At 44.7% G+C, this 144,179-nt stretch overlaps 2 protein-coding genes across 4 annotated transcripts; one reads left to right on the top strand and one right to left on the bottom strand.

The window, feature by feature from the left end:
- The first annotated feature begins 38,776 nt into the window (after positions 1-38,776).
- On the top strand, positions 38,777-108,600 carry RHBDL2 (rhomboid like 2). 3 transcript variants are annotated; one of them, XM_068099277.2, is made up of 9 exons: positions 38,777-38,921; positions 40,804-40,881; positions 46,199-46,471; positions 53,142-53,290; positions 67,214-67,326; positions 85,081-85,181; positions 85,779-85,839; positions 104,037-104,098; positions 105,900-108,600. In XM_068099277.2, the coding sequence occupies exons 3-9, from the start codon at positions 46,211-46,213 to the stop codon at positions 106,077-106,079; spliced, it is 927 nt and encodes a 308-aa protein (XP_067955378.2). In that variant the 5' UTR covers positions 38,777-38,921; positions 40,804-40,881; positions 46,199-46,210; the 3' UTR covers positions 106,080-108,600. The 3 variants fall into 3 exon arrangements, with proteins under 3 accessions (XP_067955378.2, XP_067955379.2, XP_067955380.2); XM_068099278.2 differs by having other exon boundaries at positions 38,793-38,921; positions 46,202-46,471; positions 105,900-108,599; XM_068099279.2 differs by lacking the exon at positions 38,777-38,921 and having other exon boundaries at positions 40,857-40,920; positions 105,900-108,592.
- A 27,112-nt stretch (positions 108,601-135,712) lies between these two features.
- LOC137432509 (uncharacterized) lies at positions 135,713-137,965 on the bottom strand. Its single transcript, XM_078768766.1, has 2 exons — positions 136,284-137,965; positions 135,713-136,213 (listed from the first exon to the last, which is right to left on the bottom strand). Exon 1 carries the CDS (start codon positions 137,931-137,933, stop codon positions 136,476-136,478), a length of 1,458 nt encoding a protein of 485 aa, XP_078624892.1. The 5' UTR covers positions 137,934-137,965; the 3' UTR covers positions 135,713-136,213; positions 136,284-136,475.
- Positions 137,966-144,179: the final 6,214 nt, after the last annotated feature.

The following is a 144,179-nucleotide window of genomic DNA, read 5'->3' as shown; positions in this document are numbered from 1 at the left end:
CTAATACAAGTGCAAAAGTGGTTTCCTGCACCAACACAAGTGCGAAAAGTGGTTTTTCAACACTATCACAAGTGCAAAAAGTGGTTTTTCCACACTAATACAAGTGCAAAAGTGGTTTCCTGCACCAACACAAGTGGGAAAAGTGGATTTTCAACACTAACACAAGTGCGAAAAGTGGTTTTTCAACACTAACACAAGCGCGAAAAGTGGTTTTTCAACACTATCACAAGTGCAAAAAGTGATTTTTCCACACTAATACAAGTGCAAAAGTGATTTCCTGCACCAACACAAGTGCGAAAAGTGGTTTTTCAACACTAACACAAGTGCGAAATGTGGTTTTTCAACACTAACACAAGTGCGAAAAGTGGTTTTTCAACACTTTCGCAAGTGCAAAAAGTGTTTTTTCCACACTAATATAAGTGCAAAAGTGGTTTTTCAACACTAACACAAGTGCGAAAAATGTTTTTTCCACACTAATACAAGTGCAAAAGTGGTTTCCTGCACCAACACAAGTGCGAAAAGTGGTTTTTCAACACTAACACAAGTGCGAAAAGTGGTTTTTCAACACTAACACAAGTGCGAAAAGTGGTTTTTCAACACTATCGCAAGTGCAAAAAGTGTTTTTTCCACACTAATACAAGTGCAAAAGTGGTTTCCTGCACCAACACAAGTGGGAAAAGTGGATTTTCAACACTAACACAAGTGCGAAAAGTGGTTTTTCAACACTAACACAAGTGCGAAAAGTGGTTTTTCAACACTAACACAAGTGCGAAAAGTGGTTTCCTGCACCAACACAAGTGCGAAAAGTGGTTTTTCAACACTAACACAAGTGCGAAAAGTGGTTTTTCAACACTAAGACAAGTGCGAAAAGTGGTTTTTCAACACTAACACAAGTGTGAAAAGTGGTTTTTCAACACTATCACAAGTGCGAAAAGTAGTTTTTCAACACTAACACAAATGCAAAAGTGGTTTCCTGCACCAACACAAGTGGGAAAAGTGGATTTTCAACACTAACACAAGTGCAAAAAGTGGTTTTTCAACACTATCACAAGTGCAAAAAGTGTTTTTTCCACACTAGTACAAGTGCAAAAGTGGTTTCCTGCACCAACACAAGTGTGAAAAGTGGTTTTTCCACACTAATACAAGTGCAAAATTGGTTTCCTGCACCAACACAAGTGGGAAAAGTGGATTTTCAACACTAACACAAGTGCGAAAAGTGGTTTTTCAACACTAACACAAGTGCGAAAAGTGGTTTTTCAACACTATCACAAGTGCAAAAAGTGTTTTTCCCACACTAATACAAGTGCAAAAGTGGTTTCCTGCACCAACACAAGTGGGAAAAGTGGATTTTCAACACTAACACAAGTGCGAAAAGTGGTTTTTCAACACTAACACAAGTGCGAAAAGTGGTTTTTCAACACTAACACAAGTGCGAAAAGTGGTTTGTTCCACACTAATACAAGTGCAAAAGTGGTTTCCTGCACCAACACAAGTGCGAAAAGTGGTTTTTCAACACTAACACAAGTGCAAAAGTGGTTTCCTGCACCAACACAAGTGCGAAAAGTGGTTTTTCAACACTAACACAAGTGCGAAAAGTGGTTTTTCAACACTAACACAAGTGCGAAAAGTGGTTTTTCAACACTAACACAAGTGCGAAAAGTGGTTTTTCAACACTATCACAAGTGCAAAAAGTGTTTTTCCACACTAATACAAGTGCAAATGTGGTTTCCTGCACCAACACAAGTGCGAAAAGTGGTTTTTCAACACTAACACAAGCGCGAAAAGTGGTTTTTCAACACTATCACAAGTGCAAAAAGTGATTTTTCCACACTAACACAAGTGCGAAAAGTGGTTTTTCAACACTAACACAAGTGCGAAAAGTGGTTTTTCAACACTATCACAAGTGCAAAAAGTAGTTTTTCCACACTAATACAAGTGCAAAAGTGGTTTCCTGCACCAACACAAGTGCAAAAAGTGTTTTTTCCACACTAATACAAGTGCAAAAGTGGTTTCCTGCACCAACACAAGTGTGAAAAGTGGTTTTTCAACACTAACACAAGTGCGAAAAGTGGTTTTTCAACACTATCACAAGTGCAAAAAGTGGTTTTTCCACACTAATACAAGTGCAAAAGTGGTTTCCTGCACCAACACAAGTGGGAAAAGTGGATTTTCAACACTAACACAAGTGCGAAAAGTGGTTTTTCAACACTAACACAAGCGCGAAAAGTGGTTTTTCAACACTATCACAAGTGCAAAAAGTGATTTTTCCACACTAATACAAGTGCAAAAGTGATTTCCTGCACCAACACAAGTGCGAAAAGTGGTTTTTCAACACTAACACAAGTGCGAAATGTGGTTTTTCAACACTAACACAAGTGCGAAAAGTGGTTTTTCAACACTTTCGCAAGTGCAAAAAGTGTTTTTTCCACACTAATATAAGTGCAAAAGTGGTTTTTCAACACTAACACAAGTGCGAAAAATGTTTTTTCCACACTAACACAAGTGCAAAAGTGGTTTCCTGCACCAACACAAGTGCGAAAAGTGGTTTTTCAACAATAACACAAGTGCGAAAAGTGGTTTTTCAACACTAACACAAGTGCGAAAAGTGGTTTTTCAACACTATCGCAAGTGCAAAAAGTGTTTTTTCCACACTAATACAAGTGCAAAAGTGGTTTCCTGCACCAACACAAGTGCAAAAAGTGGTTTTTCAACACTATCAGAAGAGCGAAAAGTGGTTTTTCCACACTAATTCCAGTGCAAAAGTGGTTCCTGCACCAACGCAAGTGGGAAAAGTGGATTTTCAACACTAACACAAGTGCGAAAAGTGGGTTTTCAACACTAACACAAGTGCGAAAAGTGGTTTCCTTCACTAACACAAGTGCGAAAAGTGGTTTTTCAACACTAACACAAGTGCGAAAAGTGGTTTTTCAACACTAACACAAGTGCAAAAAGTGTTTTTCCCACACTAATACAAGTGCAAAAGTGGTTTCCTGCACCAACCCAAGTGCGAAAAGTGGTTTTTCAACACTAACACAAGTGCGAAAAGTGGTTTTTCAACACTATCACAAGTGCAAAAAGTGTTTTTTCCACACTAATACAAGTGTAAAAGTGGTTTCCTGCACCAACACAAGTGCGAAAAGTGGTTTTTCAACACTAACACAAGTGCGAAAAGTGGTTTTTCAACACTAACACATGTGCGAAAAGTGGTTTTTCAACACTAACACAAGTGCAAAAAGTGGTTTTTCAACACTAACACAAGTGCGAAAAGTGGTTTTTCAACACTAACACAAGTGCAAAAAGTAGTTTTTCCACACTAACACAAGTGCAAAAAGTGGTTTTTCCACACTAATACAAGTGCAAAAGTGGTTTCCTGCACCAACACAAGTGCAAAAAGCGGTTTTTCAACACTAACACAAGTGCGAAAAGTGGTTTTTCAACACGAACACAAGTGCGAAAAGTGGTTTTCAACACTATCACAAGTGCGAAAAGTGGTTTTTCCACACTAGTACAAGTGCATAAGTGGTTTCCTGTACCAACACAAGTGCGAAAAGTGGTTTTTCAACACTATCACAAGTGCAAAAAGTGTTTTTTCCACACTAATACAAGTGCAAAAGTGGTTTCCTGCACCAACACAAGTGCGAAAAGTGGTTTTTCAACATTAACACAAGTGCAAAAAGTGGTTTTTCAACACTATCACAAGTGCAAAAAGTGTTTTTTCCACACTAATACAAGTGCAAAAGGGGTTTCCTGCACCAACACAAGTGCAAAAAGTGTTTTTTCCACACTAATACAAGTGCAAAAGTGGTTTCCTGCACCAACACAAGTGCGAAAAGTTGTTTTTCAACACTAACACAAGTGCAAAAAGTGGTTTTTCAACAGTATCACAAGTGCAAAAAGTGTTTTTTCCACACTAATACAAGTGCAAAGGGGGTTTCCTGCACCAACACAAGTGCAAAAAGTAGTTTTTCAACACTAACACAAGTGCGAAAAGTGGTTTTTCAACACTAACACAAGTGCGAAAAGTGGTTTTTCAACACTAACACAAGTGCGAAAAGTGGTTTTTCAACACTATCACAAGTGCAAAAAGTGTTTTTTCCACACTGATACAAGTGCAAAAGTGCTTTCCTGCACCAACACAAGTGCGAAAAGTGGTTTTTCAACACTAACACAAGTGCGAAAAGTGGTTTTCAACACTATCACAAGTGCAAAAAGTGTTTTTTCCACACTAATACAAGTGCAAAAGTGGTTTCCTGCACCAACACAAGTGCGAAAAGTGGTTTTTCAACACTATCACAAGTGCAAAAAGTGGTTTTTCCACACTAATACAAGTGCAAAAGTGGTTTCCTGCACCAACACAAGTGGGAAAAGTGGATTTTCAACACTAACACAAGTGCGAAAAGTGGTTTTTCAACACTAACACAAGCGCGAAAAGTGGTTTTTCAACACTATCACAAGTGCAAAAAGTAATTTTTCCACACTAATACAAGTGCAAAAGTGATTTCCTGCACCAACACAAGTGCGAAAAGTGGTTTTTCAACACTAACACAAGTGCGAAATGTGGTTTTTCAACACTAACACAAGTGCGAAAAGTGGTTTTTCAACACTTTCGCAAGTGCAAAAAGTGTTTTTTCCACACTAATATAAGTGCAAAAGTGGTTTTTCAACACTAACACAAGTGCGAAAAATGTTTTTTCCACACTAATACAAGTGCAAAAGTGGTTTCCTGCACCAACACAAGTGCGAAAAGTGGTTTTTCAACACTAACACAAGTGCGAAAAGTGGTTTTTCAACACTAACACAAGTGCGAAAAGTGGTTTTTCAACACTATCGCAAGTGCAAAAAGTGTTTTTTCCACACTAATACAAGTGCAAAAGTGGTTTCCTGCACCAACACAAGTGGGAAAAGTGGATTTTCAACACTAACACAAGTGCGAAAAGTGGTTTTTCAACACTAACACAAGTGCGAAAAGTGGTTTTTCAACACTAACACAAGTGCGAAAAGTGGTTTCCTGCACCAACACAAGTGCGAAAAGTGGTTTTTCAACACTAACACAAGTGCGAAAAGTGGTTTTTCAACACTAAGACAAGTGCGAAAAGTGGTTTTTCAACACTAACACAAGTGTGAAAAGTGGTTTTTCAACACTATCACAAGTGCGAAAAGTAGTTTTTCAACACTAACACAAATGCAAAAGTGGTTTCCTGCACCAACACAAGTGGGAAAAGTGGATTTTCAACACTAACACAAGTGCAAAAAGTGGTTTTTCAACACTATCACAAGTGCAAAAAGTGTTTTTTCCACACTAGTACAAGTGCAAAAGTGGTTTCCTGCACCAACACAAGTGTGAAAAGTGGTTTTTCCACACTAATACAAGTGCAAAATTGGTTTCCTGCACCAACACAAGTGGGAAAAGTGGATTTTCAACACTAACACAAGTGCGAAAAGTGGTTTTTCAACACTAACACAAGTGCGAAAAGTGGTTTTTCAACACTATCACAAGTGCAAAAAGTGTTTTTCCCACACTAATACAAGTGCAAAAGTGGTTTCCTGCACCAACACAAGTGGGAAAAGTGGATTTTCAACACTAACACAAGTGCGAAAAGTGGTTTTTCAACACTAACACAAGTGCGAAAAGTGGTTTTTCAACACTAACACAAGTGCGAAAAGTGGTTTGTTCCACACTAATACAAGTGCAAAAGTGGTTTCCTGCACCAACACAAGTGCGAAAAGTGGTTTTTCAACACTAACACAAGTGCAAAAGTGGTTTCCTGCACCAACACAAGTGCGAAAAGTGGTTTTTCAACACTAACACAAGTGCGAAAAGTGGTTTTTCAACACTAACACAAGTGCGAAAAGTGGTTTTTCAACACTAACACAAGTGCGAAAAGTGGTTTTTCAACACTATCACAAGTGCAAAAAGTGTTTTTCCACACTAATACAAGTGCAAATGTGGTTTCCTGCACCAACACAAGTGCGAAAAGTGGTTTTTCAACACTAACACAAGCGCGAAAAGTGGTTTTTCAACACTATCACAAGTGCAAAAAGTGATTTTTCCACACTAACACAAGTGCGAAAAGTGGTTTTTCAACACTAACACAAGTGCGAAAAGTGGTTTTTCAACACTATCACAAGTGCAAAAAGTAGTTTTTCCACACTAATACAAGTGCAAAAGTGGTTTCCTGCACCAACACAAGTGCAAAAAGTGTTTTTTCCACACTAATACAAGTGCAAAAGTGGTTTCCTGCACCAACACAAGTGTGAAAAGTGGTTTTTCAACACTAACACAAGTGCGAAAAGTGGTTTTTCAACACTATCACAAGTGCAAAAAGTGGTTTTTCCACACTAATACAAGTGCAAAAGTGGTTTCCTGCACCAACACAAGTGGGAAAAGTGGATTTTCAACACTAACACAAGTGCGAAAAGTGGTTTTTCAACACTAACACAAGCGCGAAAAGTGGTTTTTCAACACTATCACAAGTGCAAAAAGTGATTTTTCCACACTAATACAAGTGCAAAAGTGATTTCCTGCACCAACACAAGTGCGAAAAGTGGTTTTTCAACACTAACACAAGTGCGAAATGTGGTTTTTCAACACTAACACAAGTGCGAAAAGTGGTTTTTCAACACTTTCGCAAGTGCAAAAAGTGTTTTTTCCACACTAATATAAGTGCAAAAGTGGTTTTTCAACACTAACACAAGTGCGAAAAATGTTTTTTCCACACTAACACAAGTGCAAAAGTGGTTTCCTGCACCAACACAAGTGCGAAAAGTGGTTTTTCAACAATAACACAAGTGCGAAAAGTGGTTTTTCAACACTAACACAAGTGCGAAAAGTGGTTTTTCAACACTATCGCAAGTGCAAAAAGTGTTTTTTCCACACTAATACAAGTGCAAAAGTGGTTTCCTGCACCAACACAAGTGGGAAAAGTGGATTTTCAACACTAACACAAGTGCGAAAAGTGGTTTTTCAACACTAACACAAGTGCGAAAAGTGGTTTTTCAACACTAACACAAGTGCGAAAAGTGGTTTCCTGCACCAACACAAGTGCGAAAAGTGGTTTTTCAACACTAACACAAGTGCGAAAAGTGGTTTTTCAACACTAAGACAAGTGCGAAAAGTGGTTTTTCAACACTAACACAAGTGTGAAAAGTGGTTTTTCAACACTATCACAAGTGCGAAAAGTAGTTTTTCAACACTAACACAAATGCAAAAGTGGTTTCCTGCACCAACACAAGTGGGAAAAGTGGATTTTCAACACTAACACAAGTGCAAAAAGTGGTTTTTCAACACTATCACAAGTGCAAAAAGTGTTTTTTCCACACTAGTACAAGTGCAAAAGTGGTTTCCTGCACCAACACAAGTGTGAAAAGTGGTTTTTCCACACTAATACAAATGCAAAATTGGTTTCCTGCACCAACACAAGTGGGAAAAGTGGATTTTCAACACTAACACAAGTGCGAAAAGTGGTTTTTCAACACTAACACAAGTGCGAAAAGTGGTTTTTCAACACTATCACAAGTGCAAAAAGTGTTTTTCCCACACTAATACAAGTGCAAAAGTGGTTTCCTGCACCAACACAAGTGGGAAAAGTGGATTTTCAACACTAACACAAGTGCGAAAAGTGGTTTTTCAACACTAACACAAGTGCGAAAAGTGGTTTTTCAACACTAACACAAGTGCGAAAAGTGGTTTGTTCCACACTAATACAAGTGCAAAAGTGGTTTCCTGCACCAACACAAGTGCGAAAAGTGGTTTTTCAACACTAACACAAGTGCAAAAAGTGGTTTTTCAACACTATCACAAGTGCAAAAAGTGTTTTTTCCACACTAATACAAGTGCAAAAGTGGTTTCCTGCACCAACACAAGTGCGAAAAGTGGTTTTTCAACACTAACACAAGTGCGAAAAGTGGTTTTTCAACACTAACACAAGTGCGAAAAGTGGTTTTTCAACACTAACACAAGTGCGAAAAGTGGTTTTTCAACACTATCACAAGTGCAAAAGTGGTTTCCTGCACTAACACAAGTGTGAAAAGTGGTTTTTCCACACTAATACAAGTGCAAAAGTGGTTTCCTGCACCAACACAAGTGCGAAAAGTGGTTTTTCAACACTAACACAAGTGCGAAAAGTGGTTTTTCAACACTATCACAAGTGCAAAAAGTGTTTTTTCCACACTAATACAAGTGCAAAAGGGGTTTCCTGCACCAACACAAGTGCAAAAGTGGTTTCCTGCACCAACACAAGTGCGAAAAGTTGTTTTTCAACACTAACACAAGTGCGAAAAGTGGTTTTTCAACACTAACACAAGTGCGAAAAGTGGTTTTTCCACACTAATACAAGTGCAAAAGTGGTTTCCTGCACCAACACAAGTGCGAAAAGTGGTTTTCCACACTAATACAAGTGCAAAAGTGGTTTCCTGCACCAACACAAGTGCGAAAAGTGGTTTTTCAACACTAACACAAGTGCGAAAAGTGGTTTTTCAACACTATCACAAGTGCAAAAAGTGTTTTTTCCACACTAATACATGTGCAAAAGTGGTTTCCTGCACCAACACAAGTGCGAAAAGTGGTTTTTCAACACTAACACAAGTGCGAAAAGTGGTTTTTCAACACTAACACAAGTGCGAAAAGTGGTTTTTCAACACTAACACAAGTGCGAAAAATGTTTTTTCCACACTAATACAAGTGCAAAAGTGGTTTCCTGCACCAACACAAGTGCGAAAAGTGGTTTTTCAACACTAACACAAGTGCGAAAAGTGGTTTTTCAACACTAACACAAGTGCGAAAAGTGGTTTTTCAACACTATCACAAGTGCAAAAAGTGTTTTTCCACACTAATACAAGTGCAAATGTGGTTTCCTGCACCAACACAAGTGCGAAAAGTGGTTTTTCAACACTAACACAAGTGCGAAAAGTGGTTTTTCAACACTAACACAAGTGCGAAAAGTGGTTTTTCAACACTAACACAAGTGCAAAAAGTGGTTTTTCAACACTAACACATGTGCGAAAAAGTGGTTTTTCAACACTATCACAAGTGCAAAAAGTGTTTTTTCCACACTAATACAAGTGCAAAAGTGGTTTCCTGCACCAACACAAGTGCGAAAAGTGGTTTTTCAACACTAACACAAGTGTGAAAAGTGGTTTTTCAACACTATCACAAGTGCAAAAAGTGTTTTTTCCACACTAATACAAGTGCAAAAGTGGTTTCCTGCACTAACACAAGTGCGAAAAGTGGTTTTTCAACACTATCACAAGTGCAAAAAGTGATTTTTCCACACTAACACAAGTGCGAAAAGTGGTTTTTCAACACTAACACAAGTGCGAAAAGTGGTTTTTTAACACTTTCACAAGTGCAAAAAGTGTTTTTTCCACACTAATATATGTGCAAAAGTGGTTTTTCAACACTAACACAAGTGCGAAAAGTGGTTTTTCAACACTAACACAAGTGCGAAAAATGTTTTTTCCACACTAATACAAGTGCAAAAGTGGTTTCTTGCACCAACACAAGTGCGAAAAGTGGTTTTTCAACACTAACACAAGTGCAAAAAGTGGTTTTTCAACACTAACACAAGTGCAAAAAGTGGTTTCCTGCACCAACACAAGTGCGAAAAGTGGTTTTTCAACACTAACACAAGTGCAAAAAGTGGTTTTTCCACACTAATACAAGTGCAAAAGTGGTTTCTTGCACCAACACAAGTGCAAAAAGTGGTTTTTCAACACTAACACAAGTGCGAAAAGTGGTTTTTCAACACGAACACAAGTGCGAAAAGTGGTTTTTCAACACTATCACAAGTGCGAAAAGTGGTTTTTCAACACTATCACAAGTGCGAAAAGTGGTTTTTCCACACTAGTACAAGTGCAAAAGTGGTTTCCTGCACCAACACAAGTGCGAAAAGTGGTTTTTCAACACTAACACAAGTGCGAAAAGTGGTTTTTCAACACTATCACAGGTGCAAAAAGTGTTTTTTCCACACTAATACAAGTGCAAAAGTAGTTTCCTGCACCAACACAAGTGGGAAAAGTGGATTTTCAACACTAACACAAGTGCGAAAAGTGGTTTTTCAACACTATCACAAGTGCAAAAAGTGTTTTTTCCACACTGATACAAGTGCAAAAGTGCTTTCCTGCACCAACACAAGTGCGAAAAGTGGTTTTTCAACACTAACACAAGTGCGAAAAGTGGTTTTCAACACTATCACAAGTGCAAAAGGTGTTTTTTCAACACTAATACAAGTGCAAAAGTGGTTTCCTGCACCATCACAAGTGCGAAAAGTGGTTTTTCAACACTAACACAAGTGCAAAAAGTGGTTTTTCAACACTATCACAAGTGCAAAAAGTGTTTTTTCCACACTAATACAAGTGCAAAAGTGGTTTCCTGCACCAACACAAGTGGGAAAAGTGGATTTTCAACTCTAACACAAGTGCGAAAAGTGGGTTTTCAACACTAACACAAGTGCGAAAAGTGGTTTCCTTCACTAACACAAGTGCGAAAAGTGGTTTTTCAACACTAACACAAGTGCGAAAAGTGTTTTTTCAACACTAACACAAGTGCGAAAAGTGGTTTTTCAACACGAACACAAGTGCAAAAAGTGTTTTTTCCACACTAATACAAGTGCAAAAGTGGTTTCCTGCACCAACCCAAGTGCGAAAAGTGGTTTTTCAACACTAACACAAGTGCGAAAAGTGGTTTTTCCACACTAATACAAGTGCAAAAGTGGTTTCCTGCACCAACACAAGTGCGAAAAGTGGTTTTTCCACACTAATACAAGTGCAAAAGTGGTTTCCTGCACCAACACAAGTGCGAAAAGTGGTTTTTCAACACTAACACAAGTGCGAAAAGTGGTTTTTCTACACTATCACAAGTGCAAAAAGTGTTTTTTCCACACTAATACAAGTGCAAAAGTGGTTTCCTGCACCAACGCAAGTGCGAAAAGTGGTTTTTCAACACTAACACAAGTGCGAAAAGTGGTTTTCAACACTATCACAAGTGCAAAAAGTGTTTTTTCCACACTAATACAAGTGCAAAAGTGTTTTTTCAACACTAACACAAGTGCGAAAAGTGGTTTTTCAACACGAACACAAGTGCAAAAAGTGTTTTTTCCACACTAATACAAGTGCAAAAGTGGTTTCCTGCACCAACCCAAGTGCGAAAAGTGGTTTTTCAACACTAACACAAGTGCGAAAAGTGGTTTTTCCACACTAATACAAGTGCAAAAGTGGTTTCCTGCACCAACACAAGTGCGAAAAGTGGTTTTTCCACACTAATACAAGTGCAAAAGTGGTTTCCTGCACCAACACAAGTGCGAAAAGTGGTTTTTCAACACTAACACAAGTGCGAAAAGTGGTTTTTCTACACTATCACAAGTGCAAAAAGTGTTTTTTCCACACTAATACAAGTGCAAAAGTGGTTTCCTGCACCAACGCAAGTGCGAAAAGTGGTTTTTCAACACTAACACAAGTGCGAAAAGTGGTTTTCAACACTATCACAAGTGCAAAAAGTGTTTTTTCCACACTAATACAAGTGCAAAAGTGGTTTCCTGCACCAACACAAGTGCGAAAAGTGGTTTTTCAACACTAACACAAGTGCAAAAAGTGGTTTTTCAACACTATCACAAGTGCAAAAATGTTTTTTCCACACTAATACAAGTGCAAAAGGGGTTTCCTGCACCAACACAAGTGCGAAAAGTGGTTTTTCAACACTAACACAAGTGCGAAAAGTGGTTTTTCAACACTAACACAAGTGCGAAAAGTGGTTTTTCAACACTAACACAAGCGCAAAAAGTGTTTTTTCCACACTAATACAAGTGCAAAAGTGGTTTCCTGCACCAACAAAAGTGGGAAAAGTGGATTTTCAACACTAACACAAGTGCGAAAAGTGGGTTTTCAACACTAACACAAGTGCGAAAAGTGGTTTCCTTCACTAACACAAGTGCGAAAAGTGGTTTTTCAACACTAACACAAGTGCGAAAAGTGGTTTCCTTCACCAACACCAGTGCGAAAAGTGGTTTTTCAACACTAACACAAGTGCGAAAAGTGGTTTTGCCACACTAATACAAGTGCAAAAGTGGTTTCCTGCACCAACACAAGTGCGAAAAGTGGTTTTCCCACACTAATACAAGTGCGAAAAGTGGTTTTTCCACACTAATACAAGTGCAAAAGTGGTTTCCTGCACCAACACAAGTGCGAAAAATGGTTTTTCAACACTAACACAAGTGCGAAAAGTGGTTTTTCAACACTATCACAAGTGCAAAAAGTGTTTTTTCCACACTAATACAAGTGCAAAAGTCGTTTCCTGCACCAACACAAGTGGGAAAAGTGGATTTTCAACACTAACACAAGTTCAAAAAGTGGTTTTTCAACACTAACACAAGTGCAAAAAGTGGTTTCCTTCACTAACACAAGTGCGAAAAGTTGTTTTTCAACACAAACACAAGTGCAAAAAGTGGTTTCCTTCACCAACACAAGTGCGAAAAGTGGTTTTTCAACACTAACACAAGTGCGAAAAGTGGTTTTTCAACACTAACACAAGTGCGAAAAGTGGTTTTTCAACACTAACACAAGTGCGAAAAGTGGTTTTTCAACACTAACACAAGTGCGAAAGGTGTTTTTTCCACACTAATACAAGTGCAAAAGTGGTTTCCTGCACCAACACAAGTGCAAAAAGTGGTTTTTCAACACTATCAGAAGAGCGAAAAGTGGTTTTTCCACACTAATTCCAGTGCAAAAGTGGTTCCTGCACCAACGCAAGTGGGAAAAGTGGATTTTCAACACTAACACAAGTGCGAAAAGTGGGTTTTCAACACTAACACAAGTGCGAAAAGTGGTTTCCTTCACTAACACAAGTGCGAAAAGTGGTTTTTCAACACTAACACAAGTGCGAAAAGTGGTTTTTCAACACTAACACAAGTGCAAAAAGTGTTTTTCCCACACTAATACAAGTGCAAAAGTGGTTTCCTGCACCAACCCAAGTGCGAAAAGTGGTTTTTCAACACTAACACAAGTGCGAAAAGTGGTTTTTCAACACTATCACAAGTGCAAAAAGTGTTTTTTCCACACTAATACAAGTGCAAAAGTGGTTTCCTGCACCAACACAAGTGCGAAAAGTGGTTTTTCAACACTAACACAAGTTCGAAAAGTGGTTTTTCAACACTAACACATGTGCGAAAAGTGGTTTTTCAACACTAACACAAGTGCAAAAAGTGGTTTTTCAACACTAACACAAGTGCGAAAAGTGGTTTTTCAACACTAACACAAGTGCAAAAAGTAGTTTTTCCACACTAACACAAGTGCAAAAAGTGGTTTTTCCACACTAATACAAGTGCAAAAGTGGTTTCCTGCACCAACACAAGTGCAAAAAGCGGTTTTTCAACACTAACACAAGTGCGAAAAGTGGTTTTTCAACACGAACACAAGTGCGAAAAGTGGTTTTCAACACTATCACAAGTGCGAAAAGTGGTTTTTCCACACTAGTACAAGTGCATAAGTGGTTTCCTGTACCAACACAAGTGCGAAAAGTGGTTTTTCAACACTATCACAAGTGCAAAAAGTGTTTTTTCCACACTAATACAAGTGCAAAAGTGGTTTCCTGCACCAACACAAGTGCGAAAAGTGGTTTTTCAACATTAACACAAGTGCAAAAAGTGGTTTTTCAACACTATCACAAGTGCAAAAAGTGTTTTTTCCACACTAATACAAGTGCAAAAGGGGTTTCCTGCACCAACACAAGTGCAAAAAGTGTTTTTTCCACACTAATACAAGTGCAAAAGTGGTTTCCTGCACCAACACAAGTGCGAAAAGTTGTTTTTCAACACTAACACAAGTGCAAAAAGTGGTTTTTCAACAGTATCACAAGTGCAAAAAGTGTTTTTTCCACACTAATACAAGTGCAAAGGGGGTTTCCTGCACCAACACAAGTGCGAAAAGTGGTTTTTCAACACTAACACAAGTGCGAAAAGTGGTTTTTCAACACTAACACAAGTGCGAAAAGTGGTTTTTCAACACTAACACAAGTGCGAAAAGTGGTTTTTCAACACTATCACAAGTGCAAAAAGTGTTTTTTCCACACTGATACAAGTGCAAAAGTGCTTTCCTGCACCAACACAAGTGCGAAAAGTGGTTTTTCAACACTAACACAAGTGCGAAAAGTGGTTTTCAACACTATCACAAGTGCAAAAAGTGTTTTTTCCACACTAATACAAGTGCAAAAGTGGTTTCCTGCACCAACACAAGCGCGAAAAGTGGTTTTTCAACACTATCACAAGTGCAAAAAGTGGTTTTTCCACACTAATACAAGTGCAAAAGTGGTTTCCTGCACCAACACAAGTGGGAAAAGTGGATTTTCAACACTAACACAAGTGCGAAAAGTGGTTTTTCAACACTAACACAAGCGCGAAAAGTGGTTTTTCAACACTATCACAAGTGCAAAAAGTGATTTTTCCACACTAATACAAGTGCAAAAGTGATTTCCTGCACCAACACAAGTGCGAAAAGTGGTTTTTCAACACTAACACAAGTGCGAAAAGTGGTTTTTCAACACTAACACAAGCGCGAAAAGTGGTTTTTCAACACTATCACAAGTGCAAAAAGTGATTTTTCCACACTAATACAAGTGCAAAAGTGATTTCCTGCACCAACACAAGTGCGAAAAGTGGTTTTTCAACACTAACACAAGTGCAAAAAGTGGTTTTTCAACACTATCACAAGTGCAAAAATGTTTTTTCCACACTAATACAAGTGCAAAAGGGGTTTCCTGCACCAACACAAGTGCGAAAAGTGGTTTTTCAACACAAACACAAGTGCAAAAAGTGGTTTCCTTCACCAACACAAGTGCGAAAAGTGGTTTTTCAACACTAACACAAGTGCGAAAAGTGGTTTTTCAACACTAACACAAGTGCGAAAAGTGGTTTTTCAACACTAACACAAGTGCGAAAAGTGGTTTTTCAACACTAACACAAGTGCAAAAAGTGTTTTTCCCACACTAATACAAGTGCAAAAGTGGTTTCCTGCACCAACCCAAGTGCGAAAAGTGGTTTTTCAACACTAACACAAGTGCGAAAAGTGGTTTTTCAACACTATCACAAGTGCAAAAAGTGTTTTTTCCACACTAATACAAGTGCAAAAGTGGTTTCCTGCACCAACACAAGTGCGAAAAGTGGTTTTTCAACACTAACACAAGTTCGAAAAGTGGTTTTTCAACACTAACACATGTGCGAAAAGTGGTTTTTCAACACTAACACAAGTGCAAAAAGTGGTTTTTCAACACTAACACAAGTGCGAAAAGTGGTTTTTCAACACTAACACAAGTGCGAAAAGTGGTTTTTCAACACTATCACATGTGCAAAAAGTGTTTTTTCCACACTAATACAAGTGCAAAAGTGGTTTCCTGCACCAACACAAGTGCGAAAAGTGGTTTTTCAACACTAACACAAGTTCGAAAAGTGGTTTTTCCACACTAACACATGTGCAAAAGTGGTTTCCTGCACCAACACAAGTGCAAAAAGTGGATTTTCAACACTAACACAAGTGCGAAAAGTGGTTTTTCAACACTAACACAAGTGCGAAAAGTGGTTTTTCAACACTATCACAAGTGCAAAAAGTGATTTTTCCACACTAATACAAGTGCAAAAGTGATTTCCTGCACCAACACAAGTGCGAAAAGTGGTTTTTCAACACTAACACAAGTGCGAAAAGTGGTTTTTCAACACTAACACAAGTGCGAAAAGTGGTTTTTCAACACTATCACAAGTACAAAAAGTGGTTTTTCCACACTAATACAAGTGCAAAAGTGGTTTCCTGCACCAACACAAGTGGGAAAAGTGGATTTTCAACACTAACACAAGTGCGAAAAGTGGTTTTTCAACACTAACACAAGCGCGAAAAGTGGTTTTTCAACACTATCACAAGTGCAAAAAGTGATTTTTCCACACTAATACAAGTGCAAAAGTGATTTCCTGCACCAACACAAGTGCGAAAAGTGGTTTTTCAACACTAACACAAGTGCGAAAAGTGGTTTTTCAACACTAACACAAGCGCGAAAAGTGGTTTTTCAACACTATCACAAGTGCAAAAAGTGATTTTTCCACACTAATACAAGTGCAAAAGTGATTTCCTGCACCAACACAAGTGCGAAAAGTGGTTTTTCAACACTAACACAAGTGCAAAAAGTGGTTTTTCAACACTATCACAAGTGCAAAAATGTTTTTTCCACACTAATACAAGTGCAAAAGGGGTTTCCTGCACCAACACAAGTGCGAAAAGTGGTTTTTCAACACTAACACAAGTGCGAAAAGTGGTTTTTCAACACTAACACAAGTGCGAAAAGTGGTTTTTCAACACTAACACAAGCGCAAAAAGTGTTTTTTCCACACTAATACAAGTGCAAAAGTGGTTTCCTGCACCAACACAAGTGGGAAAAGTGGATTTTCAACACTAACACAAGTGCGAAAAGTGGGTTTTCAACACTAACACAAGTGCGAAAAGTGGTTTCCTTCACTAACACAAGTGCGAAAAGTGGTTTTTCAACACTAACACAAGTGCGAAAAGTGGTTTCCTTCACCAACACCAGTGCGAAAAGTGGTTTTTCAACACTAACACAAGTGCGAAAAGTGGTTTTGCCACACTAATACAAGTGCAAAAGTGGTTTCCTGCACCAACACAAGTGCGAAAAGTGGTTTTTCCACACTAATACAAGTGCGAAAAGTGGTTTTTCCACACTAATACAAGTGCAAAAGTGGTTTCCTGCACCAACACAAGTGCGAAAAATGGTTTTTCAACACTAACACAAGTGCGAAAAGTGGTTTTTCAACACTATCACAAGTGCAAAAAGTGTTTTTTCCACACTAATACAAGTGCAAAAGTCGTTTCCTGCACCAACACAAGTGGGAAAAGTGGATTTTCAACACTACACAAGTTCAAAAAGTGGTTTTTCAACACTAACACAAGTGCAAAAAGTGGTTTCCTTCACTAACACAAGTGCGAAAAGTTGTTTTTCAACACAAACACAAGTGCAAAAAGTGGTTTCCTTCACCAACACAAGTGCGAAAAGTGGTTTTTCAACACTAACACAAGTGCGAAAAGTGGTTTTTCAACACTAACACAAGTGCGAAAAGTGGTTTTTCAACACTAACACAAGTGCGAAAAGTGGTTTTTCAACACTAACACAAGTGCGAAAGGTGTTTTTTCCACACTAATACAAGTGCAAAAGTGGTTTCCTGCACCAACACAAGTGCAAAAAGTGGTTTTTCAACACTATCAGAAGAGCGAAAAGTGGTTTTTCCACACTAATTCCAGTGCAAAAGTGGTTCCTGCACCAACGCAAGTGGGAAAAGTGGATTTTCAACACTAACACAAGTGCGAAAAGTGGGTTTTCAACACTAACACAAGTGCGAAAAGTGGTTTCCTTCACTAACACAAGTGCGAAAAGTGGTTTTTCAACACTAACACAAGTGCGAAAAGTGGTTTTTCAACACTAACACAAGTGCAAAAAGTGTTTTTCCCACACTAATACAAGTGCAAAAGTGGTTTCCTGCACCAACCCAAGTGCGAAAAGTGGTTTTTCAACACTAACACAAGTGCGAAAAGTGGTTTTTCAACACTATCACAAGTGCAAAAAGTGTTTTTTCCACACTAATACAAGTGCAAAAGTGGTTTCCTGCACCAACACAAGTGCGAAAAGTGGTTTTTCAACACTAACACAAGTGCGAAAAGTGGTTTTTCAACACTAACACATGTGCGAAAAGTGGTTTTTCAACACTAACACAAGTGCAAAAAGTGGTTTTTCAACACTAACACAAGTGCGAAAAGTGGTTTTTCAACACTAACACAAGTGCAAAAAGTAGTTTTTCCACACTAACACAAGTGCAAAAAGTGGTTTTTCCACACTAATACAAGTGCAAAAGTGGTTTCCTGCACCAACACAAGTGCAAAAAGTGGTTTTTCAACACTAACACAAGTGCGAAAAGTGGTTTTTCAACACGAACACAAGTGCGAAAAGTGGTTTTCAACACTATCACAAGTGCGAAAAGTGGTTTTTCCACACTAGTACAAGTGCATAAGTGGTTTCCTGTACCAACACAAGTGCGAAAAGTGGTTTTTCAACACTATCACAAGTGCAAAAAGTGTTTTTTCCACACTAATACAAGTGCAAAAGTGGTTTCCTGCACCAACACAAGTGCGAAAAGTGGTTTTTCAACATTAACACAAGTGCAAAAAGTGGTTTTTCAACACTATCACAAGTGCAAAAAGTGTTTTTTCCACACTAATACAAGTGCAAAAGGGGTTTCCTGCACCAACACAAGTGCAAAAAGTGTTTTTTCCACACTAATACAAGTGCAAAAGTGGTTTCCTGCACCAACACAAGTGCGAAAAGTTGTTTTTCAACACTAACACAAGTGCAAAAAGTGGTTTTTCAACAGTATCACAAGTGCAAAAAGTGTTTTTTCCACACTAATACAAGTGCAAAGGGGGTTTCCTGCACCAACACAAGTGCGAAAAGTGGTTTTTCAACACTAACACAAGTGCGAAAAGTGGTTTTTCAACACTAACACAAGTGCGAAAAGTGGTTTTTCAACACTAACACAAGTGCGAAAAGTGGTTTTTCAACACTATCACAAGTGCAAAAAGTGTTTTTTCCACACTGATACAAGTGCAAAAGTGCTTTCCTGCACCAACACAAGTGCGAAAAGTGGTTTTTCAACACTAACACAAGTGCGAAAAGTGGTTTTCAACACTATCACAAGTGCAAAAAGTGTTTTTTCCACACTAATACAAGTGCAAAAGTGGTTTCCTGCACCAACACAAGTGCGAAAAGTGGTTTTTCAACACTATCACAAGTACAAAAAGTGGTTTTTCCACACTAATACAAGTGCAAAAGTGGTTTCCTGCACCAACACAAGTGGGAAAAGTGGATTTTCAACACTAACACAAGTGCGAAAAGTGGTTTTTCAACACTAACACAAGCGCGAAAAGTGGTTTTTCAACACTATCACAAGTGCAAAAAGTGATTTTTCCACACTAATACAAGTGCAAAAGTGATTTCCTGCACCAACACAAGTGCGAAAAGTGGTTTTTCAACACTAACACAAGTGCGAAATGTGGTTTTTCAACACTAACACAAGTGCGAAAAGTGGTTTTTCAACACTTTCGCAAGTGCAAAAAGTGTTTTTTCCACACTAATATAAGTGCAAAAGTGGTTTTTCAACACTAACACAAGTGCGAAAAATGTTTTTTCCACACTAATACAAGTGCAAAAGTGGTTTCCTGCACCAACACAAGTGCGAAAAGTGGTTTTTCAACACTAACACAAGTGCGAAAAGTGGTTTTTCAACACTAACACAAGTGCGAAAAGTGGTTTTTCAACACTATCGCAAGTGCAAAAAGTGTTTTTTCCACACTAATACAAGTGCAAAAGTGGTTTCCTGCACCAACACAAGTGGGAAAAGTGGATTTTCAACACTAACACAAGTGCGAAAAGTGGTTTTTCAACACTAACACAAGTGCGAAAAGTGGTTTTTCAACACTAACACAAGTGCGAAAAGTGGTTTCCTGCACCAACACAAGTGCGAAAAGTGGTTTTTCAACACTAACACAAGTGCGAAAAGTGGTTTTTCAACACTAAGACAAGTGCGAAAAGTGGTTTTTCAACACTAACACAAGTGTGAAAAGTGGTTTTTCAACACTATCACAAGTGCGAAAAGTAGTTTTTCAACACTAACACAAATGCAAAAGTGGTTTCCTGCACCAACACAAGTGGGAAAAGTGGATTTTCAACACTAACACAAGTGCAAAAAGTGGTTTTTCAACACTATCACAAGTGCAAAAAGTGTTTTTTCCACACTAGTACAAGTGCAAAAGTGGTTTCCTGCACCAACACAAGTGTGAAAAGTGGTTTTTCCACACTAATACAAGTGCAAAATTGGTTTCCTGCACCAACACAAGTGGGAAAAGTGGATTTTCAACACTAACACAAGTGCGAAAAGTGGTTTTTCAACACTAACACAAGTGCGAAAAGTGGTTTTTCAACACTATCACAAGTGCAAAAAGTGTTTTTCCCACACTAATACAAGTGCAAAAGTGGTTTCCTGCACCAACACAAGTGGGAAAAGTGGATTTTCAACACTAACACAAGTGCGAAAAGTGGTTTTTCAACACTAACACAAGTGCGAAAAGTGGTTTTTCAACACTAACACAAGTGCGAAAAGTGGTTTGTTCCACACTAATACAAGTGCAAAAGTGGTTTCCTGCACCAACACAAGTGCGAAAAGTGGTTTTTCAACACTAACACAAGTGCAAAAAGTGGTTTTTCAACACTATCACAAGTGCAAAAAGTGTTTTTTCCACACTAATACAAGTGCAAAAGTGGTTTCCTGCACCAACACAAGTGCGAAAAGTGGTTTTTCAACACTAACACAAATGCGAAAAGTGGTTTTTCAACACTAACACAAGTGCGAAAAGTGGTTTTTCAACACTAACACAAGTGCGAAAAGTGGTTTTTCAACACTATCACAAGTGCAAAAAGTGTTTTTCCACACTAATACAAGTGCAAATGTGGTTTCCTGCACCAACACAAGTGCGAAAAGTGGTTTTTCAACACTAACACAAGCGCGAAAAGTGGTTTTTCAACACTATCACAAGTGCAAAAAGTGATTTTTCCACACTAACACAAGTGCGAAAAGTGGTTTTTCAACACTAACACAAGTGCGAAAAGTGGTTTTTCAACACTATCACAAGTGCAAAAAGTAGTTTTTCCACACTAATACAAGTGCAAAAGTGGTTTCCTGCACCAACACAAGTGCAAAAAGTGTTTTTTCCACACTAATACAAGTGCAAAAGTGGTTTCCTGCACCAACACAAGTGTGAAAAGTGGTTTTTCAACACTAACACAAGTGCGAAAAGTGGTTTTTCAACACTATCACAAGTGCAAAAAGTGGTTTTTCCACACTAATACAAGTGCAAAAGTGGTTTCCTGCACCAACACAAGTGGGAAAAGTGGATTTTCAACACTAACACAAGTGCGAAAAGTGGTTTTTCAACACTAACACAAGCGCGAAAAGTGGTTTTTCAACACTATCACAAGTGCAAAAAGTGATTTTTCCACACTAATACAAGTGCAAAAGTGATTTCCTGCACCAACACAAGTGCGAAAAGTGGTTTTTCAACACTAACACAAGTGCGAAATGTGGTTTTTCAACACTAACACAAGTGCGAAAAGTGGTTTTTCAACACTTTCGCAAGTGCAAAAAGTGTTTTTTCCACACTAATATAAGTGCAAAAGTGGTTTTTCAACACTAACACAAGTGCGAAAAATGTTTTTTCCACACTAACACAAGTGCAAAAGTGGTTTCCTGCACCAACACAAGTGCGAAAAGTGGTTTTTCAACAATAACACAAGTGCGAAAAGTGGTTTTTCAACACTAACACAAGTGCGAAAAGTGGTTTTTCAACACTATCGCAAGTGCAAAAAGTGTTTTTTCCACACTAATACAAGTGCAAAAGTGGTTTCCTGCACCAACACAAGTGGGAAAAGTGGATTTTCAACACTAACACAAGTGCGAAAAGTGGTTTTTCAACACTAACACAAGTGCGAAAAGTGGTTTTTCAACACTAACACAAGTGCGAAAAGTGGTTTCCTGCACCAACACAAGTGCGAAAAGTGGTTTTTCAACACTAACACAAGTGCGAAAAGTGGTTTTTCAACACTAAGACAAGTGCGAAAAGTGGTTTTTCAACACTAACACAAGTGTGAAAAGTGGTTTTTCAACACTATCACAAGTGCGAAAAGTAGTTTTTCAACACTAACACAAATGCAAAAGTGGTTTCCTGCACCAACACAAGTGGGAAAAGTGGATTTTCAACACTAACACAAGTGCAAAAAGTGGTTTTTCAACACTATCACAAGTGCAAAAAGTGTTTTTTCCACACTAGTACAAGTGCAAAAGTGGTTTCCTGCACCAACACAAGTGTGAAAAGTGGTTTTTCCACACTAATACAAATGCAAAATTGGTTTCCTGCACCAACACAAGTGGGAAAAGTGGATTTTCAACACTAACACAAGTGCGAAAAGTGGTTTTTCAACACTAACACAAGTGCGAAAAGTGGTTTTTCAACACTATCACAAGTGCAAAAAGTGTTTTTCCCACACTAATACAAGTGCAAAAGTGGTTTCCTGCACCAACACAAGTGGGAAAAGTGGATTTTCAACACTAACACAAGTGCGAAAAGTGGTTTTTCAACACTAACACAAGTGCGAAAAGTGGTTTTTCAACACTAACACAAGTGCGAAAAGTGGTTTGTTCCACACTAATACAAGTGCAAAAGTGGTTTCCTGCACCAACACAAGTGCGAAAAGTGGTTTTTCAACACTAACACAAGTGCAAAAAGTGGTTTTTCAACACTATCACAAGTGCAAAAAGTGTTTTTTCCACACTAATACAAGTGCAAAAGTGGTTTCCTGCACCAACACAAGTGCGAAAAGTGGTTTTTCAACACTAACACAAGTGCGAAAAGTGGTTTTTCAACACTAACACAAGTGCGAAAAGTGGTTTTTCAACACTAACACAAGTGCGAAAAGTGGTTTTTCAACACTATCACAAGTGCAAAAGTGGTTTCCTGCACTAACACAAGTGTGAAAAGTGGTTTTTCCACACTAATACAAGTGCAAAAGTGGTTTCCTGCACCAACACAAGTGCGAAAAGTGGTTTTTCAACACTAACACAAGTGCGAAAAGTGGTTTTTCAACACTATCACAAGTGCAAAAAGTGTTTTTTCCACACTAATACAAGTGCAAAAGGGGTTTCCTGCACCAACACAAGTGCAAAAGTGGTTTCCTGCACCAACACAAGTGCGAAAAGTTGTTTTTCAACACTAACACAAGTGCGAAAAGTGGTTTTTCAACACTAACACAAGTGCGAAAAGTGGTTTTTCCACACTAATACAAGTGCAAAAGTGGTTTCCTGCACCAACACAAGTGCGAAAAGTGGTTTTTCAACACTAACACAAGTGCGAAAAGTGGTTTTTCAACACTAACACAAGTGCGAAAAGTGGTTTTTCAACACTATCACAAGTGCAAAAAGTGTTTTTTCCACACTAATACAAGTGCAAAAGTGGTTTCCTGCACCAACACAAGTGCGAAAAGTGGTTTTTCAACACTAACACAAGGGCGAAAAGTGGTTTTTCAACACTAACACATGTGCGAAAAGTGGTTTTTCAACACTAACACAAGTGCAAAAAGTGGTTTTTCAACACTAACACAAGTGCGAAAAGTGGTTTTTCAACACTAACATTCGCGAGATCTTGTAGTCGCAGGTCTACAAGATAGGAGATCTCGCGAGATCTTGGAGACGGCGGCAGGGATTTTCGAAGCTCCACACGGTCTCCACGTTTTTCGAAGTTAAGTCTGTTCACAATTGTATTTTGTCGAAACTGTATTTATCTTTCGGTGTGTGAAGTTATTGTGTGCAACTTTGGTTGTTTCTCGGTGTTTATCTTTCATAAATTGATCGTCTGTTTGCCGTGTCGTGTCTTGAGGCCTTGTACAGTGTGCACTGTACAACCTTGAGGCTTTGTTTTTCTCTCAGCGGTCCGTCTTTTGTGATCCAATAACTTTCGTTCTCTGTATTCCCAGTCTTTTCACCCATAGCCTACTTCCTTGTGTAAATCTCAACTCAAAAAAAAAAAAAAAAAAAAAAAAAAATTTCCCTTCTCTGTTATCATTCGTTTATTCATTCTTATTCGTTCGTTCGTTCTTTGACCACGTGTTTCTCCCCCATTTCCCCAGATAGTTTTCACTCATTAACCTTCAATGTTTACACTTTCCCCTCAAGTTATGTATTCCGTCATATTTTATAACACCTTTTTCTTCTTCTTCTTTAAAAGGCTGCTTTCGACTTGCTCACCAAATCAATTCATCCCCAAAAAAATATCCATCTCCTATAGTGCCTTTTTTCTACATTCCCTAAACTCTCCTGCACTCCATCCTCCATCCAGCGTCCTTAAACGTATTTTTAACTCGAAGGTCACAAGCAACTCATTTTGCAATAAATGTTCGTTTCCCATAAATCGTACACTTTCAAAAATCCAATCTCACCCCTCCCCTCCAAATCTTCCCCATAACCCCTCCCCTCCAAATCTTCCCCATCACCCCTCCCCTCCAAATCTTCCCCATCACCCATCCCTTTCAAATCTCCCCCCTTGCCCCCTCCCTCCTAAACGACCCCCTCACCCCTCCCCGCCAAGACGCCCCCTCGCCCCTCCCCTCCTAGACTCCTGCCTCACCCCTCCCCTCCAAATCTCCCCCATATCCCATCCCTTTCAAATCCCTCCCCTTGCCCCTTCCCTCCCAAACTTCCCCCTCACCCCTCCCCTTCAAATCTCCCCACCCTCATTGCTTCTCAATTTCCCCCCTCTCACTCCCCCTCCTCAAAGCGTCCTCCCCGCTTATTCCCCCTTCAAACTCTCACCTCCATCTCCCCCAACCTTCTGCCTCGCTCTTCCCCCTCCTCAAATAACACCTCATTGTGGCTCACCCAATCACCATCAAACCTTTTGTCCGCCCCATCCTTCCCTTTCTCCGAGCTATTCTGAAATCTCTGACACACCTTCAACAGCTCTCCCTACCTCTTCCACCTCTTCCACATCTTACCCTACCCCTCCTCCCCCCTGTTCTGTATCTGATGCTCCCCCTTCCTCTTCATTAACGGTATGGACCTCAAACATCCGGGGCCTTCGTTCAAACTTAATTGATCTCTCCATACAGGTTGCTTCTGTCAAACCAGACGTGATCTGCTTAACAGAAACTTTCCTCCTTTATGATGTCTCTGATTCCATAGTATCTCTCCCGGGCTACTCCCTCCTCCGGTATGATAGACCTGAGCCTCGTCCTGGAGGCGGGGTTGCTATCTTTATCAAAAACTCTCTTCCTCACTCGCCCTGCACTGCACTCTCTCCACCTCACCCCCAGGAATACCTCTGGCTACGGCTTCCCCTTCGCTCCCACCTCTTGTTCATATGTGTGTTGTACCGTCCACCAAACAGTGATGACTCCATCTACATCTCGCTGTCTGATGATATGGACCAACTTCTATCTACTCATCCCAACTCTCTCTTCCTCATATGTGGTGATTTCAACTGTCATCATGCCAGTTGGCTGGGTGTGGGTACCTCTCTCACCAGCCATGGCTCCTCAGCAAAGGACTTCTGCGACTCACTGGGACTGACACAATCTGTCAATTTCCCGACCCGGATCTCAGTCAACGGAACATCTTCTCTTCTGGACTTGGTTATGACTAACTTCCCTGAAAATGTCTGCTGCTCTTCTTCTGCTCCGATCGGATCATCTGATCATGTCCTTGTTAAAGTGGACATCTCTCTGACCATCCTCAGGGAGCCTGCTCAGCGTCGACGAGTCTGGCATTTCACTCAGGCCAACTGGCACGGTCTTCAAGCAGCCATCAATCATCTGGACTGGTCTCCCATCTCTACCACCTCTGACATCAACTCATCCTGGGAATTCTTCCAAAGTAAATTGCTCGCTCTCATGCACAGATTTATCCCATCTCGTCTTCAGTTGTCATACCCTTCCTCCCGTCCATGGTACACGGAATCTTGTGGTGAGGCTGTTGCCCAGAAACAACTTGCCTTCGTCTCCTGGAAAGCAAATCCAACGGAAGGAAATCTCATTTCCTTTCACAAAGCCCGAAACAAGTGTGTGTCCACCCTCAGGAGAGCCAGGAAACAATATCTCTCCGTTCTCAAGACCGAACTCTCTTATCTGTCTCCCTCTTCCAAATCCGTGTGGCGTCTGGTCAAATCCGTTTCTGGTGTTTGTTCCCCCTCCATCCCCTCCCTTACCTCAAACGGTTACACAGCTGACTCCGCACGTGAAAAAGCTGAATGCCTCAACTCTGTGTTTGCCTCTAAATCTTGTGTCCCAAACCCATCCCTCTCTGTACCCACCATACCCAGTCGTACCCTGCTGCTCCTGGACTCCGTGTCCTTTCCTCCTGACAAGGTGGAAAAGTTTCTGTCAACCCTCGACTCTGATTCTGCAACTGGACCCGACGGCATCAGCCCACGGGTCCTAAAATCCTGCTCTGCTGCTCTATCTCACCCTCTCTCTGTTCTCTTCACCCTCTCTTTTGCTCAAGGTCAACTGCCATCTGCTTGGAAATCAGCCAACATCACCGCTTTGCACAAAAAAGGTGCAAAAACAGATCCTAGCAACTACAGACCAATCAGCCTTCTCCCAATTATCAGCAAAGTCATGGAATCCATCATTGCTTCGGATATGAAATCTTTCCTCTTCTCCAATGGCTTGATCTCTGATCATCAATTTGGTTTCAGACCAGGTCACTCTACTCTGGACATGCTGCTTCTGCTGTCTCAACAATGGATGGAGGTCCTCAATGCCAAACAGGAAATTAGAGCTGTCTCCCTCGACATATCACGTGCCTTCGACACGGTCTGGCACCCCGCTCTGCTCACCAAACTCTCCTCCTTTGGTATCCATGGAAATCTCCACGCATGGCTGGCGGACTTCCTCTCTAGTCGTCGTCAACGTGTGGCCCTGAATGGGTTTCTCTCATCTCCTCTTCCTGTTCAGGCTGGAGTTCCCCAAGGCAGTGTTCTGGGCCCCGTGCTTTTTCTGGTCTTCATCAATGATCTCTCTGACTCTCTCGAAAATCCTCTCTATCTCTTTGCTGATGACTCCACTCTCTGCCGCTCCATTCCTCTTCCCTCAGATCGGCAGTCTGCTGCCTCCTCACTCTCTGAAGACCTGGACAAAATCACAGACTGGTCAAACAAGTGGAACATGTCTTTCAATCCTGACAAATCTCACACTCTTACTATGTCTCTCCGCAAAGATCGACTGGACAACCCTCCCATCTACTTTCTCAACAATCCTCTCCAAGAAGTTCTGTCGCTCAAGATTTTGGGTCTCACTATCTGCCATGATCTTTCTTGGGAAAACCACATTTCCAAGCTGGCCTCCAAAGCCAGTCGCCGACTGGGCATCCTCCGTCGTGCGAAGTCCTTCCTCGGCACACCTGAGCTCCTCACCACATACAAGGCTTTCATCCGCAGCTCAATGGAATACTGTTCTCCCCTATGGGCCGGTGCTCCTGCCTCACACCTAGCTCGGCTTCACGCTGTTGAAACCAAAGCTTTCAGAATTATTGGAATCTCCCGCGATGAAGCTATCTCTGAGGGCCTTTCACTCACTCACCGCAGGCAGGTAGGTGGTCTTTCTGTCTTCTACCGACTCCTCTCCGGCCTTGCACCCCCAGCTCTCTCTGTGCTCTGTCCCCCAAATATTCCTACAGGTCGCACAAGATCTGCCAGCAACCCTCTGATGGTTAAACTGCCGAAATCTCGGCTCTCTGCTCACCTTCACTCTTTCATTCCTCTTTTCTCCCGCCTCTGGAACAAACTCCCTCACTCCCTTCAATCCCACTCCTCCCTCCAGGTCTTTAAAACAGCTGTTCACCACCATCTCTTATCTTCCCCCATCCAAAACCTTGATCTTTTCTACCCCCGCTAATTCACCCCAGATCCACCTTGTTTGAAATTCCAACTTCTTTCCTGGAAGTCCTGGCAGTGTCCATATGTTTTATACCTCTCCCACCGCCCCCTTCCCACGCCCCCCCCCCCCCCCAAAGCCCTCGCCCTCTCTCAGATCTCTCGATGTCTCCATGTCTCTCGGTCCCTGCTCTCAAATGTTGTGTTTGTGTCCTTCCCCCTCTCTCCCCATCTTGTCTACCGCTCCCTATGTTATATGTTTTTTGTGTCGGTTTGTCTTTCTGTGTGATTAATGTTCGCTCTTTCACGAGCCTCGACCTTGTATACAAAAAAAAAAACAAACAAAAAAAAAACATAAGTGCAAAAAGTGGTTTTTCCACACTAATACAAGTGCAAAAGTGGTTTCTTGCACCAACACAAGTGCAAAAAGTGGTTTTTCAACACTAACACAAGTGCGAAAAGTGGTTTTTCAACACGAACACAAGTGCGAAAAGTGGTTTTTCAACACTATCACAAGTGCGAAAAGTGGTTTTTCAACACTATCACAAGTGCGAAAAGTGGTTTTTCCACACTAGTACAAGTGCAAAAGTGGTTTCCTGCACCAACACAAGTGCGAAAAGTGGTTTTTCAACACTAACACAAGTGCGAAAAGTGGTTTTTCAACACTATCACAGGTGCAAAAAGTGTTTTTTCCACACTAATACAAGTGCAAAAGTAGTTTCCTGCACCAACACAAGTGGGAAAAGTGGATTTTCAACACTAACACAAGTGCGAAAAGTGGTTTTTCAACACTATCACAAGTGCAAAAAGTGTTTTTTCCACACTGATACAAGTGCAAAAGTGCTTTCCTGCACCAACACAAGTGCGAAAAGTGGTTTTTCAACACTAACACAAGTGCGAAAAGTGGATTTTCAACACTAACACAAGTGCAAAAAGTGGTTTTCAATACTAACACAAGTGCGAAAAGTGGTTTCCTTCACTAACACATGTGCGAAAAGTTGTTTTTCAACACAAACACAAGTGCGAAAAGTGGTTTACTTCACCAACACAAGTGCGAAAAGTGGTTTTTCAACACTAACACAAGTGCGAAAAGTGGTTTTTCAACACTAACACAAGTGCGAAAAGTGGTTTTTCAACACTAACACAAGTGCGAAAAGTGTTTTTTCCACACTAATACAAGTGCAAAAGTGGTTTCCTGCACCAACACAAGTGCGAAAAGTGGTTTTTCAACACTATCACAAGTGCGAAAAGTGGTTTTTCCACACTAATACAAGTGCAAAAGTGGTTCCTGCACCAACACAAGTGGGAAAAGTGGATTTTCAACACTAACACAAGTGCGAAAAGTGGGTTTTCAACACTAACACAAGTGTGAAAAGTGGTTTCCTTCACTAACACAAGTGCGAAAAGTGGTTTTTCAACACTAACACAAGTGCGAAAAGTGGTTTTTCAACACTAACACAAGTGCAAAAAGTGTTTTTACCACACTAATACAAGTGCAAAAGTGGTTTCCTGCACCAACCCAAGTGCGAAAAGTGGTTTTTCAACACTATCACAAGTGCGAAAAGTGGTTTTTCAACACTAACACAAGTGCGAAAAGTGGTTTTCCACACTAATACAAGTGCAAAAGTGGTTTCCTGCACCAACACAAGTGCGAAAAGTGGTTATTTCCACACTAATACAAGTGCAAAAGTGGTTTCCTGCACCAACACAAGTGCGAAAAGTGGTTTTTCAACACTAACACAAGTGCGAAAAGTGGTTTTTCAACACTATCACAAGTGCAAAAAGTGTTTTTCCCACACTAATACAAGTGCAAAAGTGGTTTCCTGCACCAACACAAGTGCGAAAAGTGGTTTTTCAACACTAACACAAGTGCAAAAAGTGGTTTTTCAACACTAACACATGTGCGAAAAGTGGTTTTTCAACACTAACACAAGTGCGAAAAGTGGTTTTTCAACACGAACACAAGTGCGAAAAGTGGTTTTTCAACACTATCACAAGTGCGAAAAGTGGTTTTTCCACACTAGTACAAGTGCAAAAGTGGTTTCCTGCACCAACACAAGTGCGAAAAGTGGTTTTTCAACACTAACACAAGTGCGAAAAGTGGTTTTTCAACACTATCACAAGTGCAAAAAGTGTTTTTTCCACACTAATACAAGTGCAAAAGTGGTTTCCTGCACCAACACACGTGGGAAAAGCGGTTTTTCAACACTAACACAAGTGCGAAAAGTGGTTTTTCAACACGAACACAAGTGCGAAAAGTGGTTTTTCAACACTATCACAAGTGCGAAAAGTGGTTTTTCCACACTAATACAAGTGCAAAAGTGGTTTCCTTCACTAACACAAGTGCGAAAAGTGGTTTTTCAACACTAACACAAGTGCGAAAAGTGGTTTCCTTCACCAACACAAGTGCGAAAAGTGGTTTTTCAACACTAACCCAAGTGCGAAAAGTGGTTTTTCAACACTAACACAAGTGCGAAAAGTGAAAACATGAATCACATGATTAACTGATGGTTTGGTTCTATATATTTATACAAAATATAATTCAGAGGGAGAACAGCTCACATAACACATTGTGAAAGAACCAGCACCTGTTTTGACAACTGCGTGGTGAGTATATGAATACCTAGATGCAAGGAACAGAAAACAAGTAAACTATTAGTTGCAGGATAAAATTCCCTTTGATTGATTCTTATTGGTGTGTGTGTGTGTGTGTGTGTGTGTGTGTGTGTGTGTGTGTGTGTGTGTGTGTGTGTGTGTGTGTGTGTGTGTGTGTGTGTGTGTGTGTGTGTGTGTGTGTGTGTGTGTGTGTGTGTGTGTGTGTACAGTGCATTCAGAAAGTATTCAGACCCCTTCACTTTTTTCACATTTTGTTATGTTGCAGCCTTATGCTGAAATCGTTTAAATTCATTTTTTCCCTCATCAATCTACACTCAATACCCCATAATGACAAAGAGAAAACAGGATTTTAGAAAGTTTTGCAAATTTATTAAAAAGAAAAAACTGAAATATTACATTGACAAAAGTATTCAGACCCTTTGCTATGACACTTTAAATTTAGCTCAAGTGCCTTCCATTTATCTTGATCATCTTTGAGATATTTCTACACCTTGATTGGAGTCCACGTGTGGTAAATTCAATTGATTTGACATAGTCCTGGCCCTGCTCATAACCCCGTATACAACTCATCTGCAAGAGATTTTGAAACTTGATTTGAGTTATTGGACCATTTACCTTTAAGAATCACACAGGTGCTTCTTCGGGACCAGCTGCGAATGGCGGCGAGGGGTGAAAATCCTAGATGGCTGTCAGTAGCCATATTGAAAATATAAATTTTGAACCACTCACCATAGAAGTATGTTTAATACCTTGTTTTATGGGTTTTTGGGTGTGGGGAATCCATTTGTGACATCATTCTCATGATTGAAGGCCAAGGTCACATGCTAAGGTCAAGGTCAGAAATCACAAAAAACGGCCACAATCGCAGTTTTACACCAAGATCCAACTCAACATTTCCTCCATCTGCAGCTCCCTCTGTGCACACCTTACACTTGAATGTAGATGCCACACTGGTTAATGACACTCTCAAACCACTACATTTTTGATGAACCCACTCAGCGCACATTGTACATTGAATGGAATTCAATCCGACACCCTTCCTGCACACAGCACATGGCCACTTCCCAGTTCTTTCCACCTCACCACATGCTTTACCACTTGCCATCATCTTCGTTTTTCTGATATTCAGCTTTCAGACCTTTCGTCTCCATACATTCCTTCCACTTGTTCATCTTCTCCTTCAGTCCATCCATACTTTCTGCAATCAACACCAGATCATCTGCATACAACAACTACCACGGTAAACCCTCCTTTATGTTCTGAGCCAGTACCTCCATCACAGCTACAAATAGTAGTTGACTTAGTACCGACCCCTGATGCACTCCCACCTTCACCTCAAACTCACCACTGTTCCCGTCCTTCGTCCTTACAGCTGTGCGTGCTCTTTTGTACATTGCCATCACCACTCTGATCAACCATTCCTCCACTCCTAACTTCCTCAATGCCCATGTCATTACTTCACGTGGAACCCTATCGAATGCTTTCTCCAGATCAACAAACCCAAGAAACACCTTCTTCCTCCTCTCCATTTACTTCTCCTGCAACTGCCTCACAATAAAAAGCGCGTCTGTCGTTTCCTCTTCCTGGCATAAACCCAAACTGCATTTCGTCAATCTTCACTTTCTTCCTTATCCTCCTCTCCAACACCCTTTCCAATACCTTCATTCCATGCTCCAATAACTTTATCGCTCGGTACGAGCCACACTCCAGTGGGTCACCTTTCCCCTTGTATAGAGGGACGAGGGTACTCAGTTCCCAATCCACTGGAATGCGGCCTTCTTTCACCGCCAGATTACAGATCTCTGTCATTCTCTTCACACCCCAATTTCCTGCTGCCTTCAACATATCTCCCACAACTCCCGTCGGCCCTCCCGCTTTTCTACTCTTCATTGCTTTTATCGCTTCCTCAACTTCCTTCTCAGTTATCTTCTCTGCCGTTCCTAAAACTGGGTTACTCTCTATGTTGCCATCCCATTCATTCTCTGTATTCAACAGTATTTCCATCTTCCTTTAATCCCATGTGGGTCCACAACGATTTGTCCCACTTCATCCTTCAAGCAACTCACCCCCATCACATCACACCTCTCTTTCGCTATCTGCTTTGCAATCCTGAATACTGCTCTCTGACCCTCTTCCGAATCCAAGCATTCTCCGAACATTTTCCTACATGCCTCCTGCGCCTTTGCTGCCTCTTTCTTTGCAGCCTTCTTGGCTGCCTTATAACTTTCATGCTCTGCTGTTTCTGCTCCCGTACCCTTCACCTTCTGCCACTCTTTGAACTTCTTCCTCTTCTCGTCAATCTTCTTTCCAACTTCATCATCCCACCACCATGTTTCCGAGTGCATTGATGGTCCTTTTGTCCATCCACATACCTCATCAACGGCTCCCAACAGACTATCTTTCATTGACGTCCAACCACTTTCAAGCTCAACCACATCATCCTCTACCACACTCAGCCTCTCTTTTAATGTCTCCCTCACTGTCACCTCTTTCAACCTCCACACCTTCATTCTCGGTTGGTACTTCACCCGCCGAGCTCTCCTTGCACCTTTCACCCTTATGTCGCAGACAACCAAGTTGTGCTGTGAAACAGCCTCCTCCCCCGGAATCACCTTTGTGTCCCGGAGGTGCCCCCTATCTCGCCTACGCACCAGCAGGTAATCAACGGTTGTCGTCGACCCACCTGACGTGTATGTAACAAGCTTATTATCCTCTTTCTGGAACTGAGTATAACAAATCAGCAAACTCCAAAATCCTTTCACCTTCTCCATTTCTCACACCATATCCGTAACCCCCATGAACTCCCTCAAAACCGTCCATACTCCTTCCCACATGTCCATTTAGGTCTCCTCCTACCACAACAACTTCCTCATCTTTCACGTTTTCCATCAGCTTCTCTATCGCACACCAGAACTTGTCCTTCTCTTCATTGCTCCGACCAACCTGCGGAGCATATCCTGAGATGATGTTCACCAAGAGCTTTTCAATCATCATTTTCACCATCATCAACCTATCACTCACTCCAGTCACACTCACCACACTGTCTACAAACTCCTCAGAAAACAGGACACCCACACCATTCACGCCTTCTGGGCACCCTTGCTACACAAACTTGTATTTCTGTCCCTGCCTCCCCTTCACAATTATCACACCATTTCCCTTCCAGCTAGTCTCCTGCACACAACATATGTCCACTCTTCTTCTGACCAATACTTCCACTACTTCTCCTGATCTCCCTGTCATTGTCCCTACATTCCATATCCCAAACCTCAGAAACCGATCTCCACTTCGGGCATCAGACGTTTTGTCGTCATAAAATGAGTGATTTCCACCCTTGCTTCGATCGGGTTCCCCACCTTGAGTTTTGACGAGAGGGAGTGGCGTCCCCCACGGGGTACTTCGGGCTGTACCTTGCCCATATGTAGTCGTAATTGTCATGGTTCTCTTTTTGAGGCAATGTTTTTATGGCCAGATGCCCTTCCTGACGCCAACCCTTCTGGTCGCCTCTTTCGACACGCAGGGATACGGTGTACCTATTCTAAACCGGGGTACACACCGATGAAATTAGATTGCATGCTGGTTTTATTTTGATATTGCTGGTGTCATGCAGGTATACCAAACTCGGTGGTGTAAAACTGCAATGGTTAGGGTGTACCCTCTAGGACTGGGGTGGGGAACCTCCGGCCTCCGGGCCGTATACGGCCTGCGAGACCGTTTGATCCGGCCCGCGAGGCAATTCATCTATCTATAATTCCAGTAATCTCTGTCTGTACGTTTGTACGTTTGTCTGTGACCGCTGTTTCTCGACAACCACGGGTCCGATATACTTTTAACTTGCCAGGTATATTGCTGGGGACCCGAGGATGTGCCTTTTCAAGGTTTCATATTAATCGGACAATTACTTACCGAGCTATGTCCAAAAAACGATTCAACCAATCAGAGAGCAGCGAACTATCGCGTGATTAGCCGTTCGCCGTTCGCTTTGGCGTTGCGAATGGACCAAACCATTGCATGTAAATAGAGGGGGGGGTTCTGTGGTCGTTGCGAATGGACCAAACCATTCATGTAAATAGAGGGGGGGGGGGTTCTGTGGTCGTTACTGCCACGTGGTTTCAAAGTTTTTTTTTGTTGTTGTTGTTTGCACGCATGTTTTTTTGCACCCACGTACGGGCACGCCCTAGGATGTTTACACACACACACCCCTACACAAATTTTTTTTGTTTTTTTTTTTGGCAAGGAACGGGCACCCACGTACGGGCACGTCCTAGCTTATATATAGTACGGGCATGCCCTAGTCTATCTATAATTCCAGTAATCTCTCCTTTTCAAGGTTTTAAATTAATCGGACAAAGGGTAACCAAGTTATGGCCAAAAACGATTCAAGCAATCAGAGAGGAGCGAGCTTTCACGTGTTGTAACAGTCAACGAATGCCGAACGTGGTGAGCAGACGCTGCCTCGGACGGCACATTTGAGAACTTATTCATTAATTTGACGTTGGCAAAATATGTTGGCGCTAACAGAATAATTGCCATCAAATTAAAACTAATTTGCGATTAATCGTAACTGCGATATGCGACCTTCCGGACAGTCAAGTGAGTTCCGGACAGTCGTAACTGCGATATGCGACCTTCCGGACAGTCAAGTGATCGCGTGATCTCATGTCATCATTTCATTCAGTATATGCAAACATGGCGACTAACAAGAAAAGAAAGGTAGATGCGGAATGTCGTGCTTTCCAAGAGAAATGGGCAAACGATTATTTATTTGTGGAAGTAAAAGGCAAGCCAGTATGCCTAGTTTGTCAGGAAGCGCTCTCGGTGATGAAAAAGGCCAACCTCGAGCGTCATTACAGCTCGAAACATGCTAAACTGGACGAGTTGAAAGGACAAATGCGCTTGGATAAAGTTAACGTTCTTCGGCGGAGTTTTGGTGCTCAACAAGCAGTCTTCATAAGACCACAATCTGACCGAGACAACACTACGCATGCTAGTTTTGTGGTGAGTGAGCTAATCACTATGAAGCTGATGCCGCATTCAGAAGGAGAATTTGTGAAGGAGTGCCTTGTTGCCGCTGCGGAGCTGCTCGCACCGGACAAAGTAAAATTGTTCCAAAGTGTCAGTTTGTCTCGAAGAACTGTCTCAGATCGGATTACTGACATGGCACAAGATATTGAGAAAACACTGAAGGACACCGCAAGAGATTTCCAGTTTTTCTCTCTGGCCTGCGATGAGACAACGGACATAACAAACACCGCCCAACTAGCCATTTTTGTGCGGGGGATTACAGCTGAGTTTGATACGAGGGAGGAGTTGCTGTCTTTGCAAGCCATGCATGGCATCACCAAAGGTGAGGATTTGCTTGAGCAAGTTGTTTTGGCTATGAACAAATTCGAACTGCAGTTTGACAAGTTAAGTGGCCTGGCCACGGATGGAGCCCCAGTCATGGTTGGCACGCAAAAGGGATTGACTGCATTGTTCAAAAAATAAATGAGTCGTCTCAGTCTCGATCCAAGTGAGTTAGTTGTATGCCACTGTATCATACACCAAGAGAATCTGTGTGCACAGTCCCTGAAGCTCAACAATGTGATGACAACTGTCGTTTCCACCATAAACGTCATCAAAAGCAGAGGCTGAACAGCCGCCAGTTCAAGGAGCTACTGAGTGAACTAGAGTCAGAGTACGGAGATCTGGTTTACCACTGTGAGGTGCGGTGGCGGAGTCGCGGAAATATGCTCACACGGTTTTACTCACTGAGAGAAGAAGTGAAACAGTTCATGGAGATGAAGGGGAAACCTGTCATGGAACTCAGTGATAGCAAGTGGCTGTGTGATTTGGGCTTCATGGTGGACATTACCAAGTACCTGTCAGAGCTGAACGTCAAGCTCCAAGGTCCCAACCAGCTTCTCAGCTCTCTGCAATCACATGTGAAATCATTTGAAGCTAAACTAAAGCTGTGGCAAGTGCAACTGGAAAGGGGAAACACTATCCACTTTCCCACTCTGCAAGAACAAAAGCCTGCTGTGACATCTGAATATGCTGCTGAGTGTGCAAAACTCCTCCAGGCATTTGGAGAGGTTCCAGGACATGAAAAGTAAACAAAGGGAACTGAATATATTTGCCACGCCGTTTAATGTGGAACCAGCTGATGTGCCTGACAACCTACAACACGAAATCATTGAGCTGCAAAGCAATGACGAGCTCAAAGCTAGGTACAACAACCTCCCTTTGCTCGAGTTCTACAAACTGTATGTACGTGCTGAGGATTTTCCCATTCTGAGGAGACATGCACTGAAGTTTGCATCACTGTTTGGGACGACCTACAGCTGTGAGCAGTTCTTTTCAAAACTGACTCTTGCAAAGACTCAGTTCCGCTCAAGACTGACTGACCCAAACCTGCAAAACCAGCTGCGAGTAGCATCATCATCACTACCACCTGACACCAAACGCCTCGCCAAAGAGAAACAGTTCCATCCATCGCATTAGGTGAGTCCGATATACGAGGGATCGTTCCATACTCGTATGTATTCAATAATTTAGCATGGCCCTCGAAGGATGTTCTAAAAATCGAAATGGCCCTTGACAGGAAAAAGGTTCCCCACCCCTGCTCTAGGAGGTAGGTTCAAACAACAGTCGAGTCATACCAAAGATCTTTACCTCCACCACCCAAGGTGGATGGAATTTGTGTTTTCACCCCTGTCTGTTTGTCTATCTGTGAACAGGATATCTCAAAAAGTAGTGGATGGATTCGGATGAAATTTGGTGGAGATCTTGGGTGTGTGACAACAACGAATTTGTTCAATTTTGATGAAGATCTGAATCCGGATACGAGAACGATTTTTAAAACTAATTTTCGCCATGCTGCACTGTCTCCGTGAGCAACCACTGAAAATGTTTTTTGTCTCCAGGCTTTTTGAAATGAACTATTGTAGACCCCGATTTGTTTAATGCTGTGAACAAACGTTGGCACATTATCACGGCTACTGAACGTTGTGGTCAAGATTCACTGGAATTGTGTGTGTAGTTTCGGAGAAGAAAGCAAATACCTATTTTGGGGGTCAAACCTGGATCCACTTTGACCCCAGGTAGAGCCCCCTTCGACTCTGATTTTCTTAATGCTGTGAAAAAAATTGAGTTTCAACATACCAAATATCATTTGTGTCAAGTTTGGTCACAATCCCATCAGCGGTGTTGGAGAAGAGGCTACAAGTGTTTACGGACTGACGGATGGACTGACTGATTGATGGACTGACAGACTGACTGATTGACGGACAGACTGATTGACGGACAGACTGATTGATGGACTGACTGATTGATGGACTGCCTGACTGACTGATTGATGGACTGACTGATTGATGGACTTACTGATTGACAGACTGACTGATTGACTGACTGATTGGCTGACTGATTGACAGACTGATGGATTGATGGACTGACTGACTGATTGATGGACTGACTGATTGACGGACTGACTGATCAATGGATTGATGGACTGACTGACAGATTGACATGACTGACTGAGGACAGACAGACTGACGGAATGCCTGACAGATGGACTCTTGGACTGATTGACGGACTGATGGATTGATGGACTGACTGACGGAATTACAGATTGACAGACTGACTGATTGACGGATTGATTGACTGATTGACGGACTGACTGGTAGACTGACATGACTGAGGACTGACAGACTGATGGAATGCCTGACAGATGGATGGCGGGACTTGCTGGACTGACAGACTTGCTGGACTGACAGACTGACGGACGGACGACGCGCCATCGCATAAACTCCCCGGAAGTTAATTCCAGGTGAGCTAAAAAGAAACTGAAGTGGAAGTTTAGTTTTCCTTTTTAAATTCGAGCTCGTTTGGATAAATTTTTAACAGATATATTCATAAGGCCGGTTAATTTACCGATTGAGCAGGTGGGTGGTATACGTAAAAACATCGGTGGCTATATAATTATTTTCAAAGTGTATTCATCAAAGGAAGAGGAAACACCTTTCCCAGCTACCACAAAACTTTGTCCCAACGGTGTTGTGTTAGCTGGGTTACTACTGTCGTCCTGGATAATCGTTGATTGCCAATGAATATTGATTGCACTGGGATTCAATAACGCGAATTGTTCCGCTGGTTGCATCACTACTGATGGCTGGCTTGAGATCTTTGGGTCTTGAGTTTGAGCCCCTGCCAGGCGTTGAATTAACACCAGGTGGGTTGACTCAACCTGTCAATCTCCGAGGTTTGCAAAATTAGTACCATACCAGATGACTGACCGGATGCCCAAAGGGGTCCATGGACCACAGGTTAAGAACACCTGCTCTAGAGTTCGAGACAGAATAGGTCCTCTGTCGTTCCACCGCGACGTGGGATGTGACTGTGAGCGATGCAACGTCATGTATACCTGAAGACAGGTGTCGTGATCTCCGTAACGCCCATTACATGAGGGGTCGCGAGCACCTCTTATTTAATCAAACAATGTTTACCCGACAATGGTTTCCAAGACCTGCAGTACCCGATCGATCGATTTGCCAATCCAGCATCCATTCACTTGTGGACGAAACTGGAACGAAGGTGTGCACGCTCAGATTGCAGGCGTCACCTGACGCCTCCAGGTGTGTTTAGGGGCGTGGCATAGGCCAAGCCTCCGCCTCTTGACGCGACATCAACACAAACAAGGAAGAGGACGTCATTGTGAAGGAACAGGTAGCAGTCCTCAGCAGGAATCCCGCTGAGTTTACCTTCCGGAGACGAAGGACCAAAGCAAGCACTTTTGGAAAGCGGCATTTTAACTTCTCCAGGTTAGAATTATCACGTCACGATGTAGGACCGAAAGGCTAATGTAATAGTAATACTAATACTAATAGTAATACACACGGCTCGTCAAATTATATCAGATAAATCATAATAAAGTACCACAGCAGAGTTCCGGGTCGCCATTAAATATATATATATATTGTCGACAGTCGATATGTACATTTACAGGTTCCGGTATTACTGCAAATCGCAGTGATTGGCGCCGTTAATGGCAAATGCTCAGTTGATTGAATGAAAATAATTAATGGAGGATTCGATCAGGCGGGAAAATTTGACCCCGATCACCACATTCAGTGGTTGGAATCCTGGGTCCCCTCTGAGTCTGGGAGGTCGGTGGTTCGAATCCTGGGTCCCCTCTGACTCTAGCAGTTTGGTGGTTCGAATCCCGGGTCCCCTCTGAGTCTGGGAGGTTGATGGTTCGAATCCTGGGTCCCCTCTGAGTCTGGGAGGTCGGTGGTTCGAATCCTGGGTCCCCTCTGAGTCTAGCAGTTTGGTGGTTCGAATCCCGGGTCCCCTCTGAGTCTAGCAGTTTGGTGGTTCGAATCCCGGGTCCCCTCTGAGTCTGGGAGGTTGATGGTTCGAATCCTGGGTCCCCTCTGAGTCTGGGAGGTTGATGGTTCGAATCCTGGGTCCCCTCTGAGTCTGGGAGGTTGATGGTTCGAATCCCGGGTCCCCTCTGAGTCTGGGAGGTTGATGGTTCGAATCCTGGGTCCCCTCTGAGTCTAGCAGTTTGGTGGTTCGAATCCCGGGTCCCCTCTGAGTCTAGCAGTTTGGTGGTTCGAATCCCGGGTCCCCTCTGAGTCTGGGAGGTTGATGGTTCGAATCCTGGGTCCCCTCTGAGTCTAGCAGTTTGGTGGTTCGAATCCCGGGTCCCCTCTGAGTCTGGGAGGTTGATGGTTCGAATCCTGGGTCCCCTCTGAGTCTAGCAGTTTGGTGGTTCGAATCCCGGGTCCCCTCTGAGTCTGGGAGGTTGATGGTTCGAATCCCGGGTCCCCTCTGAGTCTATTAGTTTGGTGGTTCGAATCCCGGTCCCCTCTGAATCTGGGAGGTCGGGGGTTCGAATCCCGGGCCCCCTCTGGGTCTAGCTGTTTGGTGGTTCGAATCCCGGGTCCCCTCTGAGTCGAGCAGTTTGTTGGTTCGAATCCCGGGTCCCCTCTGAGTCTGGGAGGTTGGTGGTTCGAATTCCGGGTCCCCTCTGAGTCTAGGAGGTTGGTGGTTCGAATCCCGGGTCCCCTCTGAGTCTAGCAGTTTGGTGGTTCGAATCCTGGGTCCCCTCTGAGTCTGGGAGGTCGGGGGTTCGAATCCCGGGTCCCCTCTGAGTCTAGCAGTTTGGTGGTTCGAATCCTGGGTCCCCTCTGAGTCTGGGAGGTCGGGGGTTCGAATCCCGGGTCCCCTCTGAGCCTGGGAGGTCGGTGGTTCGAATCCTGGGTCCCCTCTGAGTCTAGCCGTTTGGTGGTTCGAATCCTCGGTCCCCTCTGAGTCTGGGAGGTTGGTGGTTCGAATCCCGGGTCCCCTCTGAGTCTGGGAGGTTGGTGGTTCGAATTCCGGGTCCCCTCTGAGTCTAGGAGGTTGGTGGTTCGAATTCCGGGTCCCCTCTGAGTCTAGGAGGTTGGTGGTTCGAATCCCGGGTCCCCTCTGAGTCGAGCAGTTTGTTGGTTCGAATCCTGGGTCCCCTCTGAGTCTGGGAGGGCGGGGGTTCGAATCCCGGGTCCCCTCTGAGTCTGGGAGGTCGGTGGTTCGAATCCCGGGCCCCCTCGACCTTTTCTCGTTTGTTTAGCTTGCCAATTAATATGGTGTCCGCACACTGCATCATGAGTATTGAAACTTCTCTTTCTGCACCATTTCTTTGTTTACCCCTTCCATAAGGACGTCAAGAGAGTTCAGGTGGGAGGTTGACGTTGTGGTGCTGTGCTGCCACCACTAGAGGTGCTGCATCAACTGGAGGTGCTGCATCGCAACAGTTCGCCGGGGGATGTTAAGCCGGTTGTCGCTTCTGCATTCAGTTTGTGGACGTTAAATTAGATCCCACTATCTGTCGAAGAGAGTGGATTAGTGTGTGTCTCTACCTTGTGTTCAAATTCACTGCTTGTCGATGTTAATTGTAAGAGTAAGTTTCATATGCCCAGCCTGAGTAAACTAAATTACTGATAGATAAAAAGTTCATGGGTCATCGATAAAGCACAGGCATGAAGGGCCAAATGGCTTCCTGTCTTTTAATCTATTTATTTTCAGGTATGTGAGAGATAAAATGGAAGAGATTATATTAAGGATCACCACAGCTGTGTGGGCCTTGTGACATTTACTAACAGTGATCCTTTACCTAAATAGTCGGGCTTGTACGTACATCACTTTTATTATTTGTTTTTTTTGTATTCAAGATCGAGGCTCATGTAAGAGCTAACATTAAGCACACAAAAAAACTGACACATAAAACATATCATAAAGGGAGCGTGAGACAAGATGGCGAGAGAGAGGGAAGCACACAAGTACAACAGGAGAGAACAGGGAGATTGGGGAGATCTGTGGGAGGGAGAGGGCTTGGGGGAAGGAGGCATGGGTAGGGGGAGGGGGGTTGGGAGAGATATAAAACACAAGGACACTGCTAGGACGTCCAGGAAAGAAGTCGGTATTTCAAAAAAGTGTATCTGGGGTGAATTAACGGGGATATAAAAGATCAAGGTTTTGGATGGGGGAAGATAAGAGATGGTGATGGACAGCTGTTTTAAAAACCTGGAGGGAGGAGTGGGATTGAAGGGAGTGAGGGCGTTTGTTCCAGAGGCAGGAGAAAAGAGGAATGAAAGAATGAATGTGAGCAGAGAGTCTTGATTTTGGCAGTTTAACCATAACAGGGTTGCTGGCAGATCTTGTGCAACCTATTGGAATATTTGTGGGACAGAGCCCAGAGAGAGCTGGGGGAGCTAGGCCGGAGAGGAGTTGGTAGAAGACAGACAAATCACCTACCTGCCTGCGGTGAGTGAGTGAGAGGCCCTCGGAGTTAGCTTCGTCGCGGGAGATTCCAATTATTCTGAAAGCTTTGGTTTCAACAGCGTGAAGCCGAGCTGGGTGTGAGGCAGGAGCACCAGCCCAGAGGGGAGAACAGTATTCCATTGAGCTGTGGATTAAAGCCTTGTATGTGATGAGGAGCTCAGGTGTGCCAAGGAAGGACTTCGCACGACGGAGGATGCCCAGTCGGCGAATGGCTTTGGAGGCCAGCTTGGAAATGTGGTTTTCCCAGGAAAGATCATGGCAGAAAGTGAGACCCAAAAGCTTGAGTGACAGAACTTCTTGGAGAGGATTGTTCAGAAAGTGGATGGGAGGGTTGTCCAGTCTGTCTTTTCGGAGAGACATTGTAAGAGTGTGAGATTTGTCAGGATTGAAAGACATGTTCCACTTGTTTGACCAGTCTGTGATTTTGTCCAGGTCTGCAGAGAGTGAGGAGGCTGCAGACTACTGATCTGAGGGATGAGGTACGGAGCTGCAGATAGTGGAGGCATCAGCAAAGAGATATAGAGGATTTTCCAGAGAGTCGGAGAGATCATTGATGAAGACCAGAAATAGCACAGGGCCCAGAACACTGCCTCGGCGAACTCCAGCCTGAACAGGAAGGGGAGATGAGAGAAATCCATTCAGGGCCACCGGCCACACGTTGACTATACTACGACTGGAGAGGAAGTCCACAAGCCATGTGTAGAGATTTCCATGGATACCATCAGAGGAGAGTTTGGTGAGCAGAGCGGGGTGCCAGACCGTATCGAAGGCACATGATATGTCAAGAGAGACAGCTCTGATTTCCTGTTTGGCATTAAGGACCTCCATCAATTGTTGAGACAGCAGAAGCAGCATGTCCAGAGTAGAATTACCTGGTCTGAATCCAAATTGATGATCCGAGATCAAGCCATTGGAGTAGAGGAAGGATTTGATGTCAGAAGCGATGATTGATTCCATGACCTTGCTGGTTATTGGGAGCAGGCTAATTGGTCTGTCGTTGCAAGTATCTGTTTTTGCACATTTTTTGTGTAAAGCGGTAATGTTGGCTGATTTCCAAGATGCTGGCAGGTGACCTTGAGCAAAAGAGAGGGTGAAGAGAACAGAGCGAGAGAGTGAGATAGAGCGGCAGAGCAGGATTTTAGGACCCGTTGGCTGATGCCGTCTGGTCCAGTTGCAGAATCAGCATCGAGGATTGACAGAAACTTCTCCACCTTGTCAGGAGATGTACACAGAGTCCAGGAGCAGCTGGGTTCACTTCTGGGACAAATATTCCAATGTATCTTTGGACGGGCCTTAAAGGTGTAATTGACAGATAATAGACAAATCAGCTTGTACAAATCATAATCAGTACAAATCAGGTACTTGAGATTTGAACCTGGGATTACAACTCATGCTCAAAAGGGAACACCTGCACAAAAGGGAACACCTGCATCCTGCTCAGAAGGGAGCACTTGCACAGAATGGAACACATGCATCCTGCTGAGAAGGGAGCACCTGCATCCTGATCAGAAGGGAACACCTGCATCCTGCTCAGCAGGGAGCACCTGTATCCTGCTCAGAAGCGAACACCTGCTCAGAAGGGAACACCCACATCGTGTTCAGAAGGGAGCAACTGCATCCTGCTCAGAAGGGAATACCTGCATCCTGCTCAGAAGGGAACACCTGCTTAGAAGGGAACACCCGCATCCAGCACAGAAGGCTAACGCAGAGCCTTGACTTGACAAAATTATTGTCCCCGTCGCACCGCGGAGCGAAAGGGGGACTGTGGCTTTCCCCTCCGTCTGTGTGTCCGTGCGTGCGGGCGTGCATACGTGCGTGCGTGTGTGCATAAGCGAAGGACCGAATTCTAATTTGGTGTGTGGGTGCAACCCACGTCAAAGTCCAAGATGGCCGCCGCCATGTATGTCTGACGCCATGTATGTCGGAAACTTGTGAGCGGAATATCTTGAAAAATAAGCGAAGTACCAACTTCTAATCTGGTGTGTGGGTCTATCTAGGCATAAGGAAGAACGCTATTGAAAATTGGGTCGCCACGTTAAAATCCAATATGGCCGCGACCATAGGCTATATATGTCTGAACCTTGTGAGCAGAATATCTTGAAAAATAAACGAACTACTAACTTCTAATCTGGTGTGTGGTTGTATCTAGTCATAAGGGAGAACGCTATTGAAAATTGGGTCGCCACGTCAAAATCCAAGATGGCCGCCGCCATGTATGTCTGAACCTTGTGAGTGGAATATCTTGAAGAATAAGCAAAGTACCAACTTCTAATCTGGTGTGTGGGTGTATCTAGGCATAAGGAAGAAGGCTATTGAAAATTGGGTCGCCATGTCAAAATCCAAGATGGCCGCCACCATATATATGTCTGAACCTTGTGAGCGCAATATCTTGAAAAATAAACGAACTACTAACTTCTAATCTGGTGTGTTGGTGTATCTACGCATAAGGGAGAACGCTATTGAAAATTGGGTCGCCACGTCAAAATCCAAGATTCCACTTTGGAAAGATTCCACTTCCACTTCCTTACTTTGCCTTGCATCTTCCACTTTGTCAACTCACATCACTTCACCGACGGGGGATCTAGGCGTGACGCTTGTTTTTCTTGTTTTTTTAAGTAATATTTAATTAACACTTTCCATAATGAGCACCTTGTTTGAGTGTCTGACCAAACCTAATTTACAGGTGTGATGTCAAACCTTACTATACTTTATTTCGTGGTACAATGTCGAACACATGATTCTGCTTCCATTGTTACATCACCATTGCTATTATGAGATGTCCCTCCATGTTATAGAGTATATGGTATAGGTTTGTGGATGCGGGTAAATGATGATTTGAAAGTGTTGCGGTGTATGCTGTATAAGAAGGTAGTTTGCCTGGTATGTAATCCGATCCAATGTCCTTACGCTGATGCCAAAGCAATCGCATGACAAGGAATGCAGTGCACAGAGACCCATGGTACCGACCCACAGTGGCATACCCTTGTGAAAGACATCGTAATACCTTTAACGACAGTCAGCGAAAGCTCGCAGACTGGAGACCCGGCTTAACTTCCCCGCCAGAGAACGGCGCAGTGATTGATGCACAGCCCTGGATGCAAAGCACCAATCCGATAGTTTAGCATCAGGTCGGGAATCAAGACAGTCCAGACTAGAGAAGACAGTCTGTCATCTGGAATGTTTTAATCCTTACTATAATTTACGGACCAGTGTGTGTTTGCTTGTTTGTGTGTGTTTGTCACTCTCCTCCTTCTCCAGTTATGGTTTGTTTACATCCAGACTTGCTACATAGGATCAGCGCATGACCCCAATTAGTGTATAGAGGCGTTTTATCTTTTCAGGTGGTTTTTTGGGGCGGGTAGGAGGGACGTAAATTGTCTATGTAAATGTGCATCGTGTAGCACCACCTCCAGGTGAGAGAGGGTATTACAAGTCCCTCCCTCTACAGTACAGTACTCCTGTCTCCACACTTTCCAGAGCAGTGAAGTGGTTTGAATTATAAGGAGTAGGCATGTTTTTGCTTAATTAATAATGCACGTAACCTGGGTTATTATTTTATTTTCGGGAGCGATTGAGGCAGCTGTCAGTTGCGCATACACTGCCCAAATAAAGGTATGCGTCAGAAGAACGTGTTACCTGCTTGGTACAAGATCACCTATAGGGCAGGTATTCTGCTCGTGTTAAATAATGGAAATTAAAATGTAAATCCCTTCATGGAGCCTCAGATTATATAGCTTGCAATAATGCATCTCAGAAGACTAATATAAAAACTAGGGGATTATGGGTAGGATGTTATTATTTTTATCGCCATATGCTTCTCAAGAGCGATGCATTGGGAAGCAACCATTGTGAGAGTCAGTGGGAAATGTAATTGCACCTCTCAAGTTAATTTAATGCAGAACAACCCTACTATAATGTGGGTCTATGGTAGTCGTGTGTGTTTCCATTCTTCATGTAGCACTTTGTAGCAGCAATGACCATGTCCTGTGGCAGATGTAACTGTGTTGTGATATTTGTGCTGACACTCTTCCCTAGTTTCAAACTCCAGTCTAGGTTTGTAGTGTGTCCACGTCCCGGTCAATTTCAATCTTCGTAACACCAGGACTCCGTTAGAAATTGTCCCGTTGAGTTGTTCTGCAATGCTATTCCCTGTACGAGGAAAATGTACTCACCATACATGAAGATCCAATGACAAATCGTGGGTTTGCTCAAACTAGTGTTCCATAAAAGTTTTCAAAATTCTAACCGCATTCGTTATGTTCTGCTTGTCCAGCAGGAGCAAGTCATGGCAGAGAGCTTTGAATTGCGACCAGCGGATGATCATGACAACATGGACCGTGAGGCAGAAGAGCAGGAGGAACTGAATATCGAGGAGGGCAGACGCACTAATGAAGAAGATAATTCAAATTGTTGCCCAACATGTCAGTCCATGCATGAGTTTTTGGCTGAATGGATGCTTCCAGACAAGGAATCACATGGGAAATACCTGGAGAGGGCGAATTGCCTGCCTCCACCGATCTTCATAATAATCATCAGTATTGTTGAGGTAAAAATCACAAACGGGCTTTTGTATAACGGTATACGTTTTTGTGATATTCTCCCAAAAAATTCTTCAAGATTAAATCTTGGTTGATGAGCCATATGGATGTGCTGGGACACCCAATGAAACTACACCCCTACTCCTTTAGTCTGTGCAAACTGCTCACACACCTCTTTTAATTTGTGCAAACCCTCACCCATACGCCTTTAATTTGTACAAACCGCCCCAAATTTCCTTTCATTCGTTCAAACCACCCCACACATCCTTAAATTTGTACAAACCCTCCCCACACTTATTTTAATAATTCAAACCATCCTCCACTTCCTTTAATTCGTTCAAACAGCCCCACACATCCACTAATTCGTTCAAACCATCCTACACTTCCTTTACTTCGTTCAAACCGCCCCACACATCCACTAATTCGTTCAAACCACCCCACACTTCCTTAACTTTGTACAAACCCTCCCCACACTTATTTTAATAATTCAAACCATCCTACACTTCCTTTAATTTGTTCAAACCGCCCCACACTTCCACTAATTCATTCAAACCATCCTACACTTCCTTTAATTTGTTCAAACCGCCCCACACTTCCTTAAATTTGTACAAATCCTCCCCACACTTATTTTAATAATTCAAACCGCCCCACACATCCACTAATTCGTTAAAACCACCCCACACTTCCTTAAATTTGTACAAATCCTCCCCACACTTATTTTAATAATTCAAACCATCCTACACTTCCTTTAATTCGTTCAAACCGCCCCACACATCCACTAATTCATTCAAACCATCCTACACTTCCTTTAATTTGTTCAAACCGCCCCACACTTCCTTAAATTTGTACAAATCCTCCCCACACTTATTTTAATAATTCAAACCATCCTACACTTCCTTTAATTCGTTCAAACCGCCCCACACATCCACTAATTCATTCAAACCATCCTACACTTCCTTTAATTTGTTCAAACCGCCCCACACTTCCTTAAATTTGTACAAACCCTCCCCACACTTATTTTAATAATTCAAACCATCCTACACTTCCTTTAATTCGTTCAAACCGCCCCACACATCCACTAATTCATTCAAACCATCCTACACTTCCTTTAATTTGTTCAAACCGCCCCACACTTCCTTAAATTTGTACAAATCCTCCCCACACTTATTTTAAAAATTCAAACCATCCTACACTTCCTTTAATTCGTTCAAACCGCCCCACACATCCACTAATCCATTCAAACCATCCTACACTTCCTTTAATTCGTTTAAACCGCCCCACACATCCACTAATCCATTCAAACCATCCTACACTTCCTTTAATTCGTTCAAACCGCCCCACACATCCACTAATTCATTCAAACCATCCTACACTTCCTTTAATTTGTTCAAACCGCCCCACACATCCACTAATTCATTCAAACCATCCTACACTTCCTTTAATTTGTTCAAACCACCCCACACTTCCTTAAATTTGTACAAACCCTCCCCACACTTATTTTAAAAATTCAAACCATCCTACACTTCCTTTAATTCGTTCAAACCACCCCACACATCCTTAAATTTGTACAAACCGACCCACACTTATTTTAATAATACAAACCATCCTACACTTCCTTTAATTCGTTCAAACCGACCCACACTTCCTTTTATTACCTCAAATCGCCACACACTTGCTTTAATTCGGGGACTTTCTATGCGGATGGTAAAATATGCAGCTGCTCGTTTCCACCTTGCTGGACCTGAGTTTTCCGGACCGAATTCGTCCTGTTTTTGTTTGTCATTTGTCTTTTTTTTTGCTGTTTCGTCCCATCGCAATATTTAATGTCAATTTGTTCGTTGTTTTGTACTATTCGTTTTGTATTATCAAGCAGGCCTTAACAGCCTTTTCAAGGCCTGACTCAGATATAAACGTTGCTTGAGCAAATCAGTCCTGGGTGTGTTCCTGAGTGCACCGCTTCTGTTTCCTCTGATTTCGTGTTTCAACTCTTGTTTCTCCTTCGGGCACGCTGCACTTGTTCTGCTTCTCCACAGTGATATGTGTCTTCTTCTTATTATTATTATTCAAAAGGGTTCTTTTTCTGAGGTTTTTGTCTGTTTTGCGCCTCATCCACAGACCTCCTCCACATCAACCTCTCCCCTCATCACCTCTCCTCTCATCCCCTGCCTTCTCATCCCCTGCCCCTTTCACCTCTATCCCCTTATGTCCGCTTATACAGTGTAGCATTTCTCCATGTGTTCAAGAAGAGTTATAATCCCTCATCCCATGATATTTATCTCCGTTTATCAAAATTGGGAATAAGGAATCAGGAAAAGCATCCATCCCCACCCATCCCTCAAAGCTTAAAGTCCCCCCTTTCTGTCTCCCTCTGCACCTCACCCTCTAAAACATTTCCCCTCACCCCTTGCACTCAAACCTTTCCACGAACCCCACACACCCAAACCTTTTCCATCACCTCACACACTCAAACGTTCCTCCACACACCACTCTCAAACTTTCCCCATCACACCACATACTCAAACCTTCCTCCGCACCCCACACTCTCAAATGTTCCAACTCACTCCACCCCATTCCCCCCAAAGCCTCACCTTTCCCCTGCAAAGCCTCCCATCCCGTCCTTCACCAACCCAATTTTATCCCCCCGAACCCCCTCCTCTATCTCTAACTTTGTGGACCTCAAACATCCGATGCCTCTGTTCCAACCTGACAGATCTCAATCCAGGCCACTGCCGATAAACCAGACATCATTTGTTGAACAGAATCCTTCCTCTCACTGGTGATCCCTGACTCCTTAGTGCCTATCCCTGTCTATTGTTGGATCGACCTGAAACCTGCCTTGGTGGCGAAGTTGAGCTGTACATCAAAAACACGATTTATCACTCTCCTTGTACTGCTCTTGCACCTCCCATACCCAGGGAGTACATCTGGCTGCGACGTCCCCTTCGCTAACACTTGATGTATGTCTGTGCGGTGTACTGTCCTCCCTAACTTTGACATATATCTATCTCTATCTCTCTCTCTATATCTCTATCTCTCTATCTATCTATCTCTCTATCTATCTATCTATATCCATCTATCTATCTATCTATATCTATCTATCTATCTATCTATATCTATCTCTATCTATCTATCTATCTATCTATCTATCTATCTCTCTCTCTCTCTCTCTCACACACAGAAGACATGGGCCAACTTTTAGTCACTCATCTCAACCCTTTCTGCCTCATATGTGGTGACTTAAATTTTCACCATGCTAATTGGCTGGGTTTTGGTGCCTCTCTCACCAGCCATGGCACTTCTCCAGCCATGGCACTTCTCCAAAATTCCCCGCTAATTTGTCTTGCTCGTCCTCTACCCCAATTGGATCATCTCATCGTGTGCTTGTGAAGGTCAACATCTCTCTGGCCAGCATTCTCAGAAAACAGCCTCAGCGCTAGCAGGTCTGGCAGTTCACTCAGGCAAACTGGCAGGGACTGCAAGCAGCCATCACACTTCAGGACTGGTCTCCTACCTCTAACGCCTCTGATATTAATTCAGCCTGGGAATTCTTATACAGAAACCCGCTCTCCCTTATGCATAGATTCATCCCATCTCGTCTTCAGTTATCTTACCCATTCTCACGTTCTTGGTGCTCTGAATCCTGTGGTGAAGCAGTTGCTTTAAAACAATTTGCATTTTCCTCCTGGAAGGCAAATCCAACCAAAGGCAACCCCAGATCATTCCACAAAGCCTGCAACAAGTGTGTCTACTTTCAGGAGAGCCAGAAAACAACATCTGTTCAACCTCAAGAATGAGCTTTCCAACTTGTCTCCCTCCTCTAAAACTCGGTGGCACCTTGACAAGTCGGTCTCTGGTGTATGCTCCCCTTCCACCACCTGTCTCACTTCAAATGGAACCAAAGCCGACTCCGCTCATGAAAATGTCGAATGCTTCAATTCTATATTTGCCTCCAAATATTGTGACACTACCCCCTCCCTCTCTGTACCCTCCCTTCCCAGTTGTACTCAACTGCTCCTGGATTCTGTGATTCTGCTCCTGCGAAGGTGGAAAAGTTTCTGGCAACCCTGGACTCTGACTCTGCAATTGAGCCGGATGGCATTAGCTCACATGTCCTAATAATCTGCTCTGCTGCTCTTGCATTTCCTCTCTCTGCCCATTTCACCCTGCCATTTACCCTAGGGCATCTTCATTCTGCTTGGAAATCAGCCAACTTCACAGCATTACATAAAAATGTGCAAAAACGGATCCCCTCAACGACAGACCAATTAGCTTACTTCCAATCATCAGCAAGATCATGGAATCCATCATCGTATTTAACGTAAGGTCAATCCTTTTCTCCACCAGCCTCATCTCAGATCATCCATTCAGATTCAGACCAGGTCACTCCACATTGGACATGCTGCTTCTACTCTCCCAACAATGGATGGAAGCCCTCGATATAAGACATGAGATCAGGGCTGTCTCTCTGGACATATCTTGAGCTTTTGATAGTCTGGTGTCCTGCCTTGCTCTGCAAACTCTCTGACTATGGAATCCAAGGCCAACTCAACTCGAGAATTACTGACTTCCTCCACTCTTATAGCGAGTGTGTGGCTCTCATCGGAACCCTTTCTTCTCTCCCGGTCAAGGCTGGAGTACTCCGAGGCAATGTTCTAGGCCCCCATCCTATTCCTAATCTTCATCAATGATCTCTCTGACTTTCTGGAAAAGCCTCTTTATTTCTTTGCTGATGACTCCACTCTCTGCCGTGACATCTCTCATCCTTCTGACACAGACAGGCAGCAGCCTCTACCCTCTCCTCAGACCTTGGCAAAATCACAAACTGGTCAAACACCTGGAACATGTCCTTCAATCCTGATAAATCCCACATACTCACTCTCTCCAAAAGGACCATTCCGCAAACCCACCCATCTACTTACTCAACCACCTCAAAGAGGTTCAGTCACTCAAACTTTTGGGTCTTACTCTCAGCCATGATCTCTCATGGTCAAGCCACATTTCAAAGTTGGCCTGCAAAGCCAGATGCTGACTGGGCATCCTCCATCGTGCAAAGTCTTTCCTTGGCACACTTGAGCTCCTATGCACCTACAGGGCTTTCATCTGCAGCTTGATGGAGTACTGCTCTCCCCTCTGAGTATGCTCCTCCACCTCACATATCACTCTGCTTGACCCCATGGAAACCAAGCCTTTCAAGATCAGTCCCATACATTCCAATATCACTTCACCATCGCTGACCGCTCGCAGGTCTCTCTGTCTTATTTTGCCTCATTTCTGGTCTTCACCCTATGCCCTCTCCATCTTCTGTCCCTCCCCCCCCCCCCCCCCCCCCCCAAGTCTTCATTTGTTTTGCTGGATGCACGAGGTCCACCAGTAACCCCTCCTGGTGAAAATGCCTAAGTTAAGAACCTCTGCTTACCTCCACTCATTTATTCCTCTCTTTTCCCACCTGTGGAACCACCTTCCACACTCTCTTCGATCTCATTTCTCTCTCCCGGTCTTCAAGACAGCTGTTCACTGCCATCTCAGTTCATGCCCCATCTAAAGCGATGATCTTTTCTACACTCGTTAAATCAACCCCACTCCTCCCATAATTTTGCTGATGTATCCATCTTGTCCACCCCTTGCGTTCTCCCCTAACCCTCATTGTTACCTGCATCCATTGTTGGTCCATCTCCGTCTACCTTCTCACTCAGCTCTGCTTTTGGTGTTTCCCCTTTCTCCTGCTGTTCCCTTGTTATGTTATGTGTCCTGATCTGTTGTGGGTCCTAGCTCTTCCATGAACCCAGACCATGTATTAATAAACCCCACCGATCTATTTCCTTGGTTATTCACTGGTGGAGGTTTAGTCTCTTCAAATTATAGGCCTCGCCATCAACCATGACCTCTCCTGGGCCAACCACAAAGAAAAGCTGGCCTCAAAAGGCAGTGCTGCAGACAGGCATCCTTCGAAAATGGGAACTACTCACAGACTACAAGACATTTGTCGATAGCTCAAGGGAGTACTGCTCTCCAGCATAGGCTGGCATTCCATCATCACACCTGTCTCTTCTGAATTCTGTGAAATCTAAACCTATCAACATTATTGAACCCTCCTGCAATGAGGACGAAGCACAACATCTGTTGCTCTCCATTCAAATGCAGGTCTGTGGCCTCTCTGTTTTATATCACATCTTCTTCAACATGGCTCGCTCTGCTGTCTGTCTTCCAACTATCCCCAGCAACTTGTCTTCCAACTCTCCCCAGGGTTCTTCCAGTAACTCCCTCCTGGTTAAACGGCTAAAATCCAGATTGACTACACACCTCAACTCTTATTCCTCACTGCTCTCCTCTATGGAACTTCCTTCCAGAGGCTATTCTGTCTTATTCTTCCATCCAGGATGTCAAGCAAGCAGTGCACCACCATACCCTGTTCTCCCCAATTCTGACCCATGATCTTTATTGCCCCCATTAACCTTTTCTAACTCAACAATGTTACTTGCTTGTTTCAGTAATACCTCCCATCTTGTCTTTTCTGGTTCAAACATTCCCTTGATGTCTTCCCAACTGTCAATTCTATCTTGCTCTTCCATGAGCTTCACTTCTGTGAAGAACCGCTCCTCCCCCCTCCCCAAGAAAATGTGTTGATTCCAAGGAACTCCTTAAGCGTTTGTGTGTTTGTGTATTTACCTGTTCCTTCAGCTTGGGGTTTTTACATACTACGCCATATGGAAACCCCAAAAGCAATGGATCACTCTGGACAATGGAGTGTGGAACAGCCCATTCATCTACCGGCCTGATCTTCGTCAGGAGGCATGGCGTTTTGTTTCCTACATGCTTGTGCACGCTGGGTACGTCATCCATGCATGCTTACTCTCTGCGTCTACGCGATGGGGCTGTTCAGTGCGCTCTCAAAAAGGTTAAACAGACGACGGCTCAGAGTGCTCATTGTGTGTTGACGATCTCCCAATAGGCCATAGGGCATGCAGTATATATGCGCTTAATTTTCAATTTTCGTGCAACAACGATGGGGGCATCTTAAAACTTTAATGGGTTTGTAGGAAATGTGCCTGATTAAGAATATCCATGTCCCCACGCACAAGGGGTGCTCAGAAATTTATAACGAGCAGTTGATGAAAATGCATATTGTTATTAACAAATGGTACATGAAGTGTATGATGGCTTCCTGGCTTTTTTATCAGATTGTTCAGTGAACATGTTATTATCTGTTGGGCTTCATAAATTAATATTCCAGCAAGTGTTATGATTTATGGGAGCGAGACATGGGTAATGAACGTAGAGCAGCAACGAAGGCTGGAAAGGGTGGAAATGCGAATGGTTCGACGGATGTGCGGAGTATCGTTGAGAGAGAGGAAGACAAATGATGAATTGCGAAAGATGATGGGAATAGAGCCTGTGATTAATGCTGTGAAGAGGAACAGGTTGAGATGGTTTGGTCATGTGTAGAGGAAGGATGAAAATGACTGGTTGAGAAGAGTGATGGAAATGAATGTAGAAGGAAGTAGAGGACGGGGAAGACCGAGAAAGACTTGGCTAAAGGTGGTGGAAGAAGAAATGCGGGCAAGGGGGTTAACAAGGAGAGATGCAGAAAATAGGGCAATATGGAGAACATTGTCATGAGGACCGCAAAGCTAACCCCCGCTCTCGCAGGGAAAATGGCCTTGAAATGCCTGTTGTTGTTGTTGTTGTTGTCTTCATAAATTAATAACGTGCATTTATAATCTATCTATAATTCCAGTAATCTCTGTTTGTACGTTTGTACGTTTGTACGTCTGTACGTCTGTACGTCTGTTTGTCTGTGACCGCTGTTTCTCGACAACCACGGGTCCGATATACTTTTAACTTGCCAGGTATATTGCTGGGGACCCGAGGATGTGCCTTTTCAAGGTTTCATATTAATCGGACAATTACTTACCGAGCTATGTCCAAAAAACGATTCAACCAATCAGAGAGCAGCGAACGATCGCGTGTGCCGAACGTGGAGGACACACTCTGCCTCGGATGGCACATTTGAGAGCGTATTCATTTATTTCACGTTTGCAAACTATGTTGGCGTTAAACTATGTTTTAAAACTAATAAAACCGAATTTGCGATTCATTCGCTTTCCTGCGCGTTTGTGCACGCGATGGCGATTTCTTTACCAAACTCCGGAAGCCGTTCGCTTTGGACCAAACCATTGCATGTAAATAGAGGGGGGGGATTGTCACCGTACTCGCAAGCCGTTCGCTTTGGACCAAACCATTTCATGTAAATAGAGGGGGGGGATATAATTTTAGATATAGATATAGTACGGGCAATGCCCTAGTAATAATAATAATAATAATAATAATAATAATAATAATACTAAGAGTATTAATGAAAAAAAACTTATAGTTGATACCTACATCAAAATAACATGGTAATATTTGCAATAAATATTCTGAAAAAAACCAGGACAATAACTTCTTCCCCCAGTGAATCAGCATAGTTAATTTAATGCTTCAGAATGGTCTGCACCGTATCCATCTGTGTGGGACTCGCATTAATAACCGGTAGGTATGCAATTACTGACTTGGGTGAAATTTTTGTCACGAGGTGGGTGTTGAAACCTGTCCAACCGGGAATGATATTAAACCGGTATCGTAGCAGGTTGTACGCCATGTCCAGATTGCGCCCATTTTCTTAAGAGTTTTTATTGATGTTGAATGACACATCTAAGGTGGTACCAACACCTGAAGGGCCTTTCTTTTCACCAAATCCCATGAATGGAGTGATTTCAGTTGGTGGAGGATCCAGCGTCCTTTCTCGTGTTCTTGTCATCCTATGCATACATGTAGATACAGGTTCTGATGGTGAACGACTGGGTCGCTGTATCATAATACCATTCGTACTGTGGGTAGAGCCTTTCCCTGATATTGTTTCTTCTCCGAAATCTATGTTGTCCCACACTATAGTGGTGAATTGATTACACTGAATTTCGGGTGCGAGAGCATTAAGTCCACGGTTGATCAGACTCTTTGCTATGGCAGTGTTGAACTCCAGCAGTGTTGAGAGTGCAACGCTATGCCCTAATCCGTTGAGGAGACCAAGCACTTGTGCTGACCCTGTCAGATGGCGCACTGCAGTGACAAGGGCATAATGCTTTGGCATCGGTTTTTTCCCTTTCTTTGCCAAACTGATGATATCTTGGGCCATTGACAGGAGGTTTTTTTTCAGTGTCTGCTGTAACCGCAACATATTGTTCTCTTTTCGGGGCTGTCTGAACCACCAACCACCCACGCTAGGAAGTTGAACAGTTGATATGTTGACAGCCTGACATCCTTCCGAGGTCGGCAAATTGAGTGCCAGTTCCCTGTGTGTCGCAAGAGGTGCCTAACAGGGTTGGGGGCAGGAAGGGCATCCGGCCATAAAACATTGCTTCAAAAAGGGGACCATGGTGCCCAAAAAAAGGCCAACCCCTGCTCTGCGGGGAAAAATGGCCTCTAAAACCGGTGGTTCAGTCCAACCAGACTCTGAGTGTGTGCTCTGAGTCTGGGAGGTCAGTGCTTCAAACTAGATTGAGCCGAGTCATACGAAATACCTTTAAAATGGTACGTGCTGCTTACTTGCTTGACTCTTAGAATTTAAAAAGATAGAGCACAGACAAACAACCACAAGTTGGCAATAATAGTGTAGGCCCTTGATGGGCCTAATGGCCCCCTTCAGCATCAAGGTTCCTTGGAAGGGAACTCAAATTTTTATTTTAGCTGAAGTGCCTGTCTACGACGGTCTCCGCAAATGCCATAAATATTCTCTTTCAGCTCACGTTGCCATGTTCTGTGATAGTTGCATCATTTATTTAGTTTGAAATTAAATATGTAATGTGCACATACATCTTTACAATTGAATTCTTGCTTAAGTTTTCTTTAAAAAGTCATGTACTCATTTTAATTGATAAAAAATGCAATCGCTGGAGTTTTGGCTACATACATATATACATACATACACACAAACATACATGCATGTGCCAATATGCCCGAGCTCCATTATAGTATTGTATATTATGATTATTATTATTATTAGCTCACCTGGAACGAAACTTCGGGGAGCTTATGAGATGGTCCGTCAGTCAGTCCGTCCATCCGTAAACACTTGCAACTTCTTCTCCGAAATCGCTGATGGAATTGTGACAAAACTTGGCACTAATTATATTTGTTGTGTTGTGACTAAAGTTTGTTCACGGCATTTAAAAAAATCGGGTTCTAAGGGGGTTTACCGGGGGTCAAAGTGCATCCAGGTTTGATCCCCCAAAATAGGAATTTGCTTTTTCCTCTGAAACTACACACACTATTTCGCTGAAACTTGACCACAACCTTCATCATTCGTGATGTACCAAAGTTTGTTCACGGCTTTAAAAAAAATCGAAGCCTAAAGGGATCAACGGGGGGTCAAAGTGGGTGCAGGTTTGACCCCCCAAAATAGGTATTTGCATTCTTCTCTGAAACTACACATGCAATTTAGATGAAACTTCACCACAACCTGCACCACCCGTGATGTACCAAAGTTTGTTCACGGCATTTAAAAAATCTGCCCCTTTGGGGGTGTATGGGGGGGTTGCCCCCCAAAAGAGGTATTTGCTTTTTTTCTCAGGAACTACGCACAATTACGATGAAACTTCACCACACCACAATTCATTACCCGTGATGTACCAAAGTTTGTTCACGGCATTTAAAAAAATCGGGGTCTAAGGTAGTCTATGGAGGGGGGGTGGAGGCAGGAGAGGTTGTCCCCCAAAATAGGTCTTTTTTTGGTTTGTTTGTTTAAAGTCTTTTGATTAGGTTAGTATGATCGGACATGCTGCCCTGTCTTCTAGCAACCATTGAAATTGGTTAAAAATGCATTGATAAGGTTTAAAATACCTTTAGTCGGTGTAGTATACTGCTTTATTTTACCAGGTGAGCGTCCAGGGGTATTGCCCTATGTTTATTAAGTACAGCACTTAATTGTGTTTGCATTAAATATTTAATTTCTCCATTCTTTGTTCACGGAACAAAACGCCTGAGGATGAATGACGATATGTGTGATTCATTATCATGCAACTGAACAAGAATGATGGAAATTAGTATTTCCATTCTCATGTGCAAATTCATTTCCTCGGGGTGTATACATGAAAAGATGCTATTCAGCACTTAAAATGGAAATTAAATAAGGCTCATCATTTGTCATTGTTTTCGGTTTTGAAAAAAAAATGCTTTAAATCATCTTGTTAAATCAATCCTCCCATGTGCTCTGACGTCTCTAAAATACATTGTCCTTCGTTGTTCAAACTCATGACATCATTTCACTTAACTTGCCCTGAAGGTATAATCGCATTGAAATTAAATTATATGCATAAAACACAACAGTTTGCCAAAGTTTGTCAGTGCACTTTGAGAGATATGAATCAGAGTTCTTGATTTACAATACTTCGGTGTGTGTGTGTGTGTGTGTGTGTGTGTGTGTGTGTGTGTGTGTGTGTGTGTGTGTGTGTGTGTGTGTGTGTGTGTGTGTGTGTGTGTGTGTGTGTGTTTTTTCTCTATATGGTTAATCAACAACTTTTTGCACAAAATAATAAAATCTGTCAGAATCATACGAGGTGCACAAACAACATTTCAATGGTGGTGCGTATGTAACCATTAACATCATAATTATTTATGTTTATCATTTCCACCATTGTTACTTAAAAAAACGAGTCAATGTTTGGGAATCACACACTGTCAGCAGAGTCAGTTAGCAGTACAAATTTATTATCATCATTCTGCACATTCAGTCCTGGGCCCTCTCTTGCCAGAAACCCGAATAACTTAACCACTGGATCAGAGCTATCCTGTGAATACATTTTATCCACCGGATTTATTCACAGGATAGTGCTTACCCATGCTTCTAGCAACCAGGCCCGGTCTTTACTGGCTTTCAATTGGTGGCTTAGTACTGTCCTGTGTTTATCAGTACTGCCTCATGTTTTTTCACAAAACAATCAACGATGTTATTTATTTTGACTCACCCTGTGTTGAGTCCTCCTCCCCAAAAACCAAAAATGTAATGGCGTCTTAAACTCCCAAAATGAATCATACTATAATGGAGCAAATGTTTGTGTGTTTGTCTGTCCGTACTCCCAAACACATATCCGTGGCGTTTCTGAAACTGAAAAGGCCAAGCTGAAACTTTCATGGTGTTCTCTACAAAGCATAAGGAAGAGGATATATGTATAGTATTTCATTTTTGTATTTTCATTATTTCTAAATACATTTTATGGTGTATGTAATTTATGTTTAAATTTTCGATTTTTTTTTTGTTTATAAAATTCAGATCTCTTTCTTTAACATGTGAGAAATCACCACCCTGTGGTCATACCCCGTGATGCCAAACAACTTAAATTGTACACAAATGTTGATGGGGAAAACTTTCAAAAATTACATAAATTGAGTAGATGGCTTTCACCAAGTGGTGGTACAGTTTTAGTCATGAGTGAAACATATTTTACTCAGGTGTGGCAGATGTAACATCAACAATTAGGTGATTTTAAACAAAATTACTCCAGGAACACCTTTACGGAGGCTATGTGTATTACATGCGTGCTTTATGTAATGTCAGGCTCTATCAAGCTTACTGATCACTTTTCTTCAATATACAGAGTTGGCATTTAATATGGAATTTTTTTTTTTTTCTTGACTCAGGTTTACTTTCTGAACTCAGTCGATCAATCTGGTGAGTTTCTTTTATGCTTCGGTGATTTCTTTGTTAAAAGAACCATGTCACTGATTGTCTGTCGCAGCAAGAAGTCAATAACAGGATTATATCACACATGTCGTGACAAAATGTACGGACAGGTCCATTTGACGATTGGCTTCACAATTGGGTATATAAGGGTTGTTGCGTTCTGTATTAGTAGAAAACAACTGCTGCACGTCTACAAAAGTTATGGCCGCTTCCTCTGGAGATGGTCAATCAACTCGACAATGCTGTTTGTCATGGAGTGGTGGCTTTACGAAATTCCGGCATGAAACAGCGTGCTATTGCTCGGCAGTATGGCATCACTCAAGGTCAGGTGTCAAAGATCCTGAAACGAAATGCTCAAAGGGGTGTCCCTACTCCAATACCGAGGCCAGGACGTCCCCGCAGAACCACAAGGAGGGATGATCGCCAGCTGCACCGGTTAGTCCGCAATGGCCGTACCAAGTCAGGTAATCGGCTTAGGGCTGAGTGGCAGCAACTGACAAATGTGCCTGTATCCAGAAGGCTAGTCAACCAACGACTGGTTCAAGCAGGCTATTGTGCCAGGCGTCCCCTGAGAAAGCCACGCCTGACCAGACAACACCGCCAGTGCAGATTGCAGTGGGCCAGAGAGCACCGTCAATGGCAGCCAGGACACTGGAATCACGTGATCTTCAGTGACGAGTCTAGATTTCTGGTCTATCGTCAAGATGGCCGTGTCCGAGTGCGCAGATAAGTGCATGATGCCTACAATGAAGATTGTATAGTGCCAAGAGTCCAAGCTGGAGGTGGTGGGGTGACCGTCTGGGCTGCTTTTCATGCAGGGAGCAAAACTGAGCTGGTTGTTCTGAATGGAAACCTGAACCAGTTCAAGTACAGGGTCATTCTGGAAGAAACATTGCTTCCATTTGCTCGTGCAACCTTTCGAGGAAACTTTGTCTTCCAAGTTGACAATGCACGGCCTCATCGTGCTCGCATGATCCAACACTTTCTTGCTGACCGTGGTGGAGAGCATATAGAGTGGCCTGCCATGTCCCCGGATATGAATCCGATAAAGAACTTGTGGGCAGAATTAACGCGTCAAATCGACAACTTGGACCAGCAGCCTGCCTCTGTGCGTGCATTGCAGCAGACTATTATCACTGCATGGCAAGCGATTCCTGTCCAAACCTTGGCAAATCTCGTGAACAGCATGCCTCAACGTGTATGTGCTCTCCTGAATGCTCGTGGGGGTTACACGAAGTACTGAACTGTAATTTTACTGTCCGTAATCCCAGTCATAATTTAACTTTTGTTTTTGTTTAAAAAAAAAATTGCCTAATGTGCAAAATAAAGAGATACTTCTGGAAAACGTACAGAGGTTTAACACAGTACTGTCCGTGAATTGAGTTCGATATCAGTTTACATCACTTTCAAGGATCAATTTATTTGCTTCGAAATGTCAAATGTGGTTTTTGTTTCTTTTAAAGGTCACATTAACAAAATCTAGAATAATTTCAATATAATTCCAATTAACTTTTGGTACTAAGTCATCTTGAAAAGTAAGTTCACCCCCACAAAAAAAATATTCCATATTAAATGCCAAGTCTTGATATAATTACATTTTCTGGGGTCCCTCATTGCGAGTAACATTGGATTGAATAAACCTGATGAAAACCAGATGGTTAATCAAAATTACCACAGAACCGGCTTTATGGATGTGTGCACCATGCATGCTGTGGGACTCGAGTAAAGCTTACTGATAAATGTATTCGACATGTGATTCGATTTTTTGGAATCCCTCATCATGACTCACACTGGACTGAAGCAATCCCGATGAAAAGCTGACGCATAAAAAACAAAACCAGGCAGTGTATAGTCATCAGAGGCCTGCAGGCCTTATGTTGCAGACGGACAAGAAAACCAAGATAGTGGCCATATACTGTCGCGTTACCATTGTAGGTGGAGTCAAGTGACAATTTTATTTATTTTTTTGTATACAAGATTTGTATACAAGCTCGTGTAAGAGCTAACATTAATCACACAAAAAAAGGGGACACACAAAACATACAATAATGGGAGCGGGAGACAAGATGGGGAGAGAGGGGGAAGCACACAAGTACAACAGCAGAGAACAGGGACATCAGGAGATCTGTGGGAGGGAGAGGGTTTGGGGAGAGGAGGCATGGGAGAGGGGGGCGGGGGGGGGAGAGGTATAAAACACATGGACACTGCTAGGACTTCCAGTGAAGAAGTTGGTATTTCAAAAAAGTGAATATGGGGTGAATTAAAGGGGGGGTAGAAAAGATCAAGGTTTTGGATGGGGGAAGATAAGAGATTGTGGTGAACAGCTGTTTTAAAGACCTGGAGGGAGGAGTGGGATTGAAGAGAGTGGGGGAGTTTGTTCCAGAGGTTGGAGAAAAGAGGAATGAAAGAGTGAAGGTGAGCAGAGAGTCTTGATTTTGGCAGTTTAACGATAAGAGGGTTGCAGGCAGATCTTGTGCGACCTGTAGGAATATTTGGGGGACAGAGCCCAGAGAGAGCTTGGGGAACAAGGCCGGAGAGGAGTCGGTAGAAGACAGAAAGACCACCAACCTGCCTGTGGTGAGTGAGTGAAAGGACCTCACAATCAGCTTCATTGTGGGAGATAGTTGTGGTTTGGTTAGGGTCTGACAGCTGGCTGACCCCCAACAAGAACCACAGCAGCAACAACAACCACATCAAGCTCTTATAGACCTGCGACATGAGCACTATATGGCTAAAAGTGTTTAAATTTAGTAGCACACTTAATGACAAAGTTTGAAGAAAAAAAAAATTTCAGAAAACTTTCACAAAACACAGCCAGAAATCATAGTGCCTTACATTACCCTTTTTTGCAGGAAGGCTGCAAGAATGTATTCACCCAAGAAAGTAATTCGTATGCAAAAAGGAAAGCCTCAGCCAGAGCAAATGAATCTCCTCAGAAACGAAGGAGCAGCCTGGAAAATGACAAACTGGCAAAGTAACAGTCGAGAACAAATGAATCTCGATCTGAATTTCACAAGCGACTAGAAGTAAGCTGAAAAACAATGTCGCACAACACTGAAGACATGAAATGATTGAGCAGACACAAGCTCAACAAGGGCAAAATCAAAAACCTATGGCGAACGACATCAAAGAAATGAAACAGAACAACAAACTCGAGAGTGATTGCACAATAATCGTCAGGCTTTAAAAAAAAACAATCCAGATTGTCAAGATCAAAGCAAGTGAAACTTTTCAGATGCTGCATGCAATAATGATGTCAATCAATTTTGTGAAGCAACTCTCCTGTCAGGGTCGGTGTGTGGTGGCAAAGGAAAAGTCAAATGTCAACCGTTTACTCCACCTCCTCCCCAGATGATTAAATACTACCAGGGTATACAACAACATCCTGGCACTTGAATCTCTTGGTTGTCAACAGTACCTGCATTTAATCACTGCTTTGGAACACTTCTTCCTCAAGGCAATGATAAACCAAAGATTTTTGCACACCGCTCATTTCCTATGCCATCTCCAGACGCTGCATGATGTCATTGCCGGGCACCGAAGCGGGCCCGGCAATGAGGCACACTGAAAGGGAGTACAGTACTCAGTTTTCACTCTGGTTGTTGTACACCGCTCCTTTCCTATGCCATATCCAGGTGCTGCATGACGTCATTGCTGGACACCGAAGGGGGTCTGGCAATGATGCACGCTGAAAGGGAGTACTCAGTTTTCACTCCGGTTGTTTGTTTGTTTGTTGTACACCGCTCCTTTCTGATGCCATCTCTAGGTGCTGCATAATGTCATTGCCGGGCACCGAAGGGGGTCTGGCAATGATGCACGCTGAAAGGGAGTACTCAGTTTTCACTCCGGTTGTTTGTTTGTTTGTTTGTTTGTTTGTTGTACACCGCTCCTTTCTGATGCCATCTCCAGGTGCTGCATATCGTCATTGCAGGGCACCGAAGGGGGTCTGGCAATGATGCACGCTGAAAGGGAGTACTCAGTTTTCACTCCGGTTGTTTGTTTGTTTGTTTGTTTGTTTGTTGTACACCGCTCCTTTCTGATGCCATCTCCAGGTGCTGCATATCGTCATTGCCGGGCACCAAAGGGGGTCTGGAAATGACACATGCCGAAAGGGAGTATTCAGTTTTCACTCCAGTTGTTTGTTTGTTTTTTACTTGCCGGAATAGATTCCAGCAAGTATGTTGGTTGGTTGGTTTGTCTCTGTCTGTCTGTCTGTTTGTGTGCAGTACTACGTCTACATCGTTGCACATAGCATCACCATACTTTACACACATATTTGCCTTGCCCTGGAATAGACTGTGCCCAATTTTTAACTCTCTGGGCCCAAGGTCAAGCTCAAGGTCACCCAAAACGTGAAATCAGGGGGGTCGAGTTTTCATTTAAAATATATTTCAAACCACTATAACTCTAAAAGTACAAGAGATATGCACACACTTACTGTTACTGACATATAGGAAGTCATATACGACATTTCATTTGGCACCATGACCTTTAACCTTGAGTGACCTTGAAAGGTCAAACTCAATGGTCAAAAATTGTTTTTGTACTAATAACTCTGTCAAACATTATCCGATTCCCTTCAAACCAACACCAAAATGTTCATTATTCAATTCCCGAAAAATAACATGTGGCATAAAATGGTCAAAAATGCTTAGTTTTAATTATTTTTGGGGGTCTAGGGTCAGGGGGCCAAGTTTTCATTGAAAATATATTTCAAACCACTATAACTCTGAAAGGACAAGATATATGCATACACTTACTCAGTTACCTTCCATTGCTCAGCGTATATACATGTGTAGATTTCCCACCATTTTGATCCAAAATGGCCGATAAAAAAAAAGTACATTCCGGCAAGTCCTGATCATTGTTTGTTTGACCAATTTTTCATTTTCTTGTTTGTTTGTCTGTTTGTCCGGGCGATATCTCAGCCACCATTTGAGCTAGGAAGCTGAAATTTTGGCACAATAGTGAGTAATTACTTTTTCAAAAACGTTAATTTTTGTTTTTTGATTAATGACTTAATTGATTAGTTAGTTAATTATTATCGATTAATTAAGTACTTATATATTTCCTTTCTCTTCTGGGCATTATCTCAGGCACCTTTTGAGTTAGGAGGCTGATATTTGGACATGCCAATGACCAAGTGATTTGGCTGTGAAGGCTATTTTTGATTTATTGATTAATCAATTAATCGATTAATTATTTAATTATTTGATTAATGACTTAATTTTTATTTTTTTTGTTACAGATTCGGATGAAATGGTGGTGGTATATGTATTATATTAGCCAATTGATCAATTATTTAATTTTTTAATGATTATTATTTATTTATTTTCATTATTAGTCATTTATTTATTTTCTTTCTCATCTGGGCAATATTTCAGGCACCATTTGAGCTCGGAAGCTAATATTTGGACATGACAATGACCAAGTGATCTGGCTGTAAAGGCTATTTTTGATTTATTGATTAATCAATTAATCGATTAATTATTTATTGATTAATCAATTAATTATTTTTAAAAATAGATTAATGGCATTTAATTAATTTTTTTAAAGTTACAGCTTTGGATGAAGCACTAGTGGTTTAGTTATGCTATTAGCCAATTGATTAAGAAAATATTTAATTATCATCATTTATTGATTTTAATTATGCAATTAACCAATCAATGATTGTACACCTCTCCCACCCAATACACTCTCTATGAGCTGCACGGCGGTATTGCCGGGCGCCCCGGCATTACCGCGCTGGAGGTTATTTATTTATTTGGCATGGGGACGGTGCACTTTGAATGTATCTGTACTTGTTTACCTCTATTTTGCTGATTCAGAAAATGAGTTAGAAAACAGACCTTCTCACATGAATCTTGACCAAAATATAATAAGACACCTCCAAACTTCTATACGACAATACGACATGTGCATAACAAGCTTTACAGCGGCTATAAAATCTATATATCAAGAAAATATGATATTGTTCTTCATGCAGATAAACTTCAAAAGCCAACAAATGAGTATTGTCAAAGGTAAAATCTTCCTTTAGCCTCTGAAGTAGCAGCCATATTTCCTGATCTTCAGTTGGAAATCTGAATGTCAGAGTCTACTGCAGAGACAGTAGCATCCAATCAATCAACTTACTTCATCGTTCATATGATCCTTTGCATTACGATCTCATGTTCTCTAATAGTGATGATGGTTGCTAGCTAAATCTAAAGAAGGAAGATGTGGAAGAACACTCAGTCCAACAGACGTCCGCTCATATCGGTTGCAAGTTCGAAAGGTTGACTTTAATGTCATCATGAAGGGCCAACGATTGACGCAGCAGAAAACAGTAGATGTCTGGGCAAAAATTGAGCGGGGTCAAATGGATTGGGTCAAGGACAACCAAAAAACAATTCGAACTGAAAAGTACCAAGGCCTCAATTATGCAATTGCTGTCAATGATGAAGCAAATTCTGGCAGAAGAGTCATTCTGCCAACAACCAAATCGGGTTCTCCACCGTTTTACAACACATGCTTGCAGAACAGCATCACAGTGGTTCGTCATATGGGAAAGCCAGATTGGCCATCAGTGGTTCATCATATGGGAAATCCAGATTGGCTTCCCAGTTGTCTCCATCAAAATCCATCACATTCCTGATGTGAAAAAAAATGTTCAATTCTAATCGACCTCTGCCAGCCATTTTATTTTACAGAGATACTTCTCCTTCAAAAACTCGAAGCACCCAGATCAATAGATGGTGTGTCTGAAGTTTTGTATTGAGCGGTTCAGTGACTCTGGAGAAGATATTTGAAATTTATTTGAAAAGAAAAATCATAAAACCAAGATAAACAGCAAGCCCTTGGACCAATCAGGTTTATTGAAGGATATGCACTTGATCTCATTTTGTAACATCAACAATCTTGTGAAGGTTTAATTGTATCAGTGTTATGATCTCTGAGAAAACGTGTCACCAAATATGGTGGAATAATAATCACAATTATATATCTAGAATGGCACTCACTAGAGAGCATACCTCCGCCAGGTGAACAGTTTACGTTTTGTATCCCAGAGTAGACCATAAACTCACAATACAGAATCACATTAAATCAAAATCATCCATCCACCACTTTTTGAGATATCCTGCTATATATCGTTTTTGGCCCTATCCCAATGGTGATGATTCACTTAATATATTCTACTGGCTGGATCTGGATCTGGATCTTCACCAAGATTGAATCGATTCTTCCTTGTCACACACCCAACCTCTCCACCAAGTTTCGTCCAAAGCCGTCCACAACCTTTTGAGATATCCTCCAACTATCGTTTTTGGCCCGATCTCCCAATAGTGAAGAATCACTTTAAAAATTATTCTACTAGCCGGATCCGAATCCGGATCTTCACCAAAATCTAATCATTTCGTCCTTGTCAAATATGCTACCTCTCTGCAAATTTTCATCCGAATCCATTCACAACTTTTTGAGATATCTTGTTCACAAATTGACAAATGATCTGCTTGTGGAATAAATTCTCCTCCAGTGTTTGGCCAAACTCTACCTAACTTGCCACATACACTCATGGTAAGCTCTGGGTTTATCAGCTGACTGGTGTTTTGTAGGCAGGTATCAACACAAAGGTTGTCTTCCCTTAGATGGATTATACGATGGCAGTCCATCTACTGGTATTAATTGATGGACCTTAAATATCCCACATTGGCCTTCAACAAAATGTAAACAACGTATCGTTGGCACCATGGCCTAATTCTAAATTCCTTTCCAGGGGTATTGATGACAATGTTTCATACCACCTATATATGATGCTAGCTGTGAGCCTAACTTGCATTTGACTCCTGGCACAAATGTGACTGTGTGCAAATGATGGAATGATGATGAGTCCTTACATAAGCTGGTATTAATGGTAGGATGTAAACCACAAGGCAGAATATAATTAGGTAGGCCTGTCTATAAGTATGACACTGTATACAAGTGGCTCAACTGAATTGTGAATCAACTTTTGTCCTAACTACAACTGTTATTGACAATGTTTTGTCCAAATCAGTGTGCAGCACATCCTCAACAATGTCGTCGTACAGCTGGTTCTTGGATTGGCACTTGAGTTGGTGCACAAGGGACATCGAGTCGCCATCGTCTACCTATCCGGAGTCATTGCTGGTACGGCAAAAGTGCTGTCAACTATTTTAGGCATTTGTGATCACGAGATGAGAATTCATTCATTGAATGAGGAGGATTAGGTTGGCGGTGGCGATGGTGGATGTCCCATAACCTTGTTTTATTTTTTGTGTACAGAGTTGAAGCTCATAGAGGAGCTAGAACACAGAATGGACCAGGATATAACAACAAAAATAAACGAGGGGTGGGGTGAGAGGAGCACATCAACAGCAGGGTGGAGGGACAAAATAATGAGAGATTTGGAGGAAGAAAGGTCATTGGGAAGAATAAGAGTAAGGGAAAACTGTGGAAGAAGCAGAAATGGAAGAAGAATAAGCCAACAGAGGGCTAAGGAGCTGGGTGGAGGGGCAATAAGCTCAAATCCCAGAAAGAGGTGGTCTTGGGCAGAGTTAATGAGGATAGAATACATCATGGTTGTGGATGGGGGGTGACCTAAGGTGGTGAGCAGCTGTCTTGAAGCCCTGGAGAGAAGAATGACATTGAAGAGACTGAAGAAGTTGATTCACAGGCAGTAGAAAGGAGGAATGAATGAATGGAGGTGGGCAGTAGTGGGTCTGGATTTTGGACGTTTCATTGAAAGGGGGTTACTGGCAGACCACATGTGCCCTTCAGAAACCTTTAGGGGCAGAGGGGGGATAGGGGAGCGACAGAGCATGGAAGTGGCAGAGGCAGAAGGTGCAAGACCAGAAAGGATGCAGAAGAAGACAGAGAGACCACTGACCTGTATGTGATGTGAAAATATTAAGCCCAGAGAGTCAGCTTCATTATGGAAGCTTCCAATGATTTTGAAGGCTATGTTTTCCATGACGTTAAGTTTAGCAAGGTGTTTGTCAATCAAGCTATGGATAAAGGCTTTCTAGGTAGATAAAAGTTCAGGTGTGCCAAGGAAAGACTTTGCACGATGGAGAGGATGCCCAGTCTGTGACTGGCTTTCTAGGCCAACTTAGCAATGTGGTTTTTCCCAAGAAAGATCATGGCTGATAGCGAGACCCAAGAGTTTGAGTGACTGAACCTCTTTAAGAGATTTTGTTAAGAAAGTAGATTGGAGGGTTGTCCAGGTGGTCCTTTTGGAGAGAGTGACAGTGTGAAGTTTGTCACGGTTGAAAGTTCTATTACAAATGTTGGACCAGGTCGTGACTCTATCAAGTTCTTCAGAGAAGGAAGAGGCTTCTACCTGTCTATCAGAAGGATGAGGGATGTTACGGCAGAGTGCAGAGACATCAACAAAGAGATAAAGAGGACTTTCCAGAGAGTAAGGTTGTTGTGCTACCATTGTGGCTTTTCTCTGGGCAAATAGACCCAGTGGGTGTCCATCTCTTCTCCAGGCCATTGAGTTGGTACTTGACCACTCCTTGTTGTTGAATTCCCTTTGCTCAAGCTGACACACTGTGAATTTATTTGTTTGTCTTTGTTTCTGTTGATCAATATTGTTTTGTACGTACCAAGACGGACGCATAACAATTTTGCCTTTTAACCTTTTTCACATTTGTTGATTAATCATGGTGTCACATGCTATGACATCATTCAGGTCATTTACTTTTGCTGTATTGCTTTGTTTTTCTTTCCCAGACACTCCATTGGCCGTTTTGCTTTCATAAACTACATTTCAATGTTTATAGACAAAGCTATTTTCTTTATAAAGAACATGTACCGTTTTTGTTCTCTTTCTCCCAGAGTACTGTTACGTGCTCCTCCCCAAACCCAGGTCACGGTGTACCTCCGAGCCCCGAAAGGAGTCACGGCAGAAAGATGTGTTATTATGTGTGTCAATGACCAATGGTGAAAACACACCAATCGATTGTTACCAAAAACAAGTATTGTATTAATGTCACACAAGAATAACAGCACAAGTACAATATAATTTCAATTGCACAACCAAAATACCATATAATTCCTATGATGGTACCATCAGTTTCTTACTCAATAACTCACTGTGCTCCATGTGAGTGAAAAGAACATTCCCCAAAGTCTCTGTCCCGGCACCAAGCCAAAGTCGATCCATGCTCCGGTGATCGCAAGAAAAAGGTTGTATCAAGACCAGAATCCAGGTCGGCTGACAGTCAACGCTGCCAAAGAGGCGCAAAGGTGCACCCAAAAGGCGACTGGGAAATCACACCTTCGGGTATGAATGTTCAGCGGCTCCCCAACCGAGAACCGCAAATTCCCAATCGAAATCCACGTTACACACACAAACCAGGCTAACGGCTGGGCGCAGTGAAATGGCTGGAGCGAGGTGAAAAGGCTGGAGCGATGCGAAATGGCGGGAGCGAGGCGAAATGGCGGGCGGGCCCATAATGGAGGCGTACCTGCTCTTCAACAACGATTCTCTTCAGAATCAATCGCAAAACCCGTCACGCAGGTTTATCTGTCACAGCGATAACCACTCTGTCACAGGAATCCCTTTCCCGAGAAAACCAAAGTTCGCTCGTGACCCCCGTTCGCCAGTGTCTCCTCAAGACCTCAAAGCAGCTCGGCTCTTTTCTTCCCTTCCTCACTTGCTCCGCTTTTCGCTTCCTCCTCCTCCGGTTTCTCCCGATCCGGTTTCCGGTTTCTTTTAAAACACAAATTTTTCACCTTTTGAAAACAGTTATCTCCATTTCACTTAAATGATAACAATAATAGTACAGGAAGATCCTATTAACAATACTTAACAATAATAGTTGAGGAAGATCTCGCGAGATCACGGCGAGGTCACGTCTTTTCGAAGCTGTTCCATGCGCTCACGCTTTCGAAGCTAAGTGATCCTTCTCAATTGTGTTTTTGTCGAGACTGTATCTATCTTTCGGTGTATGTACTGTTACGTGGTCCTCCCGGTGACTACCTGGTCTCGGTGACCCCCGGACCGTGAGAGGAACTTTGCCAGAAAGATTTATTATGTATGCGCTTTCGTAACGCAATCCATATGAATTCCAACCAAGAGAAAATGCTTTTCAATGATATATTTTCAATGGTAATGATACCATACCATACCATACATTTTCAATGATACAATCAAGGATATTTTCCCCGAACAATCAACCATCAACAATTCACAATCAGCAATCAATCCCCTCGATGATTAAGATGGCCATCTTACATACGTGTGTCCCCTTTCCCCACTCCTGACCCCTTGGGTACTCACGACCCCTTTGGTACTCACGACCCCTTTGGTCTCTGTCCCTCACAATGTCTCTGGGCCCCTCCTGACCAAGATGATGGTCGGCTTCGCCGCACACGGGCGGTTGAATGAACCCCGGGCGGACGTGCTTCCACCGGACACATACTGTACCGGGAACCGCGGCTGTAGCTCAACCCTCCTGGCCAAGCGAGACGGGTAATGTAAAGCAGGCAAAGCAACACGCCGCTTGCAAGGCGTTTTAGGCCCCAAAGTGCGACACGCACGCGTCCTTGTAGACGGTGCGGCGAAACGTGCCAGACGCTGAGTCTGTGCACGGCCCCACGGCAGCTGGACGTGTCAAAAGGGTAGTTACACGTCCCGGTAACTCCTCTCGCCAGACGGACTTGGGAACGCAGCTTTTCCATGCGGCTCCCTATCGATCCCCACTCGTCGTCGGAGCTGGGCGAGGAAGAAGAAGCCTCGTCGCTTCTCCGGACCTCGTGTCTTTCTTCTTCCGTTTCCGGTCTCTTTTTCCCCAGAAGGGCTCCTGACCCTCCAATCACAACAACCCTTAATCGACTACACATTGATAAGCAAAGACCTGAATTGTAATTCACATACATTCACATAAATATGTAACACTCCCCCCCTTCAAGAAAGAAAGTTTGAACCCAGCGACAACTTTCTTTGCCGGCTAACTTGGATAAACCAACCAGATAACTCACCCCCCCCCCCCCCAACTCATCAGTTCCCCCCGGGCACAGTCATCACTTAAAAATAAAGCAACAAAATTTCACACAATTCCCTAGATTAATTCCCTCTGGACCAAGCGTCAACCACTTCTAGTTTCTCTTGAATGACGGCTAAGAGGTGGGGACCAAAGCCCCCAAATTTAAACCTCTCTATAGCCCTTTTCCGGGAGGCCCAGCGGAGTATTCCCTACATGGACGCCTTAAGGAATGTGGAGTTCACGGTTAGTCCGGGGAGGAAAGTTCATTACATGGACGCCTTTAAGAACGGGGAGTTCACGGTTAGTCCGTGCAGGAAAGTTCACTACCTGGACGCCTTTAAGAACGTGGCATTCACGGTTAGTCCGTGTAGGAGCCCCGGCTCGGCGGCTCCCCCGTATATCTAGTGCTTCAACTTCTCCAGACTCCTAACAGTTACGGTGGGACCACTTGTCCCAGCCGTTACCTGACGGGCGGTCTCCTTCTCGGCCAGTGCTCTGACATTCATTTTTTTTGGGAGGTGCCGTAACTCTGGGAGCCTCCATAGTAATATCGGCTGCTGCCAACTCCAAAACTACTGCCAAGTTGTCCTCTTCTGTAGACCTCTCGACGCCTACGAAATGCCTTCCCTACTGTTATGGTCCGACCCTCCAAATCCTTACCATTCCAATTCTTCTCTGCCTCCCTGGCGTCTCTTGTGCTTGCAAACGTGACAAAGCCGAACCCTCTTGACCGTTGCATTTCCCTGTCTTTTACCACCCGCACTTCCACCAGCGGCCCATATCTGTTGAAGACAGAGGTCAGAACTTCTTCCTCTGTGTTGAAGTTCAGTCCCCCTACAAATAACTTGGAACTTTTGTCGCCATCCCGAGCTGGTGGGGTGTTATGTTCCCTGCTGTGCTCTTTACCAACCCTCGGGTTACCATAAATTTGCCCCCCGGCCAAATCATTCCCAATAATCACAGATACTCCCTCTACAGGAAGCGTGGCTTGTAAACCGACGGTGACCGGTCCTGACACCAAATCGGATTCGAAATGGATGACATGAAGTGGGGCACTAACACAGCCACCGATCCCTTGTAACCGAACACTATCACCCGTTGCGGTACTCTTTGACAATGGCAAAATGCCTTCCAGCATTAAGGATTGATGGGCTCCTGTGTCCCTCAAAACCCTAACCGGTCTTGGATTAGTCAAGTCTCCCTTGAGTGAGACCAACCTCTCATACATAAATGGTTGGTAACTCTTCTGTGGGCGATTTCTTACGTTCGCCATCGCATTCGGAGTTGTACTAGTCGGACTCCGCTCTGGGTCTTCCCTTTTCATGAAGTAACAACTGGACATCAAGTGTCCAGGTTTCTTGCAAAAAGCGCAAGTAGGCCCGGAGGAAAAACTCGTGGTCTGCCTCGGTCCCCCTGAAAAATACGTTTGTCTTGGCCCCGCAGCCCTCTGATTTCGAACAGGTGGGGTATCCGCGTTGTCCCCATAATCCTCTCGAGGCCGCCGCCATGTACTGTCGTTCTCCGCACCTGCTGTTCCCCACCTCCCCTGCGGAGATCTAGGCGAGGAGTTAGGTTCGTGGACCCCTATCCGGTGGGTTAAGGCATAATCATCTGCCATGGTGGCTGCGTCCCACAACTTTGGTACTTTCTTTTCCTGCAGGTACACTTTGATGTCCTCGTGGACACACTGCTGAAATTCCTCCACCAGGATCAAGTCACGCAATGTTTCGAAGTCTTTCCCGACTCCTTTTGACTCACACCACCGATCAAACATGTTTTCTTTCACTCTGGCAAACTCCACATGGGTCTCACTCTCCCTCTTCCTGGCATTCCTGAATTTTTGCCTGTAAGCTTCCGGAACCAACTCATAGGCTTTGAGGATGTGCTTCTTCAGTACCTCATAATCTGCACATTGGTCCATTGGTCGCGCCGAATAAATCTCTTGAGCTTTTCCCACCAGCACACTTTGCACTAGTATGGTCCAGGCCTCCTCCGGCCAGTTTAATTGTCGAGCCACTTTCTCAAAGTGTGAAAAAAATTTCGCGACTTCCTTTTCACTGAAGGGTGGAACCAGCCTCACATGTCTGCCCACATCCCAGGTTTTCTGGTTAGGTGTCGACCCCGTCAGCAAGGGTGGTACCTCTCCCCGTTCTCTCATTAACTCCAGCTCCTTGAATTTAATTTCCTGCTGAAGCTCCATGTCACGTTCCTTTAATTCCCTTTCTGCTTTTCTCTCCTCTGCTTTTCTCCCTTCTAACCTTTCCTGGAGTTCTCGTTCCACTCTCCTTTCCTCTGCTTGTTTCTCTTCTCTCCTCTCTTCTGCTTTCCTTTCTTCTTCTGCTAACCTTTCCTGGAGTTCTCGTTCCACTCTCCTTTCCTCTGCTTGTTTCTCTTCTCTCCTCTCTTCTACTTTCCTTTCTTCTTCTGCTCTTTCCTTTTCTGCTTTCCTTTCTTCTTCTGCTCTTTCCTTTTCTGCTTTCCTTTCTTCTTCTTTTAACCTTTCCTGGAGTTCTCGTTCCACTCTCCTTTCCTGTGCTTGTTTCTCTTCTCTCCTCTCTTCTGCTTTCCTTTCTTCTTCTGCTCTTTCCTTTTCTGCTTTCCTTTCTTCTTCTGCTCTTTCCTTTTCTGCTTTCCTTTCTTCTTCTTTAATCCGTTCCTGGCTCCGTAATTGCAACTCCAGTTTCCGGAGCTCAACGTCTTCTGGTTCTTCGGGTAGCCACTTCCAGGCTACCTCGTCCCATGTTCCTAATCCCACCATAGACTGTATCACCGTGGTCTGCAACTCTGCCTTCCTCAAATTAGTTCGGACCTCCAAATTAAAATGTTTGGCCAATTTCAAGAGGTCCGACTTTAGTAACGCTCGGAACTGTGCCTCACTCGGTGTTACCGCAAAGTTCTGTGCCACAAACGCCATGGTGACTGTCGTTAACACCTGTTAACCTTCACCCAAGACTTTACCCCAATTTCCCCAAAAATTTACCAATTAATACTTAATTAATAAATTTTAATTAATAAAAATATTATTTTATTATTTTATACAATTTTAGATCCCGGACGTAGACCCAATTGCGAATCCGCAAATCGTAATTTGGACGAGCCCCCAATTCTGTTACGTGGTCCTCCCGGTGACTACCTGGTCTCGGTGACCCCCGGACCGTGAGAGGAACTTTGCCAGAAAGATTTATTATGTATGCGCTTTCGTAACGCAATCCATATGAATTCCAACCAAGAGAAAATGCTTTTCAATGATATATTTTCAATGGTAATGATACCATACCATACCATACATTTTCAATGATACAATCAAGGATATTTTCCCCGAACAATCAACCATCAACAATTCACAATCAGCAATCAATCCCCTAGATGATTAAGATGGCCATCTTACATACGTGTGTCCCCTTTCCCCACTCCTGACCCCTTGGGTACTCATGACCCCTTTGGTACTCACGACCCCTTTGGTCTCTGTCCCTCACAATGTCTCTGGGCCCCTCCTGACCAAGATGATGGTCGGCTTCGCCGCACACGGGCGGTTGAACGAACCCCGGGCGGACGTGCTTCCACCGGACACGTACTGTACCGGGAACCGCGGCTGTAGCTCAACCCTCCTGGCCAAGCGAGACGGGTAATGTAAAGCAGGCAAAGCAACACGCCGCTTGCAAGGCGTTTTAGGCCCCAAAGTGCGACACGCACGCGTCCTTGTAGACGGTGCGGCGAAACGTGCCAGACGCTGAGTCTGTGCACGGCCCCACGGCAGCTGGACGTGTCAAAAGGGTAGTTACACGTCCCGGTAACTCCTCTCGCCAGACGGACTTGGGAACGCAGCTTTTCCACGCGGCTCCCTATCGATCCCCACTCGTCGTCGGAGCTGGGCGAGGAAGAAGAAGCCTCGTCGCTTCTCCGGACCTCGTGTCTTTCTTCTTCCGTTTCCTGTCTCTTTTTCCCCAGAAGGGCTCCTGACCCTCCAATCACAACAACCCTTAATCGACTACACATTGATAAGCAAAGACCTGAATTGTAATTCACATACATTCACATAAATATGTCACAGTACCTATAGCGTATCTTTTGGAAATTTTTCGATGCTAATTTTTCGTACATGTATACACAATCGTCGGTTAATGCATATTGAGTATTCTGCGGCCTAGTACTCGTAGGCTTGGCTACCGTACCGTCTCCGACCTTGTGGTTTTGTTTTTCTCTCAGCGATTCGTCGAATGCGCTGCATTTATTTTCGTTCTCTGTTTCGTCCCAGTCGTTCACCCCATACCTCCAAAAAAAATATTTCCTTCCCAGGTCTTATTCGTTTATTTGTTGTTCTTTTTTGTTCGTTCGTTCTTCGTTCGCGATCACGCGATCACGTGGTTAGAAATGTATAATCTCTCCCCTGAACAACTATTTTCTCTCATATATTATAACACCCTTTTCTTCTTTTCCTACAAAAGGATGCTTTCGTCTTGCTCACCAAATCTATTCATTCCAAAAAATATATATAATACCATCTCTTACAGTTCCTCCTTTCTACATTCCCTAAACTATCCAGAACTCCACCCCTCCTTCAGTGTCCTCAAACGTATTTTTGACTCGGTCTCAAACTCATTTTGCAAAAAATGTTCGTTTCCCATGAATCGTACGCTTTTCAAAATCCAATCTCACCCCTCCCCTCCAAATCCTCCCCATCACCCATCCCTTTCAAATCTCCCCCCTTGCCCCTTCCCTCCCCTCCCTCCTAAACTCCCCCCACACCCCTCCCCTCCGAGAATCTCCCTCACTCCTCCCCTCCTAGACTCCCCTCTCACCCCTCCTCCTCAAAGCATCCTCCCTGCTTCTTCCCCCTTCCAACTTTCACCTTCATCTCCCCCAACCTTCTGCCTCGCTCTTCCCCCTCCTCAAATAACACCTCACTGTTCCTCACCCAATCTCCATCAAACCTTTTGTCCGCCCCATTCTTCCCTTTCTCCAAGCTATTCTGAAATCTCTGAAATCTCTGACACACCTTCAACAGCTCTCCCTACCTCTTCCTCCTCTTCCACATCTTACCCTACCCCTCCCCCCCCCCCCCTGTTCTGGACCCGATGCTCCCCCTTCCTCTTCATTAACGGTATGGACCTCAAACATCCGGGGCCTTCGCTCAAACTTGACTGATCTCTCCATACAGGTTGCTTCTGACAAACCAGATGTGATCTGCTTAACAGAAACTTTCCTCCTTCATGATGTCTCTGATGCCTTGGTATCTCTCCCAGGTTACTCCCTCCTCCGGTATGATAGACCTGAGCCTCGTCCTGGAGGTGGGGTTGCTATCTTTATAAAAAAACTCTCTTCCTCACTCGCCCTCCACTGCCCTCTCTCCACCTCACCCCCAGGAATACCTTTGGCTACGGCTTCCCCTTCGCTCCCACCTTTTGTTCATATGTGTGTTGTACCGTCCACCAAACAGCGATGACTCCATCTACATCTCGCTGTCTGATAATATGGACCAACTTCTATCTACCCATCCCAACTCTCTCTTCCTCATATGTGGTGATTTCAATTGTCACCATGCCAGTTGGCTGGGTGTGGGTACCTCTCTCACCAGCCATGGCTCTTCAGCAAAGGACTTCTGTGACTCACTGGGACTGACACAATCTGTCAATTTCCCGACCCGGATCTCAGTCAACGGAGCATCTTCTCTTCTGGATTTGGTTATGACAAACTTCCCTGAAAATGTCTGCTGCTCTTCTTCTGCTCCAATCGGCTCATCTGATCATGTGCTTGTCAAAGTGGACATCCCTCTGATCATTCTCAGAGAGCCTCCTCAGCGTCGACGAGTCTGGCATTTCACTCAGGCCAACTGGCACGGTCTTCAAGCAGCCATCAATCATCTGGACTGGTCTCCCATCTCTACCGCCTCTGACATCAACTCATCCTGGGAATTCTTTCAAAGTAAATTGCTCTCTCTCATGCACAGATTTATCCCATCTCGTCTTCAGTTGTCATACCCTTCCTCCCGTCCATGGTACACGGAATCTTGTGGTGAGGCTGTTGCCCTGAAACAACTTGCTTTCGTCTCCTGGAAAGCAAATCCAACGGAAGGAAATCTCATTTCCTTTCACAAAGCCCGAAACAAGTGTGTGTCCACCCTCAGGAGAGCCAGGAAACAATATCTCACAGTTCTCAAGACCGAACTCTCTTATCTGTCTCCCTCTTCCAAATCCTGGTGGCGTCTGGTCAAATCTGTTTCTGGTGTTTGTTCCCCCTCCATCCCCTCCCTCACCTAAAACGGCTTAACGGCTGACTCCGCACGTGAAAAAGCTGAATGCCTCAACTCTGTGTTTGCCTCTAAATCTTGTGTCCCAAACCCATCCCTCTCTGTACCCACCGTACCCAGTCGTACCCAGCTGCTCCTGGACTCTGTGTCCTTTCCTCCTGACAAGGTGGAAAAGTTTCTGTCAACCCTCGACTCTGATTCTGCAACTGGTCCTGACGGCATCAGCCCACGGGTCCTAAAATCATGTGCTTCCGCTCTTTCACTCCCTCTTTCTGTTCTCTTCACCCTCTCTTTTGCTCAAGGTCATCTGCCATCTGCTTGGAAATCAGCCAACATCACCGCTTTGTACAAAAAGGTGCAAAAACAGATCCCAGCAACTACAGACCAATCAGCCTTCTCCCAATTATCAGCAAAGTCATGGAATCCATCATTGCTTCAGATATGAAATCTTTCCTCTTCTCCAATGGCTTGATCTCTGATCATCAATTTGGTTTCAGACCTGGTCACTCTACTCTGGACATGCTGCTTCTGCTTTCTCAACAATGGATGGAGGTCCTCAACGCCAAACAGGAAATTAGAGCCGTCTCCCTTGACATTTCACGTGCCTTCGATACGGTCTGGCACCCTGCTCTGCTCACCAAACTCTCCTCCTTTGGTATCCATGGAAATCTCCACGCATGGCTGGCGGACTTCCTCTCTGGTCGTAGTCAACGTGTGGCCAATGGATTTCTCTCATCTCCTCTTCCTGTTCAGGCTGGAGTTCCCCAAGGTAGTGTTCTGGGCCCTGTGCTTTTTCTGGTCTTCATCAATGATCTCTCTGACTCTCTTGAAAATCCTCTCTATCTCTTTGCTGACGACTCTACTCTCTGTCGCTCCATTCCTCATCCCTCAGATCGGCAGTCTGCAGCCTCCTCACTCTCTGCAGACCTGGACAAAATCACAGACTGGGCAAACAAATGGAACATGTCTTTCAATCCTGATAAATCTCACACTCTTACGATGTCTCTCCGAAAAGACCGACTGGAAAACCCTCCCATCCACTTTCTGAATAATCCTCTCCAAGAAGTTCTGTCACTCAAGCTTTTGGGTCTCACTATTTGCCATGATCTTTCCTGGGAAATCCACATTTCAAATCTGGCCTCCAAAGCCAGTCGCCGACTGGGCATCCTCCGTTGTGCGAAGTCCTTCCTTGGCACACCTGAGCTCCTCACCACATACAAGGCTTTCATCCGCAGCTCTATGGAATACTGCTCTCCCCTCTGGTCTGGTGCTCCTGCCTCACATCTAGCCTGTCTTCACGCTGTTGAAACCAAAGCGTTCAGAATCATTGGAATCTCCCGCGATGAAGCTAACTCCAAGGGCCTTTCACTCACTCACCGCAGGCAGGTTGGTGGTCTTTCCGTCTTCTACCGACTCCTCTCTGGCCTTGCCCCCCCAGCCCTCTCTGGGCTCTGTCCCCCAAATATTCCTACAGGTCGCACAAGATCTGCCTGCAACCCTCTTATGGTTAAACTGCCAAAATCAAGACTTTCTGCTCACCTTCACTCCTTCATTCCTCTTTTCTCCCACCTCTGGAACAAACTCCCTCACTCTCTTCAATCCCACTCCACCCTCCAGGTCTTTAAAACAGCTGTTCACCACCATCTCTTATCCTCCCCCATCCAAAACCTTGATCTTTTCTACCCCCGCTAATTTCGGTACCCTTGTGTTTTATACTTCTCCCACCCCCCCCCCCCCCTTCCCACGCCTCCTGCCCCCAAGCCCTCTCCCTCCCACACTTCTCCCTGCTCTCAAATGTTGTGGTTGTGTGCTTCCCCTTCTCTCCCCATCTTGTCCTCCGCTCCCTCTTTTTGTATATTTTGTTTGTCTGGTTGAGTTGTTTGTGAAATAAATGTTAGCTCTTTCACGAGCCTCGATTCAGTGTACAAAAATTATTTTTTTTAAATGGAACCAAAAATGCTTACAGTGGATGAAAACCACAACGACGGAAGTGACGAATCCGTAACACTCCCCACCCTCAAGAAAGAAAGTTTGAACATAGTGAAAACTTTCTTTTCATGCAAAAACCCTTTTTAACAAACAAAAGTAAAACTCACACCCAAATGATCAACTCGCGTGAGCAACAATAATTAATATTCCCCAGAAGAAAGCAACAAAACTTCCAAACACCCTACAGGAATTTTCAAAGTTAGTTCACTCTGGATAAAGCATCAGCAACAACATTTTCCCTGCCCTTTACATGCTCAATTTCCAAGTTGAACTCCTGCAAAGACAAACTCCATCTCATCAACCTCTGATTTTTATTTTTCATTTTTTGAATGAAGGTGAAGGGGTTGTGATCAGTAGAGTTTTAACTCTGGATTCTCTTGCACCCCGACTACAGGTACGACAGGTGAGACAGGAACCATTTTTTCCACAGGCTTCCTCTCATAATATTTCTTCAGTCGGTTGACATGACACAGCTGCCGCTTTTTCCATTGGTCGGGAGTTGTCACCACGTAATCTGTTTCATTAACCCTCCTTTCGATTGCATAGGGACCAAAATACCTAGCCTGTAGTGGCTGACCTGGAACAGGAAACAACACTAACACTCGGTCCTCAGGACTGAAATTTCTTATCTGAGATTTCTTGTCATGTCTCACTTTCATTTTATCCCGTGTCACTTTCAAGTTTCCTCTCGCAACTTCACAAGCCTTTGCCAATCTGTGCCTAACCGTTGACACATACTCTACCACTGTTGACTGCGACTCCTCCTGTAGCCACTGTTCTTTCACCAATTTCAATGGTCCTCGCACTGCGTGTCCAAACACAAGTTCAAAAGGACGGAATCCCAATGACTCCTGAACAAATTCCCTCGTAGCAAACAACAATAAGGGTATTCCCTCATCCCAATCCTTGTCACATTCAAAACAGTACGTTCTGATCATATTCTTCAATGTCTGGTGAAATCTTTCCAAGGCCCCTTGGCTATCGGGATGGTAAGTACTTGATCTTACTTGCTCCACTCCCAACAGGTGTACGACTTGCTGAAAAAGCGTTGACATGAAATTGGAACCCTGATCAGACTGGATGACCTTAGGTAGGCCAACCAAAGTGAAAAATTTAATCAAGGCCTTTGCAATAACTGCCGCAGTAATTTTTCTAAGAGGCACTGCTTCTGGGAACCTCGTGGAAGTGCACATGATGGTCAGCAAATACTGATGTCCAGACTTCGTTTTAGGTAAAGGGCCTACACAGTCAATAATGACTCGGCTGAATGGCTCTTCAAAAGCTGGAATTGGTTTTAAAGGTGCGGATGGGACTTTCTGATTAGGTTTTCCCACCAGCTGGCAAGAATGGCAAGATTTACAGAACTCCGCCATATCACGTCGCAATCCTGGCCAGAAAAAATGTACCAATATTCTGTCACATGTCTTGTTCACTCCAAGGTACCCGGCCAAAGGTGTCTCATGTGACAAACTCAATATCTCCCTCCGGTACGGCGGTGGCACCACAATTTGGTAATGAACTTTCCACTCATCATTTGCTGGCACCTCCGGTGGTCTCCATTTTCTCATGAGTATTTCCCCTTTCATGAAGTAACCAACAGGTATCTTCATAGCCTCTTCCTCTGTAATGGCTTTATCAATCAAACTCCGGAGCTCCGAATCTCCGTGTTGTTCTTCAACAAGTCTCTTTCGGACAAGCACCGTTTGTTCAGCCTCGTTCCCAGATGTCTCCGATGGACACTCCATTTCCTCGTTTGGTCCAGATGCCACCTTTTCCTTAAGTTCCTTGATGTCACTCCCTTTCCTATTATTTCTTCCAGACTTTTCCTCCAATCTCTCTATGGAACTCAAATCCACATCGCCTTCCTTCTCCTTCTCTTCAGAGCGCTTCCTACCCATTGCACGAGTCACTGCACATGATGCAAAGATACCCGGAATCTCCTGCTCTAACTGTGCTGTGTTATTTTCCATACTGGGCTTTTCAACCAACATCGGATTACCAGAAACTCGACCACCGGCCAAATCATTCCCGATAATAAAAGAGATTCCCTCTACAGGAAGAGTGGCTTGTAACCCCACAGTGACCGGTCCTGACACCAACTCCAGAAGATAGGTCTGCCTTGGAACTGCAGTCTTCTGATCCCTAAAAGTCGCGGTATCAGATTTGTCCCCATAGTCCTCTCTAGGCCGCCTCCATGAAAATTTGTTCTCCGAACCTGATTTGCCGTAACTCCCCTGGCTAACTCTAGGTGGGAAGTTAGGTTTGTGGAACCCCATACTGTGTGTCAAGGCAGAGTCATCTGCCAATGTTGCTGCCTCATACAACTCCGGTACCTTTTTTTCATCCAGATGTACTTTAATGTCCACGTGGACACACTGTTTGAATTCCTCCACCAAGATCAATTGTCGTAAAAGGTTGAAGTCTTTCCCAATCTCCTTCGAGTCACACCACCTATCAAACATAGTTTCCTTCATTCTGGCAAACTCCACATGGGTCTCACCCTCCCTCTTCCTGGCATTCCTGAATTTTTGTCGGTAAGCTTCAGGGACCAATTCATAGGCTTTGAGAATGGCTTTCTTCACTATCTCATAATCTGCACATTGATCAATCGGTAAAGCCGAAAATATATCTTGAGCTTTACCCACCAGAACACTTTGTACTAACATAGTCCAGGACCCCAAAGGCCATTTTAACATTTGAGCCACCTTCTCAAAGTGTAAAAAAAAACTTGGCTACCTCCTTTTCATTGAAGGGTGGAAACAGCCTTACATGCCTACCAACATCCCAAGAGTTCTGACTGGTTGTCGAACTAGCCGGCATGGATACTTCTTCTCTCCGTTCCCCCAGTAATTCCAGCTCCTTGAGTTTAAGTTCCCTCTGATAATCCATGTCCCGTTCCTTTAACTCCCTTTCGGCTCTCCTTTCCTCTGCTCTTTCCTCTGCTCTTCTTTCCTCGAGTTCTTGTTCCTGTTCTGCTCTTTCCTCTGCTCTTTCCTTTTCAGCTCTCCTTTCCTCTGCTCTTTCCTCAGCTCTTCTCTCCTCGAGTTCGAGTTCCTGTTCTGCTCTTTCCTTTTCTGCTCTCCATTCCAACTCTTTTAACCTTTCCTGGCTCTGCAGTTGCATCTCCATTTTCCAGAGCTCCACATTTCCTTTTTCCTCTGGTAACCAATCCAAGGCTACCTCTTCCCATGTTCCTTGGCCCACTAGAGATTCTACCACCAATGTCTGCATCTCTGCTTTTTTCATACTAAAACGGACCTCCAAGTTACAATATTTGGCCAATATCATGAGTTCCGATCTTTTTAACGCCTGGAACGGTGCCTCATTAGGGACGTCGAAAACTTTTCTGCGTCAAACACCATGGTGACTATTAGTTAGAACCTGTTAACCTTCACACAAAAAATTTCAAATTTTTAGAAAAATTTGGGAATGTTAAAAAATTCCAAATTTGGGAATTCTGGGAATGTTCGGGAATTGTATCCTGGACGAGCCCCCAATTTCTGTTAGGTGCTCCTCCCCAAACCCCGGTCATGGTGTACATCCGAGCCCCGAAAGGAGTCATGGCAGAAAGATGTGTTATTATGTGTGTCAATGACCAATGGTGAAACCACACCAACCGATTGTTACCAAAAAACAAGTATTGTATTAATGTCACACAAGAATAACAGCACAAGTACAATATCTATCTATAATTCCAGTAATCTCTGTATGTCTGTATGTCTGTGTGTCTGTGACCGCTGTTTCTCGACAACCACGGGTCCGATATACTTTAAACTTGCCAGGTATATTGTTGGGGACCCGAGGATGTGCCTTTTCAAGGTTTCATATTAATCGGACAATTACTTACCGAGCTATGTCCAAAAAACGATTCAACCAATCAGAGAGCAGCGAGCTCTCACGTGTGCCGAACGTGGCGAACAGACTCTGCCTCGGACGGCACATTTGAGAGCGTATTCATTTATTTCACGTTGGCAAACTATGTTGGCGTTAAACTATGTTTTAAAACTAATTAAAACTAATTTGCGATTCATCGTAACTGCGATATGCGACCCTCCGGAGCTCCTGTGAGAGCGTGCGCCATTACGGATAGGAAATGGACCAAACCATTTCATGTAAATAGAGGGGGGGGGTTCTACCGTACTCGCAAGCCGTTCGCTTTGGCTTTGAGAATGGACCAAACCATTTCATGTAAATAGAGGGGGGGATATAATTTTAGATATATATATAGTACGGGCATGCCCTAGTACTTTCAATTGCACAACCAAAATACCATATAATTCCTATGATGGTACCATCAGTTTCTTACTCAATAACTCACTGTGCTCCAAGTGAGTGAAAAGAACATTCCCCAAAGTCTCTGTCCCGGCACCAAGCCAAAGTCGATCCACGCTCCGGTGATCGCAAGAAAAAGGTCGTATTGAGATTAGAATCCAGGTCGGCTGACAGTCAACGCTGCCAAAGAGCCGCCGCAAAGGTGCACCCAAAAGGCGACTGGGAAATGACACCTTCAGGTATGAACGTTCAGCGGCTCCCCAACGGAGAACCGCAAATTCCCAATCGAAATCCACGTTACACACGCAAACCAGGCTAACGGCTGGGCGCAGTGACATGGCTGGAGCGAGGTGAAAAGGCTGGAGCGATGCGAAATGGTGGGAGCGAGGCGAAATGGCGGGCGGGCCCGTAATGGAAGCGTACCTGCTCTCCAACAACGATTCTCTTCGGAATCAACCGCAAAAACCATCATGCAGGTTTATCTGTCACAGCAATAACCACTCTGTCACAGGAATCCCTTTCCCGGGAAAACCAAAGTTCGCTCGTGACCCCCATTCGCCCGCATCTCCTCAAGACCTCAAAGCAGCTCGGCTTTTTTCTTCCCGACCTCACTTGCTCCGCTTTTCGCTTCCTCCTTCTCCGGTTTCTCCCGATCCGGTTTCCGGTTTCTTTTAAAACACTAATTTTTCACCTTTTGAAAACAGTTATCTCCATTTCACTTAAATGATAACAATAATAGTACATGGAACCAAAAATGCTTCCAGTGGATGAAAACCACAACGACGGAAGTGATGAATCCGTAACAGTACGTATGAATGTTTCTTGGCCACATGTTAAGAAGTTCACCTCCCTGCCCAATATATGGGAACCTTCGTCCGGAATACACAAGTCTTCTATCGATTACTCGTAAATTTCAAATGTGTGCTGAAATTTAAAACACTTCCTAATTTTGTTTTATCATTGATTCCCCTGATATGCATGTCATATGTTAATTTTTGTTTAATTTTATTTTTTTAAACAATTTAATTTCATATTAAAATTTATTTAAAACATATTTTTATCATTCTATTTTGTTAATTTTGTTGTTTTGTGAGGGTTGTTTGAGTTGGCTTCCTGTTTTCTTACTTTTGAGCAGAGTATCTTTGAACAACAATGACCCTTGAGTAAAAAAATAAAATCATCGCACATGTTTGTTGCACATGGTTCAAGGGTCATGAAAAAGCTGGACAACAGGGCATGCAACATCCAATGTACCATACAATGTACCATACCATATAGTATGACTGGTGAACCACAATGAAATTGAGGGGAAATTGTTGGAGATTTGTTGAAAATTTTGTGATCTACAAGAGGTTGCACACTCAGTTAACTATAGTCATTTGTTCTCTCCTGTTGCTCCAGGCTCATTAGGAAGCTCCATATTTGACCCCGAGGTTGCACTGGTTGGTGCCTCTGGAGGGGTTTATGCACTCATCGGAGGATACTTCACAAATGTGCTTGTGGTATGTCCTGATCATGTCATCATTTACAGTATATGGGTGCGGCTGTGCCGCTACTGTAGTGGCCATCGTATATCGGGACTTGAATCTAGCATTGGTACAGGGTACAGGCACACAACGGCCTGCCCTTTGTTAAAGGCATTGTGTGATCTTTCACATCCACAAATGAGAATACGAATTGTTGGGACGGTGGTTTAACAGCCCCTCCGACGGACACTACACTTCATGATGTTTGACCACTTCTTGTGGTCACTTCTTCTTCTCTTATTGACCACTTCTTCTTCTCTTATTCGCTTGCCAATGCCTTGACTGTGAAGCACCAGGATGGCACTTTATAGTCAGGTTGGGTATCAAACCAAAACTGTACAATAAAAGGCAGTTTCGCTTAGCGCAGTTAGCAGTTCAATCAATGTTTCGATGTATCAAAATGTTTAAGTATCAATGGCCAGGGCAGAAACTGTTAGTTACCTCCATTATGACTGGTGAACCAGTGTTACATTGTTGGAATGTTTTTGTAAGTTTGACATTCAGGAAATTACTTTGTGCTGAGATACTGTAGTAAAATGTGAATTGGTGAATGATGGTGTGTTTCTGTTCCAGAACTTTGATCAGATGAAGCCACTTTTTCGTGCAATTAGAATTGCATTCATTTCTGTCATGGGTAAGCTTCATACTTTACCTACTTACAATTAAAAAAAAAAAAAAAAGAACATCGGACACGCATTGTAAATGTGGAAAAAATATTATCAAGTTTTGTCAAAACTTATATATGTTGTAAAATCCTGTAAATCCACACTTTTGTGCATTCTTTTTATTGTTTCGTTTAAAATCGTTTTGACTGCCGGTCTGGGTCTGAGCACGTTGGATGTTGGGTCGTGCAGTTTCTCCTTCCAGTTCATCAAAGCGAAGTTTTCCTGTCCACATCCGCCATGTCTTCATTTTATTTTCATCCCCGTGTTGCTGTTTGTATTTTCGTCCAAATTCCCATAAATTCCCATGTTGTCAAATTTGTCTCCTTGTGAGTGTCTGGCCTACTCATCCAGGCCTTAACTAGTCGGCATGCAAATTATTTATCAAATTATTTTAAACTAGCCGAAACCCGTGGAACATCCACGGAAGGGAGGATGTGGTGTATGGATAGAGTGTACCATTATGGATGGCATAGGGGATTTGCTTGTCCGATTAAGAGTTAGGAAGAAAGATGAGAATGAAGAGTGCGTATATGAACAACGATCGCCGACACCGGCACAAATGCATGCTCTGGATTGTCCACTTAGTGGACAGATTGCTTTTGCCTTCGCCTGTCCAATCAGCGGGCGGCTTGCTTCGCCTTCGCCCAGCAGACGCCAATACGATGGCGTCGTAAGATGGCGTCGTATCGGCAGTTAATCGGATGCTTTTGGGCCCCAACGTCGGCTAATTCAGATTTTTCGAGTATGGCTGAACGTGATAAACAAAGAGTGCGCTTCGTAGATCGTCAATCCATTAGTGCCGTGGGCATCGGGTCACTGGGTGCGGCGTAAAAGGGATAACAAAGTCGAGTCCTTACGCTATTATTATATAGATTATCTCTGCTTTGACGCCGCATGCCTCACTCCGCTTTCTTTCTCCAACGTGTTGTCCTTTCAGCTTCCTCAAATTTATCTTATTCCCTTGCCTTGCTTCAAAAAAAAAACTTTTCACTCAAAAATAAATCACAAGCTTGTTCTGCCTCTCTCCTTCCTTCGTTCATGCCTTTATCCCTTCCTTTTCTCAAAACATCCAAGCTGAACCTTGATTGAAAGAAACGCTTCTTCCTTTTAAATATTTAAATAACATTTTAAAGTGCTTCCCCTGGCTTATTTTTCTGTCAAGAACATACGACATATTCTTCTTCTTCATAAAAATATATTCCCCCTCTTATTCTTCTTCACAAGGCATATTCCCAAACCTGTTTCACTCCTAAATGACTGGTCAATCAACACTTCTCCCCCCCCCCCCCCCCCCCCCCATACCTACAGCACAACTTTTCGCTGTGCTTTCAACAACCATTCATTTCACCCCTCCCATGATGTCTGTCTCCGTATATCCAGACTAAGAATCTTGAGAAGTCCAGTTTGCAGAGGTTGTCTGCACACGACCGTTGATTCCCCCCTTCTCATCCATAACGGTGTCTAACTCCTCAATGTCAGTACCCTCCCCCATATCCCCACCAAATAGTGACGACTCCATTTAGATCTTTCTCGGACAACATGAACCAACATTTAAGCACTAATCCCAACTCGCTCTTCTTCATATGTGGTGATTTAACATTTTACCATGCAAATAGGCTGAGTGTTGGTACTCTTTCTCTCCAGCTATGGCACTTTAGCAAAGGCCTTCTGTGACTCCATGGGACTAAATCAACCTGTGAGCTTTCTGATCCGGATTTCTGGCAATGGCAAATCCTCCCTTCTGGACTTTGTGTTGACCAACTTCCCCACAACGTTGTGTCTTCTGCTCTTCCTCTGCTCTAATTGGTTCATCTGACCATGTGCTTGTGAGAGTCAACATTTCCTTGGCTATTCTCAGAGAGGCGCCTCAGCGACGGCGAGTCTGCTAGTTCACCCAGACAGCCTGGCAGGGACTGCAAGCCACCATCTCACGTCACGACTGGTCTTCGAAATCTGCCGCTCCTGATATTAACTCAGCCGAGGAGTTCTTCCACAGATGCCTGCTCTCCCTTAGGATTAATCCCATCTCATCATCAGTTGTCTTACCCAACTTCCTGTCCATGGTGCACTCCTGTGTTTCGGCAGTAGCTTTAAACAATTTGCCTTCTATTCCAGGATGGTGTAGCGGTTACCGGTAGCATGACACAATTACCCTGCACCGGCCGATGACGCAACCGGCGAGCGGTCATGTGTCCGGACTCGCCCGGGCGTGTTGAGACTTGCCTTTACCGGGCGAACGCTTGCCTTGCATACCACGCCCCGTTGAGAGGCGTGGCTTATCTATTTGCATACCATGCCCCGCCGGAGAGGCGTGGCTTTTGTGTGTTGAGTTTCTGATATATATTGCCGCCCGTTCGATGGGCTGATTCGGTGCTTTTGAGTTCGTTTGAGTGAGCTGGGAATAAATAGCTCAGAGAAACTTCATTCCTGGCGTCGTCCATTTTGTCCGATTTTATCATGCGAGCACAGCTCCCACAATTGGTGACCCCTTTCTACGAACACGGCGATGGAGTCAGCTGTAGCTTTGAAGCTCCAGGGCTTTTGGGAATCTCACGCGGCCGTTTTGTTTGCTCAAGCGGATTCTCAATTCGCCCTGCGGAACATTACGGAGGACACGACGCGCTACCACCATGTGGTCTCCGCGCTCAACGCCTCCGCCGTGGCCCGGGTCCTGAGCTTCCTACAGCACCCGCTGGATGCCGACAAATATGGCGCGCTCAAAGGCCTACTCCTCGGTGCGTTTGGACTCACGGAGACCGAACGCGCACGACAACTACTACACCTCCCGGAGCTGGGCGAGGCCCGTCCGTCCGAAAGCATGGACCACATGCTTGCTCTTCTCGGTGACCACAGCCCGGGCTTCCTCTTCCGCGAGCTGTTCCTCCGGAAGCTACCCGGGCAGGTACAATTAGCTTTGGCTAATTCGCCCATCACGGACCCTCGCGCCCTGGCCAAGGAGGCCGATAAATTTTGCTCGGCCAGGCGACACGTCGGAGCGGCCGCCTGGGACCCTGGGCCGACCGAGGCAACGCCCGCGCCACGACCGGCGCCTCCACCGGCCGAGTCCGCGCCACTGACGGCTGCGGCCGCCACGACGCCCCGTCGACCGAACCCGACGCGACCGCCGGAGCCTCCACCACAGTGGACCATGTGCTTTTACCACACCAGGTTCGGGCAGAAGGCCAGAACGTGCCGCCCACCGTGCACTTTCGGCGGGTCGGGAAACGACCAGGCCGGCGCTCGCTGCCTGCCATGAGCGTCGGCCATTCAGGCAGCCTTCTGTTTATCACGGACACGGAGTCCGGGTGGCGTTTTTTGTGTGACACCGGCGCTCAGCTGAGCGTGATACCCGCCTCGGTGGAGGAAAAACAGGCCGCGCTTTGCGGCCCCGCCTTGCCCTTGGTCGCCGCAAACGGTTCCTCCATCCGCACCTTCGGTTCGCGCAGCGTCGCATTCTGCTTCGGGGGCCAGCGCTTCAGGTGGGACTTCATCACGGCGAACGTGCCCATGGCCTTGCTGGGTGCAGATTTTCTTTGCGCGCATGGGCTTTTGGTCGATGTCAAACGGCGTCGGCTCATCAACGCGGAGACCTTCAGCTCGCTCGCTTGCTCATTGAGCGGCTCCGCTCCGACCAAGCTAGCCTGCGCGCTCCCGGCCGTGGACGATTTCACCCGCCTACTCGCCGAGTTTCCCGCCCTCACGCAGCCGACGTTTTCGGCCGTCGCCGTCAAGCTCAAAATACGTCAAATACGAATACGAATACGAATACGTCAAACACCACATCCTGAGGCGTCAAACACCACATCCTGACCACAGGTCCACCAGTCTACGCCAGGGCTCTCCGCCTCGACCCGGCCAAACTCGCCGTGGCGAAGGCGGAATTTGATGCGCTGGAGTGATTGGGAATTGTGCGGCGCTCGAATAGCGTGTGGGCCTCACCCCTGCACATCGTGCCCAAACCGGGTGGCGGATGGCGACCATGCGGCGATTACCGCCGCCTCAACGACGCCACCACCCCCGACCGGTACCCGATACCACACATACAGGACTTTTCCGCCCATTTGGCGGGGCGGGTGATCTTCTCCAAGGTCGACCTCATTCGGGGCTACCACCAGGTACCTGTCCGGCCGGCCGACGTTCCGAAGACGGCTGTAATTACACCTTTTGGCCTCTTCGAGTTCCTCCGAATGCCGTTCGGCCTTAAGAATGCGGCTCAGGCCTTCCAGCGGCTGATGGACAGTGTGCTGCGCGATCTCACCTTTCTGTTCGTCTACCTGGATGACATTCTCATCGCCAGCACTTCCCGGGCGGAGCACCTCGTCCACCTGCGCACACTTTTTGAGCGCCTCGGCCAGCACGGCCTCATCATCAACCCGGCAAAATGCCAGTTTGGCCTAACGGCCGTCGACTTCCTGGGGCACTGCATCACGAAGCGCGGGGCCGTCCCGCTGCCTACCAAGGTGGAGGCAGTCACAAGTTTCCCGCGCCCTCGCTCCATCAAGGCCCGACAGGAATTTTTGGGGATGGTAAATTTCTACCGCCGGTTCGTGCCTCGCACCGCCAAACTCATGCGCCCCCTGTACGAAGCCCTCCGGGGCAAGCCGGCCAAGCACGACGTTGCCTGGACCACAGAGATGGACCCGGCGTTCATGGGCGCTAAGCTGGCCCTCGCCAACGCGACCATGCTGGCGCACCCGGCGCTCGACGCACCCATCGCCCTCACCACGGACGCTTCCGACTACGCGGTGGGCGCCGTGCATGAACAGTGGGTGAATGGAGCTTGGCAACCGCTGGCCTTCTTCAGCCGGCAGCTTCGCCCTAACGAGCGCAAGTATAGCACTTTCGCCCGCGAGCTCCTCGGCCTTTACCTGGCTGTTCGCCACTTCCGCCATCTTTTGGAGGGCCGCCCATTCACGGTGTTTGTGGACCACAAATCCCTGGTCTTCGCCATGGCCAAGGTTACGGAGCCGTGGTCGGCCCGCCAGCAGCGCCACCTCTCCGCCGTGTCTGAATTTACGACGGACATCCGGCACGTCGCGGGCAAGGACAACGCTGTGGCCAATTGCCTCTCCCGGTCCAGCGCGAACGCCGTCCACCTGGGTGTGGACTTCGCCCACATGGCGGCCGACCAGACCGCCGACCCCATGGTGCAAGCCCTCCGGACAGCGGACACAGGCCTGCGGTTGGCCGATGTCCCCTTCGAGGACACAGGCATAGTTCTCCTGTGCAACGTCTCCCTGGGCCAACCTCGCCCCATCGTGCCCACCGGATGGCGGCGGCACATTTTTGACACCCTCCACGGCCTTTCCCACCTGGGCCGGAAAGCATCACAGAAGCTCGTGGCAGCGAAATTCGTCTGGCACGGGCTCCGTAAAGACGTCCGCGACTGGGCCAATGCCTGTGTCGCCTGCCAGCGCGCGAAGGTACACCAGCACACCCAGGCCCCATTGGCACCATTCGACGTGCCCGCGCGGCGCTTCGACCACGTCAATGTGGACCTGGTGGGACCCCTTCCCTCCTCACGGGGCTTCACCCACCTCCTCACAATGGTGGACAGGACCACCAGGTGGCCGGAGGCCGTCCCGCTGGCATCAACAACATCCGCTGACGTGGCGCAGGCCTTCATTGGCACCTGGATTGCCCGTTTCGGCGCCCCCTCGGACATCTCCTCCGATAGAGGCCCACAATTCACCTCCGAGCTTTGGGGCGCGATCGCCCAGGCCTTGGGGGTCAAGCTTCACCGCACCACGGCCTACCACCACCAAGCCAAAGGCTTGTGCGAGCGGTTCCACTGCTCGATGAAGGCCGCTCTCAGGGCCAGCCTCCAGGACGACGGTTGGGCCGACAGGCTCCCGTGGGTCCGATTGGGCCTCTGAACGGCCCCTAAAAAGGACCTCCAGGCTTCCACCGCCAAGCTGGTCTACGGCCAGCCACTGCGCGTGCCGGGCGAATTCATCCCTGATGCCACCGTCCCCTGGTCCGCGGCTCGCCAACGCTCGGGCCTCCAAGAGGCCGCCAGGAGATTTTCCCCCTTGCCCACATCCCACCATGGCTGCCCCCAACCCCACGTCCCCCCAGCGCTTCGCACTGTGGAATACGTTTTTATCCGGCACGACGCACACCGGGGACCGCTCCGGCCGCCGTACGATGGACCTTTCCGGGTCCTGAAGAGGGACGACAAGTCGTTCACCATCGACATCGGCGGCAAGGCGGACCGCATCTCCATGGACCGCCTCAAGCCGGCCCATTTGGACCTCGACCAACCTCCACTGTTAGCCCTTCCTCCACGACGGGGCCGTCCCCCGTCAACCAGGCCCCCCGCCCGACCATCCACCGCCCCGCCACCTCCCACCCCCACACGAATCGCCAGGGGTCGTTTCGGCCGGGTCATCAAGATCCCCCTCAAACTGACTCTCCCGGTGCATGTTAATTCTGGGGGGGCGCGTGTAGCGGTTACCGGTAGCATGACACAATTACCCTGCACCGGCCAATGACGCAACTGGCGAGCGGTCACGTGTCCGGACTCGCCCGGGCGTGTTGAGACTTGCCTTTACCGGGCGAACGCTTGCCTTGCATACCACGCCCCGTTGAGAGGCGTGGCTTATCTATTTGCATACCACGCTCCGCCTGAGAGGCATGGCTTTTGTGTGTTGAGTTTCTGATATATATTGCTGCCCGTTCGATGGGCTGATTCAGTGCTTTTGAGTTCGTTTGAGTGAGCTGGGAATAAATAGCTCAGAGAAACTTCATTCTTGGCGTCGTCCATTTTGTCAGATTTTATCGTGCGAGCACAGCTCCCACAATGGCAAATTCGACTGAAGGCAAACTCAGTTCATTCCAGAAACCCTGCAACAAGTGTGTCCAATCTCAGGAGAGCCAGAAAACAACATCTGGTCAGCCTCAAGATTGAACTTTCAAACCTGTCTTCCTCCTCTAAAACCTGGTGGTGCCTTATTAGGTCTGTCTCTGGTTTATGCTCCCCCTCCATCCTTTCCCTCGCTTCAAATGGCACCACAGCCAACTCTGCTCGTGAGAAGGAAGAATTCCTCTTGGCTGTGCTTGCTTTCAAATACAGTATTGTCTGCTCCTGGTTTCAGGCCTCGACTCTGATTGGACTGGATGGCATCCACTCACTTGTCCGAAAATCCTTCTCTGTTGCTCTTGCGATCCTCAATCTACCCTTTACACCCTGTCAGTTGTCCTAGGTTATCCTCCATCTTCTATTAGCATCCCACGTTACTTTCCTGATGCACGCTTGCACACGCACACACATGCATAGGTCGTGATTTGCCCGTACACATGCATGGTTATGATTTATACACATGTTTGGCTTTGGTTTTGCTTTAGGTTTTGCTTTGGCACATTTTGTTTTGTTTTGTTTTGCGTGACATGATATGCTGTGTAATGTATGCACACATATTATTTTTATGCGTTATATACACATACACATATTGTGCACATGTTGTATTGCATACACACTTGTTGTACGTGACATGTTGTACAGTGGTATGTTGTGTACACGCGTCTTGTGCGTGATATATTGTACATATATTGTGCACACACATACGCACGTAGACACACACACACACACACACACACACACACACACATATACGTGCATGCACGCACACGCTAATAGAGGTGGATACTTTGAGACCCTGTAGATCTCCGTTCCATCTCCGTGGGGATAACAGGCAAAAACCACTTACATGCATACACACATACACAAACCCCACCCCTCCCCCCCCCCCTCCCTTACACACACACACACACACACACACACACACGAAGGTGGATACATCGAGACCTGGGTGAACTCCCTTCCACCTTCTAAAACCCGCATTTGGAGATAACAACCAACGGCACACACACACATACATATAGTTTAGTCACCGACAACCGGAACATGAGGCAGGTAGCACTAGGTTGCATTCCATTGAGTCTCTGGGAAGTCTCCTCAATAACATCATTTTGTACATCAATGGTATGATAATTCTTGCAGTTGAGACCCATCTAGATTGGGTCAGTTCAAGTCATATCAAAGAGTTGGTACGCTGGTACCTACACTACCGGTCAAAAGTTTTAGAACACCTCAATTTTTCCAGTTTTTATTCAAATTTACGCATTTAATGTCTCACTGTACTCTGAAATTAAGCATAGAACAAATAAACAATTGGAGATAAAAAAGAAATCAAAGAATGATTTTGTTTAACAAAATTTAATTTTAATTTTTGACTCGGCAAAGCAGCCACCTTTTGCAGATATAACCGCCGAACACACTCGTGGCATTCTTTCTCCAATGGAAATCAAATATTGTTCGGGAAGTTCTTCCCAACACTGTTGCAGAAGTTCCCACAAATGTGTTGCACTTGTAGGTTGCTTTGCTTTCACCCTTCTGTCCAGTTCATCCCAAACCAGCTCGATGGGGTTTAAGTCTGGAGACTGTGCTGGCCATTCCATGATTTGAAGCCTACCGTCTTGTTCTTTTCCTCGAAGGTAGTTTTGACATAGCCTGGAGGTGTTTAGGGTCATTATCTTGCTGTAGGGTGAACCTCCTGACCAATTAGGCGTATACCAGAGGGTATTGCAGAGCGCTGCAAAATGCTGTGGTAGCCCTTTTGGTTCAGGGTGCCAGTCACTCTGTGCAAGTCGCCGACTCTGGATCCAGCAAAAGAGCCTCAGACCATCACGCTTCCTCCTCCATGTTTGACAGTTGGTGTCACACACTGAGGAACCATCCTTTCGCCTTCTCGACGACATACAAAAACCCTGCGTGATGAACCAAAGATTTCAAATTTTGATTCATCGGTCCATAAGACCTTCTTCCAGTCTTCAGTAGTCCACTGGTGGTGCTTCATGGCCCAGGCAAGCCTCTTTTTCTTATTTTGCCATCTTAGCAATGGCTTTCTTACTGCCACTCGACCTGTCAAACATGCAGCTCGAAGTCTTCTCTTCACAGTTGAATCTGAGACTTGCTTACTTCGACCGGTGTTAAACTGTGCTTGAAGCTGTAGTCCTGTGAGCCGCCTATCACGCAAGCTGTTGACTCTCAGAAACTTGTCTCTTCTGATTCTGTTGTGGCTTTGGGTCTGCCAGACCTCTTCCTGTCAGAGTTTCCTCCATTTTCCAATATACTACTTCCTGCAGTGCAATATTGTCCAAATAATGCTTCAGAGGGTGTAATAACAGTCTGTTCCAATACTGCTTTGATACAGACAGGGGGTTTGTAACCAAGTAATCAGCAGAGGTTGGGACACCTGCAGGAATTGTTTGCATCAACTTTCAAGGCTTAATTTACTCACATTGCTGCAGAACAGCTGTAAGTTGTTAACCCGTTACTTGTTCCCTGAAGAAGGCCTCTTTTTACAATATATCTATGCAATTTACATTATTTTCCCGTTTTTGCTCACCTAAACTTTTTTTTTTAACCTCGAGCAATTTACTGCTTACCTTTGCACCATTTCAGGTTATTCACTGGACATTAAACTACGTAAATTTATATAAAAACTGGAAAAATTGAGGTGTTCTAAAACTTTTGCCCTGTAGTGTAGACTGTAGAGTATCCTGGGAAGTGACGGCACTTCCCCCAAGCTCAATGGCCACCACAAACGGTACACAAGAGCGTGCAATCCAGCCCTGTCTTGTAACAACTGCATGATTTTACACGCCCTACCTTGTAACAACTGCATGATTTTACACGGCCTAACTTGCAGGCAAAATAAAGTTCATCATGTTCAGCACTTCATCAAGAGCAACAGGCCTGTCAGCAGAGCAACGTACAGTTTTAGCAGAATCGACTCTCCCACTCGTGCTATGTCGTCGTACGAACTGTCAGATTGAGAGAAAACACCAGCAGTCCTAATTGCCACCACCATTAAACTGTTTTAGGGCTTCTTCTTCCCTTGTTTGTGGAGAGCTGACACTGTATCACACTCAGTGAATGCATGTACAAACATAAGGTGTTGTTTGATGCTATGGAAAGCTGCCTGAATTTCACCTACATACTATGATTCTGCCATCACACGCAAACCTGTGGAGGAGAAGATAGGCAAGCATCATTACATAGTAATTGTGTCATTGTGGTGGTATTGTGTCATGGTGGCGGTGTTGATTCATGGTGGTGGTGTTGATTCATGGTGGTGGTATTGATTCATGGTGGTGGTATTGTGTCATTGTGGTGATATTGTGTCATGGTGGTGGTATGGTGTCATTGTGGTGGTATTGATTCTTGGTGGTGGTATTGTGTCATGGTGGTGGTGTTGATTCATGGTGGTGGTGTTGATTCATGGTGGTGGTATTGTTTCGTGGTGGTGGTATTGTGTCGTGGTGGTGGTGGTATTGTGTCATGGTGGTGGTCTTGATTCGTGGTGTTGGTGTTGATTCATGGTGTTGGTGTTGATTCATGGTGGTGGTATTGTGTCATGGTGGTGGTGTTGATTCATGGTGGTGGTATTGATTCATGGTGGTGGTATTGTGTCATGGTGGTGGTGTTGATTCATGTTGGTGGTATTGTGTCATGGTGGTGGTGTTGATTCATGGTGGTGGTATTGTGTCATGGTGGTGGTGTTGATTCATGGTGGTGGTATTGTGTCATGGTGGTGGTATTGATTCATGGTGGTGGTATTGTGTCATGTTGGTGGTATTGTGTCATGTTGGTGGTATTGATTCATGGTGGTGGTGTTGATTCATGGTGGTGGTGTTGATTCATGGTGGTGGTATTGTGTCATTGTGGAGGTATCTCGTCATGGTGGTGGTATTGTGTCATGGTGGTGGTGTTGATTCATGGTGGTGGTATTATGGCATGGTGGTGGTGTTGATTCATGGTGGTGGTATTGTGTCATTGTGGAGGTATCTCGTCATGGTGGTGGTGTTGATTCATGGTGGTGGTGTTTGTTCATGGTGGTGGTGTTGATTCATGGTGGTGGTATTGTTACGGATTCGGCCCTAATGATTGTTGTTATGATAATTGTTGTTGGTTCGAAGTATTCTGGTGATTATGGTTGAAGGGAAAGGGTTATCATAGTTAAAAGATTTAAAAGCGCTCCTGGTAAAATGTGGCCGGAAATCCGGATCGTGACCGGAAGAGGTGGAGCGAAGAAGAAAGAGGGGGTAGGAGATCGGGAACAGACGTTGTTGTTGAGGCTCTGGACCGAGCGTTCGACGTACAGTGCGAGTGAACTTTGCATCCTTGAAGGGAAGTTCGGGCGATAAGAGTTATCGCCGGAGTGCATGGAGCCTGTGTCGTCGGGTATCCTCATTGAGGTTCCGGAGGATCCTGGCCTCAAAGCCTGGGTTCGAGGGAAAGCCGTCCGCCATCTTCACCACGCGAGCAACCGGCAGTGAACCGGTTTTGGTCGTGTCGGCTGGGCATTATTCCCCGGTGGTTTGCCGCGGACGGCTGTGCCAGAAAGGGCATGTGAGAATTATACGGAGGCTCGTGGATTGAACCGCAACGTGTACGTCGGAGCGCGTCTTTGTGAGGTTCCTTTCCACCGCTGTGTTGCTGGGTGCTGAACAATGTGACCTCGGGGTCGTCTCGCTCGCCTACGCCTCAATTGACCATCGGGCCTTGACTCCCCGATCGCGGGAGCGCACAGAGACATTAGGACTTCGCCTTGGAGGGGTGCAGAGACATTGGGGAGGTGCCGTGAGTTTGGCGTTAAGGGGCTTGATAAGGATATCATCGTAAGATTTGAAAGTAGGGGTGATTGCCCCCATTGTTGTATGGCTCTTTGTGTGTGTGATTTATAATATATTATTGTTTGTTTATAACCTGGTGTGGTTGCATTATTGATTTGACTGTTTCATTTGCTGGTTCCATTGAGGGTTTCATTATTTGCTGGATTTCAACCAAGGATAACACATCTTTCTGCCAGGGACACTCTCGGGGTTAAGGTCCCCCATTTCTGCCGGGGACCCTCTCGGGGTTCGGAGGTCTACCGAGACCAGAGGTAAGGGGGGACCCCGTAACAGAAATTGGGGGCTCGTCCAATTGATATTCGTGGGCTCGCAATTGGGTCTGCGTCCGGGATATAAAAATTCCTAAATTTAGTCTGGGAAAGAATTCCCTAACATTCCCAAAATTCCCAAATTTGGAACTTTTCCCAACATTCCCAAATTTTTTCCAAAAACAAACAACAACAACAAAAAAATTTGTTTGTTAAAAATTTATTGTGTGAAGGTTAACAGGGGTTACCAGTAGTCACAATGGAGTTTGACGCAGGGAAGTTTACAGTGACCCCTAGTGAAGCACAGTTCAGAGCGTTAGTAAAATCGGACCTCTGGAAATTGGCCAAACATTTTAGCTTGGAGGTCCGAACTAATATGAAGAAGGCAGAGTTGCAGACAGTGGTGATACAATCTATGGTGGGATTAGAAGCATGGGAAGGGGTAGCCTGGGATTGGTTACCAGAAGAGCAAGAAAATGTGGAGCTCCGGAAACTGGAGATACAATTACAGAGCCAGGAAAGGGAAAAAGCACAGGAACGAGAACTCCAGGAAAGGTTAAAAGTAAAGGAAAGAGAACTCCAGCAAAGGTACAGGAAAGAGAACTCCAGGAAAGGTTAGAAGATAAAAAAAAACAGAGGAAAGGAGAGTGGAAAGAGAACTCCAGGAAAGGTTAGAAGACAAAAAAGCAAAGGAAAGGAGAGCTGCAAGGGAACTCGAAGCAGAGGAGAGAAGAGCCGAAAGGGAGTTAAAGGACCGTGAATTGGCGCATCAGCAGGAAATTATAGTCAAGGAGCTGGAGTTAATGAGAGAGGTACCATTCCTGCTGACTGGTTCGACACCTAGTCAGAACACCTGGGATGTTGGCAGACATGTGAGGCTGGTCCCACCCTTCAATGAAAAGGAGGTAGCCAAGTTTTTTCCACACTTTGAGAAAGTGGCTCTACAGTTAAACTGGCCTGAGGAGTACTGGTCCATACTAGTGCAAAGTGTTCTGGTGGGTAAAGCTCAAGAGATTTATTCGGCTTTACCAATTGACCAATGTGCAGATTATGAGGTATTGAAGAAACACATTCTCAAAGCTTATGAATTGGTCTCGGAAGCTTACCGGCAAAAATGCCGGAATGCCAGGAGGAGGGAGAGTGAGACCCATGTGGAATTTGCCAGAGTGAAGGAAACCATGTTTGATAGGTGGTGTGATTCAAAAGGAGTTGGGAAAGACTTCGAACTATTGCGACAATTGATCCTGGTGGAGGAATTTCAACTGTGTGTCCACGAGGACATTAAAGTTCATCTGGAGGAAAGGAAAGTACCAAAGCTGTATGAGGCAGCCACCAGGCAGATGACTATGCCTTAACACACAGGATGGGGTTCCACAACCCGAACTTCTCGCCCAGACCTAGCCAGGGGAGCTGGCTCCTTAAGCTGGCTCCAATACCACCACCAAAGCTTATGAATTGGTCTCGGAAGCTTACCGGCAAAAATGCCGGAATGCCAGGAGGAGGGAGAGTGAGACCCATGTGGAATTTGCCAGAGTGAAGGAAACCATGTTTGATAGGTGGTGTGATTCAAAAGGAGTTGGGAAAGACTTCGAACTATTGCGACAATTGATCCTGGTGGAGGAATTTCAACAGTGTGTCCACGAGGACATTAAAGTTCATCTGGAGGAAAGGAAAGTACCAAAGCTGTATGAGGCAGCCACCAGGCAGATGACTATGCCTTAACACACAGGATGGGGTTCCACAACCCGAACTTCTCGCCCAGACCTAGCCAGGGGAGCTATGGTACATCAGGGGCGGAGAATGAAAATCCATGGGGGCGGCCTCGTCTCTCCTCATGAAAATCCATGGGGGCGGCCTCGTGATGAAAATGAGGTCCACTTTGACACCACGACTTCTAGAAATCAGAAGACTGTGGTTCAAAGACAGACCTATCGTCCAGGGGACTCGAGGCAGACCGCCGCCCCCATGCCTTGGCAGACCACGAGGTTCTCCTCCGGGCCTACTTGCACTTTTTGCCATAAACCTGGACACTGGATGTCCAACTGTTATGCTCTGGGAAAGGAAAATCAGGAGCGGAGTTCGACTAGTACGACTCAAAATGCGATGGCCATTGTGAGAAATCGCCCTCAAAAGGGTTACCAACCATTTATTTCCGAGTGGTTGTGTCACTGGATGGAGCCTCGACTAACCGGAGACCGGTTAGGATATTGAGGGACACAGGAGCACATCAATCTTGCCATGGTCCGAGGAGACTGCACCTGGGGATAGTGTTCGTTTACAGGGGATTGGGGCTGTGTTAGTGCTCCACTTCATGTCATCCATTTGGAGTCCGATTTGGTGTCAGGACCGGTCACCGTCGGTTTACAAGCCACGCTTCCTGTAGAGGGAGTATCGGTTGTTATCGGGAATGATTTGGCCGGTGGTCAAGTTTATGGTAACCCGATGGTTGTTAAAAAGCCCAGTAGGGAAAATAACACCACACCAGTTAGGGATGGCGACAAGTTTAGCAAGTTATTTGTAGGTGGACTGAACTTCAAAACACAGGAAGATGTTTTGGAGTCTCCTTCAGCAACTATGGACCGCTTTTCGAAGTGCGGCTGATAAAAGACAGGGAGACACGAAAGTCAAGAGGGTTTGGCTTTGTCACGTTTGAAAACTCAAAGGACGCCAGAGAGGCAGAAAAGGATCTCAATAGCAAGGAGTTGGAGGGTCGGACCATCACAGTAGGGAAGGCATTTCCTAGGGATCGAGGGGGCTACAGAGGAGGACCACGGAGTAGTAGTGGTGGTGGCCGCAAGCGATATTATTATGGAGGCTTCCAGAGTTATGACAGCTCCCAAAGGAAGGATTATCAGAGCAGTGGCCGAGAAGGAGACCGCCAGTCAGGTGACTACTTTGACAAGTGGTCCCACCATAATTATAGGAGTCCGGAAAAGGTGAAGCACTGAATGCTGCGGAGCCGCCGAGCCAAGATTCCTACACGGACTAATCGTGAACGCCACGTTCCTAATGGCGTCCAGGTAGTGAACTTTCCTGCACGGACTAACCGTGAACTCCATGTTCCTAAAGGCGTCCATGTAGTGAACTTTCCTCCCGGGACTAACCGTGAACTCCAAGTTCCTAAAGGCGTCCATGTAGTGAATACTTCCAGGCCTCACCACCCAACCACCATGGAACCTGGCTTTCAGCTCGGCCTCCTGGGGAAAGTGCTATAGATTTGCTGGCCTTTGGGTTTTTGATCACAACCCCTTAACCTTCATTCAAGAGAAACTCGAAGTAAAAATTAGAGGGGCAGGGACAATGTCGTTGTTGACGCTTGGTCCAGAGGGAATTAACTTTGGAAAGCTCTGGGGGTTGTGTAAAATTTTGTTGCTTTATTTTTGGGGAAGGTTGAATATTGTTGCCCATGGGGATTGCTGATTTGGGTTGTGAATTTAATTTTGCTTGTTTAAACAGGGCATGCAAAGAAAGTTTTCGCGGTGTTCAAACTTTCTTTCTTGAGGGGGGGAAGTGTTACGGATTCGGCCCTAATGATTGTTGTTATGATTATTGTTGTTGGTTCGAAGTATTCTGGTGATTGTGGTTGAAGGGAAAGGGTTATCATAGTTAAAAGATTTAAAAGCACTCCTGGTAAAATGTGGCCGGAAATCCGGATCGTGACCGGAAGAGGTGGAGTGAAGAAGAAAGAGGCAGTAGGAGATCGGAAACAGACGTTGTTGTTGAAGCTCCTGGTGGACACTGGATGAACTAGACCGAGCGTTCAACGTACAGTGCGAGTGAACTTTGCGTCCTTGAAGGGAAGTTCGGGCGATAAGAGTTATCGCCGGAGTGCGTGGAGCCTGTGTCGTCGGGTATCCTCATTGAGGTTCCGGAGGATCCTGGCCTCAAAGCCCGGGTTCGAGGGAAAGCTGTCCGCCATCGTCGCCACGCGAGCAACCGGCAGTGAACCGGTTTTGGTCATGTCGGCTGGGCATTATTCCCCGGTGGTTTGCCGGGGACAGCTGTGCCAGAAAAATTATACAGAGGCTCGCGGATTGAACCGCAACGTGTACGTCGAAGCGCGTCTTTGTGAGGTTCCTTTCCACCGCTGTGTTGCTGGGTGCTGTACAACGTGACCTCGGGGTCGTCTCGCTCGCCTACGCCTCAATTGACCATCGGGCCTTGACTCCCCGATCGTGGGAGTGCACAGAGACATTGGGACTTCGCCTTGGAGGGGTGCAGAGACATTGGGGAGGTGCCGTGAGTTTGGGGTTAAGGGGCTTGATAAGGATATCATCGTAAGATTTGAAAGTAGGGGTGATTGCCCCCATTGTTGTATGGCTCTTTGTGTGTGATTTATAATATATTATTGTTTGTTTATAACCTGGTGTGGTTGCATTATTGATTTGACTGTTTCATTTGCTGGTTCCATTGAGGGTTTCATTATTTGCTGGATTTCAACCAAGGATAACACATCTTTCTGTCGGGGACACTCTCGGGGTTAGGGTCCCCCATTTCTGCCGGGGACCCTTCGGGGTTCGGAGGTGTACCGAGAGCAGAGGTAAGGGGGGGACCCCGTAACACGTAACAGTATTGTGTCATTGTGGAGGTATCTCGTCATGGTGGTGGTATTGTGTCATGGCGGTGGTATTGTGTAATTGTGATGGTGTTGATTAATGGTGGTGGTATTGTGTCATTGTGGAGGTTTCTCGTCATGGTTGTGGTATTGTGTCATGGCGGTGGTATTGTGTCATTGTGATGGTATTGATTCATTGTGGTGGTATTGTGTCATGGTGGTGGTGTTGATTCATGGTGGTAGTATTGTGTCATGGTGGTGGTATTGTGTCATTGTGGAGGTATTGATTCATGGTGGTGGTTAAGGTTAGTTATACACAGTAACCCCCCTTACACTAACATTTATAAGCATGGCTCCCACTCGGTTTCCCTCAGACTCTGAGCCCCTCCATCTTTTTCTCTATGCTCTTGGCATCTCTGATTTCATTGAATCTTGGATTCCACTCAGAATGTCGGATTGCATCACACGGCCTGATAACAACAAAAACTGCCGAAGTCGATCCTTTTCTTCGACTCCCAGCACCCCTAGTGCATCACAATGTCATCGTCCCCTCACTATCTGGATCTGGTCACTACATGGTGTCATGTGACCCTGCATAGACCATGACAGCGAAGCCACTTAAATAAACTTTATAGCAGTGAAGCAAGGGAGTTGGTGGGTGTATTCTTAATGAGTGTGCATCAGGTAAGTACATATGGAAACTGAAGGTTAACAGATGTATACTAGAACGGCACTCAGTAGAGAGCATACCTCCACCAGGTGAACAGTTTACGTTTTGTATCCCAGAGTAGACCAGAAAATCACAATACAGAATCACATTAATCAAAATCATCCGTCCACAACTTTTTGAGATATCCTGCTATATGTTGGTTTTAGCCTGATCATTCAATGGTGAAGAATCACTTAAAAAATTAAATAATTATCATTTCCAAATCCATATTCAGATGTTCACCAAAATCGAATCGAATCGTCCTTGTCAGACACCGAATCTGCCCGCCAAGTTTCGTCCAAATCTGTCCACAACCTTTTGAGATATCCTGTTCACAAACAGACAGACAGGGGTGAAAACATCAGCTCTTTCCATCCACCTTTGGTGGCGGAGGTAATAATGCAGATGTTCCAATACAGATGTTCAACTATGCATCAAAGTCCAAGCCACAGGTCACTGTGTAGATAATTCAAAGAATAATATGAAGAACCACTCCTTTCACGTCTTCAGGAGCACTGGGCTGCCAAGGCAGTTTTTTCTTGGCTCGGGGGTACAATCCTGGACGAGTCGCCATTCCGATGCAGGATACTCGATTGGCTCATTCTTCCCAGAAAGCTGCTGCTCATTTCGCTGACCATGGAAGGATAACATCATTCATAGAGCTTGATGGAAATTAACTGAAAGCTTTACTCAACAGATAACTTTGTTCGCCTGAGGGACATTGAGGGTAACATTTGCCCTTTTGGGCAATTTCTGATTCAGATGGTCTGCAACAATCTAAGGAGACCAACTCAACACTTGACAAGTACATCTATTTCTAACTCACAGCATACTTGGTGCTGTACATGTGTGTTACCTTCTGTTGTCATATGTTTCACAGGTGCAAATGTACATGCATGTAAATCTTCTTCATTTAACGGTTTTCATTGCTTTATTTTCCACGCACTTTTTCAGTGATTTCTGATGTCAGCCTGGCGATTTATAGAAGATACATCATCAAAGATCTTGCGGAGAGGGTAAGTTTGTACTTTGCCTGTCCCATTCCGAGGAACATATTTTCCAAGGTGATCACCTATAAGTGTATATCATAACGGAATCATTCCCCTCCCCCCCGCCTTCCCATGCCTGCTCCCCCAAAGCCCTCTCCCTCCCACAGATCTCCTGTTGTCCCTGTTCTCTGCTGTTGTACTTGTGTGCCTCCCTCTCTCTCCCCATCTTGTCTCCCGCTACCTTTATTGTATGTTTTTTGTGTGTCCGTTTTTCTTTTTGTGATTGATGTTAGCTCTTACAAGAGCGTCGATCTTGTATACAAAAAATATATATAAAAAATCTAACTTGGTGCTTTTATCAGACACGATGAGATCAACCGACCGACTAAGTTCGACTTTGAAAACACTCAAGTTGCACCAAGAGCTAGTTTCAAGGATGTTCTGCTGTTAAGTCCACATCTCGCACTCAACCCAGTGATGTACAAGACTTTATCGTGCCATTGTCACCGTTTTCAGAAATTGCACATGCTCTGTAAGACGTGACTGCAAAATGCTAAAGTTGTCTTGTATTCGATGTTGTCCCTGTCACATTCCCTCTCCTTGTCCACAATGGATGCACATTAAGATAAATAGGGAACTCGTCGTGTTACCGGCTAAATAAATTTTACAGAATCGCCTCCATTACTACGGTATGCATTACCCCTATGTAATAATATATTTGCCACTTACGATGCGTCACCTGAGGTCTGCATCACCAAGTAGATGTAAACTATGAGCAATTGTAGTGATGAAACAACAATCACCTAACTGCACTGGCAAACACGAGGCTCTTCGCAAGGATCTTGTGCAGCTTGGACAACTCTCCAGAACGTGGATAGGCCAATGGAGGAGTCGATAAATACACTCAGTTCTGTCCTGGAACTCTCTCTCAGTTCTGGAACTCTCTCTCAGTTCTGGAACTCTCTCTCAGTTCTGGAACTCTCTCTCAATTCTGGAACTCTCTCTCAATTCTGGAACTCTCTCTCAGTTCTGGAACTCTCTTTCAGTTCTGGAATTCTCTCTCAGTTCTGGAACTCTCTCTCTGTTCTGGACTCTCTCTCAGTTATGTTCTGCAACTCTCTCTCTCAATTCTGGAACTCTCTCTCAGTTGTGGAACTCTCTCTCTGTTCTGGGACTCTCTCTCGGTTCTGGGACTCTCTCTCTGTTCTGGAACTCTCTCTGTTCTGGAACTCTCTCTCATTGTGGAACTCTCTCTCAGTTCTGGAACTCTCTCTCAGTTCTGGGACTCTCTCTCTGTTCTGGAACTCTCTCTGTTATGTTTTGGAACTCTCTCTCAGTTCTGGAACTCTCTCAGTTCTGGATCTCTCCCAGTTATGTTCTGGAACTCTCTCTCAGTTCTGGAACCCTCTCTCTCAGTTCTGGAACTCTCTCTCAGTTCTGGAACTCTCTCTCTCAGTTCTGGAACTCTCTCTCTCTCTCAGTTCTGGAACTCTCTCTCAGTTCTGGAACTCTCTCTCAGTTCCCCCAACAAAGTTTAATTCGGCTAAACACTGCCGTTCCGGTGCAGTGCCGGCAGGGATGCAGCATCTTGGAGCACAACTTTGACCATTATTGGTTGTGGATTAAACACAGACATGATGGTCCAAATGACCTCTTCCCCTGTCTATACGCCTTTTATATATCCTTGTACAATGTGCTCTCACAAATGTAATATTGATGGTAATGTGAAAGATTGGAGCAAATACTACATTGCACAATGCGCTGCCCATTTTCTAGTTTTTCCGGATATTTTAAACTGCCTAAAATTAATGACCGTCCTATTGTGCAGGTGTCATTTGTGGCCCACATTGCCGGAGGCCTTGCAGGACTGAGCATGGGATATGTGGTTTTCTCGAGCTTCGACAAGGAACTGCTGAAAGATCCACGGTTCTGGATGTGCATCGTGGTCTACATCGCGTGTGCCCTGGTCGCTGTCGCATACAACCTGTGGCTTTCTCCAGCGAACTAGACCTCTCGTTTCATAGCGACATTATTATAATAATAACTTTTGATAAAAACGACAATATAACAATTTTGGTAACAACGTATCACAAAACTACTTTTGTTGTGACATTATTGTCAAAGTAAGACCCATGAAACATCTCTACCTGTCCCTTGCGGCCTTACGAGTTTCTCGTGAAAATTCATGAGATTGCGTGACAGATGCAGGGATTCCTTGGATTGCTAACGCTGAGATGTTGTTGTTGTTTTTTACCACTTACTTTGTTTTTTTTTACCAAAGTAAAATGTGTGCTAGTCATTGCAAAAGACAAAACTCCGCAATTCTACCTCGGTACACTCCCTGGAACAATTCATCACTGGTACTGAAATATCGTAGCTTTTTTAATCTTCTAAAATATCCAATCCTAGCTTTAAGAAAAAATTTCTTTACATTGTAACCTGAAAATCTAATGACCGCAGCAGGTCTGTAAACAATGATTTGTTACAAAAAAAAAAATTGTAGTCGAGGCTCGTGGAAGAGCTAGTACACTAAATGGATCAGGATGTAACACACAAAACAGGGCACAAAAGGAACGGTGCAGACGCATCATGCAAAAGGAGCAGTGGAGAGAGGGGGAAATGCCAACAATTGAAGGCAAAGATAGAGGGAGACCTGGACAAACAATTGGTGCGGGGAGGAATGGGGGGCAGGCGACGATGCATGAGGTGGACAATTCTGGATAGACAGACAAGAAATTCCAAGGATATTTGGAAGGAGGGGGGATTTGGTTGGGGTTAACGAGGGTAGAAAAGATCATGGTTTTGGATTGGTGATGATCTGAGATTCTGTGTTGAACATCTGGAGGGAAGAATGAGATTGAAGAGAATGTGAAAGTTGATTCCATAAGTGCGAAAAAAAAATAGGCACGAATGACTGGAGGTGAGCAGTGATCCTGGATTTAGGTAGTTTCACCAGAAAGGGGGTTGATGGTGGAAACATGTGTGCCCTGCAGAATCTTGGGGCGAACAAAGCACGGAAAGAGCAAAGGGTGCAAGACCGGAAATAAGGTGGTAGAAGAACAACTCTCCAGAACCGGAAAATAGGAACCGGAAATAAGGTGGTAGAAGACACCGGAAATAGGGCCTGTCTGCAATGGTGAAGTAAGCCCATGGACTCAGCTTCATTGTGGGTGATTCCAATAATCTTAAAGGCCTTGGTTTCTACGGCGTCAAGCTGAGCAAGATGTGACGCAGGCGAGCCACCCCAAAGGGGAGAGCAGTACACCATTATAAGCGTGGTGTTGGCTTAACAGTTATGGTAGCTGCCTTGCCATCTTAACGTTCTGAGTTTGAGCCACTGTCGTGCCATTTGAATAACACTAGGTGGGTTGACTCAACCTGTCATCTTTCCGAGGTCGGCAAAATGAGTACCAGCTTACTGGTAATCGGGGGCATTGCATCAGGAGCACAGCCGGATCCCCCAAAAATGATGCAGCCAAGCAGCCACATGCTGCATATGAACCACCACCACAAGTACTCCATAAAACTGCGGATGAAGGCCTTGTAGGTGGATAGGCCAACTTTGAAATGTGGTTTGCCAAAGAAAGATCATGGCTGATACTGAGACCCAGGAGTTTGAATGATTGAACTTCCTCAAGAGGATTGTTAAGAGAGTAGATAGGAGGGTTTGCCAGATAGTCCTTTTGGAGAGATAGTGAGTTTGTCAGGATTTAAAGACATATTCCAAATGTGACTTTTTTATTTTATTTTCAAGGTCTAAAGAGACGAAAGAGGCAACAGCCTGCCTGTCTGAAGGATGAGCGATGTCATGGCAGAGAGTGGAGTCATCAGCAAATCGATATCGAGGATTTTCCAAAGTCGTAAAGATCAATGATGAAGATCAGTAATAGCATTGCGCCCAGAGTACTGCCTCCAGCCTTGACAGGGAGAGGAAATGAAAGGATTCCATTGAGTGCCACATGTTGTCTACGAGTAGAGGTCTCGATGATGAAACCATGATCTTTTCTACCCCAGGACGTTAAACCACTGCCTCTCCCCCACAAATTTCCAGTTTTTCCTTTCTCAGTGTTTGCTTCTGTATCTATGTTGTCCACCCCCTGTATCATCCGCTACCGTCATCCCTTGTTTGTCCGTCTTTGTCTGTTTTGTCCCTCGGTGCTGCTGTTGGTGTTTCCCTCTCTATTTCCGCTGTTCCATTGTGTCCTGATCCGTTCTGTGCTGTAGCTCTTCTATGAGCCTTGACTTTGTACACAAAAACAGGGTGAGATTTTAAATCAAGACTTTTTAAAGAGTTTAAGAAAACTCAACCATTCTGTGCCATCAGTTTAAACCAATTGATGTGAAAAGTGTCAAATATGCAACTTTATAATTCACTTAATCAAAGTTCGTTTTCATCATCAGAGCCCAGTCATGATGTCATAATTTCATATTTTCACAATCCATTGTTAAGTAGTTGTTGTTTTTGTACCTTTTCTATAAAAAAATTTCAAATCAATGAATCTTGAATAAAATGGTAGTGTGAAAGCTTTGTACTTTTTAATTGGATTTTTTTTAGAATTCCGAGCCGGGGTTACATTATGTTTCAAAACACAACTTCTTTAATTGATTGATATCGAAGTGGTCGGTGGGTGTCGTCCAAATTTGCATTTACATAAAATATAAAGTGTGAATGAAGACCAACAGGTCTGAATACCTTCACACCAGGAACATTTGCTGCTCCTGAAGATCGCTGAGCTTACCAAATTCACATTAATTAACTGTTCTTTACCATTTTCAAAACCCCAAGGATCGCTCCAATTCGAGGCCGAATTTGACAGTGCAATGTCCGATAGGAAAAAGGCGGGAAGAAATCTAGAGTTAAAATGGGGTTTATTAAAAGAAATACGGAGATAACGGTAGACTATACGACATTGATAAAACGGAAGAATCAAGCCGCCGGCAGACACAAATAGTGATGAGGGGGCATGAAATCTTATGTACAAGGAGAGAAACAAGAAAAAGAGCAATCAGAGATTGCAAACCCTCGCGAGGATGTATTTTCAGTGGTTTTTAAGGCTTTTGTGCTAAAACAAATATGGCGGCCGAACCACGTGATCGATGACGTCAGAATTATTTTTTTTCTCCACTAATTTATTCCTAGATTATGCTCAAGAAATTTCATCTTGATCGGTTGACGTATTGTACTTGTAAAATTATGACATCATAATGGAGGCACCTATGACATCATCATTCACAGATGTTATTCCCCATGGAGCGTTCTTTACAATGAGCTATGTCTCAATTTTTCTATGCAGTGCTTTCAGAGATTTCGAGGTGTTACGTTTTTCCGTTTTTCCAAGATGGCGGCCGAAGCACGTGACCTATGACGTCATAATTCTCATTAAAAATTTATACAGGTGGAGTTGCACCTTTGGTGAAAAATTCCTGTCGATGGCACCAACGGTTGCAGAGAAAATCATATTTATTCTGTGTGGACAAACAAACAGACAAACAAGAAGACGTCATGCGGAGCACGATACTTGCAATATCCGCTCCCCCCACCCCACCCCCCCCCCCCCCCCCCCAAAGAAAAAAATTCCATTGAAACAGCAAATTGTCCATTTCAACAAGATTAAAATTGACAATCTTGATCCATGCTCGGGTCAATAGGAAGAAAAGTGACGATTTTTCCGATGAAAAATGATTTTGGAAGGTTGACTTTGAGTTGACCTTTGACCTTTTGACCTCAAAAAATAGTTGGTTTCCCTATTTAGTGACAATGTGCAAATGCTGTTCAATTTTCAAGTCAATCGGATGAAAATTGAGGATTTTTGAAACTTGGCCTATGTTGACCTTTTGGCCTATGTTGACTCACAAATACTTGGTGGATGAATTCAGTGACAAGATATGCATGTCCTCTTCAAATTTCAAGTCAATTGGATGAAAATTGAGGATTTTAGAAATTTGGCCTATGTCGACCTTTTGGACTATGTTGACCTCAAATATACTTGGTGCTTGAATTCAGTGACCAGATATGCAAGTCCTCTTCAAATTTCAAGTCAATTGGATGAAAATTTAGCATTTTAGAAATTTGGCCTATGTTGACCTTTTGGCCTATGTTGACCTCAAAAATACTTGGTGGTTGAATTCAGTGGCCAGATATGCAAGTCCTCTTCAAATTGCAAGTCAATCGGATGAAAATTGAGGATTTTAGAAATTTGGCCTAAGTTGACCTTTTGGCCTATGTTGACCTCAAAAATACTTGGTGGTGGAATTCAGTGACCAGATATGCAAGCCCTCTTCAAATTTCAAGTCAATCGGATGAAAATTGAGGATTTTAGAAATTTAGCAACGTTGGTGACCTTTGGACTATGTTGACCTTTTGACCTTTTGACCACAAAAACAATAGGCTTCTTGCTTTTGACCAACTCTACCATTTGGTGAAGTTTCGTGAAGATCGGTTGAAGATTATGACCTGTAGGTCAGTGACAAACAAACAAGAAGACGTCATGCGGAGCACGGTGCTTGCAAAATACGCCCCCCAACCCCTCCCCAAGAAAAAAAATTCCATTGATACAGCAAATTGTCCATTTCATGAAGATTAAAATTGACAATCTTGATCAAAGCTCGGGTCAATAGGAAGAAAAGTGATGATTTTTCAGATGAAAAATGACGATTTTGGAAGGTTGACCTTGAGTTGACCTTTGACCTTTTGACCTCAAAAGTAGTTCGTTTCCCTATTTAGTGACTCAATGTGCAAATGCTGTTCAATTTTCAAGTCAGTCGGATGAAAATTGATTACTTAAAAATTTCGGCCTATGTTGACCTTTTGGCCTATGTTTACCTAAAATATAATATGTGGTTGAATTCAGTGACTAGATATGCAAGTCCTCTTCAAATTTCAAGTCAATCGGATGAAAATTGAGGATTTTAGAAATTTGGCCTATGTTGACCTTTTGGCCTATAATGATCTCAAATATACTTGGTGGTTGAATTCATTGACCAGATATGCAAGTCCTCTTCAAATTTCAAGTCAATCGGATGAAAATTGAGGATTTTAGAAATTTGGCCTATGTTGACCTTTTGACCTATGTTGACCTCAAAATTACTTGGTGGTTGAATTAAATGACCAGATCTGCAATTCCTGTTCAAATTTCAAGTCAATCGGATGAAAATTGAGTATTTTAGAAATTTGGCCTATGTTGACCTTTTGGCCTATGTTGACCTCAAAAATACTTGGTTGAATTCAGTGACCAGATAGGCAAGTCCTCTTCAAATTTCAAGTCAATCGGATGAAAATTGAGGATTTTAGAAATTTGGCCTATGTTGACCTTTTGACCTATGTTGACCTCAAAAATACTTGGTTGTTGAATTAAATGACCAGATCTGCAAGTCCTGTTCAAATTTCAAGTCAATTGGATGAAAATTGAGGATTTTAGAAATTTAGCAAAGTTGGTGACCTTTGGCCTATGTTGACCTTTTGACCTATTGCCCCCCAAAAAGAATAGGCTTCTTTCTTTTGATCAACTCTACCATTTGGTGAAGTTTCGTGAGGATCGGTTGAAAATTGTGACCTGTAGGCCGGTGACAAACAAACAGTCAGACAGACAGAACTACAAACGGAACCGACCAATATACTTGAAAAATCTTTAATTTTGCAAAAAAACAAACAGACAAACGGACTCAGATGCAACACCCTCCCCTCTGGCGAGGGTAAAACACATGATGGGTGCCAAAAATACATATCAGGACTCGCACAAAAATGGGGACGGGTGAGAGCGTGGGCTGGTTTTCGATCCGGTATGGCCCATCCACGCTGGTGTGGCACAGGGCTTGTGAGGGAAAGAGCATGATGCCGGTGTCGCGAAATAAATCCGCCCCCGTATAAACTCTCCCCCCTAGTACTTGGTGTTGTGTCATTGTAGTGCAAAATTTCCTACACTAGTGGAACCAATGTTTTTTGGAATCCTTATACCCTAAGCAACAAGACCTGAGTTGGTTCCATTTTTTTCAATGGCGTCTTTGGCGGCCATTTTGACTTTCAAAATGGCCGACATTTTTTGCAATTTTGTATGTATCTTTTCACATAAAACACTTTGATTAACCATTTTTTCTGGCATTTTTGTCATTCCTTGTACAGAAAATCCACCAGAACACATATCCAGTTAACAGACGTTTTTTGAGAAATATACCAACAAACTGGTATACCGTCCGATGTCTCTTCATGGTGCCTCTGTGAATACCGTGAAAGTAGCCATGCAAAGTCTTGCTGTGTTGCATTAACAACTTTATCTTGATACTGACCAAGTTTAAAGTTTTCATAGCGTGGACTTCTACTTGGCTTGGGGTTACCAGTAATTGAACAGTCAGACATTTCAGTCACAGTTGGCAGGATGTTCTCAAGTTTTGTTGAGGTGTTGTCATGCAGCTTCAGTGGTTCAGCTACAGTCTCGTATTCTGATACATCTGGGGGAACTCGTTGATAGACAGCAAGAGCAGTCCCATGGAATGTGTTCCGTCCATCAGCTGTGTCTACCTTGGCATCTATGTTATCAGCTGAGCATCTGATTGGCAGATTTTTCAACAGTCCTGGAGGCACGTAAACGCCATTGAATTCATTCATATTCTCTTGGACTGTGGTGGCAATCTTTGAAGTGATCTCCTTTACACGTTGATATGAAACACCAACGCCACTCTGGTACAACATGTCTATGTCTCTGCGACTGCGGTGTGCATGATGGCGATGGAGTGAAAGTCCAACCCCTAATGGCGTTTCAGTTGTGAACCTGAAGGTTGAAGTTGAGGACTTTGGCTGATATTGCACCTGCCGATCAGATTTGAACTCCTGGATGATGTGCTGTTCAATAAGTGCACATGTTCCATTTATCTTTTCATTGCGTGATTGTGTTTTGGTGGTGGCTGCTCCCTGGATGATCCATCTTATCATACAGAACAGTTGTTCTGGTATTCCAACTTCAATACTGTCCTTTAGCGACCCCTCAAATTTCCAAGGATTTTGCCTCGCCTGTGTTATTGCATTTCTTATAATCTTTCCACTTTGAAAGAGAATTTTGAACTTTGCTTGCATATCCTTTTGCTCAGCAGAAGCTGCCCGAATAGCTGCAGCACCAGCATCACTGGAATGAACTGTTGATAGTTTTCCAGATATGCCTGTGATTTCGACATTATCCAGGTTGTTCTTCAGTTTCTGGTTTAAGTATAGCCTCTTGTTGGGATCAAAACCAGGAACGTTGGGGTTCTGGAAGATATCTTTATACAGAAGGTGCACATCAGGCATGGGGATGAACTCTCCTTCATCAATCCTTTGCTGTATGATGCTTGTAAACTCTACTTCAGCTGCTATGGATTTCAGGTTCTCTTCCTGTTTGGCTTCAAAGGACAACTCACCACCCTTACGATGTGGACGTTGAACATATTTTTTCCCAGTTACGAGTGTAACAAAGGTGATGGTACACAATATCTCTAGCAAGTAAATCACCAGAAGTGATCACATCACCTAGGTTTACCTGCCAAGGCTTGTTTCCACTCTTATTGACAATATCTGTGAAATGCGAGCCTCTACTATAACTAGTACAAGGATGGAGAACCTCATTAGTATCTTTCTGGCAAAAGAAACATTTATCTCTGAAGAATGAGTCACTTTTGCTTTGAGATCTTGTAACTGTTGACACAGTTGTTGCTGAAGTTGACGGTGCTGCTCGGTTTTGAGGATTCGACGGTCGTCCCCTCTTTCGGTTCGTCAGATTTGAAATATTCTTTGATTCACAAGATTTACTAAAGTTCACTTCATCACGTTTGATATGAGCACGATTTGTCACTGCCTTGTAACATTGCTTGTGCCATGTAGCCTTTTTTTCTTTAAGTACGACTGAAGAAACATCACATAGTCTCTTACTAGCTGACGCAAAGCTTAAGTTGCCAAGTTGCACTCTTTTGTGTAAGCTGCTAAGAAATGTTTCATATGAAGCACATTTGAAATTGGCATGAGCAACGTCAACCAAAGGTTCAGGAGTTCTCTCTTGGCAGAATACACAAAGTACATAACTTGTGCATTGCTTCTTAGAAGGCGGCTCTTCAAACGATGACATTATGCGGCGATGAAGCTGAAATCCAACTTGTCTATGGATACCTGTAAGATAAAAAAGAATTAAGCAAATGTTCATATTTCTTTAATTATTGTAATTATAGTTATCTATGTGTAGTTTAAGACTGTAGAAATTAGAATACATACAAAATTGCAAAAAACGGCGGCCATTTTGAAATTCAAAATGGCCGCCGAAGACGCCATTGAAAAAAATTGAACCAACTCAGGTCTTGTTGCCAAGGGTATGTAGATGCAAAAAAACATTGGTTCCACTAGTGTAGCAAATTTTGCACTTACATATAATAATTCTACATAACACGAAGTACTAACCCGGCGAATCTGTACCGGTACAGAATCGCCGGGGGACGGATCTGTTTCGGGGCGGATCTGTTTCATGACACCGGCAATGAGGAGAGGTATGGCGATGAAGAGAAGAAAGCTGCCTCTCCAAAGATAAGGCTCCAATTCCAACTGACATGCTCCGTTCGGTGCACAGTCCTCGTAAACTTTGGAATCGCCTTCCTGTATGGCTGTCTTGCCACATGAAATTGTATCAGACAATGGACCCCAGTTTATCAGTTTTGAATACAAATAGTTTTGCAGCATTCACGGAATCAAACACACAAAAATACACCTTATTGGCCTCAAGCCAAAAATACACCTCAACTCGGAGGGAGAATGTTTTTCTGCACTCTGGGTGAAGCTGTTCACACAACAGGTGTCGCTCACAGGAATTGGCATCAGGCACTCTTCACATTTCTGCTAAATTATCAGACAACACTGCATTGGGTCACAGGGGCATTTCCAGCATCACTTTTATGGGAAGAGAAGTCCACACCAAAATCCCTCACCTTCCAACTGAATCAAATATCCTGTACTCCAAAATTTCCTGGACCGAGACTGGGCTATAAAACAAAATATGGATGCCAAGCGGCACACTTCAATCCACGACATATACATAAAATTAATCAAGATAGGTTTTAAAAACGTTCACATCACTTGTAAAGTTACCTGGCATTGCTGGGTAAAGCAGAGTCACCACATGAAGGGAATATGAAGAGAGGTGGGGGGGAGAGAGAGGTGGGGGGAGAAAGAGGTGGGGGGATTGAGAGGTGAGGAGGGGTAGGTGGGGAGGAGAAATTCGGGCGGGAGAGAGCGGTGGGGGGAGAGAGAGTTGGCGGGAGGGAGGGGTGGGGGGAGAGAGAGGTGGCAGTTGAGTGTATGTGTATATATATATATATATGTATGTATGTATGTATGTATGTATGTATGTATGTATGTATGTATGTATGTATGTGTATATATATATACAGTGAAACCTTGACTTACGAGTGCACCAACTTACGAGTTTTCCGAGATACGAGCCGTCGCTCGGCGGTTTTTTGCTTTGAGATGCGAGCCGAGATCTGAGTTACGAGCTTACGCCACCCACCACCAGGTGGGTTCCGGTCACGTGGTTATCTTGCCGTGCAAGCATCTCTGCCGTATATCGCTGCTGCTTTGTTTTCGCATTTTGGTTATTTTGGAAAATTTCTTAGTTTTAACCATGGGTCCTAAGAAATTGAGTGCCAAGGGCAGTACTGAGAAGAAGAAGAGGATGATGTGCTTGGATATAAAACACGCAATCGTCGAAAAACATGAGCGAGGTGTGCGTGTTGTCGACTTGGCGAGGCAGTACGATCGTAGTACTTCTACGATATGTACGATTTTGAAGCAGAAGGAGTCGATAAAGGCTATAACGCCAGCCAAGGGCGTTACGATTATTTCAAAGCTCCGGACCTCTGTCCATGAAGAGATGGAGAAGTTGTTGTTTGTGTGGTTGACGGAGAAGCAGCTCGCAGGAGATACCGTGACCGAGAGCATCATGTGTGAGAAGGCCCGAGACATTTACGGGGATTTGGTGCAGCAGACGGCGGGAACATGAACGGACGAGGCATCGGAAGAGTCATTCAAAGGCAGTCGGGGATGCTTTGATAATTTTAAGAAGAGGACTGGCATTCACTCCGTCGTCAGGCATGGTGAGGCAGCAAGCTCGGATGTGAAGGCAGCTGAAGATTTTATTATAACTTTTGCCGAACTGATAGAAGCCGAACGATACATCCCCCAGCAAATCTTCAACTGTGACGAGACAGGGCTCTTCTGGAAAAAGATGCCGAGGAGGACGTATATAACGGCAGAGGAGAAGAGCATGCCAGGCCACAACTTGTTCAGAGTGCCGGCGATAGCTCGCCTTCTCTTTGTGGAAGACACGGTGAGATCCTTAACATCCAACAACTAATGGGACGCAAACGGGGCGCCCAGTTTAGCGGTACACACATTGATGAATCACCCTGCCTGTGAAACACCGACATGACAGGTTATAGCTGGGTCGGGATTCAAACCCAGGCTGGACAGTTTAGAGTCAAGTGTGCGTACCTCCAGTCCAGGCCATCCTGCCAACTTGTATGCTGCATACAGGTGAAATATAAAGCGCGAGATATTTATATATATACTGTATATTAAAAAAAAAATTGGTGTGGTTTTTGGCGGGCTGGAACGGATTAATAGCATTTCAATGCATTTTAATGGGGAAATTTAATTTGAGAAACGAGCAAATTGAGTTACGAGCTCGGTCACAGAACGAATTGAACTCATAAGTCAAGGTTTCACTGTATATATACTGTCATGCACAGCGTGACGTAGGTCGTGCGCGCAGCGCCCCTGGCGGAATTACCGGTCCCTATCAAAGACATTTAATTCATATCGCACAAAATCGACAAAAATCGACACAAAACACGATCGCTTTTCGCTCTGAATTACGTGCAAACATGTGACGGAAATCACCATCGCCCAGCATCGAATGCCAACCAAGATGGCGCCCAGTAACTGCATCTCCACCTATGTGGAGTGAATGGCAATGGTCACTGTAGTGAAATCGTATCCGTACTGAACCCGGGTGGGGATGCTCGCTGCTCGCTGTCATTGTTGTCACCGCTAGGGGCGTGACTATAAGACCCGTTGCTGTGTCAGTGCTCCGAGACTTCTCCCTTGTGACATGTTACATCGGTAGCCTCGTTTATGGTACGCCTTTATAGAATAACTAGCTTGCTTGCATTGACTGATATGAATGGCTTTATGAGATGTCGCATCGTATGCTTATTGTGTATTTCTACTTACAGGAATGATGTGATGATCTAAATGCAATTAAACCAAACCGTTGGACTAAAGTTGTGTGGACCTGAATGGTTTTCCACAACACTTAATTGCATTTAAGATCTGCTGACATGGCTGGCAACAAGACGTTGACGGTGTCCATTTTCAGCGCCGACCCACAAGCCACGGACGGAGGCTTGCAACTCAAGCACTGGCTCCGACAACTGGAGCATCTCTTTGACGAGCCTGAGACCGCTCCGACGCCTGCCGCGAAGCTGGCGATATTACACTCAAAAATCGACTACCGGGTCTACCACGCGGTCGCTCAATGCACGACGTATGATCTTACCATCGCGGAGCTCAAGCGGCTTTACATAAAAGAAAAAAGCCCTGTGTATGCGCGTTATTTGCTGCAGACGCGACGGCAGCAGCCCAACGAGCCTATGGATCATTACGCCCAGGAGCTCCGGCAGCTCATGCTGGACAGCGTCAAGGAGCCACGGACTCCCGAGCAAGCTAAAGATGATCGACTTTTAGATGCCTTCATAGCAGGGGTCTCCTCCCAGGAACTACGTCTCAAACTCTTGGAGAAGACCGACCTGACCTTCGCTACGGCGGTTGAGCAAGCGACGGTGTATACCGAAGCGCGGATGCAATCGAACGCCTATGATCGCACGCGCCTTTTGGCGGGCACCTCACTACACGCCCGGCCGGAGAGTACCACTGACGAGGACGTGGATCCGCCTGCTGAACTCCGGGATGCTCCGGAGGATGACCCTACCCTGACAGCTGCCGTTACGACCAGCAGACCCAAGGCCTTGCGCGGGGCCGCATGTTTTTTTTGTGGAGGGCCTCGTCATGCCCGAGTCGTGTGTCCGGCACGTGACGCTATTTGCCATTTGTGCTCGCTAAAGGGACATTACGCGAAAGTGTGCAAGAAATCGGCACGCGGCTCGCGGCCCTTCGACTCGCGCAGCCGCGGCCGCGCGGGCGCAGCAACCTTGAACGGGCTCGTAGCAGAACCCACGAGCCCAGCACCTTACCCGACTTCGAAGGGGAGGGCCGCTCTCTGCGGCCCGCTGGGCGCTCAGACGACCTTGATTGGCGCCACCGGACAGCCACCACCGTCTCATTCTCCATCGGGGACAAAGGCCGCGTCCTTGGCCAAACCACGGGCCTCACTTCACCAAGCCCCTCGTACTCCTCGAGTCGCCCACGAGCTAACGGCGGCCCCCGCCCCGTCAAAAGAGTTAAGGCAACTTTCGAATACTACGGAAGCCTTTGTAAAATGTAAAAAGGCAATTTCGAATACTACGGAAGCCTCTTGTCAAAGCGACCAAAAATGTAAAAAGGCGATTTCGGATACTACGGAAGCCTTTATCTGCCAGGAGTGTCAAAAGGCAATGTCAAATACTACGGAGGCCTTTTCTCGTCGGATTTTGAATCGCGAAACACCGGAATGCTGGGGAAAGCCCTCTGATGACGATAATGGGATCCCCATGGCCAACACAGCCTCCGGCCACGCTCGCAAAACTGCTGCTGGTGTAGGATCCACCCGCGAGGCTGGACCGACCCATTCGGGGGGCTCAGTCCCGCTCCCAGCTGCCTCGTCTGGCCTGGCTCAAGCCCTTATTCCCATTATGGTTGAGGGCCATTGTGTTCAGGCCTTGGTGGATACCGGATCTACGGATAGTTTTATCGACCAACGACTTGTGCTCAGGCATGGATGGCGGATCGGGCGGTCTACGAGACGGATCTTCATGGCTTCCCAGGGACTGCGGCTCAGCACGAAAGGGGAATGCCGATTGAAACTCGTGCTAAAGGGACGGGTTTTCCCTGATGTACACCTTATGGTTTTACCCGCATTATGTGCTGATATTCTGCTAGGACACGATTTTCTTAAGCTGCATGGACGTCTGGTAATGGAGTTCGGTGGGCCTGACACTCTTGTTGTGGGGCCGGACGACGCGCTAACGGTGTGCGCCCTAGCGCAAATGGACGTCCGGCCGCTTTCGCTGTTCCCCAATCTAACCTCCGACTGTACCCCCGTCGCGGTAAAATCGCGACGCTACTCTCGCGCGGACATGCAATTCATTGCGGACGAAACGGCTCAGCTCTTGAAGGACGGCATCATAGAACCTAGCAGGTCGCCGTGGCGCGCTCAGGTCTTAGTGGTGCGCAGCGAGGCCCATCGCAAACGCATGGTAATCGACTATTCCCAAACGATTAACCGCTTTACACAGCTGGATGCCTACCCCCTTCCGGGGATGGACGCGCTAGTGCAACAGGTATCCCAGTATTCGGTCTATAGTACTCTCGATCTCCGTAGTGCGTACCACCAGATCCCTATCTCTAGGGCGGATCGTATCTATACCGCTTTCGAGTCGGGGCAGCGGTTGTACCAATTTACACGATTGCCCTTTGGGGTGACGAACGGGGTCGCTTGTTTCCAGAGGGCCATGGATGACCTCGTTGCGCGGGAGCACTTAACCGATGTTTTCGTCTACCTCGATAACCTTACGGTTTGTGGATATGACCAAGGGCACCATGACGCTAATCTGAAGCGCTTCCTTGAGGTCGCGCAACGGTATCACTTAACTATGAACGAGGATAAGTGCCGATACTCCCTACGCACCATAGATCTTCTGGGGTACACCGTGACCCATGGCTCTGTCTCTCCGGATAAGGAACGTTTTGCGACCTTTGCTCGACATGGCCCCTCCCTGCGATCGGGCGTCCCTGAAACGCGCCCTTGGGCTGTTCGCCCATTACTCCAAATGGGTGCAAAATTTCTCCGCGAAACTTCGCCCCCTTGTGGCCTGCGACACTTTTCCCCTGAGTTCGGCCGCATTGACGGCCTTTGAAGGTCTTAAGACCGACATCGCCCGAGCCGCCGTAGCGACCATCGACGAGAGCGGCTCGTTCGTCCTCGAAAGTGACGCCTCGGATCAGGCCATCGCGGCGACCCTCTCCCAAGGGGGACGTCCCGTGGCTTTCTTTTCACGGACTCTTACCTCCGCTGAGCGGAGGCACTCGTCCGTTGTAAAGGAAGCGTATGCGATCGTCGAGTCTATTCGGCGATGGCGCCCGTACCTACTCGGGCGGAGCTTCCAAATCATCACGGACCAGCAAAGCGTTGCGTTCATGTACGACACCTTACACGCCCAGCGCATTAAGAACGAGAAAATCACTCGCTGGCGTATCGAACTCGCCGACTTCTGTTACACCATCAAATATCGCCCAGGGAAGGATAACCAGGCCGCCGATGCCTTATCACGCCCGTCTACATGTGCTGGTATCACCTCGTTGGAGGGCCTACGGGTGCTGCATGCTACTGCGGGCCATCCCGGCGTAACGCGTTTCGCTCATTTCGTGCGGAGTGGGAATCTCCCTTACTCGATTGACGATATCCGCCGTATCTGTCGCGACTGCGCTATCTGCGCGGAAATCAAACCGCGTTTCTATAACCCTCCTATGGGGACTCTGGTGAAGGCTACACGCCCGTGGGAACGCTTGGCGATGGATTTCAAGGGCCCTTTGCCGGTGTCGAGCGGCTCTCGCTCTGCTCACTATCGTTGATGAGTACTCACGATTCCCCTTTGCTTATATGTGCGCGGACATGACTGCTGCCACGGAGATGCGATGCTTACAGAACTTGTTCTCAATGTTCGGTTACCCGGCCTATGTCCATACCGACCGGGGTGCAGTCTTCTTGTCTCAGGAGGTGCGCGGCTATCTGCTCCAAAACAACATTGCGTCTAGTTACACCACGCCGTACAGACCCCAGGCTAATGGGCAGATCGAACGCTTCAACGGGATTATCTGGAGGGCCGTCATGCTCCATCTCCGGACCCACGGCCGGGGCCTCGATAAATGGGCTTGGTCGCTACCTGCGGCGTTGAACTCAATCCGGGCACTCCTGAGTACGGCAACTAACCAAACTCCCCACGAGCGACTTTTCCACCACCCCAGGAGCTCGGGGTGTATACGGTCTTTGCCCAGTTGGCTCGCTGGGCCTGGGCCGGCCTACCTTAAACGGGCGGTTCGCGCGAGCAAGTACGACCCCCTTGTGGACAAAGTGCAGATTCTCCAGGCTAATCCTGAGCATGCTCGTGTGATGACGTCTGATGGTCGTGAGACTACTGTCTCCGTTCGTCATCTTGCCCCTTGCGGGGTCGACGACCTTAGTAGGGAATCGGACGAACCGGTCGAACCCATCTATGAGACTATGGCCTCTCCCGACGCTCCCATCGCCGACAGTCCACCGACCCTCCCCCCGTCGAGACTGCCCGGGTCCGACGACTTGGCGTTATCCCCTTCATCACCCGACCCTGTTGACGCCTCTGACACCGGGGATACAGGGTTACGAGACGCCGTACCCGGGGAGTTTCGAACGCGTGCTGGCAGAGAAATTCGCCGCCCGGCCCGCTACGGTTGGGCCGACTGATACTCCGCGCCCTATTCATGCTGACGCTCACTCGCTTTTAGCCACGCGGCCGTATAATTCTGACGGGGGGGGTGAATGTAGTGAAATCGTATCCGTACTGAACCCGGGTGGGGATGCTCGCTGCTCGCTGTCATTGTTGTCACCGCTAGGGGCGTGACTATAAGACCCGTTGCTGTGTCAGTGCTCCGAGACTTCTCCCTTGTGACATGTTACATCGGTAGCCTCGTTTATGGTACGCCTTTATAGAATAACTAGCTTGCTTGCATTGACTGATATGAATGGCTTTATGAGATGTCGCATCGTATGCTTATTGTGTATTTCTACTTACAGGAATGATGTGATGATCTAAATGCAATTAAACCAAACCGTTGGACTAAAGTTGTGTGGACCTGAATGGTTTTCCACAACAGTCACATCACGTGATCGCTCTGAGCGAATCAGTCTAGCGGTGGGGATGGAACATCACGTGATCGCTCTGAGCGAATCAGCGAGCTGCTCGCACTGGCTGAGATTAGTGGGTACTTCGCTGAAATGCGCTGAGGTAAATATGAATAAAAAATATGGCTCTCGTCAAATATTGTTTCGGCCATGTTCGTCCCAGGCTCAATGGCCATATCTATGCCAAATATCAAGCACGTGAGCCTCTCCGTTTCGGAGTCTATCGGTAACATTACACACACACACACACACACACACACACACACACACACACACACACACACGCGCGCGCGCACACACACACACACAAACTGTGTTTTATATATATAGATATATACAGTCACGTGAAAAAGTAAGTACACCCCATGTAAAGTTTTGACTTTTTCAACATATTTCATCATACAGCTATTTGATCTTCATTTCAACAATATTGATAGATAAAGGTGATATAATCTATCTATAATTCCAGTAATCTCTGTGTGTGTGTGTGTGTGTGTGTGTGTGTGTGTGTGTGTGTGTGTGTGTGTGTGTGTGTGTGTGTGTGTGTGTGTGTGTGTGTGTGTGTGTGTGTGTGTCTGTGTGTTTGTCTGTGACCGCTGTTTCTCGACAACTACCGGTCCGATATACTTGAAACTTGCCAGGTATATTGCTGGGGACCCGAGGATGTGCCTTTTCAAGGTTTCATATTAATCGGAGAAGTAGTTACCGAGTTATGGCGATTTATTTACCAAACTAATCACAGAACAGGTTGCGGGGTAGGCCAGCCAATCACAGAACACGTTGTTGCGTAGGCGTGGCCGATGTGAATTTGAGGCGTAGCGGGCGCCATTTGGAGGAGCTGGGAGGACTCAGTCGTGATAGAGTGAGCCTGAGTGAGTATATCAAGACAAGAACAAGATGTAGAAGGAGGTATGTACGGTGCGATTCATATAATATATTGTTTAGTTATCGTCGATGAGGAATTTGGGGTCGGAATGGGTGATCGGCCTGGGTGACTGGGTCTCGACTAGATGCTGGGCCGCACCAGGGAACGGGCACCCACGTACGGGCACGACCTGAGGATGTGCCTTTTCAAGGTTTCATATTAATCGGAGAAGTAGTTACCGAGCTATGGCGATTTCTTTACCAAACTCCGCAAGCAGTTCGCTTTGGACCAAACCATTTCATGTAAATAGAGGGGGGGGATTGTCACCGTACTCGCAAGCCGTTCGCTTTGGCTTTGCAAATGGACCAAACCATTTCATGTAAATAGAGGGGGGGGACATAATTTTAGATATATATATAGTACGGGCATGCCCTAGTATAACAAATATCATGAAACATTCACATTTTGTAGTCCATTGTTTAATTTTAATAAACATAAATGCAAATTTCACATGTGGAAAAAGTAAGTACACCCCTACATTTATCAGTACTTCAAATACATAAAATTAGAATCAGGTGCACCAGCTCAGGTGCAAATGATTAGAACATCGTTTGAGAGGATCTTGGAGGAACCTGTCTTATTTAAACCTCAGATATTTAGTTTGGTTTGCTCTTTGTTGTTGAAGTGTGCGGTGTCACCATGCCTCGATCAAAAGAGCTCTCTGAGGCCTTCAGAAAGAAGGTTATAGATGCCTACGAGTCTGGAAAGGGATTTCAAAAGATCTCCAAACAATTTGAAATCAATCATTCGACTGTCCGGAAGATCATCGACAAGTGGAGAAGATTCCAAACAACTGCCAACTTGTTCACTTCAGGCCAGGCCGCCCCAGCAAGTTCAGCCCGAGAGCAGCCCGCAAGATGCTGAAAGAAGTCTCTAAGAACCTCAGAATGTCATCACGGGACCTACAGGTAGCTCTTGCCACTGTTGATGTCAAAGTGCACTACTCTACCATAAGAAAGAGGCTGCACAAATTTGATCTACATGGGAGGTGTGCCAGGAGGAAACCTTTGCTGTCCAGAAAGAACATCAGGGCAAGACTAAAGTTTGCCAATGAACACCTAGGCAAAGCCCAGCACTTCTGGAACAATGTGCTCTGGACAGATGAGTCATAGGTAGAGCTACTTGGCCACAGTACCAGAAGACATGTTTGGCGAAAACCAAAGACAGCATTTGACCACAAGAACCTGATACCAACTGTAAAGCATGGTGGTGGAGATATTATGGTTTGGGGCAGCTTTGCTGCATCAGGGCCTGGGCAGCTCACCATCATATAATCCACTATGAATTCTTCATTGTACCAGAGGGTGCTTGAGGACAATGTGAGGCCATCTGTCAGAAAGTTGAAGCTCAACCGAAGGTGGACCTTGCAACATGACAATTACATGAAACATACCAGTAAATCCACCAAGGAATGGCTGAAAAGAAAGAAATGGAGGGTTCTGGAATGGCCAAGTCAAAGCCCGGATCTAAATCCCATCGAGATGTTGTGGGGGGATTTGAAACGAGCTGTGCATGCAAGAAACCCCTCAAACATCGCACAGCTGAAAGAATTCTGCATGGAGGAGTGGGCAAAAATTTCTCGCAGTCGATGTCAGAGACTGGTAGACAGTTATAAGAAAAGCCTACTTGAGGTTGTTTCTGCCAAAGGGGGCAATACCACCTATTAGAGCCAAGGGTGTACTTATTTTTCCACATGTGAAATTTGCATTTATGTTTATTTAAATTATACAATGGACTACAAAATGTAAATGTTTCATGATATTTGTTGTATTATATCACCTTTATCTATCAATATTGTTGAAATGAAGATCAAATACAAGTGAACAAGTGTGTGTCCACCCTCAGGAGTGCCAGGAAGCACTATCTCTCCACACTCAAGAATGAACTCTCAAACCTGTCTCCTTCCTCCAAATCCTGGTGGCATCTGGTCAAATCCGTTTCTGGTGTTTGTTCCCCCTCCATCCCCTCCCTTACCTCAAATGGCTACACAGTTGACACCGCACGTGACAAAGCTGAATGCCTCAACTCTGTGTTTGCCTCAAAATCTTGTGTCCCAAACCCATCTCTCTCTGTTCCCACCTTACCCAGTCGAACCCAACTGCTCCTGGACTCTGTGTCCTTCTCTCCTGACAAGGTGGAGGAGTTTTTGTCAAACCTCGACTCTGATTCTGCAACTGGACCAGACGGCATAAGCGCACGGGTCCTAAAATCCTGCTCTACCGCTCTATCTCACCCTCTCCCTGTACTTTTCACCCTCTCCTTTGCTCAAGGTCATCTGCCAGCATCCTGGAAATCAGCAAACATTACCGCTTTACACAAAAAGGTGCAAAAACAGATCCTTGCAACGACAGACCAATCAGCCTGCTCCCAATTATCAGCAAAGTCATGGAATCCATCATTGCTTCGGATATCAAATCCTTCCTCTTCTCCAATGGCTTGATCTCCGATCATCAATTTGGATTCAGACCAGGTCATTCTACTCTGGACATGCTGCTTCTGCTGTCTCAACAAAGGATGGAGGTCCTCATATGCCAAACAGTAAATCAGAGCCGTCTCCCTTGACATATCACGTGCCTTCGATACGGTCTGGCACCCAGCTCTGCTCACCAAACTCTCCTCCTATGTTATCCATGGAAATCTCCATGCATGGCTTGCGGACTTCCTCTCTGGTCGTAGACAACGTGTAAAGCTGTTGTATTGATTCATGGTGGTGGTATTGTGTCATGGTGGTGGTGTTGATTCATGTTGGTGGTATTGTGTCATGGTGGTGGTGTTGATTCGTGGTGGTGGTGTTGATTCATGGTGGTGGTATTGTGTCATTGTGGAGGTATCTCGTCATGGTGGTGGTATTGTGTCATGGTGGTGGTGTTGATTCATGGTGGTGGTATTATGTCATGGTGGTGGTGTTGATTCATGGTGGTGGTATTGTGTCATTGTGGAGGTATCTCGTCATGGTGGTGGTGTTGATTCATGGTGGTGGTATTGTGTCATGGTAGTGGTATTGATTCATGGTGGTGGTATTGTGTCATGTTGATAGTGTTGATTCATGGTGGTGGTGTTGATTCATCGTGGTGGTATTGTGTCATTGTGGAGGTATCTCGTCATGGTGGTGGTATTGTGTCATGGTGGTGGTGTTGATTCATGGTGGTGGTATTATGTCATGGTGGTGGTGTTGATTCATGGTGGTGGTATTGTGTCATTGTGGAGGTATCTCGTCATGGTGGTGGTATTGTGTCATTGTTTGGGGAGGGGGGAGGGCGAGGGGGAGGGGGGAGGGGGAGGGGAGGGGGGAGGGGGGACCCGGCAGAAGTACCCGGCATTGCCGGGCAGGGGAGGGGAGGGGAACGGGGGGGAGGGGAGAAGAGGGGGGGAGGGGAGAAGGGTGGGGGAGGGGTGGGGGAAAAGGGAGGGAGAGGGGAGAAGAGGAGGGGGTAGGGTGGAGGGGGAAGGGAGGGGGAGGGGGGAGGGGGAAAGGGAGGGGGAGGGGAGGGGGAAAAGGGAGGGGGGAGGGGGAAAAGGGAGGGGGAGGGGGGAGGGGGAAAAGGGAGGGGGAGGGGGGAGGGGGAAAGGGAGGGCGAGGGGGAAAAGTGAGGGGGAGGGGGAAAAGGGAGGGGGAGGGGGAAAAGGGAGGGGAGGGGGAAAAGGGAGGGGGAGGGGGAAAATGGAGGGGGAGGGGGAAAATGGAGGGAGAAGGGGAGGGGGAGGGGGAGGGGAGAAGGGAAGGGGTAGGGTGGAGGGGAGAAGGGAAGGGGTAGGGTGGAGGGGGAAGGGAGGGGGGACGGAGGGGGGAAGGGGGAGGGAAGGGGATGGCCAGTCAACAATGACATTGCAGTTCTCATGGTCGGAGAGCAGCACAACAATCGGACATAGTCCTGCATATTCGCAACAGCACGAAGCGGATTTTGGAGACACCGATCCTGTGACGCCCTCCAGTACCGGTGTTGCCGGTCGGGGGAAGGGAGACCCGTACATTCCCAACCCGTACATTCGCCCTCTCGACTCAAGCTCACTCGGACAAAAGCCTCGCACAAATTACACCGTGAAGGCCCAATGGTCATGTCTATGCCACAAATCACTGGCGCACTGAATTGAAAATATATAGAACGCTCATACTCCGTGAAAAGTGAAGCCGCCGTGTCGCCATCTTGGTCAGCACGACTCGACCAACTCGCTTCGCGGATGTCGTTTTGTGCGGCAATAAACTGCTCCAATCGGTTACGGAAGGGTTGTGGAAAGACGTTTCACAGCTGTTTCAAAGACATTTAATTCATATCGCACAAAATCGATACAAAACACGATCGCATAAAAGGTGAAAAAACGTGTGACGTGTGACGGGATGGAACATCACGTGATCGCTCTGAGCGAATCAGTCTGGTGGCGGGAATGGAACATCACGTGATCGCTCTGAGCAAATCAGTGAGCTGCTCTGGAACCGGCTGAGATTAGCGGGTACTTCGCTGAAATGCGCTGAGGTAAATATGAATAAAAAAATATGGATCTCGTCAAATATGGTCTCGGCCATGTTCGTCACAGGCTCAATGGCTATGTCTATGCCAAATATGAAGTACGTGAGCCTCTCCGTTTAGGAGTCTATCGGTAACATTACACACACACACACACACACACACACACACACACACACACACACACACACACACACAAACTGTGTTTTATAGATACTAGGACGTGCCCGTACGTACGTGCTTGCCCGTACGTGCTTGCCCGTACGTGCGTGCAAAAAAACAACTTTGAAACCACGTGGCAGTAACGACCACAGAACCCCCCCCCCCCCCTCTATTTACATGAAATGGTTTGGTCCATTCGCAAAGCCAGTAACGACCACAGAACCCCCCCCCCTCTATTTACATGAAATGGTTTGGTCCATTCGTAAAGCCAAAGCGAACGGCTTGCGAGTACGGTGACCATACCTTGGGAACCACTTGTCCGATTAATTTCAAACCTTGAAAAGGCACATCCTCGGGTCCCCAGCAATATACCTGGCAAGTTTCAAGTATATCGGACCGGTAGTTGTCGAGAAACAGCGGTCACAGACACACACACACACAGACACACACACAGACACACACACATACACACAGAGATTACTGGAATTATAGATAGATAGATACATCATCAAAGATCTTGCGGAGAGGGTAAGTTTGTACTTTGCCTGTCCCATTCCGAGGAACATATTTTCCAAGGTAATCACCTATAAGTGTATATCATGATGAAATCACCCCCCCCCCCCCCCCCCCGCCTTCCCATGCCTCCTCCCCACAAGCCTTCTCCCTACCACAGATCTCCCGATGTCCCTGTTCTCTGCTGTTGTACTTATGTGCTTCCCTCTCTCTCCCCATCATGTCTCCCGCTCCCTTTATTGTATGTTTTGTGTGTCCGTTTTTCTTTTTGTGATTGATGTTAGCTCTTACACGAGCCTCGATCTTGTATACAAAAAAATATAAATATATAACTTGGTGCTATTTATCAGACACGATGAGATCAACCGACCGACTAAGATCGACTTTGAAAACACTCACGTTGCACCAAGAGCTCGTTTCAAGGATGTTCTGCTGTTAAGTCCACATCTCGCACTCAACCCAGTGATGTACAAGACTTTATCGTGCCATTGTCACCGTTTTCAGAAATTGCACATGCTCTGTAAGACGTGACTGCAAAATGCTAAAGTTGTCTTGTATTCGATGTTGTCCCTGTCACATTCCCTCTCCTTGTCCACAATGGATGCACATTAAGATAAATAGGGAACTCGTAGTGTTACCGGCTAAATAAATTTTACAGAATCGCCTCCATTACTACGGTATGCATTACCCCTATGTAATAATATATTTGCCACTTACGATGCGTCACCTGAGGTCTGCATCACCAAGTAGATGTAAACTATGAGCAATTGTCGTGATGAAACAACAATCACCTAACTGCACTGGAAAACACGAGGCTCTTCGCAAGGATCTTGTGCAGCTTGGACAACTCTCCAGAACATGGATAGGCCAATGGAGGAGTCGATAAATACACTCTCAGTTCTGTTCTGGAACTCTCTCTCAGTTCTGGAACTCTCTCTCAGTTCTGGAACTCTCTCTCAGTTCTGGAACTCTCTCTCTCTGGTCTGGAACTCTCTCTCTGGTCTGGAACTCTCTCTCTCTGGTCTGGAACTCTCTCTCTGGTCTGGAACTCTCACTTATGTTCTGGAACTCTCTCTCAGTTCTGGAGATCTCTCTCAGTTCTGGAACTCTCTCTCAGTTCTGGAACTCTCTCTCAGTTCTGGAACTCTCGCTCAGTTCTGGAACTCTCTCTCTGTTCTGGAACTCTCTCTCAGTTATGTTTTGGAACTCTCTCTCAGTTCTGGAACTCTCTCTCAGTTATAGAACTCTCTCTCAGTTCTAGAACTCTCTCTCAGTTATGTTTTGGAACTCTCTCTCAGTTCTGGTTCTCTCTCAGTTCTGGTACCCTCTCTCTGTTCTGGAACTCTCTCTCTGTTCTGGAACTCTCTCTCTGTTCTGGAACTCTCTCAGTTCTGTTCTGGAACTCTCTCTCTCAGTTCTGTTCTGGAACTCTCTCTCAGTTCTGTTCTGGAACTCTCTCTCAGTTCTGGAACTCTCTCTCAGTTCTGGAACTCTTTCTCAGTTCTGGACTCTCTCGCTTTTCTGGAACTCTCTCCGTGTTCTGGAACTCTATCTCAGTTCTGTTCTGGAACTCTCTCTCAGTTCTGGAACTCTCTCTCAGTTCTGGAACCCTCTCTCTCAGTTCTGGAACTCTCTCTCAGTTCTGGAACCCTCTCTCTCAGTTCTGGAACTCTCTCTCAGTTCTGGAACTCTCTCTCTCAGTTCTGGAACTCTCTCTCAGTTCTGGAACTCTCTCTCAGTTCTGGAACTCTCTCTCAGTTCCCCCAACAAAGTTTAATTCGGCTATACACTGCCGTTCCGGTGCAGTGCCGGCAGGGATGCAGCATCTTGGAGCACAACTTTGACCATTATTCGTTTTGGATGAAACACAGACATGATGGTCCAAATGACCTCTTCCCCTGTCCATACGCCTTTTATATATCCTTGTACAATGTGCTCTCACAAATGTAATATTGATGGTAATGTGAAAGATTGGAGCAAATACTACATTGCACAATGCACCGCCCATTTTCTAGTTTTTCCGGATATTTTAAACTGCCTAAAATTAATGACCGTCCTATTGTGCAGGTGTCATTTGTGGCCCACATTGCCGGAGGCCTTGCAGGACTGAGCATGGGATATGTGGTTTTCTCGAGCTTCGACAAGGAACTGCTGAAAGATCCACGGTTCTGGATGTGCATCGTGGTCTACATCGCGTGTGCCCTGGTCGCTGTCGCATACAACCTGTGGCTTTCTCCAGCGAACTAGACCTCTCGTTTCATAGCGACATTATTATAATAATAACTTTTGATAAAAATGACAATATAACAATTTTGGTAACAACGTATCACAAAACTACATTTGTTGTGACATTATTGTCAAAGTAAGACCCATGAAACATCTCTACCTGTCCCTTGCAGCCTTACGAGTTTCTCGTGAAAATTCATGAGATTGCGTGACAGATGCAGGGATTCCTTGGATTGCTAACGCTGAGATGTTGTTGTTTTTTTTTACCACTTACTTTGTTTTTTTTTACCAAAGTAAAATGTGTGCTAGTCATTGCAAAAGACAAAACTCCGCAATTCTACCTCGGTACACTCCCTGGAACAATTCATCACTGGTACTGAAATATCGTAGCTTTTTAAATCTTCGAAAATATCCAATCTTAGCTTTAAACAAAATTTCTTTACATTGTAACCTGAAAATCTAATGACCGCAGCAGGTCTGTAAACAATGATTTGTTACAAAAAAAAAAATTGTAGTCGAGGCTCGTGGAAGAGCTAGTACACTAAATGGATCAGGATGTAGCACACAAAACAGGGCACAAAAGGAACGGTGCAGACGCATCATGCAAAAGGAGCAGTGGAGAGAGGGGGAAATGCCAACAATTGAAGGCAAAGATAGAGGGAGACCTGGACAAACAATTGGTGCGGGGAGGAATGGGGGGCAGGCGACGATGCATGAGGTGGACAATTCTGGATAGACAGACAAGAAATTCCAAGGATATTTGGAAGGAGGAAGGATTTGGTTGGGGTTAACGAGGGTAGAAAAGATCATGGTTTTGGATTGGTGATGATCTGAGATTCTGTGTTGAACATCTGGAGGGAAGAATGAGATTGAAGAGAATGTGAAAGTTGATTCCATAAGTGCGAAAAAAAAATAGGAACGAATGAATGGAGGTGAGCAGTGATCCTGGATTTAGGTCGTTTCACCAGAAAGGGGGTTGATGGTGGAAACATGTGTACCCTGCAGAATCTTGGGGCAAACAAAGCACGGAAAGAGCAAAGGGTGCAAGACCGGAAATAAGGTGGTAGAAGACACCGGAAATAGGGCCTGTCTGCAATGGTGAAGTAAGCCCATGGACTCAGCTTCATTGTGGGTGATTCCAATAATCTTAAAGGCCTTGGTTTCTACGGCGTCAAGCTGAGCAAGATGTGACGCAGGCGAGCCACCCCAAAGGGGAGAGCAGTACACCATTATAAGCGTGGTGTTGGCTTAACGGTTATGGTAGCTGCCTTGCCATCTTAACGTTCTGAGTTTGAGCCACTGTCGTGCCATTTGAATAACACTAGGTGGGTTGACTCAACCTGTCATCTTTCCGAGGTCCGCAAAATGAGTACCAGCTTACTGGTAATCGGGGGCATTGCATCAGGAGCACAGCCGGATCCCCCAAAAATGATGCAGCCAAGCAGCCACATGCTGCATATGAACCACCACCACAAGTACTCCATAAAACTGCGGATGAAGGCCTTGTAGGTGGATAGGCCAACTTTGAAATGTGGTTTGCCAAAGAAAGATCATGGTTGATACTGAGACCCAGGAGTTTGAATGATTGAACTTCCTCAAGAGGATTGTTAAGAGAGTAGATAGGAGGGTTTGCCAGATAGTCCTTTTGGAGAGATAGTGAGATTTGTCAGGATTTAAAGACATATTCCAAATGTGACTTTTTTATTTTATTTTCAAGGTCTGAAGAGAGGAAAGAGGCAACAGCCTGCCTGTCTGAAGGATGAGCGATGTCATGGCAGAGAGTGGAGTCATCAGCAAATCGATATCGAGGATTTTCCAAAGTCGAAAAGATCAATGATGAAGATCAGTAATAGCATTGCGCCCAGAGTACTGCCTCCAGCCTTGACAGGGAGAGGAAATGAAAGGATTCCATTGAGTGCCACATGTTGTCTACGAGTAGAGGTCTCGATGATGAAACCATGATCTTTTCTACCCCAGGACGTTAAACCACTGCCTCTCCCCCACAAATTTCCAGTTTTTCCTTTCTCAGTGTTTGCTTCTGTATCTATGTTGTCCACCCCCTGTATCATCCGCTACCGCATCCCTTGTTTGTCCGTCTTTGTCTGTTTTGTCCCTCGGTGCTGCTGTTGGTGTTTCCCTCTCTATTTCCGCTGTTCCATTGTGTCCTGATCCGTTCTGTGCTGTAGCTCTTCTATGAGCCTTGACTTTGTACACAAAAACAGGGTGAGATTTTAAATCAAGACTTTTTAAAGAGTTTAAGAAAACTCAACCATTCTGTGCCATCAGTTTAAACCAATTGATGTGAAAAGTGTCAAATATGCAACTTTATAATTCACTTAATCAAAGTTCGTTTTCATCATCAGAGCCCAGTCATGATGTCATAATTTCATATTTTCACAATCCATTGTTAAGTAGTTGTTGTTTTTGTACCTTTTCTATAAAAAAAATTTCAAATCAATGAATCTTGAATAAAATGGTAGTGTGAAAGCTTTGTACTTTTTAATTGGATTTTTTTTAGAATTACGAGCTGGGGTTACATTATGTTTCAAAACCCAACTTCTTTAATTGATTGATATCGAAGTGGTCGGTGGGTGTCGTCCAAATTTGCATTTACATAAAATATAAAGTGTGAATGAAGACCAACAGGTCTGAATACCGTCACACAAGGAACTTTTGCTACTCCTGAAGATCGCTGAGCTTACCAAATTCACATTAATTAACTGTTCTTTACCATTTTCAAAACCCCAAGGATCGCTCCAATTCGAGGCCGAATTTGACAGTGCAATGTCCGATAGGAAAAAGGCGGGAAGAAATCTAGAGTTAAAATGGGGTTTATTAAAAGAAATACGGAGATAACGGTAGACTATACGCCGTTGATAAAACGGAAGAATCAAGCTGCCGGCAGACACAAGTAGTGATGAGGGGGCATGAAATCTTATGTACAAGGAGAGAAACAAGAAAAAGAGCAATCGGAGATTGCAAACCCTCGCGAGGATGTATTTTCAGCAGTTTTTAAGGCTTTTGTGCTAAAACAAATATGGCGGCCGAACCACGTGATCGATGACGTCAGAATTATTTTTTTTCTCCACTAATTTATTCCTAGATTATGCTCAAGAAATTTCATCTTGATGGGTTGACGTATTGTACTTGTAAAATTATGACATCATAATGGAGGCTCCTATGACATCATCATTCACAGATGTTATTCCCCATGGAGCGTTCTTTACAATGAGCTATGTCTCAATTTTTCTATGCAGTGCTTTCAGAGATATAGAGGTGTAACGTTTTTCGGTTTTTCCAAGATGGCGGCCGAAGCACGTGACCTATGACGTCATAATTCTCATTAAAAATTTCTACAGGTGGAGTTGCACCTTTGGTGAAAAATTCCTGTCGATCGGATCAACGGTTGCAGAGAAAATCATCTTTATTCTGTGTGGACAAACAAACAGACAAACAAGAAGACGTCATGCGGAGCACGATACTTGCAATATCCGCTCCCCGCCCCCCCCCCCCCCCCCCCCAAAGAAAAAAATTCCATTGAAACAGCAAATTGTCCATTTCGACAAGATTAAAATTGACAATCTTGATCCATGCTCGGGTCAATAGGAAGAAAAGTGATGATTTTTCCGATGAAAAATGATTTTGAAAGGTTGACCTTGAGTTGACCTTTGACCTTTTTACCTCAAAAAATAGTTGGTTTCCCTATTTAGTGACAATGTGGCAAATGCTGTTCAATTTTCAAGTCAGTCGGATGAAAATTGAGGATTTTTGAAACTTGGCCTATGTCGACCTTTTGGACTATGTTGACCTCAAAAATACTTGGTGGTTGAATTCAGTGACCAGATATGCAAGTCCTCTTCAAATTGCAAGTCAATTGGATGAAAATTGAGGATTTTAGAAATTTGGCCTATGTTGACCTTTTGGCCTATGTTGACCTTAAAAATACTTGGTGGTTGAATTCAGTGACAAGATATGCATGTCCTCTTCAAATTTCAAGTCAAATGGATGAAAATTGAGGATTTTAGAAATTTGGCCTATGTCGACCTTTTCGACGATGTTGACCTCAAAAATACTTGGTGGTTGAATTCAGTGACCAGATATGCAAGTGCTCTTCAAATTTCAAGTCAATCGAATGAATATTGAGGATTTTAGAAATTTAGCAAAGATGGTGACCTTTGGCGTATGTTGACCTTTTGACCTTTTGACCCCAAACACAATGGGCTTCTTGCTTTTGACAAACTCTACCATTTGGTGAAGCTTCATGAAGATCGGTTGAAAATTGTGACCTGTAGGCCGGTGACAAACAAACAGACAGACAGACAGAACCACAAACGCAACCGACCAATATACTTGAAAAATCTTCGATTTTGCAAAAAACAAACAGACAAAAAGACAGACAGACAGACAGAACCACAAACGCCGGTGACAAACAAACAAACAAACAAACAAGAAGACGTCATGCGGAGCACGATACTTGCAAAATCCGCCCCCACCCCCAAGAAAAAAAATTCCATTGATACAGCAAATTGTCCATTTCATCAAGATTAAAATTGACAATCTTGGTCAAAGCTCGGGTCAACAGGAAGAAAAGTGACGATTTTTCAGATGAAAAATGATAATTTTGGAAGGTTGACCTTGAGTTGACCTTGGACCTTTTGACATCAAAAATAGTTCGTTTCCCTATTTAGTGACTCAATGTGCAAATCATCTCCCGCGATGAAGCAATCTCCGAGGGCCTTTCACTTAGTCACCGCAGGCAGGTTGGTGGTCTTTCCGTCTTCTACCGACTCCTCTCCGGCCTTCCTCCCCCAGCTCTCTCTGGGCTCTGTCCCCCAAATATTCCTACAGGTCGCACAAGATCTGCCAGCAACCCTCTGATGTAGGCCATGGGCCACATATGGTCCACAAGCATCCCCCCCACCTCTAAACCAAACCAACTTTTTTTGAAGCCCAGAGGCATACTAAACACGATTCCAAATGTTACCAAGAAAAATTTAGGGATGCAATGCCCATTTCGGCTCAACAAAGTAGGGTACCCTCATAATTATGCCGACGCTCTCCGACGTCGACCGAACTTTGACTACTGATTATAATCTTCCACCAGAGGCCTCAAATAGCTCCTATTTCAATATATGATATACCAAATGAAAGATTATGAGCTGTTCTTTTTGAATATGTGGTAAATGAAACTATTGGGACAACTAGTTAAATAAACAGCTCTGCGGAACACAATAATTCAACCCGCGACTGCTTCTTCAATGAAATATTGGTATTTATTTCACAATCAGATTTTTTAACATTTATTTACATGGAAACTTTTCAATGTTGTATTAATCTCTTCATCGTGTATTACATTTGCTTTCAGGCGATACCTTCATATTTTTTCTAACAAGAGCCAATCTGAAATAACAGCCATTTGAATGTTTTAGATTCAACGTTTTGGAACGTTAACATGTACTATATTAACAATCCAGTTGCACAGCAATACCTATATTACATAACGTTTTTATATGCATATATACTAAACTGATTTTAAATTTCTTTTGTTGAGAATACAAGATACTAAGCAAACATGTTTATTTATTTTAATCAATAGTTGTGACTCTATCCAATATGGCCATCACATAGTGCCAAAAATCGCTTAACACTCAAAGCTTTGACAAAGAGAATGTACACATATTCTGCTAAACATGTTTGTTACACACACAATACTAAAAAAACCACACACACACACACCCCTAAACACACACACCTACACACACACACACACACACACACACACACACACACACACACACACACACACACACACACACACACACACACACACACACACACACCCACCAATAAGCCGTTTGCCCGGGTGTGGTGCCCACAGCCATCGGCGGTCACAGACACACAGACATTTCATTTTGAATTATACATATCAAATATAACATAAAACACAGGAACACATCTGGTTAATCAATTACATTATAGACAAATTTGAAACATGGATAAACATGATTTAGTGTTCATTCTATGTCACTGTCTGTTTCATCTCCATCCAGGGTACTGTTCTCAGCCATGAGTGCATCATCATCATCATCGTCGTCGTCGTCGTTATCGTCGTCGTTGACTGTACCAGGAGCAACGGTACGGGCTAGATCCGAGAGTTGTGCAGGCAACATAGTTCCGTCATACCACAGAGGTTCGAGATGCTCGTCTGTTTGTGTCCATCCGTGGCCATTGTGTGCCAGCGGAACATCAGGTTTAGGGATATGTGCTCGTTTCCAGATTCCCACTTGATAGTTGACTCGCGCAATGTGCTGAAGCAAGCTTCTTCTACAGGGAGGTAAAGTGGCCATGTCGATGTTTTGTGAAGGCGTTAGTATCTCATCACGAGCACATAGCTCATTTATCCTGAGGAGTCGCAGGTCATCCACTTTTAAAACCCTTGGTCTACCATAGATGGCACATGTGAAGGCTTCAAGGTCATCCAGAAGCTGTGAAGGAATGTCCCAAGTATCACCCAGCTGTGCCAACACTGGAACATATCGAGGGATTTTCAGCAGTGTTTTCATAGGCTTTACTTTTCCTATCCCTCTGAATGCACTTGTTGTATCACAGCCGCAAAAGGCATGCAGAGCCATGAGAGCCGTGCAGTATTCGTGGGAGTAGTTATGGGCCAGTTCTGAGATATTGATCAGCTTCTTTTTATTCCCTGTTCCTGTGTCAAAGAGGACTGTGATATCAGCCAGTCGGTGTGCATAGTGCAATAGAATGAAGAAGACGTCTGTGTCAGGACTTTTCACTCGCACATAGTTGAAGTTCTTGCTTTGAGCATACTCACAGTAGAGTATAATCCTCGAGTCTGTTTCTTCTTGTGATGAGGTCATCGAATCTAATAAGTGTGATGAAGTTGTTGTCCCATCTTCAGATGTCAGCTTATGTGGCACCCCATCACATATCAGTATCACGTTTCGTCCATGAAGCTTTGAGGCATACTCATCCGTTCTCCACAACCTGAGCAACATCTGGATAAATTGAAGTTTGTTCTCGTCATTTGACAGGAACTGTTTCCAGTCTGGAGGCTTCTTGGTCGCTCCTCCTTTGATGATCAATTTGTTCCCAACACCTCTCCTCTTCCGTTCCATTGCTTTAACAGAGGTTGGCAGGTACATGTCTGTGCTGAATATGACGTTGTGAGTGTTTGACATGGTGTCAAAAACTTTAGAGCAGATTTCACTGAAGCTTCCGGGAAGATCTTTGAGATAGTAGAAGCATGCATTGCCATCATGCACAGTGAGGGTGTCGTTCTCTGGTGGTATGATGGCATTCTCACACTCCTTGGTCAAGTGGTGAAAGGCTTTACTCTTGTCTGTTTTCGCGAGAAATCCATCTGAAGTCCCAAGGCTGTAAGAAACTGGAGTCAGGGGATACGTCATCAGCTCCTTGAGATCGAGTTGTAGTCCTTCGTTTTGAGACTTCATGAATAGCTTGAAAGCAACATTGCCTTGTTGTTTGTATTGTATGAGTTTTTGCTTTCCTGAGCTGATGATTGATACCTTGTTCATGCTTCCCAATGTCCGCAAGTTCATTCGTTTTACGGGCTCAAAGAACTTGCTGTCAGTCTGGAGTCGCTCGATAATGAATGCTTCTTTAGCACGTCTGCCCAGGTTCTCAGCTGCTAGTACGTCCTTGACAACATCATCCGATGCTGCTGCACCAGACGAAAGGATCAGGAGTTTATCTTTGGTTTCCACGTCAAATGGATTCAAGAAGCTTTCAATAGCCTCGCAAGTTTTCACAACATTTTTCTCACTTCGAAGGATCTCTGTGGGGCGAACGTCTCGATGTTTCATTCCCTCTCCAGAGTCGGCCAGCATATTTGCCATGCTGAGAGTAGCATTAACATACTGCGACCTTGCATGTATGGTTCTCACCCAGCGCTGGTAGGCACGTGTATGATGCAAATGGGTTCCGTGTCAGATGTGCAATGCTTTCGCTTCTTGTGGGATGTCGAAGCCATGGTTAGATGCACGGTTCTCCAAGTATAGATGTCAGCATCGCAGTCTAAGTCCTACTCGCATCTGAAAGTACACATAAAATAAGAATTAAAAAAGCAGTTACTATTTTGCTTAAGTTAATAACAGGGGTTATTTATCCATATATCAAGATATCCATTATTTATAATTAGTATAATCTGCAAATAGAAAACTTAAATATGTAAATTGACAGCAGTTAAACTTAATTAATTCAAATGGTTGTTACCTGTTTTCTTCCATATTGAGGAGAGATCTTAACTATGTATTTAAAACATTCATTTGTGGAAAATGAATCTGAAATGCAACTAAAATAGGCATGGGTTACATATTCATTTCTTTTAGTGACAATCCCCATAGTTGTAGGAGAGGGCACTGTCATGTCACTTTTGGTGGCAAATTTGGATTTTGCTAGCTAGTGTCAATTTTTCTTGTGATCTAAAAAGTGAATCAATTAATTACAATGCATATAAAAACATTACGGGATCATGCCGATGGGTATTGCCTGCATAACTGGATTCAATATAGTGCATGTTAACGTTCCACAACGTTGAATCTAAAACATTCAAATGGCTGTTATTTCAGATTGGCTCTTGTTAGAAAAAATATGAAGGTATCGCCTGAAAGCAAATGTAATACACGATGAAGAGATTAATACAACATTGAAAAGTTTCCATGTAAATAAATGTTAAAAAATCTGATTGTGAAATAAATACCAATATTTCATTGAAGAAGCAGTCGCGGGTTGAATTATTGTGTTCCGCAGAGCTGTTTATTTAACTAGTTGTCCCAATAGTTTCATTTACCACATATTCAAAAAGAACAGCTCATAATCTTTCATTTGGTATATCATATATTGAAATAGGAGCTATTTGAGGCCTCTGGTGGAAGATTATAATCAGTAGTCAAAGTTCGGTCGACGTCGGAGAGCGTCGGCATAATTATGAGGGTACCCTACTTTGTTGAGCCGAAATGGGCATTGCATCCCTAAATTTTTCTTGGTAACATTTGGAATCGTGTTTAGTATGCCTCTGGGCTTCAAAAAAAGTTGGTTTGGTTTAGAGGTGGGGGGGATGCTTGTGGACCATATGTGGCCCATGGCCTATTAGTCCGTGGGGTTAGTTAGTCCGTGGGTTGAGTAGGGTTTACATGCACCCCCCCCCCCCCCCCCCACAACTTAACTTCCCAGGTATGTCCATGTACCCCCCATCTTAGGGGTTAGGAAAAACCATGTTAACAGAAAAAAAACTCATTCCCAAGGTACCTCCCACGCATATTTTGATGTTACCCCCCTGTGTCGGTGATTTCCGAAAATTAGGGGTAGGCGAAATTCAAATGGCCATAACTTTTTACCTAGTCATGCTATGGTTGCATATGACCCCTCAAAATGTTTGTCCTGGGACACTCTTTACACTGGGTCCTGGGTCCTGGGACACTCTTTACAATGATATGTGTTATATGCAAATGAGGTCACTAATGAGGTCACCAGAGGTCAAACTATGACGTAATGTGGGGGTTGCCCAAAATCCATGACCTTGAAAGTTAAAAATGATCTAAGGTAGGCAAGAAATTGGTAAAGGAATGTTTTATTATGCCTTTTTGATAGTACATATATCAAGACAGTTTATGGAAAAAAACAGCTTCGAAAAATTCCAAGTATTGACTGGTTGGCGGTCGTTTGAATTTAGAGGATGGCCCAAATGGCCCAAACAATGCATGAAGGCAAACTGCAATGTACCTATTTCTTTCAGGCAGCATGGAGCACCCTGTGAGGAGGAGGAAGTCTGAAGACCAGAAAGACCATGCAGACTCGGAAGATGTAGGCTCGGCAAAGAAGGGTAAAGCTGAAGATGGTCAGGCACCCAGAGAATCGATAGAAAACGTTTGTATCATTCACATGAAAGACTCCAAGTGCCGAGACTTTATATTTCTCAAGAATTCGAAAGATCCAGATGCCAGTTTAAAAAGACTTTTGCAAATCAGTGAAAAACGGTTATTTCAACCTTTCGAATCCCCGAATCGAATGGACGATGTCTGCAGGCAGATTCCATCAACCTACTCCATTTACCACGGGTATCACAGGGACTGTTACCAACGCTTCACGTCTAACTTGAACCGGTTAATTCCACAGCCAAACGAATCTCTTGACTTGGGGAAAAGACGGGAGTCACGAAGATCATCTACCGAAAAAGATGATGTCTTATTTCAACCAGACTTTGTCTTCTGTAACAAGGTTGGGAAAAAGGCTATAAAAGTACGTGGCGCTTGGACAACTGAACCAACTACAAAATTTGAACGCGGAGGTGGTGAAGCAGTTATTCGGGAGGCCGAAAAGAAACAAGACTCGAAACTTCTTCTGCGCATATCCGGTTTTGACCTTTTTGCATGCGAGACCATGTACCATCGGAGTTGTCGATGTCAGTACATGCAGAGACCTGAGAAGTGGAGAAGTAGCAATCCTGGACACATTGAGCAACAAGCTTCACTTGAGAAAGCACATGAACAATCATACAATAGAATATGTGAACTGATAAATGAAAAGGTTGTAAAGGAGAAAGATGTGCTCAGGTTGTCCGACTTGAGAAACATATATGTATCTGAACTAGTTAAAACTCCCCATTCAAATCCAAGTTACAGGGGGGAAAATCTGAAAAACAAATTAGAGAAATGTGACCTGTACAAAGACACATTAGGTTTCTGTCCCATCAGTGATGATGGACGTTTCAAATCTTACCTGGTGTATAATCTCAAGTGTGATGTAGGCACTGCTGTCAAAGCAACATACACACTTCGTTCTGTTGATAGGTCCAGAGAAACGGCTAGAAATTTGCGAAACGATATCCTTGACAAATTTGAAGCTACAGAACAAATGGCTTGGCCACCCACTGTTCAGTCCCTTCCAACCCAAGACATATTGCCAAAAACTCTAGAGAACTTTCTGAAGTGTCTTCTTTCAGGGAATGAGGATGTTGAGTCTGTTAGGGTAAACCGACTAGCTAATTCATTGGGGCAAGACGTATGCAGGGCTGTTACCCATGGTCGGTGGAAACTTCCAAAGCATGTTCTGCTTGGAATGACCCTGCACCATCTATTCCGCAGCGCAGAACTCGTAAAATTGATGAACAAACTTGGACATTCAGAAAACTATTCATTCTTGCTAGAAGTTGAAACTGCAATAGCTGTAGCTGTACAGACAACATCTTCATTACTACCTGTATCAATCATACGCAACCCGTCCTGTCCTTCTACGTTCCACTCAGATTTTGACAACGATGATGAATTCATAAATGACATTTCTGGTGCAGGGTCCATTCATAGGTCTCATGGGATCATGTTACAAGAGCTGGTGACTGCACCAGGAGAATCCCCAGGCGGGGTTAAGCCTACAATACCTTCGATCCAGAGGACGGGACAACGTACATTGACGGAACCAATGGATGTCGAGTTAGGTGATTGTTACCTAGGCCGGAGACGAAGCCCTGGCTATGAGGTCGTCAATTCAGATGTAGGTGGTGGCAAGGACGCCTATCAGAATGCAATGGTTAAAAACCTACTTTGGCTCCTTATCCGGCTGCATGCAGGAACAGTTCAGCAGCGTATACCTGGATGGGGTGGGTACATTTCGCTTACTGGGGAGACTCCATGCAACCTGAGTACAGTTGAATATTACCCGGTGATTCCCCACCCTATAACTGATAACAGAGCCGTGAAGGAGTGTCTGCGATACTCGGAAGAGAGAAGCAAGGAGGTTGGCCAGAACTATGTGATAACAACTTTTGACTTAGGTGTGTGTATGAAAGCCTATCCATTGATCTGGAACAGCCCAACATACTATGAAAACCACATAGTAATGATTGGGACGTTCCATCTGGTCTGCGCTTACCTAAAGATGATTGGCAAGATGATGAAAGGTACAGGATTGTCCGACATTCTACTAGAAGCTGGTCTGTCTTCACCAGGATCGATCAGTGGTGTGATATCTGATAAGAACTACGGACGGTCTATTCACTGTCACAAGGTGTTGGTGGAGTCGTTGGAACGCCTACTGCTCGTACGTTTCCTTGATGGCCGAGGCGAGAAATTGCCCTTTGACGGAAGTCCACAGGAATCAAAGCATCTGATCATGGAACTGATTCAGTCAGTGGGGAGCAAAACTGAAACAGCAGTTTTGCAGGATACATTCCTCAGATCTTACATAGAAGACTACCTCAAGTTTCGTGATGGTGTAAGGCAAGGTGAACTTGGCAAAACTGCTAAGCTATGGATGTCCTACATAGATCATGTGTGGTTGGCCCTGGCATTACTTGAGGCAGTGAAGACAAATGACTTCGTTCTCTATGGTGAATGTCTTGGCTTCATGCCTGATCTTTTCTTTCGTTTCGATGGTCAGAACTACGCTAGGTACTTGACATTCTTTGTTCTTTTCATCGCAAATATCGAGAGGTCTCATCCTGGAGCAACGGACTTGTTGAAAAGGGGGGCAATAAGTGTAGCTCGATCATTCATACCAGGGAATAGATGTGCAGTCGACAAGACTATTGAAGAGACATTCATGAAAAACGCGAAATCCAGGGGAGGGGGTGGAAGTGGAGCAGGGATATCTGGCATCTCGACTAATTATGGGGCGTACCAGAGATGGGCACGGACTTCAAAAGAAAGGGGTGAGTACTTGCAAGCGACCTACAGCATGGCTGACATGGCACCAGATGCAGAGACGGGGAAGAAACACAAGGATGTACGTCATGCTGAATTGCAGCGCAGTGAAAAGCAGGTGAAACGGACTGTAGAAGCTGTGACAAGTTTCAATAACCCCTTCGAACTTCCGGATGCAGACAAGTTATACTGCCTTTCTTCTGGTGCACCCGCCAGCTCTGACGTTGAACGGGACATTCTGCATGCAGAATCCGCAGGAGCAGACCGGAAGAAAAACTTTATAGAGGAACGGCTGAAGACACATGAGAATTTCTTCGAGCCGATCAAAAGACTAAAGTTGAAAACAATGGAAGATATGAACAAGGCTGTGCTAGTTTATTCATTCTTATTCGTTCGTTCGTTCTTCGACCACGTGTTTCTCCCCCATTTCCCCAGATAGTTTTCACTCATTAACCTTCAATGTTTACATTTTCCCCTCAAGTTATGTATTCCGTCATATTTTATAACACCTTTTTCTTCTTCTTCTTTAAAAGGCTGCTTTCGACTTGCTCACCAAATCAATTCATCCCAAAAAAAATATCCATCTCCTATAGTGCCTTTGTTCTACATTCCCTAAACTCTCCTGCACTCCATCCTCCATCCAGCGTCCTTAAACGTATTTTTAACTCGAAGGTCACAAGAAACTCATTTTGCAATAAATGTTCGTTTCCCATAAATCATACACTTTCAAAAATCCAATCTCACCCCTCCCCTCCAAATCTTCCCCATAACCCCTCCCCTCCAAATCTTCCCCATCACCCCTCCCCTCCAAATCTTCCCCATCACCCATCCCTTTCAAATCTCCCCCCTTGCCCCCTCCCTCCTAAACTACTCCCTCACCCCTCCCCGCCAAGACGCCCCCTCGCCCCTCCCCTCCTAGACTCCTGCCTCACCCCTCCCCTCCAAATCTCCCCCATATCCCATCCCTTTCAAATCCCTCCCCTTGTCCCTTCACTCCCAAACTCCCCCCTCACCCCTCCCCTTCAAATCTCCCCACCCTCA

Source organism: Myxine glutinosa, unplaced genomic scaffold (genome assembly GCF_964187855.1).
Source record: "Myxine glutinosa unplaced genomic scaffold, kmMyxGlut1.1 SCAFFOLD_394, whole genome shotgun sequence".
Classification (NCBI taxonomy): Eukaryota; Metazoa; Chordata; class Myxini; order Myxiniformes; family Myxinidae; genus Myxine; species Myxine glutinosa.
The sequence above is the reverse complement of the archived record's forward strand: the minus strand, read 5'-3'. Positions and strand labels throughout refer to the sequence as shown.

Excerpts from the sequence above, each read along its gene's own strand:
- RHBDL2 (XM_068099277.2), top strand. The coding sequence starts at position 46,211 with ATGGCAGAGAGCTTTGAATTGCGACCAGCGGATGATCATGACAACATG. Across the intron at positions 53,291-67,213 it reads TACATGCTTGTGCACGCTGG|TGTGCAGCACATCCTCAACA; the intron begins GTACGTCATCCA and ends TGTCCAAATCAG. Across the intron at positions 67,327-85,080 it reads CCTATCCGGAGTCATTGCTG|GCTCATTAGGAAGCTCCATA; the intron begins GTACGGCAAAAG and ends CTGTTGCTCCAG.
- LOC137432509 (XM_078768766.1), bottom strand. The coding sequence starts at position 137,933 with ATGAAGTCTCAAAACGAAGGACTACAACTCGATCTCAAGGAGCTGATG.